Source organism: Cryptomeria japonica, chromosome 6 (assembly GCF_030272615.1).
Source record: "Cryptomeria japonica chromosome 6, Sugi_1.0, whole genome shotgun sequence".
Taxonomy (NCBI): Eukaryota; Viridiplantae; Streptophyta; class Pinopsida; order Cupressales; family Cupressaceae; genus Cryptomeria; species Cryptomeria japonica.
Window position 1 is genome coordinate 219485806 of NC_081410.1, and position 144179 is coordinate 219629984.

The 144179-nt window shown below is 37.4% G+C and overlaps 2 protein-coding genes across 3 annotated transcripts; both read left to right on the plus strand.

Moving 5' to 3' along the window:
• The first annotated feature begins 39389 nt into the window (after positions 1-39389).
• LOC131071431 (uncharacterized) lies at positions 39390-86402 on the plus strand. Of its 2 annotated transcripts, XM_058007256.2 has the most exons (3): positions 39390-39667; positions 72680-72814; positions 85593-86402. In XM_058007256.2, the coding sequence occupies exon 3, from the start codon at positions 85636-85638 to the stop codon at positions 85978-85980; it is 345 nt and encodes a 114-aa protein (XP_057863239.1). In that variant the 5' UTR covers positions 39390-39667; positions 72680-72814; positions 85593-85635; the 3' UTR covers positions 85981-86402. The 2 variants fall into 2 exon arrangements, with proteins under 2 accessions (XP_057863239.1, XP_057863237.1); XM_058007254.2 differs by lacking the exon at positions 72680-72814 and having other exon boundaries at positions 39395-39667.
• Positions 53669-55741, plus strand: LOC131071404 (uncharacterized). The gene is made up of 3 exons (XM_058007220.1): positions 53669-54346; positions 54440-55192; positions 55292-55741. Exons 1-3 carry the CDS (start codon positions 53669-53671, stop codon positions 55739-55741), a joined length of 1881 nt encoding a protein of 626 aa, XP_057863203.1.
• Positions 86403-144179: the final 57777 nt, after the last annotated feature.

Sequence of the window (144179 nt, forward strand, 5' to 3'; positions counted from 1 at the left end):
AATTGACGAAGCCAAAGATTGAGGATTTGTCTCCAATTCAATCTTGCATCAAAGAAAGTAATGATCAAGTGTGGTGCATGTACTTTGATGGCTCGTTCAGTAAAGAGGGAAGTGGGGATGGGATTCTATTCATTTCACCAAGTGGAGAAACATTTAAGTATTCTTTCAAGTTAATATTTGAATGTACCAACAATATTGCTGAGTATGAGGCTCTAATTATGGGACTGAACCTAGCAGTTAAGCATGGAATTAAAATCCTTAGTGTATTTGGGGACTTAGAACTGATAGTGTCCCAAGTTAAGGAAAGATATGCCTCTAAACATATCAGAGTGAAGCAATATAGGAATGCAGTGTGGGACACCATTGAATTGTTTGATGCCTTTTAGATAAATTGGGTTGATAGGTCAAAAAACATAATGGTTGACTTTCTGCCAAATATTGCACTAAAGGAAAATGATATGACATTGAATGGGATATCAAAAGTGGAGATAAAAGTCAGACCTTCTATCCTAGATAATCTGTACAACTGGCAGATTTTTCAAGATGATGTTGACTTGCTAAAATTCTTGCATTGTGTGGATCATTATCAGGCACAGGCTATTAACTCTAATGACTTTGTGGAAAAGACTGATGGGAAAGAAACCTTGTTTGGACAGGAGATCATACAGCTAAAATCAAACAAACTACCAAGAGGTTTGGTTGCATTAGAAATAACTTTCAATGCACATGACGGAATAGAAACTAAAGTGACTGCAGCTAGAGAAAGTGGTGTTGAACAAGTTAACTTGGGAAACGAGGAGTCACCAAGGCATGTGTTTGTTGGAAAGAAATTAACCCCTAAAATGAAGCAACAACTGATAATATTACTCAAAAAGTATAGGCATATTTTTGCATGGTCATATGATGACCTCAAAGCCTATAAAGAAGATCTTTTCCAGTATGAAATACCCCTTAAACCTGATGCCAAGCCATTTAGACAAAAACATAGACCTATAAATCCAACCTTGCTACCTAAGATGAAAGAAGAAATAATAAAAATGAAAGATGCAAGGATAATCAAACCTTGTAGGTATTCCACTTGGGTTTCAAACCTAGTGCCTGTCAGAAAAAAGAATGGAGATATAAGACTCTGTGTAGACTTTAGGAACTTGAATATATCATCTTTGAAAGATAACTACCCATTACCAAATATGGATATCATGTTGCAAAAGGTAACCGAATGTGAACTATTATCTATGATGGATGGATTCTTAGGTTACAACCAAGTAAAAGTCAGGGAGGTTGAGCAATACAAGACAACCCTTACAACACCATGGGGTACGTATGTGTATGCAAGGATGCCATTCGACCTAACTAATGTTGGAGAAACTTTCCAAAGAGCAACGGATGTAGCATTTTCAGAGCTAATAGATGTGATAATGGTGATATATTAGGATGATCTAACCGCTTATTCAAAAAGAGTTGAAGACCACTGCAATCACCTTGAAAAGATCTTCAAAGGGGCTTTAGAATATGAGATCTCTCTTAACCCAAAGAAATGTCATTTTGGAGTTGAGGAAGGAAAGCTCCTAGGACACATAGTATCCAAGGAGGGAGTAAAAATTGGTCCTGAAAGAGTGGCTGCAATCAATGAAGTCCCCATTCCAAGAACCATTAAATCCATTCAGTCATTTTTGGGACAAATCAACTTTGTCAGGAGATTTATCCTAAACTTTGCAGACATTGTAAAGCGTGTAGTGCAGATGTTGAAGAAGGGAGCCAAGATAGATTGGGATGCAAAAGCATTGGATTCCTTTGTAGTAATCAAAAGGGCAATATCTGAGGCACCAGTACTAATATCACCAGATTTTAGCAAACCATTTATGATCTTCTCTTTTGCCTCTTGTCACACGGTAGCAACAATATTACTATAGAAGAACCAAGATGGTTGTGAGCTACCCATTGCGTACTTCAACAAATCATTGAGCCCATCTGAGATCAAATATGATATAAATGAGAAATGGGTCTATGCTCTGGTAAGAGCGGTAAAACAATTCAGACCATACCTGGTAGGGGCAGAGTTCACAACTTATGTTCCTAATGCAGCAGTGAAAGATATTTTCAGACAAACAGAAGTAACTGGAAAAAGGTGCAAATGGATCAATCAAGTCCAGAAGTTTAACATTGAGCTCAAGATTTCACAAGTCATTAAGGGTCAGGGATTGGCTAAACTCATGGTAGGAGAAGATTCTGAAGGATTTCAAGTAAATGAAGTGGGGCTCGAGGAAGCCAGTTTTAGTATCGAGCACACAGTATGGTACACAGATGTTGTGTATTATCTTAAACATATGAAGTGTCCAGACAATATGACTGATAATCAAAAGAGGACCTTGAAGTTGAAATCATTAAAGTATGTGATCATTAATGGTGACTTGTATTGGAAAAATAGAGATGGAATATTACTACTGTGTTTGGATGAATGCCAGGCAAACAAAATCTTGCAAGAAATGCATGGTGGAGTGTGTGGTGGTCATTTTTTTGCCAGAACTACAGCCCACAAGATATTAAGGGCAGGGTATTATTGGCCACATGTGTTTAATGATTCCTATCAATATGTTAGAAAGTGTGAAGCCTACCAAAGATTCTCAGGAAAAATGAAATACCAAGGAGCACTCCCATTAAGACCAACGCAAGTTGAAGAACCATTTCAACAATGAGGATTGGATTTCATAGGGGAAATATGTGATAAATCTAGTGGAGGACACATATGGATCTTGGTAGCCACTGACTATCTACCTAAATGGGTGAAAGCAATTCCTACCATTCAGGCTACTAGTAAAGTAGTAATCAAATTCTTGATGGAAAATATCATTGTCAAATTTGGTGTCCCTGCAAGAATCATCACAGAAAATGGTATGTGTTTTAGATCTGAAGAATTCAACACCTTTTGTGAAGAATATGGCATCAAGATATCTCATTCATCTCCCTATCATCCCCAAGGTAATGGACAGGTTGAGTCTAGTAATAAAAATATTCTTGAGATTATTAAGAGGATGTTAGGACATAATAAGAAAGCATGGGATTCTAAATTGAATCTGGCAATCTAGGTAGATAGGATAATAGTGAAGAAGTCTACAGGAAGATCTCCATTTGAGTTAGTTTATGGAAAGAAATCTAGACTTCCTCTAGATAACCTCTTACCTGTTCACAAATTCATAGTACAGGAAGAGATTGATATCATTGATCCTATGCAAGAAAGACTTGTGCAATTAATAGAGTTGGATGAAATCAAGACAGAGGCCCAGAAACAAAATGTTAAATTACATAATCAAATGAAGGGATTGTATGACAAGAGAATAACAAATAGGAAATTTGAGATAAGTGATTGGGTCTTGATGTGGGATGCAAGAAATCAGGAGAAAAGCAAGCATGGGAAGTTTGAGGCTCTCTGGCTAGGACCATATATAATCCTAGAGAAGGCAAGAGAAGACTCATATTCCATACAAAGTGCTACAGGAGACAATCAGGAACTGCTAGTACATGGATAGTACTTGAAGAGATTTTTCTCTTAAAATATTATTCCATTTACAGTAGATTAGGATTCATTTTCCATTGTATATACCACCAACCACTATTAGTAGGTCCCTATTCACCAGAGAGTCCAAGCCCTTGAAGGTATCTGTGACATACCTTCATCCCCAGTCAGAGCCACTGTTGAGCATCAGATTTAAAAAATGTAAAAAATCCATGGTTTTATTAGGAGTTAAGATGATGTTGAAAAAAGTAATAAAAGGCTAAATATGCCCTTGATAATTTCGATAGAAACCCTAGAAATTCCACCGATACCAAAAAACCCCTAAGACATCGCCTAAACTAAAGTTGTCGGTACTAGGTGTCCATCCTTCGCTAAAAAGCCCAGTTTGACCGAAATGACTCTATCGAAGAAGCTTACCATTATACTATCGACAAAGTGACTTATCGAACAAACCTTGGCTGCAATGGACCTCCAAAAGGATTCACCAAAAACATTAGTTCCATCGACATAAAGTACATTGAGGAAATCAAAAGTGGTCCCATCGATAAAATAAAGAAGTTTCGATGAAACTATAGTATCGATGAAACTATAGTATCGATGAGACATGTGAACAACTCGTCGAGCGAAGAAGTTTTGCCGAAAGAGTAATATCGAAGGAACCAACAGATATTTTATTGACGAAGCTATTTTGAGGAATAGAGCGTATCGAAGAGGCACAAAATATGTTGACCGAAGATAGATTTATCATCGAAGAATAAAGGATCGATGAAACACAAGAGATTTCCATCGATGACTTGTTATTGACCAACATAATGAGTCGAAGGATAGTATTTTTCTTTTACCGAAAGAGGAAATTTCATCGACGCTAGTACAAAGGCCGGATAATGAAGGACTGTTTCGATGGAATTCTAAAATTGATAAAATGATGGAGGGACTTAGCGATAAAAGCATTTTCATCGAAAAGGAAGATTTCAATGAATTTATAAAACATTATACCGACATAAACACTTATAGCAAGGTTTCGATGAAGTAAAGATATCGATGAGACCAAAAGACATGTCGGCGATGATGTCAATTTCACTGAAGTAAAGAATGATGTTGATGGAGTATGGAGTATGGTGTTTCAAGGAAACATAAGGTAAAGCCATCGAGACATATGATTTCATCGAAGTACAACACAGGTGTAATGTTAAATAAGCATCGGTGGAAAATTCAAAACAATATGACGTGCTACTAGACGAATGATCACTTTCTGCCGTGAGGATCAATACAAATCTTAATGAATTCACTTCATCATAAATTCAAATAAATGCCTCTGTGGCCATTAGATGCTATAAGAGTGACGATTATATTAATTATCTGGGCATGCTTAATCTCTTTATCTTTCACTTTGTTAAGCAATTGTAATCAGGTTGTAATGATGAAGGGACGTGACTTCTCACAGAATAGGTGTTGCTCATTTATTTATATGAGAAAATTTTGTAAAAGAAGGGGGGATTAGTAGATAGGATACCAGATAAATACTATAGCCTCTAGCATACTATTGTACCATTTTGAAGCTTTAATAGAATCAATCATTTTCTTCTACATTTGTGTTGTGGATTATCTCATTTTTTGTAGGCAATTGTTTGTGATATTATCTAAGGGAGATAAGGTTATTCGTATTCTTATAGTAAAGTTTATGTTTCTATGTTATAAATTTGGATTAAAAAGATCTGCTTGTGGATTGTAATTGTTCCTTGTAGTTATTCCTTGAATGGTCCCTTAAGGTTAGGGTTAAATTCATTCAGGTAGTTTATAATATAAACATTTAACAGATCTCATAAGAAACATCAACTGACAGATTTACCAAAAGGGGTAGGTTTAAAAACTATCTCACAAATCATACATTAAGTCCTAGAGAAATATAAGACTATGTAGCCCAAATAACAAAGAAGGCACTGGTCATCCATAAACCATAACTATCATTATATGAACACACCTTTACATTAAAGCAATAGGGATTAGTTGAGTAAGAAGTATAGAGTTAGTTAGTAATAGTGTACATATATAGGAATTTCAAGCACAAAGATCGAATAGCTTCCATAAAAATAATCTTAAACTCATCTAAAAGACATCTATTCCAAGAACCTTTTGCCATTCTGAGATAGGGGTCAGTTAGATGAAAATAATAAATCTGCTATAAAAAGCATTAGTTATCAAAAGCCACTAGTGAATAGGTATAGCCGCCTAGGTCTTGCAGAGCCTAAAGTGAGAGAATTAGTAACCAAATAGGTTCACTGTATAAGTTGGCCAAGTCAAATTGGAGGGTTTGATCATAGGAGTTGGCATTTCCTTAGAACCTATCCAATCTATTGATTTGAGATCCAACACCATGTTCAGAAAGCACTTCTAAAGAATCTGCAACTTAGGTAACAAAAGCAACTAAAGCTCCTGCAGATTTTGAGTCCACTTGCAGATCTCTAAATCAATCCTGGAAATTTGTTGCCTGTGAGTTTGTATAGTCTGCCCATACACTGTGAAGGAATTATATGGTACTTTGAAGGTCTCCATATACTACTTTAATTCCAATTGGACTTGACCTTTCTTCTTCACAGCATCATCACAAAATAGATTAGGCTGGCAGAATTTGCTCAAAAGTTTATGTCCTTCAGCCATTGCCAGACTGATATCATCTCTCTGATGGATCAGCTTGGTTCTGTCTTCGTCAATTTGTTTCACCAATGCAACTTTTAGTGCCTTTTCATACTTTTTCTCTGCAGTAGCCTGGGCAACATTTTCTAATGATTGCACTTGATCATCCACTATTGTGCATAGAAGCTTCAATTGGGCCATTAAGGAATCGGTACCAGAAAGATCAGTATTGGGTACTAAGTTTGAAAGAGTATCAACAACAAATTGAATAACATCTTTTTCTTTCTTCTTTCTTAGTTCGTCCAATCTTTCTTTAGCAAGTTGAATACTTCTAAGTAGCTCATTTTCGTCTACAGATTTGGTAAGACAGGCAAGAGTCAATTCACTGTGACCAATGGGATCAACCTGTTTAGCTTGAACTTGATGTCCAATTGCCTTGGGAATATTGGAAGTCTATCCTCCTTTCTTTGCTTTGATCTCCTCTTGTCTCTTCTTCTCCTGCTCTTCTTTTTCCTCTTTTTCTGCTTTCTCCTTCTCTGCTTTCTCCTTCTCAGCTTTCTCCTTCTCAGCTTTCTCCTTCTCTACTTTCTCCTTCTCCTCTTTCTCCTTCTCCGCTTTCTCCTTCTCCGCTTTGTCCTTCTCTGCTTTCTCTTTCTTTTCTTTCTCCTTCTCTTCTTTCTCCTTCTCAGCTTCCTCCAGTTTAGTACCTTCAGCATCTAATGCATCCACATCGATAGGATCATTTTGCTCAGCTTCTCTTTCTCCCTAATCATTGAAGGCTTCATCTAGTTTTGATTTTGATAGGTCAATCACTTGCTCAACCTGTAGATTTGCTTCATATACCTTTTGCATCTTGACAGCTTCTTGAGCCTGCAGATAAGTGTCCTTTTCTACTTCAAAGATTTTAACTCCAAGTAACTGAAGTCTTCTCTTTCTCATGAAAAAGATGCCTTTGTACCGATCAAGAATCTCAAATAATTTAGAATTGGAAGCATCTGGGAAATATTGAGCAAAAATTTGCTACCTAATTTCTTGCTCCTTTTCAATGACAATGCACCATTTATTGTCCAAAGAATCATACAAAGAATTAGAAACTATAAGTTTAATATCGGTTGGAGACCGATCATTATCACATAAATACATAATGAGTTTTTTCTCTACCTCTTACTTTTCAGTATCGTTAAGATCATCAAGAATTTTCCTTCTAATATTCTTTATAGTCCTTTGATAATGTGTCATAGGCTTGTAAGAAGCAATGTGTATATTTACCGGTGCAGAGGTTACAGGTACATTACTGGTTAGCTTGGTCTTCTTACCTGATTGCCTCATCTTCTTCATTTCATCTTCCAATTTAGTGTCTTTTGAATCCTATGCTTCATTCTTGGTTTTCCTCTTCCTCTCAAATACCTTTGGCAGAATAGCCTCCGGTTTCTTCTTGGCTGGTGACCTCTTGGTCACTTTTGGATTGGCAGCAGATGTAACTAGTGTCGATTTCGATGGAAAAACTTTCCTCTTCTTCTGCTTTGGTACTTTAGTAGGATTAACTCTCTCAGAGTAGGTACCGGTCCTCTTCTTCTTTGGATCAAGCGGTGAAGCAAGTAGAGTAGAGGCATACCCAATGAGTATATCATTCACCACTTCATAGCCCATAGGCTCAACTTCCTCTTTTCTTGGCTCAACTGCTTTCATTATGCAATGATCCACTTTGATTGTGAAACAAATATCATCTTCATACTTCTTAACCAGGTCATCTGATAGCCTTGTTCTCTGGTTCATCTTCAATCTGAACTCATCAAAATACCTGTTCAGAGTCTCCGAATAAGTAGATCCCACTGCTTGCAGATTCTCCTTGATTTGTCTTGTAACCGGTAGGTCACTTGACCATTGAACATCACCAACTCCCAAAAAATACCCTTGAAAGTAGAAAAACAACCTAACAAGTAGTTGACCAAACTTGAACCTTAGTGCCTTGTCCTCTTTGATGGATTTCAAATTATCCATGAGTTATTTTTGCATGCAGGTACACAAGTCGTACTCTGCATCTTCCTTGATCATGCGATAAGCAGCATGCACCGCAGCTGTAGGAACAAAATTCATCCTGTTGGCATAGAATACTCTATACCCAATCAACATGCACGTATAATTCACCAAGTCATCTCTTATGGTGTTGATAGTCATTGCCCGCTTGTCGCTCACAAAACTAGTGAGCTTTTCCACTTTGGCTTTTGTGATCTAACAAAGAACAGAGACTTCTCCAATATTGCAGAAACTGGTCACGGCATGGATTACCTCCGGTGTGATATCATGGGTTCGCTCAAGATACATCTTGTCACCATGAACCCTACTAAGAATAATTCTTATATGATCTTCTATGAATTCCTCGAGAAAATATGTTGCATTGTGGAAATTCTTCTTCTCGATCACATTGTACTCTGGTTTAATCTTCTTATCTTCTCCACAGAACAAACTCAACTGGGAGTGAATCACTAGAGACCCTAGGTCTTCTAGTCTGCAATCAATGTAACCAGAAACATCCCCTTCGACAATGACTCCGGCGGGAATTTGAGATAGGACATTGTAATTCAACTTCTTCCTAAGAGATTTGGATGACTCCTCAGGTGCAGAAGAACTAGAAGCGACTTTGGATGGAGAAGCCATGTCTAAATAATTCCAAATGATAAGAGTGATTCAATGAAAAATACCTTTTCACTCCGAACTAGGGCTCGTCGATGTTGAGCACAACACACTTCTCCAAAAGCTTGCTTTACCACTCTTTCCTGCACTCTGGATAGCTTGAAATGACTGTTGGGTCTTGCACAAGATTTCTTTCTAGATTTCTTCAAATGCAAGATTGATCACTTTTGTTGTGCTGCTCAAGTTAGAAAAATGTTTCTTTGAAAATAGGTAAGTAAAAATGACTACAAGAGTCACCTTTATACATGCTCCTACCTACCATAATAAATGCATCACGGATAGGGTACAAACCCTAATTTTACCTTTTACCACTTCATTTCTTCTGTCGGTCGACGGGTAACCAATACTGATAAAAGCACTTTACCGATATACTCTGGGGGTCCAAAATATTGTTACCGATATGTTCCCCCTTAATCTTTTCGAAGCTCAATTTGCCAATTCAAGGGTCTCCACACTGGGTGTGGAAACCGGTACATCTTGTGGCTTCTCTTCAGATTTCTTTTTCCAAATTTTATTCATATCTGCCCGAGCGGTTTCAACATTGACCTTTCCTTTACCTTCTAGATCGATCGTTCTATCTTCTGATGAATTTTGTCTTAGTCTGCATGATCTGGCAAGATGTCTCAGTTTGTGACAATGATAACATACCATACCAAGTGCTCTCCATGGTCCGATATTCACATTTCCATTCTTTCTCCTACATGTTGCAGCAGTGTGACCACTACCACTACAGATCACACAGGTTGCACTCCAACCGTTTGTCGCTCCATAACCATTTGACCAGTGGTCATAGGTGTTAGGGTTTCAAGCAAATCCGAAGCAAATATGAACTAACAATTATATGCAGATTTAAATACAAAAAGATAAAGAAATAAAACAGGACACAGATAACACAAAGATTTAACATGGTTCACCCAGAATGGGTTACGTCCACCATACACAACCGTCCAATCTTTCTTATTATCCAGCAAAAATAGTACATCAACCTTACAATGCCTTAAGCATCCTAGTCGCTTATAACATGTGTTTTTAGGGCAACAAACAAAGTCGGCCTTTTTAGGGTTTTATTACAATGTCGGTTTTCATCAACGAAAAACAGCAAAAAAAAATTTCTCGGGGGCTGCTGCCCTTGAACCCCTACCTGGGGCCCAGCCCGGCCCTGAACCTCGGCGAGGATACATGCTGAGTGTACAGTACTTTGCTGATCAGTTGCCACATTTCAACAATAGGTTCTATACCAGTTTGAGTTCCAGTTCATAAGAGGTTCTAGGACAATTCCTTTTTATCTCGGTGCATAGCCTCCAGGGTTGTTCATAATCGATCTGCACTCAAAAGATCTATGCCCAAACTTGTTGCATGCACAACAATGACCATTAAATCTATCAGTTCTAGCCTTGTGGTCATACACATTGTTTTGCATGTAAGGGAAATTATTATAAGTCTTGCTCCTACATACATTAACAGTATGTCCTTCCTTATGATAGTTAAAGCATACATGTTTGAACTTTGACTTACCTTTGCTTTTGTTGTTGTTCTCAAGTACCGGTTGCTCTTTTTGTGCATTAATCTTGGTTCCAGAGGGTTCACCTTCCTCATATATAGAGAAACCAAGTCCAGTGGTATCCCTTGATGACTTCATTGATTCCAGTTGTTGGTCCAATTTTGTAGCGCTCCAGTTGAACTTTACAAGTATCTCCTTCGTCTCAACAAGTTCTTTGGAAAGAGTTTCATTGGTCTTCATTAGGGTTTCATTCTGAGAAATGATTGCATTGAGTTCTGCTTGCATTTCTTCTTTCTCTTCCTTACCCTCTTGCAAATAAGCGGTGATGGTACCAATTTCTTGATTCAAATTAAAGATCTCGTGCTCCTTGTCCTTCGCTAGATCCTCAACTTTTCTTTGGTTTTCCAGTTCCTGACTCATCCTAATGGTTAGTGCTTCCAGCTCCCTCCTCAGGTTAGTTTTGGACTCATTCAGTTTCTCCACTTCTTAGACTAGGGCATCCATGTCTGCTTCATTAGAAGAGTTGTTTTTAGTAATTTCCAGCATTTGTTCAGTAAGTTCTCTTCTTTTGGCTAAAGAGCCTTTATACTTGACCTTAAGTTCATCATAGGCTCTCTCAGATTTGGCCAGACGGTGAGTGAGTTCCCTCATGCTGTATTCCCCCATATCTCCTTTCAAGTGGTTAGACTTAAAGAAAGGTTGGCTCTGATACCAATTGATGAATACTAAGAGGGGGGGGTGTGAATTAATATACCCAAAAACCTTACCAAACACTTAAGAAATTATACTGCAAACCGGTATAGCCCTTTAAACAACAAACTGGTTAATACACAAACAAGCCAAATAGAAAATAAAGCATTCACCCACAATAGCACAAACACCATAACATAAGATATTTTGATGTGGAAACCCAAATGGGAAAAACCACGGTGAGTAAAACTCACAAGTCTACTATCTACAAAATACCAACTAGACCGGTTAAGGTCAGACCGGTTAAGGCCTTATAATGTTCTTCACCAGAACAGATCCTATTAGGAATCCTGATCTCTGTTAGGAGATAAGTCCTGTTAAAGACTACCCTGTTAAAGGATTTCAGATCCACAATTGTGAACCACCTTGTTAGAGGATTTAGAACAGGCTTAACTGAGCCTACCCGATTAAGGGTTTCTGACTTGTCGAAGAGATTAGTAATCAACAAGTAAGTGATCTATAAAGTAGCACAAAATACTTAGTTAGATCCTTGATTTCTCTCTATTAATGCATTGCAACATTACTTCAGTCTTCTGTCCTTCGCACATTCAATCTCTATCGCAAGATACTTTTTGCAAAGACCTAATCTTCTTACACAACACACTCAAAACCCTAGACATGATGTCCTCATATAGGAATCTGATTTCATGTCGGTCCAATGAGATTAGGTTACAATTTATTAGGTACAATGCATCTAGACACAATTGTAACACGACACAAAATCATTGTCGGTGGATGATAACTCATCACACTTTACAAGTTTGTTGGTTAACAAAATAAAGTATATTGATTACTGGTTTACAAACAAAGATTGGTAAACTGGAACAGAGTGTTCTGATCTTAAAAAGTTTGGCTGCTGCTTGGGGTCCTTGTACCGCTTGAGATCCTCGGTCATGCTTTGACCGGTAAGCTCCTTCTGCAAACACCGATAGTCTTCTACAAACAAAGACTATGCATACATTGGCATATAATACCAGTTTGAGCAATACTAACTCATACAACAAATAAGTGTGTATCCATCAATGACAATCACAACTAAGTACAAACATCATCAAAAATGCCAACACTATATACATTTGCCCATCTTGTTTCTTGTCTATGGATGAGTATTGATTATCACCCCCTTTGTCCTCAAACAAAGCTATTCCTTATGAATTAGTACCAAAGAATAGCTCAACTAGGTTTTTCTCTCCATGGACCAAGTCATCCAAAACATCAAACTAGTTAAAAGTCCCCTCATTCTTCATGTCCTTCGTAGCTCTTTTTTGACCTCTCCCCTTATTTTGGGGCTTAACAAGAATAAATCCCTCTTTATCTACAATCCCTTCAAACAAGGGAGTCTTCCCTTTATCCTCCTTAGGTTTACAGTTGGAGGGAGCATTATTTGACCCATATGTCAAATTAAAGCAAGGTAATTTCCTTTGTAAATGCCCATACTCATGAAAAGTTCAACATCTAAATGGAAGTGTCTCATAGTCTAGTTGTTTAATCAAAGAAAATGATCTAAGACATATTTCCATAAAATCTGGCAATGGGTTTGTAATGTCAAAAATCCTACCTCTTGCGATTAATGTGACAAATGGCGTCTCTGTCTATGACATAGGAGATCAGGCTTCACCACCTTGTCCTTTTGTCCACTTGGATTTATCCTTGTCATCTCTAACAAATGTATTACCAATGCCGCCAACCTATCACCTTCGGGGACATAGGCACGATGTAGAGACGTCTGCATGATGCGCTAGCGTCTCGCGAATATGACAGTCCATAGATGCCCGTTTGAGCGTTACACCTACATCAAGAAGGAATAGTAACACCTCTATATGCGTCCACCAACGTCTGGTTTCCTTCCAAGGCCTTTATCTATCAATTTCAAAGGCATTTGGAGAGATTTTCTCTTAGCAAGTTGATGATCTTTTGCAGGTTGAAGCTCTTGGAGGTTATCTTTGGACAATATTCTACAAGCATTACTATTGTTGTAGCATCTCAAGCACTTTACGCCAACATTTCCAACAATCGTTTATGGAAGGGGAGTTTCCATGATCTCTCTCTTTCATTTTCCAATATTTTTTACCAATCTCTTCTTGCATATTTTCAATTATCTTTATCACTTTATTATTCTCGTGGCTTCTTGGGTTGTCCGTGGAGGTGGAAACACCAAAACGGGGGTCTGACTTAGGCAGGCTCCAAAACTCAACCCCCAACATTTTCCTTTCTTGCATGTGTGTGGGTACACCACCGTGAAGAGGAGATTAACTTGCAAGAAGCTTCATTGCATGTAACATTCTCTCATTCCTTTTTTATCTCTTGGTTTAGTCTTGTGTTTTGTGCTATTGCTTTATTTTAATACCTTTTTATCAGTTAATACATTCTGTCAGTGTGTCTAGAGCTTTCTGCTCAGATTCTATGCTTCGTTCTTACCGGACGATAGCGTGTCGCGCTGGTATCCCAACTCCACGCATTCTTCCCAAGGAGAGAGACTTAGCAGAGCTATCCAAAAAGTCCTCTTGGCTTTTTGGCACTTTAGCATAACTCTGTTATCCCTTGGCTCATCCTAGCACCAGTTCAAGGAGGCATCAGAGAGATAGTTTGTTCTTAAGGATCCATCATCCTAGAGGTAACAAATTTCTTGCGCTACATTTTGGTGAACCTAACATGAACTAGGATTGTCTTTGCATCATTTATTTTATGTTTCATCTAGTTACATTAATCTTTTAAAATTTTCAAAAGTTCAAAAATCTTTTTTAAAAAAAAAAGGTTAAAAAAAAAAACCGAAAACAAACAAAGCATTCACATTTATCTGCATTTCTCCTTTCAACACTTACATTTTTAATTTAGAACAGCACTCTTATCTTTCCAAACCTTTTTCATGTGTCCCTGTGCTATGGTCCTGAATGTTATATAGCTTGTCTATGAGCTTTACGACTCAGACTGCAACAAGAGATGTGGTTAGGAGGTCTTCTAGAAGGATTTTTCCCCATGATCATTACAACCCTCCTCTACCAGACACAATGGACAAGGAGCCTCTTCCTTATTCGAATGAGTTTCTTATTTCTCATGCTCTTAGGATCCCTTTCATGGGTGGTTTTTCAGCTGCTAGTTCCCAAAGCAATTCCCTAATGAATTATCTATCACCTTCTCCTCCCGTTGTTGACCATGACCCTATTTTCACTATCGTCTTTGACCGGATCCAGTATTTAAAAGAAAACCTAAGAGACTTTGAAGAGTTTCTTACTCGAGAGAATGTTCTCCCCCAAGCGAGGAATGCAGTTAATACCCTGAGGGATATGCTCATCTCAGACAAGAGAGGTCTAGAGATGTTGAGAGCATTATCCATGATTATGAAGAGTCATGTGCCCCTAGCAGATGCTTCTCCTCATGATGCTTAGTTTGATGTTTGTGGCTCTCAATTGAGTGTCAACATACTTGGTTTGATAGAGCATATGGTAGAACATGGGCCCACTATTAATGGTATCAATGCCTCTACTACTCTGTTGGGTTATACGGACATGTCCAGTGGCTCAACCTTCACTTTTGCTACGACTCATATGTCTATGGTTAGCACTAGCACTACATCTGACAATGGTATTAGTCCTTCTGAAGGTGGCAGTGGATCCAGCCCACCTCCACCTCCTCCACCTTCTAATCCTGTCCTGAATACAATCTTGCAGAACATGGGGTAGTTGCAATTACAACTGACGAACTTAGCCTCTTCCTCTGGCCAATCATCTATGCTTGCGTATTACAGGAAGGGCCCCCTGGATATTACCATTTTGAACACTATCCTTCCTACTATTATTGAATACATGAAGTTTGATAGGTTCAATGGTGATGGAGACCCAAACGTGCATATAGATGCCTTAATGACTATGTGTAGTGACTACCATAGTCTGGACTTTGTTTTGCTCAAGCTATTCTCACCTTCCCTCAAAGGGACAACGTTAGAATGGTATAGTTCTCTACCTGACCATTCTCTTCGTACCTTCAATCAATTTATGGATTTGTTTCTCAAGTAATTTCAGGAAAACATTGGTAGCAGGGTCACTATTGCTGACCTTGTTCATTGTAAACAAAAACCTAATGAGAAGATCATAAATTTCATTTCGAGGTATCAAGATATCTCCATTAAGATCCCCTTTGCCTTGCCAGATAGTGATCTATAGAGAATGTTTATTGACAATATGCAGCTTGCATTGAGGGAAAAACTCCCCCTTAATTGATATCAGAACTTTTCAAACATGTGCTCTACTCTTACGGATTATCAGCACACTATGTCACAGTTCAAAGATACCACTTCAAACCCTCATGGTGGGTCCTTTTCAGGTACATCAACGAAAGGGTCTAGAAACAATAAGGCAGTGGCTAGTGTCATGGATGTTCCTCCAACAACTACTGGACAAATCTCGCAACACAATAGAGTCTTTACCAAGTTGAATGACTCTTACTTGAGCATAATGCAACAGTTGTCAAAAGACAACCTCGTCACCCTTCAAGAAATTAAATTGTTGTCTGATAGTCGACCCTACCCTGTTGGTATGATGGATCAAAGTTCTGCCATTATCACCGTGTGCCTGGCCATGACACTAAGCAATGATATTGTCTCTGCCATGTTATCCAAGACCACATCGACACTGGTGCAATTAAGGTGGATTCGTGAATGCACAAATCAAATAAGTTAGTTGATAAAACCAACAACGACTTGCAAATTTACATTGATCCATTCCCTCCGCATTCAATAAATTTTATCTCCACATCTGAACCTTCTTCGGATGATGGTTCGTATGCAAACACGGTCATGATCACTCCCATTAGCTCATCCCCGACCCAGAAGGGGAAGGTATCTGATTTGTCATTGTCATTTACCCCTATGGATGCCTCATATTGTGGAAAGCCTACTCCCCCTTATATCCCTACCAATTTGAAAAACCAAACTATCATAGGAGTGATGGTTGACCCATCGAGCAAAGTTGACATTATCACAAAGGAGGCTCTCTTTGTGAAAAGTTGGCATAGGCCGACGTATGATGACTTTCACGCAACCTTGAGGATGCATGATGGGTTTTCTATCCGCTCTTTGGGTAGTATCACCTTGACGATCCTTGTAGGGCATAAGGCGGTGTCCTCTTTGTTTGTCATCATCCCTGAGTTGAACCTCTTCTAAGTTATGCTTGACATTCCTTGGTTGATTGTCATGAAGGCAATCCCTTCAGTTGTCGACAAATATCTTAAGTTTCCCCAGGAGGGCACGATGCATGTCATCCAGGATACTAGATATCGACCCCTGATTGCCCATGGGGATTTTTCATTGGACCACTTTTGGCCTGCTTCGGTGGGGCCCATGCTTTTTCTCAATGATCTAATGTATCGTTCTTACTATCAATATAAGACGGGGGAGTTAGCCCCTACATCTGTGCAACCTAGTGTTTCGTTGCCACCTCCTGCATCAACCTCTCCTCCATCAATTCTAGTCTTGGAGCGGGTAGTGCCTCATGTCTTCTCATCATCGAGGGCCAATGCTAAGTCTTCTCCCTCAAATAGACCTTTGTGTCTGCCTCCAACCGCACAACCTCTAGCAGTGTCTGTTGTTTCTATGACTGCGCCTAGTGCAACTAAGGGAAGGGCACCCATGCTGTCAAAGTTTGTGGTCCGCCCTCCCTTCGAGCTCCCGATCATTGTTAATATTACTCGACCCTCTCATTACAAGAAAGGGAAGCATTTTTCTCGTGTTTCTTTGTCTCTGCTTTCACCTTCCTCACAGCCCATGTCAACACCCTCTATTCCTCTGGCTGCTCCTTGAGCGAAACGAGGTCAGGTGCCCATTGATGTGCATGTGGTGCTTCTCAAGATTTACCTCTTGTTTCATCGGCTAGGGCTCCCCAATCGTTGACACATTTCCAAAGGCCTCTCCTATGGATCATGATGCTCCTGAATCCTCTTTCGCTTTGATTGGTGGTCCTCACCTCCATCAGAACCAGTGTGTGCGCGAGTGTAAACATTTTTGATGGGCCCGAGCTTGAGAGTGTGACATTGCCTTGCAGTCTGCTAGTGTGGCCCTGACATCTAGCGCTATTGCTTCAGAGCCTATCCCTTTGGTTGCTCCCATTTCTGCATCTGTTTTAGTCTCGCTCCCTCTCGCTTCAAGTGTTTGTGACCAACCTCCCCCTAAGAGAGTGCAGGTCTTCATCACTCCTTCGCTAGAGCCTCCTCTTATCACTTCTTTGTTGGACATGCCCCCTTGTCCCGACCACTTAATATGTTGCACATGTAGGTGGTGTCCAGTGCAGCTCTGTAAACCCCATCGCTCTAGCATCCGAGTTTTCTTGGGATCCTTCAGCCTGCTACGATTTATAGGAGGCTTGACACTCCTATCCCATGTAAGTGCAAGTTTGAACAAGGCCTTGACCCGAAGTTCTGACGATGCAAGTCTTCACAGGTATGTTCCTTACCCCTTCCTCTACCTATCTCAGTGCTTGTTGTTTTGCCAGTTTCTATGTGTGTGATTGAGAAGGCCCCACCTTCTCTTGAATTTGTTACTGCCCCTCTTCTAGAGGTCGACAATCTTGTTCTTGTTTCATCCTCTCCAAGTGATTCCCCTACTTCCTCCACGAAAGCCTACATGTTCGACTCCTTGGAGGACATCCCAACCTTGTCTACGATCTTCACGCGATCGTTGACCCCTGCCTCCTTTGAGCATGTAGATGAAAACATCATTGATGCTTCATCTCTTTCTCTCATTGCTAGTGAGGCGCCCAGTGCGATAGTCCCTCTCTGAGCTTGCCCCCTTATCCCTATGACCTAGATTGGGAGGACGAGGCTCTCCTCGAGGATGATGATCTCCTGTAGTATGATCCCCTCCTAAGGGCTGATCGTTAGCATTTTTTTATCTTTATTCTACATCTGTTTGCATGCATGCGTGCCTGTATTCCCCAGTGCTTTCTTTATCTATTTGTTCCCTTTCACATGACCCAAGTTACTCTGTAGGTACTTGGATACAGAGGGTTAACTATCTTTATTTGTTGTGCTCCCCTAAAGGACCCAAGTTACTCTGTAGGTGCTCGGATACAAGGGATTTTATGTCATACACATTCCTCTATTTGTCTATCTCCTTCTTTTATTTGTCATATCTTGTTTTTCAACATTTGGGAATGATGCAAAGCATTGGGAGCATTCTTTACCTTCTTCCATGTTCACCCAAATTTTTATTTCATCTTTGTCTTCATGTGCTCTTCTTTAGATCCAAGAAATTTAGCGCTATGACAATATACCCATCTTGCAGTGATACTATATATCCTTTTGACACTGCTATGGGTTATGATGCTAGACTATCAAATCCCCCTGTCCTCTTGCATTGCATCTTTTGATGTTGAGGATATCTATGTGCCACTTGCTCTTGGTGGAATTCCATGGAAACATCTCGCTATGTTGACGTTCCACAACCGCTCTTCTCCTTAGAATAACATGCCTTCCATGCATATCATTCTAAGGTGGGGGCATCATAGCTATATTTTATCTTTTAGCTCTTACATTTGTTTCCTTTGCTAGTTGCTTTTTTTTCATGTTCACCTAGGTGGGGGCCAAACCACTCGATCTTTCTCTTTTCCAAGATTGCCTAGGTGGGGGACAAATCACTTGATCTTTTTCTTTGCTAAGATCGCCTTGTGGGGGAAAATGCCACCGGATCTGTCCCAAAGATTGCCTACATGGGGGCCAAACCATTATTGATCTATCTTTCTTGTTTGCCTTGGTAGGGGCCAATCTACTACTTACCAAATTTATTTGCCCTATCGCATGGCTATCTAGCATGTCGCTACCCATGCTGGCAATTTTATCTCCTATATGCCCTATCACATGGTCATCTAGCATATCGCTACCCATGCTGGCAGTCATCTCACCTTATCGTATGGTTATCCATACCAACATATCATGCCCTATCATATGGCCATATAGCATAACGTATCTTGCTACCCATATGGGTGTATCTTATACCAATGATGACCACTTATCTCATATATTTTCATAACCAGGGGCTTTCCTCCAAGGCGAGGTTCATTTCTGATACGTTATCTTATCCTTTCCTTTACCTTACCATCCATCAGGATAGTCTACAACTAGCATGTTTGTGATGTACCAAGTACCAATATCTATTCAAAATTTAGCATCATCTCGCTGGGGGAAACCTCATCTGATCAACGAAAATCTACCTCCCTATCAAGACTTTTCTTTCTCTATATCTTCCTCTACTTTAGCTTTGCATCCCTTGGAAAAGACGTGCTTGCTAAAGTGGGGGCAAAATGTAATGTCAAAAATCTTACCCCTTAGCGATTAATGTGACAAATGGCATCTTCCTCCATGACATAGAAGATTGGGCTTCCCCACCTTGTACTTTTATCCACTCGGAGTTATCCTTGTCAGCTCTAGCCAAAGTATTACCAACGCCGCCAACTTGTCACCTTCGAGGACACAAGCGTGATGCAGAGATGTCCATGCGGTGCACTAGCGTCCCACAAATCTGACAGTCTGCAGGTAGCCATTTGAGCATTATGCCTACACCTGAAAGGAATCGTAATGCCTCTATATGTGCCCATCGATGTCCGGTTTCCTTCCAGGGCCTTTATCTATCAATTTCAAAGGCATTTGGATAGATTTTCTCTTGGAAAGTTGATGATCTTTTATAGGTTGAAACTCCTAGAGGTTATCTTTGGACAACATTCTACAAGAATTACCATTGTTGTAGAATTTCAAGCACTTTATTCTAGCATTTCCAACAATCATTTATGGAAGGCGAGTTTCCTTGATCTCTCTCTTTCATTTTCCAATATCTTATTGTATATTTTTAATTATCTTTATCACTTTATTATTCTTGTGGCTTCTTGGGTTGTCTGTGGAGGTGGAAACACCAAAACAGGGGTATGATTTAGGCAAGCTCCAAAACACAACCCCCAACATTTTCCTTTCTTGCATGTGTGTAGGTACACTATGAAGAGGAGATCAACTTGCGAGAGGTTTCATATCATGGACCACTTGTAACATTCTCTCATTCCTTTTTTATCTCTTGGTTTAGTCTCGTGTTCTGTGCTATCGCTTTATTTTAATACCTTTTTATTAGTTAATACATTTTGTCAGTGCGTCTAGAGCTTTCTGCTCGGATTTTGTGCTTCATCTGTACTAGACAACAACTCGTCACACTGGTGTCCTAGCTCCACGTGTTTGTCCCAAGGACAGAGGCTCAATAGAGTCATCCAGAGAGTCCTCTCGACTTTTTGATACTTTAGCATAACACTATTATCCCCTGGCTCATCCTAGCACCAGTTCGAGGAGGTATCAGAGAGATAGTTTTTTCTCAAGTATCCATCATCCTAGAGGTAGAAAATTTCCTCTGCTATAGGGTTATTTAAATCAATTTCAACATAGATTCAAGCAAAGGAAATTAACTTCCTATTCTAAGTTTGTGTAGCAAAACTAACAGGCTTGCCAAGTAGAAGGGCAATTAAGTGGAGAATGTCACTTCAGAATTCAAGCAAAAAACCTTCGAAGATGAACCCAAACAGGGACCCTCGAGGGAAGCTCCTTAGCAGAGTTGAACCCCACATATTACGGTGTGATAAAGAGACCAACTTGATTATAAAAATAGGGTCCAACTTCAAAGGACTTATTTCTATCAGCCATGTAGGAGAAAATAACTAGAAAGTAATTGTTGGCTATAATTATGATCTCCATTTCTCCTTAAATATTCTAAATCTATTGAACCCACAATTCCAAAACTAGCACTCAAAGTCAAAACCCCGTGAACTTGAAAATTAGAACATGATTACTCAAGTAAGAAACATCCTCAGAAACCGTCTTCAGTTGAATTACCAAAATGGGACAATCCTGGCTTCTCTCCAAATAGTCATTCACTTTTTTGGTCTCAGGTCCAACATTCATTAAGGATGATGTTGCACCTCTATTCTTCTTGAATAAATTCTCCATGGCCTTCACGTGCATTGACAAAGAGGGATCAATAATGGCCATAGTAGTAGAAGTCCCTGGATTTGGAGAAGCATCTCTACCCTCCATCACAACCACAACCCTTGGGGCACAAAAATAGAACAAAGAATGGGGGAAACCCCCACTAAATAGAAGAGAAGCCCAAACAAGGAAATCTAATCACGACAAACAACATGAGAAAGGGAATGCACTTACAAACCCGCAAGGAATAGACTCGCCAAAACCACAGGAAACAAAAGAAAGTCTAAAAAAAGATACCCACCGACTACTTTAACACTTAAACATCTTCCCACCCAAGCACACAATAGAAAAATAAACCCCAAAAGCACCTTGGAACACACACAAAAGAAGTAGAACAAATGTGGCTAGGGTAAAACCTACCACATGCTACAGGAAAACTTTATTGTTTACTTAAACATAGTCATAATTATTGAATTAATTAAAAAACAAATTATTTAATTAAAAAGGATAAACTGATGAATAATATTAATTAAATAACTTAAAAATTATTTAATTGATTTGTTAGGTGTTAGCTGATAATGTGGTGTTGTGTGTGTATTAGATAATATGATGACTTGAAATATCCCTAACAAATATTTTCTAGATTTGACCAAAATATCCTTGACAATATTTCTTAAATTTCATGCACATTTACATATAATTAGCGAGTACAAAACTCATACATAGCCAACAAAAAAAAGCCTTTATGTTTAGTTATTATTTCTTTAGTATTATCAAAGATCAACACAAAACAAGGGAATCTAATCACCACAAACAACACAAGAAAGGGAATGCACTTGCAAACACGCAAGGAAAAGACTCACCAAAACCATAGGAAACAAAAGAATGACTAAAAGAGACACCCACTGACTACTTTAACACTTGAACACCTTCCCACCTAGGCACATAGTAGAAAAAAAAAACCCCAAAAGCACCTTGGAACACACACAAAAGAAGTATAACAAATGTGGCTAGGGTAAACCCTACCACATGCTACAAGAAAACTTTATCATCTTCTTAAACATCATCATAATTAATGAATTAATTAAAAAAACAAATAATTTAATTAAAAAGGATGAAAAAGAATTAACTGATGAATGATATTAATTAAATAACTTAAAAATTATTTAATTGATTTGTTAGGTGTTAGTTGATAATGTAGTGTTGTGTGTGTATTAGGTGATAGGATGACTTGAAATATCCTTAACAAATATTTTCCAGATTTGACTGAAATTTCCTTGACAATATTTCTTAAATTTCATGCACATTTAGATATAATTAGTGAGTACAAAACTCATACATAGCCAGTAAACAAAAGCTTTTATGCTTAGTTATTATTTTGTTAGTATTATCAGAGATTGACACAACAAAAGAGAAGCCCATATAAGAGAATTTAATCACCACAAACAACATGAGAAAGGGCATGCACTTGCAAACCCGTAAGGAACAAACTCACTAAAACTATAGGAAACAAAAGAAAGACTAGAAAAAGACACCCACTGACTACTTTAGCACTTAAACACCTTCTCACCCATGTGCATAGTAGAAAAAAAAACCTCAAAAGCACCTTGGAACACACAAAAGAAGTAGAACAAATGTGGCTAGGGTAAACCCTACCGCATGCTACAGGAAAACTTTATCATCTTCTTAAACATCATCATAATTAATGAATTAAATAAAAAATAAATTATTTAATTAAAAAAGATAAACTGATGAATGCTATTAATTAAATAAATTAAAACTTCTTTAATTGATTTGTTAGGTGTTAGTTGATAATGTGGTATTGTATGTGTATTAGGTGATAGAATGACTTGAAATATCCTTAACAAATATTTTCTAGATTTGACTGAAATATCCTTGACAATATTTCTTAAATTTCATGCACATTTAAGTATAATTAGCGAGTATAAAACTCATACATAGCTAGTAAACAAAAGCCTTCATGCTTAATTATTATTTCTTTAGTATTATCAGAGATCAATACATAACAAGCAGTAAAACATCATAAACAATCCTGATTATTGACATATCATATAGGTATGATAAATTTTTAATGTCAACATGAATATCCTTATTATAAAATGACAAAGCATATAAGTACCAATTATTGTTGGGAAAATGGTGTTATACACCTTGCATAATAATGTTTCATTGTTGTATTATTTTATTATTGTGTGAGGTGGACATGGAATTATATTATAATATCATATTGTATTGTTGCACCTAGGAGCACCTAGAAGGACGTGCAACATGTAGAGATTCCCTTGGAATATTCTTGTAACCACTTGATGAGTTGTATTGACACATTGGTATTATTATATTGCATTTATTTAATATTGGTAATGGAATTGTGATGAAGTACCCAATATTAAATGTGGGTCAAAGGTAGGTAGGAAAAATATTTTATTTTATTGTCACATGGTTTTGGACACATGGTTTTGATGTAATACCACTGGGTAGTTTTGTGGGAGTTTGTGTTTATAAAAGCAACCACAAGGGTAGTTGTTTGGGTTAGCCAGATTAGCATTTGTGAATGAGGAAGCATGGCATGGGATGTGTGGATTCATACTTGGTCACAAGGAGTGCTTGGTTATGATTGGGTTTTTGAAGGCTTTCCATAGTTGTAATTTAATGGACACATTACTGATAATACATGGTGGATGATTCTTTTGAAGGCTGTGTTTTTCCCTCATGAGGGTTTTCCCAGGATATATCTTGTGTCACATTTTCATGGGTATGTTGTCTATTTTTTACATTTGGCTTATATGTGTTGATTTGATTAAAATCTATAATGGGTTATGTGGAAATTGTAATAAAGATGGTTGCAAGTTTGTTTACAATTATAATGGTGCCCAATATTAGACTAACAAGAACCCATGAAGCTTGAATTAGTATTTCAATGCCAACGAAAAGAGGCAACATGCCTAGTTTGCCTTTATTGATCTGACCAGGTGGGGATATTTTTTTTATATTCAATTGTATTTCTTTTCACTCTCAATACTCCCTAATGCACTCTCCTCTTGCTTTGATGTGTCGAATGACACACAACAAAGGAATTCAAATCACTTCTTGTAGGTGCACACAACAAAAGAAGATTTTTTGTTGATTATAGATGTATCCTGCAATGACCAATATATCCTAACGCACCTTGCCACTTTTTCTCTTTCCCAAGAGACCCTTCAATCCTACAAATGATGAAATGCATTGGTAATAAGGATGAATTACAAATAGGGGCGACATCCTACTATTGGTTGTCTTCTAGGGGTTTCATCCTATAAAATGTAGAATGCATCAAATGCATCAACAAAACATAAACTTTGATGCCTTCATCTCCAATAGAGACTCATATAAATAAATGTTCCTTCAAACTTCAGCCCTAGGAGAAAAACCACCACACCACATGCTAGACGAGGTCGTCCTATAGAATCATTATTAAAATTATTTAATAATTAACATTTATTCATAATTTATAATTTATTATTTATTTAATAAAATATCGATAAAATTAAACGGGGTGTTATCTAACATCGCCAACATGATAGGTTGGCCAACCATCCTAAATTGGGTTCATGACAATCTTCCCATCCTCAAGCAATTTTAGACTAGGATGTTCAAGTACCTCAACCCCTCCCGCATTGCATCTTCAAGGGAAACACCGTTCCATTTCACTAAATACTCTAGAATGACTTTATTTTTCAACTTCCTTTCTCTCACATCCAACATTATTTTAAGTTCTAGGATCACATTTCCTTCATCATGGTGGTAGCTCTTGTGAAGTAGCATTCTGTTGTCCAAGGTCTTTCTCAAGAAAAAAGTTTGAATATATTATGAATTTTGTTGTTAGCTATAAATTCCACCTCATGAGCTACCTCGCCAATTTTCCTCAACACCTTGTAAGGCCTTATCAGCTTGAATCCCTTTGATGGAAGATTGCCTCTAGGGATGTAACCTCAAAACACCATGTCATCAACCTCAAAAAACCTCTTTGTTTGGTGCTCATCAACATAGACCTTTTGTTGATTTGGCATGTTGTAAATTTTCCTTGAGAGTTCTCAAGATATCCATACTTTGTTGTTCCACATTCATGCACTTAGTGAAGAGGAAAAAAATTTAAGCCTAATGGTTAGTGCATAAATAAAATTAAAACACAAACAAAGCATTCAAATGCACAAATCAACCATTATACCTTAGTTTTTCACTTCTTCCTCCCATTGAGCTTGATGAAGTAGAGGCACCCTTGTTGCCCCACTTAATTTTCTCCTTGGATGAGGGATTTTTGATTGCTCTCCACTACACAACAAGATTGGATTGGATTTGATGATGAATATGGATTAGCTTGGATGAGTCAAGATTTTGCCATTATGAGGGTGCCATGGATGATTTTGGATCTCAAATGGACAACAAGACAATGCATGAAAGGTGAATGATTTGTGAGGAGGAGACTCCAATTTATATTGGAGGAGGTCGAAATGGAGGGCCAAGATTGATTCGAAATTAAGGGCTAGGATTGAAAGAAAGTGGGAGAGGATTGAGAGGACAAAGTGGGAGAACCAAGAGATTTGCCATAAAGGCATTTATTGTCTCCAAACTTCTCAAGTATATGGGGAAGAGCTCCCAAGTATAATGGGAAGAGAAAAAAGAATTAAAAGTTCCCTGAGGGAGGACAAAGGAATTATAAATTCCTAAATAAGAGATTGTGTGGGGAGAATAAATGGGAAAATGAATTAAAAATTCCTTGGGAAGAGGAGGCATGGGGACACTCAAGAAATTTGAAATTATTTGGAAGAGCCAAAGTTGGTGCATTTAATGTTTGGAAGGTGAGAAGGACAAGCCATTTACGACAAAGAGTTGATTCATCCCTAATCAAGGTGATTAGGGATGTGCAAATGATTAGGAAGAGTTATTAGGTGGGTTAATGAGGGTTAGAGTGGAAGTGGGAAAGTTAGGAGGATGTGACATGAGGAGAGAGAATGAGTGGGGGAATATAAAATTGGGGGATAATGATAAGCATGATTAAGGAATAATTAATTAGGATAGATGAAGATTAGAAGAATTGATTTGTAGGAATTACATAGCTGGGTTAATCAATTAAAATTAATTAACTGAGTGAGATTAGAAGAAATAATGATGAAGGTGACTTTAGAAGAATGGGGAAACAATTAATTTATTGACAAATTAATTATTAGGCTATAGTGATAAAATTAATTAATTTTGATTTAATTAATTTTGAGAAGAATGTGATAGACATAATTAAATAAAGTAATTATGTAGAAAGACTTAATTTAATTAATATTATACATCTACACTTGGAACTCAACCTTTGGTAAGAATCAAATCACAAATAAAATAACATCATAAGCATAAAGTGTCTTAAAGGGGCCCATACCAATTGATGTGTGATGCGTTGTAGAAATATTCCCCGAAATGAAACCACTTGATCAATGTTATTTTCTACCCTGTAACATAATTCCTTAGGTATCCCTCATGCATTTGTTCATGATATCCTTTTTTCCCATCAGTTTGTGGATGATAACTAGTGCTTGGTGTCAATGTGGTGCCTGACAATCGAAAGCTTTCTAGCCAAAACAAGCTTAGAAATATATTGTCCCTATCACTTACAATGTTCCTTGGCAAACCACAAAGTTTGAAAATATCTCTAAAAAATAGATTTGCCACTTGTGGGGCTTTAAATTCTAAATAAATTGCATGAAAGTAGGCATATTTAGTGAGTCTATCAATAACCACATATATGTAATTCTTAACTTGCACCTTTGGCAACCCTATAATTAAGTCCATGGATATGGTCTCCCATTTTTTACTTGGAATTGGTAGGGGTTGCAAAAGACCAACTAGAAAAAAACATTATCCGTTTTGTTTTGTTGGCATTCCATCCATTCTCTAACATGTTGCAACATATCATTCTTAAGTCTTTTCCATAGAAAATGATATCTCACTTGCTTGTATATCTTATAGAAGCCCAAGTGACTAGCAAGTTGTGTATCATGACTATTGCAAATGTGAAGTTGATTGATGTTTCAGTATGGTTGTCATTGATGTCAACGTACTGATTTTGTATTTCAGTGTTTGGTTTTGTTCCATATTCTTTGACTTAATACATATATATTCATGATTTATTAACATGTTGTTGGATATTTCTTTGAGATGCCACTCTCATGTTTTGGTGGTCTGTAAGTTGTATTTTGGAAGTCTATGAAGTGATGATGATGATTGTTGGGCAGAGATTGTAGAGCTTCGCATTGCTTTGCACTTTCGGCTATCCTGTTGCATTTTGGACTTGTGATATTTATGCATGTATCTTTGTTATTATTATTTGACACATGTTTATGTTCTCCAAAAATGTGCTTTTGGCTATGTTCTTTCATGGTTCGATTGACCCCAGATACTCTATCTTTTGGTTCGATGATTGCGACGTTTGGATAACGTGTTGTTGCATTGTGGTGTGGTCCACTTCTCATTCCTTTCCACCATGGAAATGCTTAGTGAAGACCTATTTTGAATTGTGTTTTATTATCTTCTTGGCTGACTTGGAAAATTATAATTTCAAAAATCAGTATATAAAGAATGATTGTAATGAAATACACAGAAGGATTGATAGAAGGAAGTTGATCGTAAGAGGAAGAACTATCTTTGTTGATGCGAGGTGGTTGATTAGTGTGGTTGTATGTTAATGTTGTTTGGTACTGGTGGCAGTGAGCCTAAGGTTTCTTTCGACATTGTAGTTGTGTGGAAGTTGTGCCCTTGTAGTGGATTCTTTCTTTCTTCCTCTGGGCAGTGATCTCTCCTTCTTTTTCTAGTGGTTTGAGCTAGGCAGTGAGCCCACCTATAGTGAGCATTTTGGTAGTGAGCCATCTTTGTAAAAATCACCTTAACTAGTGTCGCCCTAATAGATGTTTCCATTTTGAGAACTAACATTCTCTGCGGTTTTTCCCTCCTTGGGTTTTCCACATCAAATCCAGTGTTTCATGTGTGTGTTCTTTCATGTTTATATTTGTTTATGGTTATTTGAGTTTTAATTTGTATCATATCTGTTTATGTGGGAAAAGGATATAATTTTAATATACAATTGATTCACCCCCACTCTTAGTTGTTTGAAATATTCAACAATTGGTATCAGAGATTTGGTTCCTAGAAAGTGAGACTAACCACTTGAGGAGATCTGATGGCACATAAATTGACTATTCCTACCTTTGAAAGATCCAACTATAGTTTCTAGAGAGTAAAGATATGAGGATATTTGATTTCACTGTTACAAAAATTGAAAAGTTGTGGAGAGCAAGTATTCGCTACCGGCAAGTGGACCTACTACACAAGATGAGATTGAAGCCTATGAAGAAAATGAGTGAGAAAGGTATGTTATCTTTAGTGCTTTACCTAAAATTGAATTGGTGAAGGTTGTTGCTTTAGATATTGCTTATGAAGTATGGGAAAGATTGAAAAGTATCTATGAAGGAAATGAAAGAGTCTTGAGCTATCTAAGATGCATACTGTTAAAAGCACATATGGAAATTTGAGAATGGAAGAAGGTGAAGGTGTAGCAAGCTATTTTTCAGAAGGTTGATAGTGCTATAAATGAGATTAGATATATTGGTAGTATTTTGGATGAGAAGGATGTGATACAGAAGATCACAAGGACTTCACCAAAAAGTTATTGTGACAAGATTTCAACTATTGAGGAAACCTATGATCCATCAAAATTCACTAGAGAACAATGGTTTGGTACCTTGAATACATTTGAGATGAGGAAGTTTGGCAGAGACAAAAAAAATAAAAAAACAACCTTTAAAGCATCAAAATCTACAGATGGAGATTTAGATGATGAGGGGAGCCTGGATGAAATCGAAGCAAACTTTGTGAGAAAGCTTAAGAGAGGAACTGGCAAATATAAGGTATGTTAACCCTTAAATATTTAAAACGTGCAAAGATCGGTCATTATGCATATGGATGCCTAGAAAGAGGATCAAAACACAAGTATAAGGAAAACAAAGGAAAATTCAATAAGAAAGCCTCCTATGTTAGAGATGATGCTGGTATTTGAGATGATGAGTTAGATTATGAGGATGGTGATTATTTATTGTTAGTAGAAGAAGATGGACCTAAATCTAGTAATTTTAAGATTGTTGAGGTTGTTGCGTCAACGTTACATGTTAGGAGAGACATAAATGAATGGTTGGTCAATAGTGGTTGTTCAAATCATATGGCTGGTGACAAAAGTAAGTTTGAGAAAATTGAAAAATATGATGGTGGTTTTGTTAGATTTGGAGATGATCAGACTACTCAAATTGTTGGAATTAGTTCAATTACCTTTGATAGAAAGCATAACACTGACAATATTTACTATGTGAAAGGATTACATCATAATCTCTTGAGCGTTGGACAAATGTGCAAAAATGGTTACAATGTTTTCTTTCGAGATGGTGGATGTGAGATCCTAAAGAAATCCAAAACAGTGATTGATGCAAGGAAAAAGATAGGTGGAAACATCTATGGATTGGAAGCTGCTACAGGACATTGCTTGTTATCTCGGATCAATGAAAAATGACTATGGCACCGGAGGATGTGTCATATCAATTTTGACAATTTGGTAAAGATTAGTATGATAAAAGCTATGAGAGATTTACTCGTACTAACTAAACTGGATAACAATATTTGCAAAGAGTGTCAAGTGGGAAAGAAAACAAAAGGAACATTCAGAGGAAAAGAACAATCTTCAATCAGATTGTTGGATCCAATACTCACAATCTTATGTGGTCCAATCATAATAAGGAGTTCGCAAGGTGAGAGGTAAATTTCATGCTCTTTATTGATGATCATTCTAGAATGACTTGGGTTGCATTTCTAAGAGAGAAGTCAAAAGCATTAGAAAAATTCAAGATATTTAAAGCCAGAGTTGAGAATGAAGTTGATAGAAGGATTAAGAGTCTAAGATCTGATAGAGGAGGAAAATTTATTTCTAATGAATTTGATACTTTATGTGAGAAACATGGAATTAGAAGATTAGCTCCTAGGACACCTCAACATAATGGTGCAGTTGAAAGAATGAATAAGACTATTCAAGAGGTGGCAAGAACTATGATCAAAGAAGAAAATCTACCAGAAGTATACTGGAGAGAAGCTATACACACTGCTATGTATACCCTTAATAGAGTTCTATTCAGGAAGAAGTTTGGGAAGATATCATATGACTTATGGCATGGAAGGATCCCATTTGTGAAGTATTTCAAAGTTTTTGGAAGTAGATGCTATATTCGGAGAGATGAAATAAATATTGGAAAGTTTGATAGCAGAGTAGATGAAGGTATATTTCTTAGTTATTCTACAAAGAGCAAGGCTTACAAATGTTATTACAAAAGGTTGAATAAAATCATTGAAAGTGTAAATGTGAAGGTTGATGAGTGCAATTCAAAAGAAACATGTATTCAAGCAAGGTATGAATTTGATGATGAAGAAGAAAAGAAAAAAAATGAAGAAAAGCAAAAAAAAACTCAAGTTGCTCTAGAAATTGTATCAAGAACCTAAAGGTATGTGCAAAAAAATCATTTTGAGAATCAAATTATAGGAGACAAAAACAGAGGAGTCATTACAAGATTGCTTCGAAATAAACTGGGTGAAGATGGTCAGGTTGTAAGAAACAAAGCAAGATTGGTATGCAAAGGTTACACATAGGTTGAAGGCATTGACTTTGAAGAAACATACACTCTTGTTGCTAGAATGGAGTCTATTAGGATGTTTTTGGCTTTTACAACATATAAGGATTTCAAAGTCTATCAAATGGACGTGAAGTCAACATTTTTGAATGGAGAGTTAAAAGAAAAAGACTACATTAAACAAACATAAGGATTCAAGTTATCAAATGATTCAGATGTTGTTTGCATATTGAAGAAGGTGTTGTAAGGATTGAAGCAAGCTCCTATATCTTGGTATGGAAGGTTAGATAAGTATCTACTAAATCAAGGTTTTCAAAAAGGGCCCGTTGACAACAATCTTTACTTCAAAATTGAATCAAGTAAGATCTTAATTGTTGTTGTATATTTGGATGATATAATTTTGGAGGCAACGATGATATGTGCAAAAGGTTTGCTAGTAAAATGCAAAAGGAATTTGAAATGTTCATGATTGGTGAGCTAAAATTATTTCTCGGATTACAAGTGAATCAAAATAGTAAATGCATTTTCATTTCTCAGTCAAAGTATGTTAGAGAGTTGTTGGAGAAGTTTTGATTGGAAAATTCCAGATTGGTATGTACTCCTATGACTACCAAATGCAAGTTGACTACTGATGATAAATCTTCTAAGACTGATGCAAGCAAGTACAACTCAATGATTGGAGGATTGTTATATATGATTGCTACAAGATCAAATATCATATATGTTGTCTATCTTGCAACCAGATTTCAACAAGAACCAAAAGAGTCACTTGTTGCAGTAAAGAGGATATTCAGATACTTGAAAGGAACGAAATATTTTGGATTGTGGTATCCTAGAGGATCAAACTTTGCTCTAGAAGCTTATACTAATGTAGATTGGGCAAAAAGTGTTGATGGTAGGAAGAGTACAAGTGGTGGAGCATTTTTCCTTGGCTCTCAATTAGTTGCATGGTTAAGTAAGACGCAATATTTTGCATCTTTATCAACCACATAAGATGAGTACATTGTAGCTGCTTCATGCTGAACTCGAGTGCTTTGGATGAAATAGACATTCAAGGATATTGGGGTATTTTTTGATGAACCAATCTCAATCATGTGTGATAATACAAGTACAATCAATATTTCTAAGAGCTCGGTATTGAATTCTAGAACAAAGCATATTTCTATTCGGTATCATTTCTTGAGAGAAGAAGTATTGGACAATGAAGTAAAACTTGAATATGTTCATACCAAAGAGCAGGTTGCATATATCTTTATGAAGGCATTGTGCAAAGATACTTTTGAGTATCTTCAGCAAATGTTGGGGGTCATACCCCTTCCTAGTTTCAACTAAGTGAATTTGGTAGTGAATTAGTCTAGGATATTTTATACATATTTTAGTCTGAGCTAATGTTTGGGGCTTCCTCTTGGGGGGAGTAGTGTGATTTCTGAGTTGAATTGTTGTTCACCTTTGTCTTTGATGTCAAAGGGGGAGAGTTTTTGGAGAGTTCTTCTACATGAGCTATTGGAGAAATTATTTGTTGTTATGTTACCATCAATGGCAAAGGGGGAGATTGTTGAAAATGTGAAGTTGATTGATGTTTCAACATGGTTGTCATTGATGTCAACGTATTAATTATGTATTTCAGTGTTTGGTTTTATTTCAAATTATTTGACTTATTTTAGATATATTCATGACGTGTTGGCATGTTGTTGGATATTGCTTTGAGATCTGATACTCTCATGTTTTGGTGTTCTAGAAGTTGTGTTCTGGAATTCTATGTAGTGATGATGATAATTGTCTAGCAAAGTTTGTAGAGCTCTGCATTTTCAACTATCTTGTTGCATTTTTAAACTTACAATATTCATGTATCTATCTTTCTTATTTTGATTCAACACATGTTGATGTGCTCCAAAAATGTGCTTTTGGCTATGTTCTTTCCTAGCCCGGTTGACCCCAGATACTCTATCTTTTGGTCTAGTAATTGCGGTGTTTAATAACATGTTGTTGCACTGTGGTGTGGTCCACTTCTCATTCATTTCCACTGTGGTAATGCTTAGTGAAGACCTATTTTGAATTGTGTTTTATTATCTCCTTGGCCGACTTGGATAATTCTATTTCAGAGATCAGTGTGTAAAGAATGATTGTAATGAAATATACATAGAAGGATTGATATAAGGAAGTTGGTTATAAAAGGAAGATCTATCTTTGTTGATATGAAGTGGTTGATCAGTGTGGTTGTATGCTGATGTTGTTTGGTACTGGTGAGAGTGAGCCTAAGGTTTCTTTCAGTGCTACAACTATGTGGCAATTATGCCCTTGCGGTGGATTCTTTCTTTCTTCCTCTAGGCAGTGAGACCTCCTTTTTTTGGAGGTTTTAGCTGGGCAGTGAGCCCACCTTCAGTAAGCATTCTATCAGTGAGCCATCTTTGTAAATCACCTTAACCAATATCAACCTCAAAGGCGTTTTCATATTAAGACCTAACATTCTTCACGGTTTTGCCCTCCTTGGGTTTTCCATGTCATATCTAGTGTTTCATGTGTGTGATCTTTCGTGTTCGAATTTGTTTATGGTTATCTAAGTTTTAATTTGTATCAAATCTGTTTATGTGGGAAAAGGAATATAATTTTAATATACAACTGATTCACTTCCCCTCTCAGTTGTCCAAAATATTCAACAATGACATTCCCTCAAAATCCTCTCCTTCGTCTTGGATTCAGGTACGAGATACACTAGTTCTTTTTAAATAGTGATCTCATCAACCACCTTAAATTTGTCATCTTGCTATCTTCCTTCCAAAATATCACTAACAATTGGATTCTTAACATACTCAATAATTATTAAAGTCTTCCAATCAGCAAATATATCTAGTATAGAACAAAAAACAAGGCTTCTTAATGAGTCGATTAACCACCACATTATTATTCCCTTTTACTTACTCCATGTCAAAAGTATAGGCTTCAAGTTTTCTTACCCATTTCTATCGCCTATCTTTCAAATCTCTTTGATTAAAGAATAATTTTAGACTATTATGATATATTTTAACAACAAACTTCCCACAAACCAAGTATTGTCAAAATTTGGTTAGAGCATGTATGATAGCTAACGTCTCATTGTGATAGATAAATAAATTTTGTTCAACCTCCTTGAGCTTCTCACTCTCATATACTATGAGATGTTTGTTTTGCATCAAGATAGCCCCAATTCCTTCTCTTGAAACATCACATTCTAAAACAAAAGGAAGTGGTAAATTTTGAATTTCCAAAAACAAGAAAGGAACTCATTACCTCCTTGAGATTGTCAAAAGTTTGTTGGGCTACTAGATTCCAAGAAGATGCTCCTTTCTTTGTCAAATTGGTCAAAGGGGCTGCAAGTTGTGAAAACTCTTTACAAATTTCCTATAATAGCTACAAATCTCCACAAAAACTCTCAAATGTGTCAAATTCCTTGGTCGAGGCCAATCTCGGATTGCCTTAATTGTCTGCCCATCCACACTAACATCATGGGCACTAATCTTTTAACCCCAAACATAAATTTTTTGTCTTGATCCAAACTCGCACTTGGAGACCTTAGCATAAAAACAATGATGCTCAAGTATGCTAAGAACCTCATCTAAATGCTTCAAATGATCCTCCCATGTCTTACTATGAATCAAAATGTCATCAAAGAAAACCAACACAATTTTTTTCAATTGAAGTGAATATCTAATTCATGCATGATTGGAAGGTGGTGGGTACACTAGTTCAACAAAATGGCACAATAAAGAACTCATAATACCCATGATGAAATTTAAAATCTATTTTGTTCACATCCTCATCTCTTGCCCCGATCTGGTGGTACCCCAAACACAAATTAGTCTTGGAGAAATATACCACTACATGAAGCTCGTCAATCAATTGATCAATCTTAGAAATGGGATATAAGTTTTCAATTGTATTTTTTTGAGGCTTAATAATTTATGCACATCCTCATAGACCCATCCTTATTTTTAACCAAAACTATGGATGAAGAAAATAAGTTGGAACTAGGCCTTACATACCCCATATCCAATAAATCTTGATTTTCTTCTCAATCTCTTCCTAGTATATCTTGGGATGACGGTATGGAGTTATGATGACTAGTTTTGCTCCTTCCTGAAGCTCAATAATATATTGAAATCCTCTATATGGTTGTAGTCTAAGAGAAATATCTTTGAAGAGTTTGCTATGCTTGTCCAAAATGAACTAAATTTCCACATTGTAGGATCTTCCATCCTTTGAAGGACGTGTGTCTATAATTAAACATTTAGCCGCTCATGCTACTTGGTCTCTATGAAAAACTCAATCCATCCTCTTAGCTAAGATCATCATGGGCCCACCATTAAAAATACCATGTAGGACTACCCTCTTCCCATTAGACTGAAATGCTAACTTCACAGTTTGATAACTTTGATCATACTTGTCAATCAAACACAACCATTGCACTCCTAAAATTAACTATGTATCTCCCATGTTGATAATGTAATGGATTTTTTTTCTCTTGAAAAAGACTTTCAAGTGTTACCTTGAAGGTGCTGCCATTTTCTTGAGTAAAAATAATTTTGCCCTTTAAATGTGGTTGCTGAGAGCATTGAGTTTTTGCCCCATGTTGCTTCTTTTTTGCCTACAAAAGCTTTAAATAATACGGTCTATGATCTAATTTTAGATTCCATAAATATTTTCCTATCACAATTTCCTCAATTTCCTTGCATAAGTTGTACAAGAAAATTGCATAATCAACCATGCTTGTCCCATTGTAAGTGTTGCAAGGGAAACTACTTGGCTTTGCCTATCTAATGAAACCGTTGCAATGATTAAATAAAAAAAGTTACATAGAGTAAGCAATTCCTCCCCAAAACTAGTTGTAGTGTTTGGTGTCTTTTAAGACTCTTTCCCACTAATGCTCTCTCTCTTATGTGAGCCAAATAAGATTACAATCTTCTTTACGATCGAGCATGCTAACTTGTTTACTTGCAGTTCTAACATTGAATTCCCCCATAAGGAGGAAATCACCATGTTGAGAAAACACATCGATATCCTTTTTAAGGTTGCAAAGGGGTTTTTGTGGTCTAGATCACACCTTCTATAAGTTTTTGAGACTTATGGGGCAAAATAACATGCTGCAATCCTAATAAGACTACTATTTTTTTAGATTTTGAACCATAGAAACTACTTATTAAAGTCTTATTTTTCAAGCTGAATGAAATGACCTTCTTTTTCTTTCACTAACACCATTATACCCCCATGACCTTAACCATTTCCCACTACCTTATTCTGCACTGCCATCTTCAAATACCCTTCAAAAATGGGAGTCTCACATCCTTCATGTTCATGTGTCTCTACAAGTCAAACAATGTTTCTTCCTTCTACAATAGGTCCTAAAGGATAACCTCTACAATTCCAACAAACTAAACTTAAGGAAGCCTAAATAGAATTTTATTGCTATTTGTCTTGGCATGCAAGACTCAAAGTTGAGTCTTCATCCTTATGTGACCATATGGATCCTATTGCATTTCTTCCAACTAAACAATTTGCTACCACTTTTTTGTTGTTTTGTCTTAGAATGGGGACCAAAATAAGCAATAACGACTTTGCCCTTGAACAACCATGCCATTTTACCATCATCTTTAGGTGATCTAACCTTTGTCACTTCAACCCTTCTCTCCTCTTTCTGCCTAATAGTTAAATCTTCATCTAAGAAAAAATGAGAACCCCTCAAGAGTTGCTTCTTTTTTAACAAATTTTGCTTGTCACGAACACTTGACATGATAACTTTGATGGGCCTATTTTTATGATCACATAACTTACCAAACCTCCATGCTTAGCGAATTTGACCCTACCAAAGCAACATGTCCCTTAAGAAGTCTCTTGCAAGATTAAGAACGTGTCCATAATCTCTCACTCCTTTGATAATTGTATTTGCTACTCTATCTTGCCTTTTCTTGAGCTCTCAACCTTGTGTTTTATCGAATTGAGTATTTGCTTCCTCCTCCATGCTTGTAGAATTCTTGTTGATGTTGGTCCAAGTCTTGGTAAGTTTCGAGAAACTTATTTTATCTTCATTTTTTGTCTCTCCAAGCAAGCTTGCTTGGTGTAGTAATTTCTCCTCAACATGAGATGCTTTAACATTTAACACATCTTTATTTGTTGTTGCTAAATCTTTCAAAATTTGCCTTTCCTCCTTCATACTTTACCACCTAAACTTCCTAGCTGTAAGTGCTTCTTGCAATAATGACACTTGCTATTTTAAAGCTTTATTATTGTCTACTAGGGATTTATTTGCTACTGCCAAAACATGCATTTGAAGCTCTCTTTCTTGCTCTTTAACCTCCAAAACCTCCAACCTCCTTTTAGAATTCATCAATTCTTGCACATATATGTCAGAGGACCAGGAGAGAGGTCTATAATTAGGACTACAAATGGCAAAATATTCAAAGTTTCTATTGCATTTGGATATGTTGTTGCCTCCCACATGCTAAGGGGACTTCATAAAGTTACCCTTCTAACCAAGACCTTGATTATTCACTCTCTGATAGTGCTTTTTTCTTTCATGTAGACACTTTAAATGTGCAAGTCTATGTTTTAAGATACCCCTAAATTGCCTGGCATTAACCCAAATCTATTTTTTTATTTTGACTAATGATGCACTTTTTTTCTTGTCCTAAATGGTTTGTTTCAATGTGCTCAGGGTCTCAAGTCCATTTTTTATGAGTGATGTTGATTGTTTTTCCATTGCTAGTAGAAGAGACAGATAACAACAAAAGGAGACAACTCTGATAAATGGAGACAAGGAAGGCTAACCTGTTAGTTTGTAGCTCAAGGCCCACCGGTTAATTTGAAAATGTGGGATCCCCTTCCTTCTCGACCCCATGCACTCACGCAACCCTCTGCCTCAAACTCTAAACAAGCTCACACAACCACGAACATAGAAGAGCCTACAAGTGCCACTCACCACTGTCGAAGTGGACACAAACAAGGAAAAGCACTCGAATATCATCTCAAAACCCTTTAAAGCACTACATGATAATCTCTTGTACACACCACCTAGAAAGCCCTCAATTGCCTCAAACACACCACTTTGAAGATTTAAAAACACCCAGAATGTGCCCTCAAACCACTAAAAGCTCACATGCTAAGTCCTACATAATATATTTGTGCCAATCCTATGTCTCAAAATTTTGTTCTTGTATATTTTGGTTTAAAATTTACATATTTTAGTTGCTAGAAGAACCAACATGTGGAACTTTTTGGCAAGGAAATTTAACACCCCATCACTTATTGATTATACAAAATTTTTTTGACATGTAAGGGTTTAATTTTTTTTTGGTGCCATTTCCAAGAACAAAGGGCCTATTTAAAAAAAAAAATTCTAATTATTAGGATCTTCTTGGCTATAGTAGGAATTGTTTGACAAAAAAGTGTTGTAATAGACTCAAGCCTTGAAGGCAATGTTAGTAGTTTTGATCAATTGATGATTGTGCAATGCAACCTTTTATAGATAATGTTCATTTCATGTTAATGACATTTACCTTGTTTAATTCTTTGCATCATGTCATATTTCATTTCAATTGTTTTGTTCTAGTCATAGACTTTATTTACTAAGTTATAATTAGTATATTAGTTATTCACAAACGATTATGTAGCATGTACCCTTTGCTGTGAATAAAATTATGATTGTTTAGATACAAGTAAATTTTGTACTTTAAAAGATCTCTCTTTTTGACACATTGTCTTAAATAGGCTTGAAATTTGTGTTTCTTTCTCTTTTCTTTTTCATGATTGGGAGAGTATATTACACAATCATACGAAGAGTTGGCTCCAAAAATCTTGGAGGTTATTTCATAGGTGCAAGTCCCATGCCTATGAAATTTCCCATGATGGTATAAAATACCTCAAGTGTGAATTTGAGTATCAATACAACATTTTCGAGTTAAAATGAAAGCAAAGATAGATGATTCAAAAGTAGATGATTACAAATAAATTTAAACTCAAAAATCTAATCCCTTATGATATTCTTTTGGTTAAAATATGTACCTTTCATATTGAAGCCATTGTTATAGTGTGTCCTTAAGTTGTCTTAAGTAAGTTTGCCAAATGGAGGTACATAGGTAGCCTAAGGGTGTCATAAAAATGTCTTAAATGACAAAAATAATCTTGGATATAACAAAACTTCACGCGGATAAGCAAATGGAGTAGCCACCAAAATGCATGTTGAAATAATAACAAAGAATTAGAGGCCTTTGTTTTGGATAAGTCACACAAAGTCAATTTGGAGAAAGAACATCCCTTACAATCATCAACAAAAGACAATATAGAGGCAAATACTCATTGGAGAGAAAAATACTCATAGCCCAATTAAGGACCAGCTCACATCATCTTCAATGTGAAACAAATAGATAGAAGAGGTCTAATAAAGAATGTGAGGAAACAATTTTTATCTCTTGTACAATTGAAACATTGAATAAGAAAAGAACTTCATTTTAGAATGTGAAACTTATAATGACATTTAGATCAAATATACATTGGATGCTTCCTACAAAATTTTGTTTAATGAAGAGGTTGAGAATTATCAAACTTAATTATAAAAGCAAAACAAATAAAAGGACTAAAATTATTTGCCAAAATTGTATAGTAGTTAACCCGTAGACCATTCAATATGGGCCACCAGAATTAAGTATTATCTCACACCGAACAATTTCCAACAGTCAAACATTCCTGAAGTGGCTGCAAAAATATTGTCTAGCCCTACAACACCGATATTTGTATATCTACTCTTCGTCTATTGTGAATTATATTGAAGCAGCAGCTGTAGGGAGTTTGGTTTTGGTTCGTCTGATTGTTTAATTTGCTTGGGTAGGGTTTCGTAACATATTTGTTGCAAATTGTGCCCTATTTTCTCATCAGCAACGTTGAAAGAACAATCTTGAGGTAAGTCCTCTGCCATGGTTTCGATGAGTTTTTCGGTTTTGATGTGTTTTATTTCGGTTTTGACTTTAGTTTGGTTCTTCCTTCTTTCCGTTAATAAATTTTGCGTTGAATTGCATTTGGTTCAACGATTTCCTAATTTGCAAATCTTTTGATACCTTATGTTTGCTATATGGGCCCTATGGCCTATAATGGTTTTAGTTTGAACTTGAGTTTGATGTTTTCGGTCTACCGTGGCTGTAGCTTTTAGAACCAGGTACTTATTACCTCATTTCAAAAGAAGATCTTAATTTTTGTGCACGCATCATAGGATGGAGTCAAAAGTTTAAGGGAGATAAAATAATAACTTATGTAACTCATAGCAATTTTTTAAGCATATCAATAGTGGAGAAAAAGAAACCTGCACGTGTTGCAGGTGGTGCTGAGGTTCTTGAATTGTATTATGGAAAATTTTCTCAATTAGTATTCTAAAATATCATATATTGTCATCCCAAAAAATGGCCTCCTCGCACTGCTAGCCCAAAACACATCTTGCCGTTTCCTGTTGTCCTTATCTGTCCCTGGTCCAGAATAGGCATGGAACATAGGATCACATACCTTTGTGCTGGACCCTGCCATGAAATAAAACATCATTTCTGCAGCCAAAATGTATGCTTGAAAAATGAATGAGAAAGCACATTTATTATTGATAAGTCTAACTTGTTTGGAACTCAGTTGTTATAAGTATCTCGCAAGTAAGTTTGCTGTAGCCAATACTAAAAGAGACGTTCATCGTTATGGCTCACTGCTTAGTTGGAGGATTTTTGAGTGGTATGCTTAGTTGTAATTATTATAAGATTTGATTATGAGTTCTGCTTCAAGCTGTAAACTTATTTAGCTTATCTTTATAGCTCTTTCTTGGGTTCATGCAATTATATTGTATAAAATTTTCTGTTAGTATTATAAAATTTTAAAATACTTTCGTCCCCCAAAAATGGCTTCTCAGCACTGCTATCCTAAAACATGTCCTGCTGTTTCCTGCTGTCCTTGTCTGTCCCTGTCCCAGAATAGTCTCGAAACATATCATCACGTACTTTTGTGCTGATACAATGAAATAAAACATCATTTCTGTAGTCAAAATATATGCTTGAAAGATGAATCAGAAAGCACTTTTATGATAAAAAATGCTTCCAACTTGTTTCATATCATTCTAGGGATCGCAGTGAAAGTGTCTTGTGAGTAAGTTTGCTGTCACCTTTTTCACTATAGGAAGCATTCATCTTCATGGCTCACTGCCTAGTTGGAGGAACTTCGGGTACTACACTTGGAAAAATATGTATGCCATTAGATTTGGTTACGAATTCTGCTTCAAGCTATAAACTTATACAGCTCATCTATGTAGTTCTTGCTTTTATATCTATGATTTGTAATCTACTTCATGAATTCTAGAATTTAAGCCCTTAAAATTATCGTGTGAGAAAATAGCAAGATCAAATTTGGAGCCTAATACAACAATTAGATACAATATGATACCAGCAAAAAGAGTAGTCCGTGTAGAAGAAAGACAGTCAAAATCTGATCCACAACAATACAGTATTAAATTTACTTTGATTAAATCAAAGAATTAAGAATCTGATTTTGGATGAGGACAAAAATACTCTCAACGAGACAGCTGCTGATTAAGATTATATAATTTTCCCATGATTTAAGACATGCCAGTTCTAGTCCATGTGTTCAATAATCAATGTAAGAAAAATCAAGAAGATGAATGGAAAATATTGATATTTAAGGCTCTTCCTATTTGTACAAGATTCACATGAACCAACCATAAATGCTGGGTAGTAAAATCATTGTACTGCATAGAAAAATCTTTACTATAACCTAACAAGAATTCCAGTTTTGGCAAGTTCTTCCCAACCTTGAAAAAATATCGGTGTTTAACTTTCTTCTCAGTTCCTCTTGTGAATGTCTTCAATAAACCTTGTATCAGTGACATTGTAAAAATGAATCAAAATACAACTATCAATGTCCATTGAAATTATAATCAGTATTACTGAAGGAACAAAATGAATTTAAATTGCAACGTTAACACACATCTACTATTCAAACCTGTTTCTTATTTGCAATTGACTTGACCTGCCTAAAAACTGTGGCATGTGCCACATCATGATAGATTAGCAACCACATAAGGGCACAGCCGTTTGTACAGCTTGAAATGCAGTTTCGGTTTCTCAGTTCACTCCATCGAATTTACTCCATATTCAAGTTGCAAAGGGAACAGATATGGATCCTTAAAATGACTTCTTAGTTGTTCAAAAAAAGCTTCAGAAGTCATTATTTGGCTCAAAAGCTCTGTAAAAGGTTCTAACAGTTTCTTTAAAGTATTACATCTTTCCTGGAGCCTTTCCAAGAAGATATCTTTCAGCAAGGATCCTCGACTCCATGAAAAAATTTAATGGTAAGATACAAGGTCTTATAATGTTTTTTTTTTGATTGGTAAATAGGTTTATATCGATATTGAAAAAGATTTACATCCAGAGTTCTTCAGCTATTTGCAGAGATATTCTAATCTATCTTAAGCTACCTATTGATCATAATTACAATCATTCACAATTTATCCTTTACATTCATCGTTACTGTAACCAAAACAGAGCAAAAAGACAGCACCCCTCCTAACTTGCCTCCATTATCGCCTTTCCTTTTCTCTCGATCACCTCAACCTGTGCAGCTTCCCTAATCACGGTCTCTGGTTCATCCCTCCGTCCAGATGATTCACCCCGCAGCAGACATCTTACTCGTTATGTTTTCCTCGATCCCACTGGGCGAACCCTCTTATGTTTTGGGGGAGATTCAACCGCCCTTACAGCCAGAAGATCACTGCATGGTCCCCATTTGGCAAGTTCCTCTTGGATTTTCTGTGCTTCCCGGGATCTGATAAAAGTCTTCACCCCATTCACACCTATCTGCGCAGAGGCCCTGCAAATTTCCTTATTATAGTTTGCACTCCAGAGTAGAAATGGCCTCAGGGGTGGGACAAATTCACTCGCATGGATCCAGTCTCCACCCGGACAGATGAACCCCTCCCCATCTTGTGCCATTCCTAAGATTCTTACCAGATCCTGCAACCATTCCTTTCTTACACAGCTTTTCGTTATCCAGTTTATGGTGCTCCTTGGCGCCAGTTCGGGACACCAAGCAAGGAACATGGAAGCAATATCTGCGTTTGTGTGGTATTGGAATTGAGCCTTGAGATACTCATCCCCCAAAACTATTTTGACCTGAGTAAGGAAATTTCGGTCATCAAAAATTAAAATGTTTGACAATATTTCATCAGTAATATGGCCCCAGAATGCCACCAGTTGCTTGGAAGATTCTAGAGAGAAGTCGGCCTCCATGCCTTTCACCTCTGGGAAAACACTCGCAGCACTGACAAAATCTCACTCAAAAATGCCTTAAATGCAAACACACCACTCCGAGCAAGCTATCAAACATCTTATTAATGGAGCATTACTTCCACCTAAACAGCAATTCACCCTGGCCTCGCCAACTTGGAAGATTTTTGGAGTTTCAGTCTCTAAAACCGTAGTTAATGGCCCGATATAATTAGCAATTTGAAATATTAGCCCTTTCAACCACAAATTGCACATGTAATGTGTAACCTCCGTCCTCCACCGCCATTTACACCATTGGCGCAGTTTGCATTCAATGTGCTGCAGTAGTACGTCCTTTACATTCCTTGCAACAAATCCGCACGAGCTCCATTACAAATCTCCTATGTTCTTGAGCCTTGAAGCAATTCACCTTTGAGGTGATTTGCATACCATCAGCCTCATTGATAAACTTACATCATCCCTTGGAATGATTATGATTATCTGCTGGGGTATTCATCTCAATCACCTTGTTGACCTTACCTCAGTTCTGGATCAATTGCGCTATCAAAAAACCATTTGATTTCTCCTGGTGGGATATCAACTGCATCTTTTGCTTGAACATCCGCCTCTTGATTACCCTCTCTACGTATATGAGACCTTGAATTTTTGAAATTCACTAAGCTGTCTATTGATGATCTGAATAATTTTGTCTATTTTCCAATGTATAGCCTTCCCTTTCAATATAGCCTGGACTATAATTTTTGAGTCACCTTCCAAATGCAGGTTCGCCACTCCCAACCTTTTCGCCATTAGGATTGCCAAAAGTGCTGCATTAGCTTCGGCATCATTGTTGGTGCTCACCCCTAAGCCTTGACTGCATCTAGCCAGAACAACACCTTCATGGTTTCTTGCCACACATCCGGCTCTAGATTGTGCAGGATTTCCTCGCGCTGCCTTGTCAAAATTTACCTTAATCCAACTCTTTCCGGGGGTGCCCACATCGGCTAATTTGCTGTATCTTTGAAAGGATTAACCCTTTTAGGCCCATTAACATGTCCAGGTCTTGGAATTTTTAACCTTGATAACTGAATTATTATAAGGGCAAGATATAAACGCATCAGTAGAAGTACTATGCCAAGTTAAATTGCAATATATCATCTCACTATATCAGAAGAAATAAACAATTCAAAACAAAATGCCTACCCATGGCAATGTGTATGTCTGTGTGTGCATACTTCAGCCCTAAATATGAATAAGAAAAGAGGGTAAAGCTTATAGAGTAACACTGTAACAAGAGGATCAAAATAAACCCATCTCATGTGGTGCAGTACAATACAGAGTTTATCTGTCCATTCTCAAGAGAAAATGAGTGTTTCAAGTATACAACACTGAGAAACCTCTTGAAGTTCACAAGAATAGGACAGGCAGTGATTTCCTTATCTAGATGAACAAAGATGGATAAAGATGTCAACCTAGTGGATTTTAGGCTTTTAGTCATTTCATAATGGATTCTTCATTTAAGCCATTCAAAGGTGCATCTGGAGATGCAACCATAGCATAATTGAAAACAATGAAAAGTAAAGGTTGTATTCATATACTGAATCATCATGATGAATGAAGCTAAATGGAGAGATCTGAGTAACTAGTATTCATCCTCTAAGCCACATTATAACAGAGCATGTACTAAGCCTTAGTTTCTAAAGTGTGTCTGATGCAAACATAGAAGTATGGGACTGTAGACTTTCAAAACTCAATTAGAGGACAATTTCTCAGAGAGTTAAGCACTGGCATTAGAATTTTCCAGTCCATTATGGTGGATTATTCATGCTTTTTGGAGAAAACACTGTATTAGTTTTTTACATCATTTCAAATCTACTCTTTGGCCCATCATCAGCATGGATTAAGGCAAAAAATGTAGAAACTTTGAATAATTCAATTTTCTCAGGAATTTCACAGTTTTTGCTGGAAATCTTGAATAGTCCAATTTCTCAGGGACTTCGGCACAGAAAAGTAGCAGAGTAGAAGCAAGCCAACCTAAGAAATGGAGAGAAAAAGTCAATGCATTTCACTTAGACTCCATCATCATCATGACTTGAGGCAAAAATTGTAGCAACTTTGAATAATTCAATTTTCTCAGGGATTTCACAGTTTTTGCCAGAAAGCTTGAATAGTCCAATTTCTCAGGGATTTTGGCACAGAAAAGCAGCACGGTGGAAGCAAGCCAACTTAAGAAATGGAGAAAAAAAGTCAATGTATTTCACTTAGACTTGAGACACGAACATTTTGCCCCAAAATTAAAGGAATACTCATTTGTATGTGGCACAAGCAGAGCCTTACAGTACTTCTCATTTACAATTCTAGACATTATCAGTGATTATGGTCATCGTTCAAGCAGAATATAGACCATACTAGTCTCTCCAAAGCCCGACCACCTCTCACCATGATGGAGTACATTTGCACTAATTCAGGGGTATGTAATGCCCATAGCTTGGATAAGTTAGAATAGAAAATTAGTTAGTGGTTCAGAAGTTTTGGAACATGTCTCCCTCAAAACGAGAGCACTCACATTAGATAGTTTTAAATAGAAGTGAAAAGTATTTTGGGTTTATTTCAAGGATGAAGGTGGTCTCTCAAGATAGACAGTTTTTTAATATATGGTAATTTGCTGCTAAATCTATCACAAATATTTGAACAAAACCGTTGACATTTTCCAGAATGTCAATGAGTTGATTGATGAATGATAAACATCTTAAGGGATTACTTATCCCAATTCAAATTTCTTGTGTTTCCCAGGTTTCTCGCTTGATTTGAGGCAGAGAGGAACTCCATCATATCATTAATTCACATTCTTTCCCTCAACATTAAAAGGGATTTCCACAAACTCAAATTCCAGGGATATGTAGCATGCAGCAGAGTATACCATTCTGAGTACAATGAGAAATAACTCTTATCTTCCTTGAGACCTTGCACACTTTCAATGTTAGTGTTGAATGAACAATTCATCAAACAGATACTCCATCTACCACGCGGTAGGAAATAAAATTATGCTTATGCAGGTAATTCAACCCCTTTCCACAATTCACTATCTATTATATCAATCTCTCTATATCCCATCCAGAAACCCGCATTGTCTGAAAAGTAAAATTACTCCATATTGTTCAATTACCCTGACAAGACCATCTCTCAACAAATGTTACTCAAACCCTAACTCTTATGAAAATGTTATAGAACCTCTAACATTCATAAATATCACAGAGCCCCTAACTAAATGTCATTAGTTAAGAATAATCACCCTGCAGGAACACACATGGCCTATTGTACAAGCCAATACTTAATGACCTAACAGTATGTATCAGTTTGGAAGAGTCATCTCATCCAGACAACCTACTGCTATCACCTAAAAGAATGTGGCCTATTATAAGTGCCCCTTACCACCAGAACATGATCTATGGTACATGCTCATTAGAAATGTAATGGATAGAATCTATCCTACACGTCGCTCAGACACCAAAACTGAATCTATGTCCCTTTTAGGAGCTGTCACATATTCATACTTTTTCACAAATTTTGTATTTTTTATGAATTTCCATATGATTTTACGTATATTAACCTTATACACTTATATATTCTCATGTACCTGTTGATGTGTTTTTTATGCACATAACAATACAGAATAAATTACCAAAGTAATTTACCCTCTCTTGAACAAAATCACCTCAGATGCTAAGAATGAGATCAACTAAAATGATTCCAAGGTTTCTACATGTCAGGTCTTGACGAGAACATTGTGCACAGTGGAGACATATATAATTTCCATGGCTGGTATTGTGCACTAGCTTTGAAGAAATCAGCTTATGAGAACGCCCAATCGAGTTGTATGGAGATGGAAGGATTAATTCAGGACATTCAGATGAAGATCCTTGCCTCGATTGAAGAATTATTGGGTGTTGATGTTAGTAATGCTAGTGGTTTACACTTAGCCGAATTAAGAGACAAGATAAAATTTATGTATTTTTGCCAGTTGGACTCTTTGCAGAAGAGTTAGATAGATGACTTGGTCTCTTTGTTGATTCATGTTCATAATTCGCAGAAGCTCATGCCTGAATGGGAGAACACTTTGAATGCTTGCTCAGATTCATTGGATATGATTGATTTACAGCAGGATACCTTGCCTAGCATTTCCATGGAGGAGTTAGATTCAGTTTTGGCTAGATTCTTGGAGTATGCTAAGAGAGAGAGAGATGCAGGGAGAAATCTTCTAGAAGATTCCCTATATGATGACTAGGTATCTTTCTATTGGGCCATATGTTGGTGGCACCATTTTTGATGTAACCCTAATTAGGGCAATTCTAGGGTTTGTTGGCATGATCTCGGCCGTTGATCTTAGATCAATCTGAGCCATCCATTTTGTAAGAGACTCTATATATGCCCCTTTGTCTCTCATTTGCAAGGGAGAGTTTTTGTAGAATTGTTGGTATATGCTACAACTATTTGAATCCTAATCATTGTTCAATTGTTGGTGATTTTGCTCTTCAAATGTTGTATTTGCATTCATGGTTCTCAATTCCTCCAAGTTAGATTAGAATTTATTTTCATGTATGTTAGATTGAATGGAAGATTTGTTGAGTATATTTGTGTGGAATCCTTAATCCATACCACTAGCCTCTTTCCGCTGGTAAGTGCGCCTTGTGTGGTCAACTGGAGTTTGAGTAAGCATAACTTCAACTATTATGCGTTCGTTGACAAGCATCAACTTGGATGGTGTCTTCGTTTGATGGTAATAGTTTGAAAATCCTTAAGTATACCTTAGATGATTGCACTAAGCTTGTGTCAATACCTGATTGTGAGACCTTGCCTGGTTTGATTCCACTAAATCCATTCATCATTCCCTACATTCTTAGGATTAGAATAGATTTCCTGAACCCTATTCTTTTTCCCCCTTTTTTAATAAGAAGTAAATTCAGAGCCCCTATTGATAAATCTTAAGTTGTCAGCACACCTATTCCGCATCATTCATGATAATCCAAACATTTGCGTAAGTCCCCAAAGTGAAACACAGCAATTCACATCAACCACTGAACTTACCCACTCGTCAAGACCTGACATGTAGAAACCTTGGAATCATTTTAGTTGATCTCATTCTTAGCATCTGAGGTGATTTTGTTCAAGAGAGGGTAAATTACTTTGGTAATTTATTCTGTATTGTTATGTGCATAAAAAACACATCAACAAAGAATTGGTGCTAGAAGGAGGGCATGATCGCGATCAATGTTTAACAGCCAGACTTCAAATTCTATCAATTCTTGTTTGCGGGAGTAATCTTAAAGACTTTTTTCACCCTCCTCCCACGCTCAACAAAGAATTGGCGCTAGGAGGAGGGCGAGCATTGTCATGCTGTGAGCAGTTAGACTACAGATTCTATCAATTCATACTTACGAGGAGTTCCTTGCATTCATTCGAAGATTATGTTCCGGAATGGTGTTGCCTGAAGAAGAACTTATTCAAGGTGAACAAAGAGATATCATTTCACAATTCAACACTCTTGCTTGGAGAAACCAAAGTAGTCACGCTGAATTCAGACAAGTGAGAAAAGTGATAGACAAAGAAGAGCAGTTGGGAAGCTTGCCTCTGATTATCATTGTTCCTGGAGCAGTTGATCATGAGAACCAGTCTACCAATCAGCTTGGAAGAAATTGAACCTGTTGAAGATTTCAAGTTAGTATGAAATACCATGGTGCTGCCTGATCTTGATAGAACAAACGAGCTTGAATTGGACGAACTTGAGTTCAAGCAATCGAACCTGGGAGACGAAAGAAAGATTATATCCAGTTTGAACAACTTTGCGTGGGAAGTGAAAACAAGTGCACCACAATACATTGGAGTTTCTCTTATCTTGGAAGAAGAGATTGCTGAACAAATTCAGGAGCAGATTGAAAGAGATTTACTTGCTCAAAGATTACAAGAAGTTCGGATTGATCCTAGATAGATCACCCTGGATCGCATCAATTCCTTTTCACCTAAGAGACTTCAAAGAATTCTAAGATCTACTCCTGGAGATTGAAGACATTGTGAGTTGAGGACTCCTCGCAGATCTAGACTTGGAAGGCGGGAGGCTTCACCAAATTCAAATATAGTAGATAAAGATAGAGTATTCAATCCAAGGGACGTGCTGAGAGAAGACGATACTTTTCCAGATCCTCCAGATCCAAATCAAGAGGAAGCTCAGCAATTTCAACAAGAAGACCAAGAGATGGCCCAGAATCAAGGACCACCTCCGAACGGTGCTACCTGGTTGGTTACCAACCCGTCACCGCTCGTGTTCGATGACATTCATGAGATGCTGAAGAATCCGGAGAATTTTTGTTCGAAGTACAATGCTAGCGACTCAAGCCGGAGGGCGGAAGATCACATCAAGATGTTTGAAGACCATTTGAGAAATAGACCAATTGAGTATGGAGATGTTGCTTGCAGACTCTTTTCCAATTCCTTGGGAGAAGAGGCTTATCATTGGTTCATCCACTTACCTGCAGGATCCATCGCCTCATGGTAAGAATAAAAGATACATTCATTGGAAAGTTTGGAGTCCAAATTTCCCCATCGGAGTTGCATAGACAGTTTGTTGAGTGCAAAAGACAAGAGAATGAACCTATCAATTCATTCAACAACCGATTCCAGAAAGCTTACACAAGGTTGCAGACTCCCTATCTCATTCCAGATGCTCGAGAGATATATTATCATGCTTTAGATCCACTTACAACTATGTTTGTGCGAACTCATCCCTCTCCAGCAAATTTGAACGAAGCATATGCGAAGGCAATAGAAGTTAGTAAAATATTACGTCAGAATCTTAGTGGACCTTTGCTCAATTTGGGGTCGCCCGCGGCCGCCAATCAAATTCAGAATTTAAGCCAAGCTTTGGTGCATCATACGCCAATAATGAATCAAGTTCCACAACCGATGTATCCAGTTGCTCAACCATCAAATCAGTTGGTACTCCATCCTGGAGCACCCATTTCTCAAACTCCGCAAACGCATCCAGTGTACCTGCAAAATGCTGTGACATCCACAAGGACACAGGAGGAGAAAGAAGAAATGAAAGAGTTAATAGATCAAGTAAAGAAACTATCTACAGAGGTCACTCACCTGAGGAACCAGAACAATCAACTCTACAGTATGCATAGAAATTATCAAGGTGGTAATCAAAACAACAATCAAGGTTACCAAAGTAACAATCAGAACTATCTAAACAACAATCAGAATAACCAAGGATATCGTGGCAATAATCAGAATTATCAGAAGAGAATGTGGAATACTGTGCCCAACAATGGAAATGTGTTGTCGCCTCTTGACAATCCGCTTGCTTCGGATAGTCGATCGACTGACAGAGTCTTCCTCGCGGAGGCTGCCTTATCAAATTGGTGCAGATTACACAACACTAGTCAACATTCAGAGTTGCATTGTCCCGAATTCAAGGTTGCTGCTGACATTTTCCAGCAGGAAGTGCGAAATAGTGAAGCTCCAGAAAGCATTCCAACAACGGGATATGAAATTGTCCCAACTACAAGATATGACCAAGCACTAATCATTGAGGATTTCAAGTTTCCTCCAATTCATGAAGAAAGTTTAATGTGCGAGCAAGGTGGAAGATTCCCTCTAGAATCGTCGAATGGACCTATGGTTCCGCCTACTTCTCAGTTCCCACCTGCTTCAGCCAATGGACCTATTGAAGATCCAGACTACTATTTCCCACCATTGAATAACAGTGTTTTAGTTGAAGGGATTAAAGAAGTGTTTCATCAGTCGTCAGGAAACACCGGACCAAGAGTTTATCAGAGGAATCAAAGGAATCAAGAGCCTTTAACTACTTCTGTTCCTCCGAACAATTTCGCTACGCCACCAAATCCAAGTGCTAGCAATACACCAAGCTATCCACAAGATTCACCTGAGTATAGACAAAAGAACATCCCCCCTCAAGGAGAGGAATTGAAGCGGCTGAGTCTGTGTGTGTTAGAAGAATTCAAGAAAATCAAGGTAAGCCTACCATTGTTTGAACTAATGAAGGTGCCTGATATCAGAGATACATTAATGAATGGATTAAGTGAGAATACTGTCGGGAGAGTAACAGCTCAAACCAGTTCCAACATTCAGAGAGGTTCAAGTGTTCCTCAAGCAAGCATAAATGTGGTTCAAGATGGACCAAATATTCAACAATCATCAGAAGAGGCATGTAGTGTTCAAGATTCATCTAATATGCCCAAGAAAGAAGAATTAGTAAAGACGGCAAATGTGCCAAAGAAAGAAGATATGCTAGAAGGCAAAGCTTTTCTCACAAGAGATAATGTAAAGAGAGTTAAGGATTCACCAATTGTGACTGAAAATCCTACCAAGGGTGAAATCCCTCCTAAGAGTGAGATTGCTTCTGTCGAGAGCACGGTCAAAAAAGAAGAAGTTTCCAACGAAAGTATGAAAAAAGAAGAAAGCTTGCAAGTCCATAGGGATAAGCCGACAGTGAATTATCAAGACGAGCCAGCCCCATTCTTACTTTCAGTAAGGATTTTCGGCAAGCTTTTACATAATTGTCTGGTTGATTCCGGAGCTTCAAGTAATGTAATGCCAAAGGCTATATGCGAGAAATTGGGTCTTATTCCCATACAAACTAGTAAAAGAGTTACCCAATTAGATAAGACAGAGGTACCTGTGATTGGAGAGTTAAACAATATTCATATGCAGTTGGCTGCGGATCCAAGAGTCCAACACTTCATAGATATATCAGTTGTAGACATTCCAGACGGATATGGCATGCTCCTGAGTCGAGATTGGTCATGAAGATTGAATGGTTACTTTTTGACCGATTTCTCTCACATGTGGCTGCCATGGAGAGGTGTACCAAACCAGACCAAGATAGATAGTACCCCAAGATTAAGATTGATGATAACAGAATATGGGGAAAACAATGAAATTCTTTTCCTAGAAACGGATCTAGGAAACTACAGACCAAAAGTTGCAGAGGTTTTGATGCTTCAAAACCCAGTTGAAAAGATAGAAGAAAATCATGAGATTGAGAATTCCATAGAAGTGGTAATAGAAAGTGATCATGATACAGATGAGGAAATTGATATGTTTGAAAGTTTCAGAGGATTTGTATTCAAGAATATCCAGCAGGGAGTTGAGTTAGGCAATTGTGCTCGCATTCAAAAATTTGTTGTTGCCTAATTGGTGCCGAATTCATGATACTGCTCATTCTAAATTCTCTTGCGCAATGTGCAAGGTAGCTTTGAATCAGATACACAAAAGAATTCTTGAAATTCTGACACTTGAAGAGATTAGAGAGGCCTCTCCTAGGCCAAATGAAGAAATTATAGATAAAATCAAATAAGAAATACATGACGAAGATCGAGTTTGGACATTGAGATTTGATGGTTCAAAGTCAAAGAAAGGATCAGGAGCCGGATTTGAATTAATAAATCCCTCTGGGGAAACTTATTTGGCCTCCCATAGATTGCAGTTTCCATGTATGAACAATGTTGCTGAGTATGAATCCTTAGTTCATGGATTGCTGTTAGCCATTCAGAAGAAAGTGAAGATTTTACATGTGTTTGGAGATTTAGAGATTGTAGTAAGACAAGTGCGGAAGCAATATGTCTGCCACGACAAAAGATTGACAAAGTACCGCAACAGGATATGGGATCTCATCGAGAGCTTTGATGCTTTCAATATCAAGTCAATATACAGATCACAGAATCAAGTGGCAAATGCACTTGCACAGGCTGCTAGTTCCTTGGCACCCATCGCCATGGAAGGATTAAAGAAGTTTACAGTGGAACTCGCATTAGTTCCATCCGTACCAGATAATGTCACCAATTTCCAAGTTTTTGAAGATGATAAACATATATTGGATTTTTTGACAAATACAGATGTTTTCCTGAGTCAGGTTATTGATGAAGAGGAAGTCGAAGAAGCAGAATATGATTCAGATGGTATCCTAGAGTTGAAGACAAACTTCATTCCTAAGGGAATGATAGAGTTAGAAAGGATGTTTGATAGAGATAAAATGAAGATAGAAAGATTGCATGACTCAAGTGGAAGTGCCTGTGAAACGGTGAATTTGGGAAATGACAACGAAGTTAAGAATGTATTCATAGGGAAAACATGCACACCCAGCGAAAGGGAAGGCATATTAAAGAACATGAGAGATTTTCCCGATGTGATTGTATGGGGATATGATGATTTGAAGACATATGACACATCAATCATTACACATACTATTCCCTTGAAGCCAGACAGTAAGCCATTCAGGCAGAGACAGAGGCCAGTGAACCCTTTGCTGGAGCCTCTTATATATCAAGAAGTGAAGAAATTGCTATCAGCAAGGATTATCTTTCCTGTGTGACACTCAACGTGGGTCGCCAATTTGGTCCCAGTTAGAAAGAAGAGTGGAGAGATAAGGCTTTGTGTTGATTTCAGAAATTTGAATAGAGCGTCAGAAAAGGACAACTACCCACTTCCATCATTGGATGAGGTTTTACAGATTGTGAATGGATCGCAGATGTCCTTTTTGGACGGATATTCAGGATACAATCAGGGGATGGTAGAATATGAAGATAGATTAAAGACAACCTTCACCACAAAGTGGGGTACGTTTGCATACAGAAGGATGCCATTTGGCTTAATCAATGCTGGAGCCACATTCCAGAGAGCTATGGACATTGCATTTCAAGATTTGATTGGAAAATGCATCATTATTTACATGGATGACATTACAATTTTCTCAAGGAAAAGAGAAGACCACATTGAAGATTTGAGAAAAGTATTTCAAAGATGCAGAAAATACGGGATATCCCTTAATCCCAAGAAATGCATATTCGGGGTTACAGAAGGTAAATTATTAGGACACATTATCTCGGAGAAAGGAATCTCCATTGATCCAGAAAGAGTTGAGGCTATATCTAAGATAAACCTCCCGAGCAGTAAGAAAGAACTGAGGTCATTCTTTGGTAAGATTAATTTTGTGAGGGAATTTATCTCCGGATTTGCTGAGATAATACGACCACTGAATGAAATGTTGAAGAAAGATGCTAAGATAGATTGGACGACAGAAGCGAAGAAAGCATTTGAAGAAATCAAGTCCACCATCGTTGAGGCTCCTGTTTTGGTTAGTCCTGATTATGCAAGGCCTTTTTATGTGTATTCATTCTCTTCAGAACATACTTGTGCTGCAGTCCTTACACAGAAGAACGAAGATAAAGATGAACATCCCATAGCATTTATGAGTGCACCGTTGAAAGATGCGGAGCTGAGATATCCGAACGTAGAGAAACAAGCTTATGCTTTGGTGAAAGCAATAAAGAAATTCAGACATTACATCTTGAGGGCAAAAGTTCATGCCATTGTCCCAGATGCAGCAGTTAAGACGCTCCTTATGCAGAATGAATTAGGAGAAAGAAGAGGAAAGTGGATCGCCACTATCCAGGAGTACGACATAGAGATACAACCAATGAGACTTGTTCGAGGTCAAGCCTTAGCGCAGACTCTAGCAGTTGATGGACCCAGATTAGTCCAACAAGTCTATGCAATTGAAGATGTCACTCTAGATGAATGGTATAAAGATATTGTTTGCTATTTATTAAACCATAGATGCCCCGCGCATATGGCCCCAGCTCAGAAGAGAGCATTAAGATTGAAGTGTCAGCATTTTATGTTACAAGGCTCGGTTTTATATCGAAGAAACCATGAAGGAATATATTTGAGATGTGTTGGAAAGAATGAAGCTAAACAGATTGTGGAACAATTTCACAATAGATTTGGGACAGGTCATGGTGCAAGCTTGGCTACTGCGCACCAAATTCTGAGAGCAGGCTATTACTGGTCTACCTTGTTCCGAGATACTCATGAACATGTGAAGACGTGTCACACATGCCAGGTTGCTGCCGTTCGAGAGAAGAATCCAGCCATGCTGTTGCAACCCGTGATCGAGTCCAGACCTTTCGCTATGTGGGGTATCGACTTCATTGGTATGATCAATCCACCTTCCTCTGCGCAACACAGGTACATTTTAACCGCGACTGATTACTGTACTTGGTGGTCAGAAGCTCAAGCTTTGAAGTTATGTACAATTGATGCCGTGATTAAATTTTTAGAGGAGAACATCATTACCAGGTTTGGTTGTCCACATGCTATTGTTTGTGATAATGGTTCTTCCTTTACATCATTAAAATTTTCAAATTGGGCTTTTGAATATGGTATAACCCTTAAGTTTTCATCGAATTATTATCCTTAGGGTAATGGGTTAGCCGAATCTACGAACAAGAATTTGTTGAGTGTGATTAAGAAATTGTTAGAGAAAAATCTGAAGGATTGGCACACACAATTGAGATTCACCCTTTGGGCAGATAGAACGAGAGTTAAGAATTCATTGGGGACATCCCCATATTTTCTGGTATATGGCCAAGAGCCTGTCTTCCCTGTACAACTGAGGATTCCTACATTGAGATTCATACAAGATTATATGGAGGGCGAAGACGGAGTGCAAATGAGACTGACACAGTTGATGAATTTAGAAGAAAAAAGAGATAAAGCATTAGAGAATTTCGCCAAACATCAGAGCGTAGTTAAGAGATGGTTTGACAGACAAGCACGGGTAAAAGCCTTTAGGATTTCTGACCTGGTGCTATACTGGGGTAAAGCCCATGAAAGAAGGGGAGATCACGACAAATTTGACAAACTATGAAAAGGCCCCTATCAGATTGCTGAGATACTGGGAGAAAATGCATTCAAGCTGAGAACCTTAACTGGTGAGGATGTTCCGTTGCCCGTCAATGGACAATTCCTCAAGCATTACTTCCAACCTTAGGTTTCTTTCGAAGCCTACCCCTTGTATCATAGTTAGAATAGGTCTGCTTTGGTTTGCCTTAGTTTAGAGTTTGCTTCCGGTTCTGCTGTAGGGTTTTGGTTCGGCTTTGCTTAGGTGCTGGTTTCGAGGGATATCCGCTTGTGATGTGGGAGTTGTTGTCAAGACACACTCTGCGTTTCACTTGGTTTTGTTTAGTCCATGTCTTGAGCGATACCCCATGAAGTTCTTTGAATTAGAGATTGTTTTTGTATGGTGTATCATAGGTTGAATCCGTATTTGACTGGATTGGAAAACTTTTATTGTATTTTGACGTTGACATCATTTGATTATTATATTTCACATATTAATTTTATCCGAGTTATTATAAATTCTCAGGTGAAGCTGCGACTAGTGAAAAATCTATATATCCTGCTTTAGTGCCATTATAATTCTCGAACACAAGTAAGTTTATTACTTACGGGCCAAATGAATTGACGAAATTTGAAAGTACGCAAAAAGCAAAATATCAAAAGAAAAGAAAGAAATGCAAAAGAAATGCAAAAGAAATGAAATATCTAAATTGGCTAGTGGGAATATGCGAGTAACTCCACCGGGGCTATAGATGCCTGGCTGGCAATGGAGCAATATTCGTGAGGTTATAATCGGCCGCCTGCGAAGTATGGACATCTTACGTAGCTAGTCTCATTGGATCCTTTGACTTTACAATATTCTCGTGAAGGTAATGAACGCAATTGCACACACCTAGATAATCAATGACTAAGTAACTTGATACAATTCTTGGATTCCATCTTTTCAAATGAGTTTTCTGACCTTTTGCTATGTTATGCAAGGATTAATTGAAGATTCCAAGTGTCGGATTGGGCTTTGTTCTTGAAATGTTCTGGAACATTTCCTCAATGGAGTCGCTAGATGTTGTGACCTTTTCACACATTGCCCCATTGCTAACGGGGACCCCCTCTTTGCTAGCTTCCTGCGTCGTTAGGTTAGGGTTTTGGCTGCTTAGTGGGCAATTTTGCGTTTTCCGTGCCCGAGTCTCAGAGTTTTGATCATGCCTAGTATCGTCTAGGGTTTTTGAAGTGTTAGGATCAAGTTGCAAAAGATGATATTTTTAATGATCCTAAGTTTTGCTAAGTGTTTGAGCATTTGAATGTTAACGTGTTTTTAAACACGCGCATCAATGATTTTAAAGTGCTAAGATATTCACAGACCTTATGGAGTTGTTTCTCGCTCCTAAGGTGATATTTAAATTGGTTTCGCACTTTATTCCAACATTTTCCTGGCGTTTCGCTCATATTTTTGGAAAATTAGTCTAAGTCCAGTTGAATTTAAAGTCGCTGAGTGATTTTGAGTGGTTAAAATGTTAAAATCCTAAGGGAAATCCATATTCCAAGGGTTAAAGGGTCAAAATCCATGCTAGAGGTGATTTTCCCCTCACATTCCAGACTACCCAACCCATTCCCCCACTCAAAATCCATACTACACATGGGTTTCCCCTGGAATCCATACTGGCCACTAATTTCCCCCACTGTTTATCCACACCTGGAGCGATTTTCCCCTGGAGATGCTAAAATTTGGCTAAGTGTCAGGATTTATCCAGACACCCATCGAATTTCCCCTGGGAGTGCGGACTGGAGTGCAAGGATAATTCCATGCCTGGGTCGTTTTTCCATCAGGATTTTTGTGACAACTAAGTTAGGATTTTTGTCCAGATAGGGATCGATTTTCCACTGGGAACATTATGAAGAGTTTTTGAGTTCGGATTTTTGTCCAGACTAAGGTCGAATTTCCACCAGGGAGGTATTTTTTCAAGTTAAGTGATTTTTGAGTGTGGATTTTTGTCCAGACACCCATCGAATTTCCCCTGGGGGTCATTTTGCAAAATGAGTGCATTTTTGTCCAAACTCATGTCGATTTTCCCCTGGAGGGTGATTTATGTGCATTTTGATGATTTTGAGCATGGATTTTTATCCAAGCATGGGTCGAATTTCCCCCATGGGGCAAATTTTGACACTTAAGTGATTTTTGAAGGGATTTTTTTAATCCCAACCTATAGCGATTTTCCCCTGGAGGTTTTATTTTGGATTTAATTTGAAATATTTTAAATAAAAAGCCCCATTTTGATTGCTTTTAAATAATTATTAAATGATTATTTAAAATTTAAAAGCAAATTTAATAACTTGCAATAATTATTAAATGTTTGAATCTTCTAGAAGTAAGTTAGGGTTTCACCAAACAAGTATTTATACAAGTGTTTTTTATCCCACATTGCTTGTGTGGTGAAAGTTGGAGGTGAAAGCAAGTATATGAGAGGAACTTCAGCATTATTTTATTATTATTTTTGCCAGGCGTTTCCATGAGAGCGATTTTTTTTCAAGTTGGGAGAATTTTTTTTAGCAAGGCGTTTTTGTGAAGTGTGGGATTGAGGATTCATTTTCCTCGTTTTTTTTCAGCTTGCTGATTTATTCCTCTTGGCTGCCATTAAAGACCAGTTTCAGATTTTTGATTTTGCTAAGTTTGGCGATTTTTTCCAAATTTAGCATTTTTTGGTGAAAGTTGGCGAATTTGTGTTTGGAGACCTAGGGCGATTTTTCCTCCACCATTGTTGCTTGCTGTTCAGACCTTCATTTCTGCAGATTGCTGCCATTGACAACAATTTTCAGAATTTTGAAAATTTCGATTTTTGGCCAAGGCAGACAAATTTTTGTGTTTGGGGTTTTCAATCCCAACTTGGGGCGATTTTTCCAGATTATTGCCATCCTCCATTATTGCAGATCTGAGCTATCCATTGGCATCAATTTTCAGATTTCCATTTTAGCGCTAGACTTGGGAAAATTTCGATTTTGCTTGGAGGCCACATTTTGGTGGATTTTTCATGCATGTTTGTTGGCTGTCATCATTTCCAGCCTGTTGATTCGCTTCAGATCTGAGGTTTGCTTCAGATTTTGACCTCCATTAATGGCTGCCATTAATTTTCAGACTTATAAGTTTTTATTGCCCAGCCAATTCTAACTTAAATATTTAGCATTTGGAGACATTTTGTGGAGTTTTCTGTGCATTTTTTAGACCATTTTATCGTTGTTGCAGGTTTGAAACTCCATTGTTAGGCGGTTGTCCTCAGAAATTTTCATTTCCAGCCACCTAACCAATTTTGGGGAATTTGCTTGGGGCTGTTTCCTAAGCCATTTTTCATCATTTTCAGGGATTTAAACCCCTTTGCAAGGTGTTGGTAAGTTTGAAGTGTTCGATTTTCAGACCTGTCCTCAGAAAACTAATTTTTACCAGCCATACTTACATTCCGGAAAATGATTGTTTTCATCAATAAAACTGATTTTTATTGATTTTATGCACATTTTGAAGATTACAACATATTTTGAAAGTCTGAATTTTCAGGTTGTCTTCAGAATTTTGACCTCCATTGTTGACTGCGGAAGGTGTCTTCAGACATTCATCGTGTGAAAACACAACCTTTCACACCTTTTCTAAGTCATCATCAATTCGGTATACTCCTTTGCATTCTTTGCTTGCATATTTTCTAAGCGTAAGGAGGTATAAATGAATTTTTATGGAAGGCTTCCATGCCTTAGTGTTGTCACACATTGAACGTAATTGCTAAAATTTACCAAGTGTATGGATTATTTTCCTGACTCCATGCTCTAAACTAGCTAAATCTCTGGTAAGTCACGAATTTTATTACAAGTATTTATTTTTATCCTAGGACTAACTTCCAGTTTTGTACAGGTGCGATGTCGAAGTCAGGATACAAGGAAAGGAAAGAGCTGCTGAAGACTGGATTTTATCCAGAGTTCAAGATTTCATCCAGACGGAGGGAGATCACTAATACCAACATGCATTTCTTGGACTTCGACCAGATGCAGCGTTAGATGTTTGGATCCAGAGATCAGGTTCCTTCTCCAACATATGCGAATATTATGAAGAGTGGCATTTTCCATGCCGTTGGGTTTCCACAATCCATACAGTGCAGTGAGTTGATCCTGGAGTGTGCAAGATGTTACTATCCGCTCACAAGAATGATCAAGAGTCCGAAGGGTGTTGTCATCGCCTACCTTGCTGAGGATGCCATTGCTGAGGTATTCGGAATTCCACGCAGTACAGACATGAAGGATGTGACCAAGGAAGATTATGCAGACAGATACACGAAGAAGATGGGTGTATGCAAGAGTTTAATTAATAAAGAATGGATGATTGAACCTTGGAATCATCATTCCAAGGCTCCCAAGACACTTATGTGCGTAGATTTTAAGGAGGAATATAGTGATTTGATATTCCTACTCAACAGAGTGATGGGAATGCCGCAGGGAGCAATATTTCATGGATGGATGTTCTACTTCATCCAGGATTGTCTTAAAGGAACACTAGTGAATTGGTCTAAGATCATAAGCGACAATCTGGATTTTCAGTTGAGGAATGTCGAGCGGTCCAAGTCATTTGCCATGACTTCTTACCTGGTGTACCTGCTTGCACAGTTTGTTTCATACAGAGGATTAATATGCAAAGGTGAAGTCGGGAATGGGCAAGGACAGTTTAAGAGTTATGAATGCTACCCCTAGTTGAGTATGCACAAAATTGAAGACTACAAGAGAGTGAATGATGCATTCACTATGTACATCACACGGATGCTGCAAGGCGGAATCCACAGAAGATTGTCCAAGGAGGCAACAGAGTTAATAGAAAAATATAGATCGTGGTATATACAGTTTCCCACTTTCACATACCTCAGGATTCATGGGTTTCAACCTGAACCCTACAGATTTCTTAAGTATCCTATTGACAGAATGATATTGTTGGAAGTGGTAAGACAGCTTCTAGAGTTCGATGTTATCCACAGAGAGAAGCACAGGACAGGAATGACATTCCCTATTTCAGTTGGGAAGACGTCAGAGGTCTGCCAATCCGCCATAGCTGCCAGCACTGCAGGTGAGGAGATTGCATTCTACAGATTTGCTACCTACAAGAAAAGAGAGAGATTCGATCCAGATAAGAAGGTCGGAAGGATCAGAGGAGAGAAGTTCACTCATAAGGTTGACATAGAGGATTATTGGGCTAACTTAATGGACGAACAAGCAGTGAAGAGAAGAATGTGGTCCAGAATGTCAATGGATTTCATGAGGAAGTGTGGACTTTTTCTCATCCCTGATCAGGTATTAGACAATAGAGATCATACACACCCACATTATGAGAATGAAATGAAGAAGACAATCCTATTGCCAAATTGGTCAGAGTCAGAAGAGATTGACCTGAATGTATTGATGAGAGGTCTTGAATTTCTCCCGCACATGGGTGGATATGTAGATGAACAGATTAGTTGACATGGGTGTTCCCTTCACTTATGAAAGGATGAAGACGGAAGAGTCTACTTCCGAGGGTGATCAGAGGACTGTCAATAATGTCAGGATTCATGCAGACAAAGAGAGTCAAGCTCCCAAGAGAAGGAAGAACATGCCTGGAGAAGTCAAGGCTAGAGGGAAGAAGATTGAGGATGTGAAGAAGAAACAAAAGACTATCATTCCTCCACTTATCATTCCTTCACCCCCTCCCAGTGCCTCATCAATCGAAGTGATTGAAGTAACAGAACAGAATAAGGAGACTCAGCAGTGTTCCAACACAGTGATACTACCTGAGAATACTCAGGAATTTCATGCCACAACAACATCTGCACCTCCTGATGAGAATGATGACCAGCCGGGATCCCCTACTGTCCTTTTGGAAGTTAGTTTGGGAAATGATGTATATGATTGGACCAGGAATAATCTTGATGATAATGATGAAGTTATCTCGGCACTGAAGGACCTTGATCAAGAAATATGTCTTGATGATGGTATGGAGATGACCGCTATTCCTGAATGGTTGAGGAAGAGTATGGAAAAAAGTAAACAAATGATAGAAGTACATCCTATTGAGGATATTGATGACTACCTAGCTAGGAGTGCTAAGAAGGAGGAGCCCAAGAGAGCGGAGATTTTGTCGCACGTAGCTAGAGATGAGACGGGAATGCGGATTGCGTAGATTGCTGTTCCTAGAGTCGGCGTGACAGTGGACACTGCTACTCCCATGGATTTCCAGATCACTTCAGTTGCCCTTGGTCGTCCATCCGCAGGGCAGGAATTTCAGGAGATTGGTGACAACCTCCAAGCAATCAATGCAAAGTCAGACACAGCGATTGCAGAGAATGAAAGGTACAAAGAAGAAAATATTAGACTCAGAAAGTATATTGCAGGGACAAGGCGTGGAGATCCCACCCTTATTTCCCCTATTGCAGTTGACCATGGAATACATTCACACTGCGAGGTAGCGAGAGGTACACACTCAAGAGGTGGAAAAGTGGATTGAAAGCACAAGAAAGCAGGCAGATGATTTCCGTACTCAGTTTGTCCAAGCATATGATAAGACAACAACGCTTGTAATCAGGATCCAGTATTTGGAGGGAGTTTGGGAAGAATTCCGGCCTATCCAAGAGAAGACTATTCCACGCCTCCTGGCATTGAAGAAGGTTCCTAATTCCATTTTGGTCAGTGAGAACATTGTGCACAGTGGAGACATATAATTTCCATGGCTGGTATTGTGCACTAGCTTTGAAGAAATCAGCTTATGAGAATGCCCAATCGAGTTGTATGGAGATGGAAGGATTAATTTAGGACATTCAGATGAAGATCCTTGCCTCAATTGAGGAATTATTGGGTGTTGATTTTAGTATTGCTAGTGGTTTACACTTAGCCGAATTAAGAGACAAGATAAAATTTATGTATTTTTTCCAATTGGACTCTTTGCAGAAGAGTCAGATAGATGACTTGGTCTCTTTGTTGATTCATGTTCATAATTCGCAGAAGCTCATGCCTGAATGGGAGAACACTTTGAATGCTTGCTCGGATTCATTGGATGTGATTGATTTATAGCAGGATACCTTGCCTAGCATTTCCATGGAGGAGTTAGATTCAGTTTTGGCTGGGTTCTTGGAGTATGCTAAGAGAGAGAGATGCAGGGAGGAATCTTCTAGAAAATTCCCTATATGATGACTAGGTATCTTTCTATTGGGCCATATGTTGGTGGCACCATTTTTGATGTAACCCTAATTAGGGCAATTCTAGGGTTTTGTTGGCATGATCTCGGCCGTTGATCTTAGATCAATTTGAGCCATCCATTTTGTAAGAGACTCTATATATGCCCCGTTGTGTCTCATTTGTAAGGGAGAGTTTTTGTAGAATTGTTGGTATATGCTACAACTATTTGAATCCTAATCATTGTTCAATTGTTGGTGATTTTGCTCTTCAAATGTTGTATTTGCATTCATGGTTCTCAATTCCTCCAAGTTAGATTAGAATTTATTTTCATGTATGTTAGATTGAATGGAAGATTTGTTGAGTATATTTGTGTGGAATCCTTAATCCATACCACTAGCCTCTTTCCGCTAGTAAGTGCGCCTTGTGTGGTCAACTGGAGTTTGAGTAAGCATAACTTCAACTATTATGCGTTCGTTGACAAGCATCAACTTGGATGGTGTCTTCGTTTGATGGTAATAGTTTGAAAATCATTAAGTATACCTTAGATGATTGCACTAAGCTTGTGTCAATACCTGATTGTGAGACCTTGCCTGGTTTGATTCCACTAAATCCATTCATCATTCCCTACATTCTTAGGATTAGAATAGATTTCCTGAACCCTATTCTTTTTCCCCCTTTTTTAATAAGAAGTAAATTCAGAGCCCCTATTGATAAATCTTAAGTTGTCAGCACACCTATTCCGCATCATTCATGATAATCCAAACATTTGCGTAAGTCCCCAAAGTGAAACACAGCAATTCACATCAACCACTGAACTTACCCACTCGTCAAGATCTGACATGTAGAAACCTTGGAATCATTTTAGTTGATCTCATTCTTAGCATCTGAGGTGATTTTGTTCAAGAGAGGGTAAATTACTTTGGTAATTTATTCTGTATTGTTATGTGCATAAAAAACACATCAACAGTACCCCATCTCGGTTTACAGGGATAAATTTTGTGAATTGCCAGATTTTTTTTTTGAAAAAATTAAAAAACAGCATAAACCCATTTCATTTACCAAATTACCTTAAACAGGTCCAATTTTGTTTACCATAATTCCACACATACCCATTTCACCAACAATAATTTCTTATGGATCCTTTTCATAGAAAGGACAATTATCATAATATAATATAAGTACAAATGTAAGGAAACCCAAAATTTCTGAGACAATTATTTCAGTATAAATAACTTAGTCAATATATTTCCATACACCCACTGAAAAAACCACCCTTTGCACTCCAATTACAAAAACGTCTAAAGTTACTACTGGATTTCTTTGGATAAAAAGATACTCAGTGAACATAACCACTTACCAGCAGCTCTGAGTGAGGCCAATCTCTGCCTGCCCTTTGCCTATGTATAATATTCACACAACTACGGAAAAAGAATATACACAATTGATATACATGGAGAGTTCACTTTTCTAGAAGATCAGGGCACCTAACACATGGTTCCTAATGCGAGGTTACATGCCTTCAATTGAATTTAGGTCTGTGCCTTTGTCTGTTTCCCTATCAGAAAACTCCACCAAGCAAGCAATCCTCTTAAATAAATATGAAGTGTAATGTAGGCTTTAAAGAAACAAAGCCCACATTACATAAAAAGTAAAGTCAGAATAGGTACACATTGAATACAGAATAGTTACAGACATGGGTAATGTGATGTTTGATAGTGCACATTTTAATGGTTGTATTGATGTTCCAGAAAAGCTCTTGAATCCAGATTAGACAGTGCTTGTGCCACCATAGCCTTCCACAGCATTGCCTGTTAACACAAGTTGAACATTGACACACATTACATAAATCATACTACTTTTCTTGACAAATCTGTAGAATAACTGTTATCTTCTTGTATTAACCTAGCTGCTAAATTTCTTAAGAGAATGTTTGTATACTAGAGAATGAAAAATAACTCAAGGTTTTTCCAAGAATAGTTCAATGCATTTTAGAACATCATTAATGAGTTTTTCTTTAATATTCAGCTTTCTATCCATCAATCATTCCTTCCAATCAGATGCCAGAACTGAATGCACCAAATATAATACATTGATAGAGAAGTGACCGAACTGTTGACGGGAACCACATGTGGTATTATGTTGGTTAGCACAGGCCTTTTCATGTGCCAATTTAATTGCGCTTACATGCACTGAATCACATATTGGATATGTAGATGTAGAGGAATGCAAATAAGATGATAGTCACTCTGCAGAGTGTTAAGCAAGCAATTGAGTTTCCATACACATGAAGCTTCTTTCATATGTAAATGGATATTTATCAGTTTCAATGGAAGTGCTTCCTCATTTGAAACAATGAGTACTTTCGAAACAACTTCAACTTCATTACTTTTCCTTCCTATTTTTTTTCCATTTATTTTATCTTCCACACCAATTACATATTTATCTAAACTCTTGTTGATATCGTCCTTACTTGAAATGAAGTCAACCTTGTGAATACCTCTACTTATTGCATCTAATCGATTGGGCATCTGCACACAGCTTCCCTCTGACCCAGAATGTCTTATGACATTACATGTAGCAAGACAGACCTTCATTTTCTGAAGTGACTTGCATGCATTTTAGTAATGGTGCACCTTCTGAGTTGTCCTTAGCTTCAGTCCAGTTTACTTTGGTGCTTTTAACAGAGAGAGCTATTGTCCCATCATATTCAACAAATGGCAAGTCATTTAAATTTGTATTCAGTATTACTTTCATAACTGTGTCAGTGTCATACAATTTTTCGTGAGAAAACAGATCCTTATTTTGATCAGAGCATGTTATTATGCATTTCGTTTTTCAGTTCATAATTTAAGCACAGCTGTTGATAATTATGTTTCATGACTGTAGCCTGCTCTATTGATTCAATCTGCCAAAAGAAAAGCTTTTCTAGAATTATTGAGTAAATTTTATCCTCCATTAAAAAGGGTGCGGCTAGATATAGGTAAACTTAATTCTCTTTTTCACAACTATATGACACAACTGTATATCTGATTCACTCATAAGATTTCAATGAAAATTATCCTGCATACAAATCTGTTATTTTTGTAAATGTCAAACCTTCTAGAATGGATCGATTTGGGGATACCATACCCATAAATCAACCACTTTATTAAAGAATGAAACAAAGAATTTTTTTTTTTTTTTAAAAACTATGTCCATACACCACCACCTGGTTCAAACAGCTATTCCTTTCATTGCCATAATACTACCAATAATGGCTGTGAATATGATATCCATCATGGCTATAAGCTGAAATAAAAAAAATCTACAATGTTTCCACGAACCTGGTGATAATGTTTCCATCTGTATCGTACATGAGATTTTTCAGTTCGGTCATATACAGCTGCAATTTGTGTGTTGTTAAAGTGGCTTTGTATAGATCATTAGCAACCTTTACCACAGTTCTATGTGCCATCAGTAAATACAGGGATTTTATTCTCAATGATACTGCATTACCAAAGTGCAGTGAGACCATGTTTGTTAGTTGTCTAAGCATTAAAAACCTTAAATTTTTTTTTTAAAAGTGATTCAGAGAGAGAAAGGCATGGTTACCAACTTATTAAAATGCCAATTGAGAAATAAGCCCTGAACAATGGAAATTATTGCTTTTCAGATTTCCTACAGTCATTTGGTCGTTGCAGTTTTTCAGCCTTTTGTTGTATATGCACATTGACTAGGACAACTCTGAATTATTATTTAATTGTATGCTGATTCAAATCTTCAGTTCATCTCTAATGTTATATATAAATTATTATATAATGAATATCGTGAATGCCTTGCCATACAAATAATTGAAAATTTCAGTTTACAAAAAATTCCTTAGTTTTTGAAATTGCTGTGCCACCCCCACCCCCACAAAAGGCCTCTTGTACCCTGCCGTGACCAAAACGCATACCTGTCTGTCTCTTGTCATCCCTGTCCCGAAAACACCATGTAAATTAGAGAATTTTCAGTTTAGGATTAAGGGCTAGCGAATTCTAACTTTTCAAGTTTAACTTTGAATACATTAACTTTTGAGAAAATTTTAAACACTAATAAGGGTTTTTATTACTAATAATGTCCTAGTAAGTGTTAGGTATAAAATGTTGGGCTGCACATAAAATAGTAGTCCATGTTCATTGACAATAGAACTTGCCTACTATTTTAGGTCCTTAGGACTGTCATGTTACCTTTTTTCAAAAATAGCACTTACTAAAAATGGTAAGTTCCTACCGTCCTGAAATATAACTTGGAGGTAGCGGGACACATTTGGAAATATTATTTATTTAATATTTATATTGCCCTGTTTCAATTTACATACTTTGGGCAAATAAATATTAAATTGATCAATGTTAATTAATCTTGGGAGCATCTTTTGGCATTATTATATTAATTTAATAGTGGCACAATTGACCGTTAATGACGGGAAGCATTAATGACCATGATAAGTTATGACTGCTGTCAGAACCTATTCTTGGCAACCATTTTTGGGAATATTTCAGAGCAAGGTGTTGGGTTTTTAGTGCCTAATTTGGGCCCAATAATATTAAAAGAGAGAAGCAATTCATTTTGCAAGTATTGCTAATTTGATATTTTCACCCATAGAGCCAAATGCTTTTGATTTCTTTGGTGGACAGAAACCCATGAGTTTCAGGTGGTCAGAGGATGAAAACCATTTTTTCACAGAAGGCAATTCCATCTAGGAATTCTATTGAAGCTGAAGGTTGTAGGAGAGCTTGGCAATTCCCGTTAGTTTGTGTGTAGGTTGTTCCAGTTTCAGTTGGCTTTCCAGAGTGATTTTGGTGGTGCTATTGTGATTCAAGTGTGTTGCTGTGTGTTTGCTGTTGTAGAGGTTTGATTTTTTGCTGTAGGAGTGATTTTGATGAGCTCTAGGTGTTGAATGATTCATTTTTTAAATCCGGAGTAATTTCAGTGTTTGCAGTGTTGTTTAATTTGTAGCTTTCGGGTGGTTTGTTTCAGAATAATTTCCATAATTTGTTGTAGCTGTTGTTGTTGTTCATTTGCTGTTGTAGCAGCCTATTTTATGTACTCAAACTGCAAATAAATCGTAAGTGGAGTTTCTGGTGTTTGGATGTGAAAATAATTGCAATCAGGTGCCAGCAATTGTTTTAATAAAATTGTAATCTTCTTGTAGGCATGTGATAATTTATTTCCAACTGAAGGGTTTTTAATTTAAATGCATTTTATCTCCAGTTGCTTTGTTTGCTGTGCATGAAGGTTAAAAATCAGATTTAAATTCTTTGGGATATTACAGACTAACTGTATTTTTTCTACATAAATTCTCTAAGATAAAAGAAAAATATTTGTATTTTAGAATCTCAGTTGTTTTTTATAACTGGATTGTTTTAACATTTTTTCCAATATCATATGTTACTGATACACCCCCGTTGCAGCCCAGTTCAGGGTTTGTTATTTACCTGGTTAGGGTCCCTCGTGGGTCTGTCTGGGGGCCTGCAAAACAAACCTGGATTCATTTGGGTTTGCTTTGCAGTGGACCCAAGAAGAAGCTCAAAACAAGTCCTTTCAATATTATCATGTTTCATGGAAAGAATGAATAAAACACTCCTGCACCTCACTACTGTGAACACCCTGCACCTTGCTGCTGCAAATATGTTTTTTTGTGAGTGCTTGGGGACAACAAACAGCATCATTACAGTTAGGTAGCAGAGAAGAATGTGGCAGGAATGCTGTTTCTTTGTTAACAATGCCATTACTTCTTTGTCCCAAGATGGATGATGAGTATGTGTAAAATAATGATAGTGTTTTGAGATGTTACCTGCTGCATTTCTTTGTAAAAAGCAATAGTTACTGTCTTAATCGTAAAAAAATAAAATCCTTACTTTTTAGCACGATTAAGTGTTTGCCTCATTTGTAGCATGGGTACTTATAAATTGAAGAATATACCTATATATTTTTAACAGTTTAAAGATTTGGCTGAGATATATCTTTTTAATAAAATAAAAAATGTTTATTAGATCAAAGATGCGTTAAGTGCAATTATTACACGGAGACTAAAGAGCATACAGACAACCCAGAACTAAAAGACCTAGAGAGTAATGTGAGAAGAGGGGAGATTACCTGTTATCCTAAGTTACCAGTTCGGGTTTGGGCTCAGGTTTGGGTTTGAGGGTTCAGTTTAGGGGTTTGGTCAAATTTTTTTGGGATTGGATTCATTTTGGGTTCGTCCATACAAAAACATATAAAAATTATACATATAAGATTTTTCTTTAATAAATAACAAAAAATATATGTAATGTCTATTTGTATAAATATAAATAAAAAACATATTAGTATGGTTATATATATTGAAAATATAAAACATAAAATAAATAATAAATTATTTAATATTTATTATTAATATATTAATAATAAATATTAATAAACCCCATTAAATTCCTGTATGCCCCTTTGATCGCATAAACTCTGTTAAATTTTCAAAGTCACCTGAATCTGTCCTCAAAATAACTCCATACAGGTCCAATATTTTACAATGCAGTAGACACCTGACCTGAGGACTCTATGGTGACACCAAGAAGATTTGGAATATCTTTCTGAGATCTGGTGTACCCAAAGGAGTCTTCTTGTTCAGTCCAGTAATCCTTAACCAATGATCCCTACCTGCCCCTTGGAGTAGTAGCCTACATTTGAAAGTCCGAAGTATCAATATGGGGGTGGTTTGTTATCCGTCTTTCTATCCACAAATCAGGTTTTTGATCATTTTGAATGTTCTGGAACTTATATTTCTCAATGAGACAAAACATTTTTCATTCCTTCTCATTGTGCTAAACCCTTAGGGTGGATTCATGAGAGAAATGGAGAGAGAATTACTATCTGACGTACTTCTCATTTAGGATAGTGCACCAATTGGCCTCGTTGCTTAAGAGGAAGTTCCATACAACTGTAGTCACCAAAGCTTGGTTGTAGAGGTCAATACTTTTGAGGCTTAAACACCAATTGTGCAAACTGGAACAAACTTTATTCTAGGAGATTAGAGGATACTTGAATTGATCCCTTGTACCTTTCTAAAGAAATGATCTAACAATTTTACTCATTTTGGAGACGAAGTTCTTGAGAATTGTCATCAAAGTGAAGCAGTATATAGGAGTTGCTTGGAGCACAACCTCGAGTAACACCACTCTACTGGCTGATGACAACCACTTTCCTTTCTAGCCTTCCAACTTTATTGAGATTTTTTCTGTAAGTGGAATCCAAAGATGGGATTTATTACTACCCAAGGAAAGAGGGACTCTCAAGCAGGAGTCTAGGAACCTTCCTTTTCCAAAAGATAAAACATTTGCTTAAGAAATGATTTTTGTTCCCATTGAGATTCACAGAGAAGATTTAGGACTTTTCATTTGAGGTTTTTCCCAAAAGTCTTTCATAACTGCCCTGAAGATCTTTGATGGTACTGACTCCTTGAATAGATGGAGATGCAAATAAAATAGTGTTGCTCTCAAATTATTGATGGATGAGGGCCTTGCTAAAGCTAGAGGTATTCAAATCCTTAAGAGGTCCAATTTATTGCCCCTATCTTTTTGGAAATAACTAAAATAGTATTACAGCTGGAATATATAGTGTAGAAAAATTGCAGTGTCTTTTGGAGCTGGTTTTGGTAGGTATATTATTATTGATTTGGCTGTGCAGAGGAATTGAACTGCCAAGTTCAAGTGAAACTGCTATAAGCCTCGAGATCAAACAGGAGTGGAATTTGATTTTCAAACAGTAATTGTAGCCACTAGACATCAATAGTTTAGGTTGGACTAAACTATATTGTCTTCTAGCTTTTCTTTTTTCAAAATGGGATATTCAGGTTATTGATAATTTGATACAATTAACAACACTATCTGATTAGTGTTTGGTGCAATAATGGTTTGGGCTTGCTAGGGTTTGATTTGATTGTTGAGTCTATAGCTGCCTGTTTGATTACATGGAAAATTTTTAGGGTAATTTTTCTGTTAAAATATTAATCAATTGCATGGACATTAGCCCATGCATGAATAATTCATTTTTTTTATGCTCATCTAACAAATATTAGTTTGAAAGGAAATAGAAAGACATAACAATGATGTTCCTGTTCTCATTCTTTGCATGTACCCAAGTTTCTCAAAAATTGAGATATTCTCTATTTTGCTTTGATAGAGTAGTTGAATTCATTTAATCCATTGAGTTTTACACTATTGGACACGAAGCACGTGAATCCTAGATTTTCTTGGATCGAACAGTGAGGTAATTTGTAATTTTGTAATATCATACAAAATATATGTGCAAATGATTTCTACTCTTGTAGTGGAAAATTTCAGTTTAGAAGACATGATATCATGTGCATGGGAGTTTCATCTTTTTTTGGGCTAGGAATGGATTTAACATGTACTTGGTGTTTATGGCAAATTTTGAAGCACGAGCACCAAATTGCAGACAATATACATGTTCATAAGATGTAATTGTAATGTTCCCTACGAAGAGGCTTCCTGTTTCCCAGGAATTAACATATATCATTACACATCATTATGCCATAAATTAGATTATCAATACTCAGGAACAATTGATAATCATAATACATGTGATAATTACCATATTTTAGCTCCCAATCTTTACTCCTTTCCTAATTATTAACCCTAACAGAGGATGGGAAATTATTTGTTAGGGTGCTAGGAAACTGCCTCCACAAATAGGCCCAAGGGTTTCAGGAACACCCGTCCATACCGCCATTTGGAATCCCTAAGGGTTTCAGGAACACCCGTCCATAGCACCTCTTAGTGCTCACCTATTTTGGGATGGAAATACTCCGCCTTTCCCTCAACATAACCAACCTATCCTCATGAGGGGCAATATAGGAACAATTAAGTAATTATACATCATGAACGATTGATATTACTATTAAATTCTGCATAAGAATATTATCAAGCTTCATTAATTAAGCACATTCCCATGCATACCACCAAGAACAAGGATGTTACTGCCTGTAACTTAATAACAGTTCTGATCTAATCTGATTGATGGTGATGTCATTGGATGCTTTTGATTCATTTCCTTTATATCTCTCCATTTGAGGGAGAGATCACACATCTTCATCATGTATGCCCTTTGGCAAGAGACACACCCTTTCACCATTAGCACCTTTTGAAAGAGTGCAACTCTTCATTCTTTCTGCCCTTTGAAAGGGACACAACCTTTCACAATCAGATCTGCACTTCTTATTTAAATCATATCTGCGCTTCTGATTCCAAATCTATTCCCCCTTCAAATGAGTTCTCTTCTCCCTTTTATACCTCATATTTGGGGGAGTCACAACTTTTGACCATTCATTAACTTTAATCAAATTTTAAATAATATTTAATTATATTATTTTATATTTTAATTTAATTTTAATTTTTATTCTTTTGTATTTTAATTTTATTATGAAATTATATTTCAAAGTGGGGACATTACAGTAATACAATATGTGATAGAGGGAATTGATGGCTTGATAATCAAAAGTTTAACCAATTTAGATGGGCAGTCTCATAAGCTGTTTGAGAGTGCTCGGTAAGGTCAAAGATGATACATGATGTGCTTGAAGATGCAACCTCTTTTTTTACATACAACTAATCCTTAACAACTAGATAGTCAACATCATAACAGGATGTTTTTTATAACTTGCCCACTAGGTACATGCCATGCTTTATTTACTCTTCAAGACATGCATTGCTCCCAGAACATGGCCTTTGATGCAGTATTCCTCCATTTGGTCAAGTGCCTAAAAAAATTCATTCCTTTTCAGGTTCCTTCAATCATGGTTGTAGAGACTACTTTCTTGAACTGCCCTTGAATTCAAAGCATCTGTGTACAACCAAGTCGACAGAGATGCATCTTGGGATTTTAGTGCTCTTTAAATAGATGCTGTATGGATGAGCAGGTATTCCTCGAGCTTTATTTGTTGTCACCATCATTCACTATTCGCAAGGAGAGATTAACATTCTTCTAAATCAGACCCCTTTGGCGTGAGGGCCAAATGCTTTTGCAAATTTGTATAGCCTGTGAATGATATGTGTTTTTTGGTATTTATGTCATTAGAATATTGACTACCTGCCTTCATCTCTGGCTTCATGTGGATGTTTGTCTTCCTATATTTAAGCAAAGTTACCTTCTTGCTGCAATTCATGTTTTATGGACAAATCTGGTATTTGTTTATACCATCGGTAACATTCAACCTGCAAGTATTTCCATGCTCATAATGCTTCCTCCATAGGCAAGCACAACACCATTCTTCTCAAAACATTTATGCTAAGTGACCGATCTTGGCACTGGTTTGGGTTGCAAATTCTATTCACGGATTCAGGCAAAAAAATTCTAGGGTCTGGTTCATTTTGGGTTTGTCCATACAAAAACGTATACAAATGCACACCTCACCTTTATTTGATAAATTATAAAAGGCCTTTTTGTAATAAATAACTATAAACATATCCGTATTTTGATACTCTTAAATAAAGGTTAGTTAATAATTAACATTTAACGATTTCGTTTTTTGTTGAAAAAATACATAGACATTTCAAATAAGGTTTGCCTAAAGTGTTTAAATGTTACTGGAGCCTCACTCATTGGTGATAAAGCATGTCTTGTTCATTTAGCCAAGTGAAGGAATTGCATTGTGTTTTTAAAATTTGTGATGGCTTTTCTGGAAATGAAAATTGTTGTCTTCATCTTAATAGGTTTTGGTGAAATGCTGTCAAGAAAATTAGACTTCGCAACTGATTACTGATTTGATTCATGTAATCCTTCAGCACCATGAAAAATAGCTAGGCCTTATTCATATATTGGAGGCCTTGTTGCTTTGTCACACTATGGATGGAGAGTTAAATGCCTTTTGCAGGCCATTCGATCCATTCTTCTTGTGTGCCATTTAAACCTTTTAACCAGCAAATGCAAAATTCAGACAGGTTATAACCTAAGTTATTGGTCTGCAAGCTTTGGAGGTTGGGTCCCAGGCTGGTTCTAACCCAGTTTGCGGTCCAGGTCCAGTCTGCTGTGGGTCTAGACAGGTTTCCGACCACGTCTGTGGGTTCGGTCTGGACAGACTTGGGCAAATCCGACCCTGTCTTTGTTCTTGTCAAACACAGAAATGCCCAAGTTTGGTCTATATTTAATTTTTTCAAACTTGTTTTTATTCCAATTTACCTCGTTGATTCATCGCTAGAAAGGCATTCATTCAAAATAATCAGTAACAAGCTCAGTTTATAAAAATCTAGGGCAGCAAAGAATCATATACGATATAGTGCCTTGATTTCCCCATTGTTAATTCATCACTATGACACGGGCTGCCTTCATATCCAGATTGCTTTTGTCCCCTTTGCCCTTTAGATATTAAGCCTTGGCCCAATGGAGGTACATTTATTGAATGTTCCCAGGGTGGGAGGCCCCTTCTATCTTCCCCCATCACTAATTGATTGATTGATCAAATTGTAAGTTCCCAACCCAATCGATGTTTTTGCCTCTTCATTGGGTTGGATTGCAAATAGTTTTCCTGTCAAAATATCTCTATTTGATTAACACAAAAAATACAACACAGTGTTAATTTGCTGTGTTTTCAGAAGGCCCTTACATAGAGATATTCTCACTTTGTCTGCTATTTCCCCCATTCATGGAAGACCTGAGCAACATTTGGCGCTTGCTTGGAGGAGACTTTTTCCATGCTTAGACGAGTAGTAGACCATAGCATTTTTGGTCCACCTCGTTTAAGGGGGACATCCTCATTATCTTTTGTCCTTGTCAGATCGACACCAAGCCCTTCAAGCATTGGAGCGTCCAAAGAAGCAATTGAAGGATTTGTAAGCTTGGAATCCTCTCTCCCCATGGAATTACTTGTGATCTTTGGAGAAGCAGTGTAATTAGAGTCTTGAAGACAAGCCCAGAACCCAAATCTTGAAGATTGTTTGAAGGAGAAGTAGTGTTTGTATTTGAGTAGATTGGCAAAGGGGCCTTAGAAGAGTTCGGCACTCTCTGAGGAGAAATCAAGTAATGATGAGATTCAACACCAATCCACCACGTTGGAGTGTAGGGTGAAGCTTGGTTTCCAAAATCAGAGCTTTTTTAATTTTGGACATTGAGGCATGTAATGTTCTGCTGAGAAACACCTTCTACATCCAAAGGCAATCTTTTCATGGTCTACTTGCTACCTCCAATAACGCTTTACCCACTTTTAATGAAGTCTCAGCTGGGAGATCTATGGAAAGATCTATCTCTATATAAATATGAGCATGGTACTCACATAGTTGATTGTCTCCTTTGAAGCACATAAAAATTTGCCCAAACCATTGCCAATGGTTTGCAAACAATTCAACTCGCAAAATTGGATAGGGAGGTATGGTAATCGAACCTAAAGAAAGGCGGAAGTGAAGATCTTTGTGCTAAGATCAAAGGAAGGATACGAAGCCTTCATGCATAAAAATTCGCCCTAAAACACATTTGGGCCTAACAACTTTTCCTTGTCCTCATGGGATTTGAACTCAAGGATGAAGAAACCCCTGGCACAGGTAAGATACTGATCTCATCCTCTAGTTCATTTTTCTAGTGGGTAGTGATCCATGCATGAAAATCACACAACCTTAGCCAAATTTTACCTAATCTACAAATGAGAGTGTGGTCCCTATCATGGACTGGACCATCAAGACTAATCTCTGGAATGTGCCTAGAGTGATGTAGATATAGTAGAGAATGATCTTTGGCGCACCCAACAATGACAAATCCATCATCTTTGCGCCAATCATAGCCACCCTTCATCTTAGAATTCGAAGCCCTAGATGGTCCTAACAAAGCAAAAAATAAACCGTGGCCTTGTTGAATTTGCCAATTCCTATTCAGGCACGATAGATGGAGAGGGAGACAAATCTACCAGATAGGCCCCTAGCGGGAGAGGTGAGAGCAAGGGGAATGACTTAAGAGTAGGAGGATGGGGGGGCGGGGTTGCTAACCCTACCGCCATTTTCTAGAGCATACACAAAGCTTTTCTCATTGTTCTTCCTAGAATCTAGACGGTGTTAGCAGCAATCAAGAAGGAAGACTGAGAGGGGGAGGGGGGGGGTGGATCAATCTTCACCGGATCAACAAAATTAAACTCAAACAATAATTGATAAACTGCAGCAATAGATAGATAAGCAAATTAACATCACAACACACAACACCAAGGTTTTTGACGTGGAAAACCCGGCTAAGGGAAAAACCACGGTGGGAACCTACCCATAGTAAGATGATACTCTGCAGTAGTATGTGAGAATGTTACAATGGGGAATGCACATGCATTCAGGCGCATTGCCTAGAGCTCATTGCTCAAAAGATATATATGCTCGGAAGGCTACAACCCTCATGGAAGTCTCACTGACTTACAATATGATTCAGACTACAATATGGAAGAAATGATCTGCAATGATAGCATTTACAAATGCCTGATGACAGTTCCGGTTAAGCACAATTGTCTGCTCTGTAACATCGATCTCACCTCAACACTTCACTAAATGATAAATCTCTTGTTCGCACATTCACCTCTCTCTAATAGTGCAGACACAATACCGACACCTAAATTACATAAGTATCTCACCTATATATACAAATCATCAACCTTGATAACAAGGTCGGCTAAACCTACCTTGGGAACCTACCCACAATAAGATGATACTCTGCAATAGTATGTGAGAATGTTACAATGGGGAATGCAACATGCATTTAGGCGCACTGCCTAGAGTTCACTGCTCAAAAGATATATATGCCCGAAAGGCTACAACCCTCAGGGAAGTCTCACTGACTTACAATATGATTTGGACTACAATTTGGAAGAAATGAACTGCAATGATAGCATCTACAAATGCCTGATGACAGTTTCGGTTAAGCACAATTGTCTGCTCTGTAACACCGATCTCACCTCAGAATGATAAATCTCTTGTTCGCACATTCACCTCTCTCTGAAAGTGCAGACACAATACCGACACCAGAATTACATGAGTATCTCACATATATATACAAATCATCAACCTTGATAACAAGGTCGGCTAAACCCTCAACCCTCAATTTACAATTACAAAAATTACATCACACGATACAAAGATCGACCAGCGGACCAATATTATGATTTACATTACATAGCATGGACCTAATTCAAATTTCCAAACGATCACATCCACCAGACATCACGCCAAGATCAACCGCAACACGCTACACTAAAAAATACTACATAACACGAAAATCATCACCGGTTCATAGAAATCACCCAAAACTCGCACAACGAGCAATGTGGATTGCCAAAGCAAATAGGACACGACTAGGAAACACCAACAAGCATGTTAGAATCATCCGCAATAGTTGCACCAACCGTCACTTTTCAAATCTTTATCGATCAACATCTATAAGCTCAAGAACATAACCAATCAACAACTGTCACAAAGAAAGATAACTTGCGGAGCACCAAATTACATACCATTTGAAATGAAGATTCACAAGACCATCCAAGACAACATCTCAAAGACTCAGCATGAGATCTGATCACACCGGAATATACCGGAGGAAATACCAGACTCTGCAAAACAGTGATCAACAAAACCAAACTACAAAACCAGATCATAAAATCTTCCCAAACTCACCGGAATAAATCACAGGAATATGTTGACATCAATGACAACAACATATTCAAGCAACAACAATGATCAACCAAATCCAACAATCTCTCCAACAATCCAACAATCTCCCCCTTTGGCATTGATGACAACATATGAATGTGAAAAACAGTTAATGCAAAGAAAGAAGATATCATCAACAAACTCCCCCTAAGATCAAGATAGATAAAGTAGTTTTTCACATGATCTCTCTCCCCCTTTGAGAACAATGCCAAAGATCTCCAAAATAGAAAATCAAACTCTCCAAGAACATGAATCTATCTCCTCTTGGGACATATAACCAAATCAATAGATTACTCCAACAATCCAACAATGAGGAGCAACACCAACTCATCAATTCGGATAAAAGAATAAGGCTCTGAAATCCACCGGATCGATGCAACTCAACGCATCTAGTTTTCATCAGGAGGGGTGGATACCCCTAACTTGTCTCTCAAATAGACAAATGTATCTGCATGCAAAGGCTTAATGAAAATATCAGCAATTTGTTCCTTTGTAGATACATATTCCAGCTTCACCTTTTGTTCATTGACTTGCTCTGTGAAGTAATAATATTTAATTGATATATGCTTAGTCTTTGAATGTTGCACCAGATTCTTTGACATGTTTATAGCACTAGAATTATCACAGTAAATGACAGTAGGTTCATCACGAATAACTCTGATATCTTTCAACATTTGCTTCATCCAAACTATCTGAGTGCAATTGCTAGCAGCAACAATGTACTCAGCTTCAGCAGTAGATAGAGACACTGGATCTTGTTTCTTACTAGCCCATGAGACCAACTTCTTACCTAAAAAGAATGCTCCACTTGTAGTACTCTTCCGATCATCTACATCACCAGTCCAATCTGCATCAGTGTAGGCACACAACATGAAATCATCGTTCTTTGGATACCGTAGGTCATAATCGTCAGTTCCCTTTAGATATTTGAATATCTTCTTAACAGTAGTGACATGACTTTCCTTCGGATCAACTTGATATCTAATAGCCATACATACAACATGCATAATGTCAGACCTAGTTTGAGTAAGATATAACAATCCACCAACCATAGATCTATACAAGCTCTGATTAGCTTTAGGAGATTCATCATTTTTAGACAATTTACAACCAGTCACCATAGGAGTTCCAATCGGTTTGGAATCATTTAATCCGAATTTCTTCAATAGTTCCTTCACATACTTAGTTTGAGATATGAATATGCTTTTTTCTGTCTGTGCAATGTGCAAATCTAAAAAAAATTTCATCTCACCAATCATAGACATCTCAAATTCTTTTTTCATATCATTGGCAAACTTCATATTCATATCATTATCACCACCAAAAGTAATGTCATTAACAAAGACTTCAACAATCAGAATGTTGTCATTTTCAATTTTAAATTACAGATTACTATCAACTGCACCTTTAGAAAATCCCAATTTCAACAAATATTTGTCTAATCTTAGCATACCAGGCTCTAGGAGCTTGTTTCAATCCATAAAGTGCTTTCTTCAACTTGCATACCATGTCTCCATCATCCGTCAATGAAAATCCATCAGGCTTTTCAATGTAAACTTCCTCTAGATCACTATTCAAAAATGCAGATTTGACATCCATCTGATATACTTCGAAATCTTTATAAGCAGCATAAGCAAGCAACAGTCTAATGGCTTCAATTCTGGCAACCGGAGCAAAAGTTTCTTCATAATCAATTCCTTTTTGCTGTGAATATCCTTTGCAGACCAGTCTAGCTTTATTTCTGACTACTTCACCGACTTCATTCAATTTGTTTATGAATACCCATTTAGTACCAATAACATTTTTATCCTTAGGTCTAGGCACAAGTTCCCAAGTGTTGTTCTTTTCAATTTGATCTAACTCTTCATCCATAGCTCTCATCCAATTTTCAGCTTTACAGGCTTCAACATCTTTAGGTTCAACTTTAGAAATCAAACATACTTCTTCTGCAGCTAGCCTTCTTCTACTCATCACACCTTTATTCTTATCACCAATAATCTGATTCTCAGAATGATTCAATTTTACATACCTTGGAGTCTTCTGAATGTTCAAATCTTCAGGTTCCTGCACATCATCACGAGCAGCAACAACATCCGGATTAACAGTCTCTACCGGATCATTCTGCTTAAGCTCTTTAGGTTGAATAGGAGCTAAGACAACATGCTGACCATCATAATAAGCTCTGATCTCCTTCCCAGGGTTCTCATCCACTTTCACATTTGCACTTTCAACTATCTTTCTCAGTCTCTTATTATAGCATCAGTAGGCTTTGCTCTTTGTAGAATATCCCAAAAAGATACCTTCATCACTTCTAGCATCAAACTTTCCAATATCTTCATCTCTCTTGATATAACATTTGCTACCAAAAACTTTGAAATATCTCACAGTAGGAACATGACCAAACCAAAGCTCATAAGGGGTCTTACTGGTATCACCTTTGATATGAACTCTGTTAAATGTGTAAACTGTAGTGCTAATAGCTTCTCTCCAGTAGACCTTCAGAACATTTCCTTCAATCAACATGGTTCTTGCAGCATCCAAAACAGTACGGTTGTTCCTTTCGACAACTCCATTTTGCTGTGGGGTTCTAGGAGAAGATAGCTGTCTTCTGATTCCATGCATCTCACAGAATGAATTGAACTTATTGGAACAAAATTCTCCACCTCTATCGGATCTCATACACTTCAGCTTCAATCTCGACTCAGTTTCAACTTTAGCTTTGAATATCTTGAATTTCTCAAATGCTTCTGATTTCTCCTTAAAAAAGACAAGCCACATCATCTTGGAATAATCATCAATTAGCAGCATAAAGTATCTATCACCTTGCACACTTGTAACATTTGTAGGTTCACACAGGTCAGTATGCACAAGATCTAGCAGTCCATCAGATGTATATTGTTTACTCTTGAAAGGAATCCTTGTTTGCTTACCCAACTGACATTCCTTACATAACGGATTAACAGGTTTACCAATCTTAAGCAGATCTCTAACAGCTTGTGTAGTACTGATCTTGATCAATGAGTCAAAGTTTACATGACATATTCTCCTGTGCCACAACCAACTTTCATCTATCTTAGCAATCAAACAACTTTTCTCACAAGCATTCAAATGAAAAATGTTACCTTTAGTTTTAATCCCAGATGAAATCTCTATATCGGAGGCATTCAAGATCTTGCATTTACCATCCTTGAATTGTAGATCATAACCCTTATCAACCATCTGTCCAACACTCAAAAGATTATGCATCAAACCTTCAACATACAAGACATCATTAGTGTTATGCTTACCATCAAAAGAAATAGAACCTCTCCCACGGATTACACAGGTTTTGTCATCTCCAAATCTAACTATTCCACCATCATACCTTTCCAAGCTTACAAATTTGCTTTTATCACTGGTCATATGATGTGAACAACCGCTGTCAATCACCCATTCATCTTTCTCTTCTACCTTAGCAGCCAATGCTCTCTCCTCAACAAAACAGTTAGTGGAATCACCAGGTACATGTCTATCTTCTTTAATGGCAATAAACAAAATTTCATTTCCTTCTGGTTCATCATCTATAACACTTTCATTTGCAGCATAATAACAGTTCTTCTGGTTCCTAAACTTCCGGTTAGACTTATAAGGCTTATCATACTTTTCATGCTTCTCATATCTATCATTTCTATCATGCTTATCAAACTTATCAAACTTATCATGTCTGTCATACTTAGCCATTCTCTCTGGGCATCTAGAAGCAAAATGTCCTATCTTATTACAAGAAAAACATTTCAAAGGCAACTTTCCATCATACTTATTGACACCTTTAGGTAATCTTCGGGCAATCAATGCTTGAAGCTCATCAAACTCTCTTTCTTGCTCTGCGATCTCTCTTCTTTCTCTTTCATATCTGGATATTCTGCACTCATCAGGATCATATTTCTGCTTATCGGATACAGATGCTGATGCTTTAAATGTTGTCTTAGACTTTCCATGTGATTCTCCAAATTCGCTCAGCTCAAATGCAACAAGTTTACCAACCAACACATCTCTTGTTACTGTAGTCACCCTCCGGATCTCATCAATAGCGGCAACCTTATGTTTATAAGCAGGAGGCAAAGATCTTAGTACCTTAGCAACAATCTCATCTTCCTCAATCTTTCCGCCGGCACATCTGATACCAAGGACAAGTTCATTCACCTTAGCCATGTATGAATGTATGTTCTCATCATCTCCCATCTTCAATGTCTCATACTTTCCTTTCAAACTCTGCAACTTAGCAACTTTCACTTGATTATCACCTTCATACAGGATCTCAAGCTTCTCCCAGATCTCATGTGCGTTCTGAAGTTCCATTACATTAGTCATCTCAGAATCAGTCAGGGCACTAAGCAATGCTTCCTTCGCTCTAATGTTGTATTCAGCTTCCTTAGTTTCATCAAGAGTAGATGGTCCATTCTGAGGAACAACACAGACATTCTTAGTAATCTTCCAGTAATCCTCTCCAAGACATTTCAAAGTGCACTTCCATCAAACCTCGGACTATCCTTCTTGAAAAGAATACCTTGAGCTGCCATCCTGGATCTCCTCAAGCAATTAAGCTTCTACTGGAGGATCTAGTTCTGATACCAATTGTTAGCAACAATCAAGAAGGAAGACTGAGATGTGGGGGGGGGGTGAATCAATCTTCACCGGATCAACAAAATTAAACTCTAAAACAATAATTGATAAACTGCAAGAATAGACAGATAAGCAAATTAAGAGCACAACACACAACACCAAGATTTTTGATGCGGAAAACCTGGTCAAGGGAAAAACCATGGTGGGAACCTACCCATAGTAAGATGATACTTTGCAGTAGTATGTGAAACTGTTACAATGGGGAATGCACATGTATTCAAGCACACTGCTAGAGCTTACCGCACAAAAGATATATATGCCCGGAAGACTACAACCCTCAGGGAAGTCTCACTGACTTACAATATGATTTAGACTACAATCCGGAAGAAATGAACTGCAATGATAGCATTTACAAATGCCTGATGACAGTTCCGGTTAAGCACAATTGTCTGCTCTGCAACACCGATCTCATCTCAACACTTAACTAAATGATAAATCTCTTGTTCGCACATTCACCTCTCTCTGATAGTACAGACACAATACCGACACCTAAATTACATAAGTATCTCACCTATATATACAAATCATCAACCTTGATAACATGGTGGGCTAAACCCTCAACCCTCAATTTACAATTACAAAAATTTCATCACACGATACAAAGATCGACCATCTTACCAATATTATGATTTACATTACATAGCATGGACCTAATTCAAATTTTCAAACAATCACATCCGCCGGAAATCATGCTAAGATCAACCGCAACATGCTACACCACCAGAAATACCGCATAACACGAAAATCATCACCGGTTCATAGAAATCACCAAAAACTCGCACAACGATCAATGTGGATCGCCAAAGCAAATAGGACATGACTAGGAAACACCAACAAGCATGTTAGAATCATTCGGAACAGTTGCACCAACCGTCACTTTTCAAATCTTCATCAATCAACATCGAGAAGCTCAAGAACACAACCAATCAACAACTGTCACAAAGAAAGATAACTTGCGGAGCACCAAATCACGAACCATCTGAAATGAAGATTCACAAGACCATTCAAAACAATATCTCAAAGACTCAGCACAAGATCTGATTACATCGGAATATACTGAAGGAAATACCGGACTTTGCAAAACAGTGATCAGCAAAACCAAACTACAAAACCGGATCAGAAAATCTTCCCAAACTCACCGGAATAAATCATAGGAATATTTTGACATCAATGACAACAACATATCCTAGCAGCAGCAATGATCAACCAAATCCAACAATCTCCCCAACAATCCAACAAATGGGAGGTGGCAAGGGCAAAACCTGCGCCCACAGAGTTGTTGACCACAAGATCATCGCTGTAGTTGCCTAAACCGTTGTCACGAGGCAATGCAGAAGGAAGGTGAGATTGCGCAGTGCAAAACATTGCGAGCAGATGGTGTTCAAATTATGTCAATATTATACATTCTATTTTACTACGTTACCAAGTATGGGTCTAGGATCCAAGTGTGGAGCTGGGTTCGATCCGAGTCCTGGTTTGATCCCGGGCTAGCTCTAGGTTCAACCCGGATTTGGCAGACTTTGTGCTCACAATTTTTTATTTATTTAAAAAAATTAGTATAATCGATTTTCTCACCTTTGCCTTTGTTGATCATGCCTCCATCGATCTTGCTTGAAGTCTTGTAGAGAGAGTCAGTTTTTTGCAGCAATGGAAAGGGGAGAAGTGATGCACAAAAGTGTGTGGTATGCCTTCGTGACGAGTATTTGGATTTTGGTTTTTTAAATAAATTTAATATCTTAATATTTTATTTTTTAAACATTCAAGACTTGATTTTTATTCGATATATTAAAATTAGATTTTTAATTATAAAATATTATTATTTATATATAAATAATACATAAATTTAAAATTTTAAACATTTTTTTATTTTAATGTTTTTGAATTTAGTATAATATATTCAAGTTTAATATAATATTATTTTAATTTATGGATTTATAACTTATTTGAACACACACACACACATATATATATATGAATTGACATATCCGTATCCATACCCTTGCCCAAGGAAAAAAAATTGCCATTCCCATGAACCCTTACCCATACCCCTACCCATACTAGTACATAGTTATTTTACTATATTTTTTATTTTTTATTAAAGAAAAATCTTATATACATACTTTTTTATATGCTTTTGTATGAACAAACGCAAAACAAATCCAACCCCAATTTTTTTTTGACCGAACCTCCAAATCAAATATAATCCCCGAGCCTGAACCCGAACCATCAACTTAGGTTATAACTGACAAACAGATTTGTGATAAGGGATAAACAGATTTGTGATAAGGGGATTCCAGAAACAATTAAGGGGCCAACCTGCTTTGGTTTCGTAGGAGATTCTGAAAAAAACTCATCAAAATACATTATGGGTTCTCCCAGGTTCAATTAAGACAAAACCATAGGCCAAATTCCAAACTCTGGCTGCAGCACTGCCCGCATCAGATCTGGATCCGGATCTGAACTGGCAAGTTAACAGGGATGAACCTGGTAACTGAGCATTTATGTTCAAATTTAAATCAAGCATCTATTTTTCTCAAGGAGGATTGTTTCATTGTTTTCTCTAAACAAGGTTCAATTCCAATCCTGGACTGAATGTCTTATCGTATTTCCTTCTAAACTTTTTGTAGGAGCAAATCCAGCTTTGCTTGTACTACCTTCGTTTCATGGGCTATCATAATGATCAATAAGATCCTCTTCATACTCGACATAGGATTAAATCTTGTTTCTTTTGAAACTTTGTGTAGGGATTTTGTCTGTGTACTACAATGGAACACACGATAAACATTTTAAATCTGTTCCAACATTTTGTTCAAGGGTTCTATCTCTATGTCCAATAATGAAAATATTACCTAATTTGAAGCAGGTACTGTATTTTAAAAGAAGATCATTATGACATTTATATTTGAAATCTAGATTGTTGTGAAACTAGGGCTAGACACTGCAGTTCCTTTGTTGGACTCGGAGACTCAGTTGAGCTTAAATACAGAATAGGAAAAAGAGGCAACAGCATTGTCTTTGGTGGATATTTGTGTAGGGACCCAGGTTAAGATGTAATATATAAAATCTTTTGCTTAATGCCTTAACTTTTTGTTGAGAAAACAATTCCTCCTGAGAACCCATTGTCATATTTCTTGTTCTTATTTGTTTGCAAAGTGGATATTATAGACTACAATATGTAATAACAAAAATAATTGAATTTCATTAATTTAAACTCTTTTTTTGACACTTCTCTATAACAAATCTGATATGTAAAAGATATTAGCCATATTTCATTCTGAAATTCTATAAAATTCAATGTTTCAGTACCACAAGTAGATAGAGTTTCCTGTTCTATTAAGTTATAGGCTAACAGCAAGACTTTGCGTGCAGTGAAGGAAGAAAAATTTGAATAAGGGAATCTTTTGCAGAGAAGATGGTCATTCCTCCACCTCCTCCTCCAACTAGAATCATAAAATATTTAAAGCCATATGTTTTAAAGATGAATTTTTCCAACAAATTTGTCACAGCCCAAGTTTTTCATGAGCCAACAGCTACAGTTGCCTGCTCCGCCTCTTCACAAGAGAAGGGGCTCAGGTCTACGATGACATCCACTCGTGATGTTTCTGCTGCTAACAAGATTGGGAAAATTTTGGGTGAGCGTCTTCTATCTAAAGATATTCCTGCCGTTTCTATTTTCATGAAAAGAGAACAAAAATACCATGGCAAGTTGAAGGCCCTCATTGAAGGTGTAAGAGAGTGTGGTCTTAAATTTATCTGAGATTCATATATTTATATTTATTTGACTATCATCTGCTTTTTGATTGGTATACAAAGTTTGTGTTTAACATTCATATGCCTTCTGAGTTGAATTTCATTTTCTTTTTTGAATATTACAAGGCTGCAAAACTTTGTAAGCCAATTTCTACTTTATTTAAAGATTTTGGGCCCGTGAAGTGACCATGTTGTGTTGTAGGAAAATAATTGTAAATAGTTAAGCAAGTACGGTAGATTAAATTTAGGCTTGTATCATTATTATTCTCTCCTTCACTGTGATGCACTCCCCTTTTCTTTCATTTTTTATTCGAGTTTTCCCCCCTATACCTGCCATGTTTGGAAATGATTCTGCGTTTCACAAATGTCTGGTTATTTTGTTTTTAGCATTAATTTGGATGGAGGGAGATGAATCGGATCTGATAAAATGTATGAGTTATTTTGCTTTTGGCATGAATTGGAGTTGTTGTTTTTGGTTGGTTTGCAATAATCCATCTTCAATGTTACAACGACATCCATCTGTAAAATCTAAAGCTCCTTTTGTTTGACCTTTTTTAATTAAATTGAATTTAGTTTGGCACCTTTTGAAGGATCCACGTTCCACTTCAATTGCATGAATCTCTATCAATTACCGTACTTTTACTGTTTATATAGAACATAAATCTCCCAACACTTGGTCAAATCCTTTTGATTTGATGACTTTGGTTCTCTGCAATATCACGAAGACTCAATGGTTTATCCTCTTTGTAATAGTGGCCCTTCATCTATTTTCCGTCGAGATAAATCAAGAAGATTCCAGTGAAATAATCTTGGCTCCCGAACTTGGAGTATAGTCTTCTGAGACTTGTGCATCACAAGGTATTTGTTTCCTACGAAAAACTATTGATAAATGATATTCACCTCTAAGAGGTTTCTTTTCTCCTATTATGAATAAACCTTAATTTCATAAAATCCATATTCTTTGGCATTGAATTGAAGAAATGACATGTTCTCACATGAAATATTCTTTGATATTTTTGTAATAACCACCCTTGGTTACTAGCATTAAATTTTTTTCATTACACCTTCAATATCCTCTTGATCAACCAAGCAATTTCTTTTCAATTAGAAGAGTTAGTTTCATAACCTTATTCAACCATCACATGGATTATGGCTTTACACTACAAATGTATATACTTGCATTGAATAAGATAAACTCACATAACAAGACAAATCTGTAGATTCTAATCTAATTCTTTATGGTTCATTCAAGATGGCTCCACCCATGTATCCCATTTTGAGAAAGACTTCATACACACAATGGTTATGCTTCTAATTCAATCCAAACATGATAGTATGACAACCAATGCATTCTAGTAAAATGTTAGTTACGAACCAACAAAACTTATGAATCAGCACAATCTATATAACAACTAACTTATACGGACATCCCATACATACACACTGTAATGAACTCATGTATATAACAAGTATCCAATGAGAATATATAATGCATGCATCACCTAAATATAATATGACTAACTTGAACACCATCACATGTACACACGATTTCTGGTTGGCAATCAAGGAAGGGGTTCCAAACTTACTCTAAGTATCTTTCATTCTATTAGGTTTAATAACACAAACCTTTAATTATATCTTTGCTAGAAAGAAGAATGTTGGTGCATTCCATACTACATGAGTCTCGTATTTTTTTCGAATTTATTGTCAATTGTGATGATGAGACCAACATCTCATACTACTTGTGCCATCACTAGCAAGGGCATAAGTGTAACAACATAACATGAAAATCAGTAGTAATATTTTTGTAGCCCACTAAGCATTTGATTCATCTTATAATTGAATCAACACAATCACGATGTCTTATGGCTTTACCTTGCTGAAGACTAGTGCTTGTACCATCAATCACCTAGATTGATTTAACTATTGAAACCTTAAGAACCATGCCTTAGGTAGACACAACACGTGAGGTACAAACATTCCTTTTGATACACTAATCCTAATATTAAATTCTTGAGATAGATAGATCTTGATTTCCATCACTTGTATGCCATTTGCAAAAGCTTATTTAAACCCTATAAAAATAGGTAGCTTTTGGCATCTATCGTTTGTACACTAGTGAAAGTGAACTAACCATATGATACAATTGAATACTTCTTTCGACAAAGCACACATTTTGTTGGAGCTATGATAAGCTTATTTGACATTTTCATAGGTTTTACATTTTAGATGATCACATCAAGATGAATGGGACAAGCTTTGCCAAGAGGACAATTCTCTTCTACCTATGCCTTGATAGAGCCCCTTTCCTATTATTAGTTGTGATGCTAAGAAGTCTTTAAGGGTTTGCACCTTAGACTAGTTAATCCAATTACAATGCCATGTAGAGGTTCGTTACTTGTACACGGTCTAGTATGTCTTGGGGTTAAATTATCGATGCATTAGTAACACATGAGCTAGCTTCTAGTCGATCATGGGTACATAAACAAGTACATACCATGAAGTAATCTCAAATGTTGTTTACTTCATTCAATTGTTATTTACAAACTCAAAATGAAATTCATAGTATAGTGATATTAGACAATATTTTGATTTTGAGGGCATAACTTATTTGTATATTACCAATCATAAAGCTTAGCATAATTTTTTTTTTCACCAAACAAATATAAGAACAAAACAACACATCATATTTGATAATGCTTGTCATTAATTGCTTGTAGTTAGGACAGGTAGTGATTAGGAACTCCATTCTAAAACCAACACATTTATAGCACAAGTAGAACATAAAAATCAATAGTTGTTTACACCACCATATTATAATGATTTAGTTCATCATCATTAGATACAAAGTTCACAAGATTTCCTAATTCATTCATGGCCATGTCATGGCCAAATTTTTATCGTGCCCTTATATTTGGAAGAGTTGACCTCACAAGGCCTTGAGGCTAACTTATATCACCTATACTTATTAGTAAACCGAGACACAATACCACAATGTCCACACAAAACTAATAATTTTAGTTTAGACAATCCTAGAGGCATTCTCACACATTCACATCAAGACATAGTCTCTAAAAGTTCATCTAGGATTGAAGTAGATTTTGGAAAGCCAAACATCACAAACCTCAAAAAAGGTAATATTAATGATCATAGATTTTCTATTTTTGGCTTAGATTTATATAGTGAGAACATGTTAATTAGAAGGTAAGTTCATAACTATTTAATGAAAATTTAGTCTCAAGTTGAAGCATATAAAGAAGATAATCAAGTTTAGGGACAATATTAAACCTTTTAGCTATTACATAAACCCTCCCTTGCAAAAATAGGTCAAGGGGCATTGTTCACCCAACGATTGCCTATGTACCCACTTCCACATGGTATTGAAGTCACATGTAGTTCTTGCAAAAATATCTCCAAAAACATATGCCTAGAATTCATCCCCCAAATATCCTTTAAATTAATAAATATATGTATTACAAAATTCTAACCTATGTGAGGTTAATTACCTTAGCAAAATAATACTCATTTTTTCTTTCCTATACACTAAGTTTCTACACACATTAAGGTTCTCTTCCACATGAGAATTCGTCACCATGCATCAATTATGTAAAAGCCTTGACATGGCTTTAAGTGAGAGCCTTAACATGGCTTTAAGTGAGACCCCACTACAATATCGCTAAATGATATCAAGTATCATTAGGTAGGAATATTTATGCATTCATCCAAATCCATTAATGTCAAAGCATCAACCAATGACAATCAAGAATTAAAATAGTTTGACCAATTTTCTTAATGTCTATATTTTTTCAATTATTTTTCAAAATATATAAATTGTTTTATCTATTATTCTATTGGATAATAGTACTCTATAGTAGTCTATAGTCTTATTAGTATGATGTAAGCATTTGACTATTCATTGAATTTTTTTTTGGCATTTTCATAGAATAGTATTTTACAAAACTACCATTATTACATAATAGTAACTATTTTGTCATATTTCTTTTGATAATGCAATAATTGATAAAGCCATTTGATTTTTTTATCCTTAAATCCATTTGATTTTTAATTATTTTAAAAATATATAAAATTATAAATTATAAATATATTATAAAGTTAAATGTGTAGCTATAATTAATCTATTAATATAATGATGAGATAATAAATTCTTATATAATATTATATAAAAAATAAAATTATTAGATGATAATATAATAAGTAATATATAATGGAATATAAATTATACATGTTAATAAAATAATTATAATACATTAATGATATATAAATTAAATATACTAAAAAATAAAATACTAATTATTATGCATAACCATTAATTATAAATAATATAATAATTATTATAAGTAATAATAAACGTTATTAATAATTATCAAGATATATCTCTCTTTTATCTTTAATATATATGTCGAAACTCTGTCGAAGTAAAAAGCTAAGAATTGATAAAAATGGCTTTGCCGCGAAGAAATGTGGCTCTACTGCGAATAAATGCAGCAAAAACCCTGCGAAAAACATGTTCTCATGGGGCTGCCCAGTCAATGGTGGCTCATGTTAATGCGGTGGGTTCTGCAAATCGTTTTGATATCCTTTCTCATTTGCCTCCTTGCGCGAGCGGTGTGAATCGTATCCATGTTGCTTAGCGACATGATATGGATCATAATTTTGGGTTGAATGTGGCCAGGGCTCCAGAGTTCCCCCCTTCCAACAAGGCTATCCATAGTCCTGCGAATATTACATCTTCTGGCTCTGCATCTGCCGCTAGGGCCGTTGGACGAGCGTGGGGACAAGTGAGCCCTGTTCCCACCTCTAATTTATTTTTCGGAGGGTCTTCATTCCGGGTTGGTTGGCGGTCATCTCGAAGGCGCATCAAGAATTTTGTGCCCTCTGGCCCTAGGGGTTTGGCGGAGAATAAAAGCATGTGGATCCTTCCCATTACCACCACCACCCCTTGCTTTGGCACATGTGCAAATTGTGTGAAATTAGGCTCTAGCCCAAGGGTTTCTTCCTCTAAGCCTCCACAATGCCCACCTTCGCCTCCTTCCTTGCCCCCCTGACCTCATGGAATCAAGACCCACAACTCGAGCTCACTACCCCAAGGGATAACTAACACTGTGAATCTTCCCTCCACGCCACCAAGTTCAAAATCTGCCCCTAGCCAAGCTACAAATCATCATACGCTCATTATTAGCAATCATTGCACAAACGACACATGGGGCAAATGTAGAAACAAAGGCTTCTTTGGCAAATGGTGTGGTTATGAAGCTCTTATTGAAAGTATCATTCAATGGCTAAATAATTCCTTCGACGATGAGGTAAGTATCACTTCCCTGGAAAATGATTTTCTTTTTATTTTTTGCATCTCTGTGGAATTGAAAAATCGGTTGTTACATGGTGAGCCTAGGTTTTTTAAGGGCTACTGTTTTAAGTTTTTCGAATGGAAACCTAACTTTTCCCCCAAAGATTTTGAAAATGAAGTTATGCCCAAATGGATAATATTACCTAACCTTCCGATGGAATTAATCCATGATCACAACCTGGAGAAAATTGGTGATCTCTTGGGGGGTTTTGAGGGTATGGAAGAAAATTATTTGGATTCATCGGATGTAAAGATCTTGGTTAACTTGAAAATTAGTGAGCAAACATTAAAACCTATTAAGCTAATCACAAAGCATTCTATATATTTAATTAAGCCGGAAATCCTTAGAGGTAGAATAGAAGCAAAAGAAGTTATTTTTCCAAACAATGAAATTCAGGAAACTCCAATTGTGGATGGAGAAAGCGCTCCCCCCCAGTCTGGTAAAATTGCTGTCATTTTCAACCCCAGTGCTGGGGGATTCATCCTTGATGATAGCTCGGGAAAATGACATCCCTTGGTGATATTCTAGAGGCTAAATTTGATCCCCCCATCCAAGATATTGAGGAAGGTGAAATTGTTGATTATGCCTTGCCATCCCTCAACCTAGCCGAGAAGGCAGTACCAACCCAGGCCCCCCCCTCCATTATCACCCCTTCTCAACCTTCTCTCCATCTGTCATCCCCCTCTCCCGTTGAACCTGCCCAATACCCCATCCAGGCTATGTCCAATTCCCAATCCTGTCAACAGGAGGTAGCCTCTCCCAAGCCTTCCATTTTACTTTTGCCCCCCACCAATTCAGTGGATCACCCTTGTTCTCTAGGTTCTGACACCTTGTAGATTGATGCTTCCCCCAAGGACACTGTTATGGAGAGTCATAATCAATCTCTCTCTAATCTATACTTCCCCAATCCTCTAAATAACTCCACTGTAAGTTCCCCTAAGTTTGTTCTCCCTAGTTCTCGTGGGGAGAATGTTTCCTTAATGGAGTATGTGCCTTTTGGGACCTCAGAGGACTCTGCCCCCTCCAGCCCTACCTTAGAGGACTCTTATTTTGAAAGTAAGCAAATGTGCCAAGATAGGATTGAAATGGAAAACAAAATGATTCTTGAATATATTGGTAATGAGGTGGTTAATGACCTTATGGAACAATTCATAGATGAAATTGCAGATGAAGAGGAACTTGCCCTGCAAAAACGATATGGCTAAGCTTCTTGAATTTAAATACGTGGAGGTGGATGAGATCGAGGAGATGATGGTTGATTTAGATAGGGAAGATGTTTATCCCCAGGAGGAGACCTTAGGTATAGCTGAAGCTATGACTGGCCCAGGTTCCCCCGACTGTGCTAAAACCTAGAAGAAAAAGGGATGGAAATCCCTATCAAAATTAAGAGCTAAGGCTGGTGAAGTGGTAGGTCAATGTAAGCTAATTTCTATTTTTAATGTGGGGAAGGGGAAGGTCCTTCCCGAGGCGCCATGAAGCTAATAACTTGGAATGTTACTGGGATGAATGCCCCTAACAAGCAACTGATGATCAAAAGAATCATAACTAAGTTTAATCCAAAAATCATGTTAATTCAAGAAACTAAACTTAATAATGAGGAAATAGCTAAGTTCAATAAGAAATTGGGTATTAGGGAATTTGATGGACAACCAACCTGTGGGGCTTCTGGAGGTTTAGGGGTCATTTGGGACCCAAGAGCAATCTCCATCACAACTCTCATCAGAACAAATAATTGGATGTATGGACGTGTTCACAATATAAAAGACAATTTGAAGTTTCTCCTCTTCAATATTTATGGCTCAACTTATAATAATGAGAAAAGGAGAGTCTGGAAGGAAATTGAACTTTTTTTTCTTGAATGGTCAGACCAGACTTGTATCTTTGGTGGCGACTTCAATGCCATCCTGGACCCCAAAGAAAAGTGGGGAGGAATTAAATCAATTTCTCAGGCAACCTTAGACTTTAGAGACTGGGTCCAAAAATGCAATTTAATGGAAATCAAAACAGCAAATGATTCCTTCACTTGGAACAATCTGAGATGTGGATTCTGCAACATTGCAAAAAAATTAAACAATTTTTTTTCTCAAAGGGGGATCTTAGGGACCTCCCAAACAATTTCAATGTAGAAACCCTTCCCATTTCAGGATCAGACCATTATCCCCTTCAATTAACAATCTTGGAAGATTGTGAACCCACCAGATGTCCTTTCAAGTTCGAATTTATGTGGTTTAAGGATGACAATATTTTCAACTTAATTGAAAATTGGTGGTCAGAAACAAATGTTTCTAGTTCCAAACCATTTAGAGTAGTTAGCAAATTAAAGAAAATAAAAAAAATCTACTAATCTGGAATAGAATGAAATTTGGTAACATTTTTGAGAATAAAATCACATTAGAAAATGCCATGATAGTAATCAATAATGATATAATTAAATATGGTATGGATAATCTTCTCTGTCACAAAGAAAAGAAGCTTTTAACAGAATACGAGGAAGTGTTATCAAAGGAAGAAATTTATTGGAAACAAAAATCTAGAGAATTATGGCTAAAGGATAGGGATAAAAACACTAAATTTTTTCACAATAACACTAAGCAAAGAATGCTTATAAATAGAATTACTAAAATAAAAACGAAACCTGGCTCCTACTGTGATGAACCCAAAATCATTGTAGCTGAAGTGGTGAGTTATTTTAATGACATCTTCAAGAATTGGGAGTGATTCAACTCCACTTTGGGAAGTGAAGTTATAAGAAGCATCCCCAAATTGATCACAGAAGAGCAAAACGAAATCTTAAATGCTAAGTTTACAGAAACAAAAATAGAAGCAACTTTAATGCAAATGTGCCCTGACCCCAACCACCTTCTTTCAAAAATGTTGGCATTTCATGGGGGATGAAATTACGGATGCTTTAGAGGGTATTAGAAATTTTGGTAGCCTACTCAAAGAGATCAATAATACCTTTATAGCCTCAATCCCTAAAAAAGAGAAAGCAAATTGCTTTGATGACTTCTGCCCTATTTCTCTTTGCAACACCCTTTACAAATTACTAACAAAAACTTTGGCTAACAGATTACAAAAACTTCTTCCTTTACTTATTAGTGAAGAGTAGTCAGGGTTTGTACCAGGTAGATCCATATATGATGGAGTCATTATTGCCCATGAGGCCATCCACTCAACTCAACCGAATAAGAATCCTAGTATGTTAATCAAACTTGACGTTAGGAATGCTTATGACAAGGAGGACTAACATTTCCTCTGCAAGTGCCTGGCTGCCTTTGGTTTTGATAGAAAATGGATTGACCCTATCTTTGAATGTATCTCTACCCCAAGAATGTCTATTTTAGTTAATGGCTATTGGCATTGTGTTGTCATTGATGTCAACCGGTATGAGATGACTATCGATATAAGAGATGTATGTGCAACGTTGTCAAGGAGGAGTACAGGTTGAGAGATCTTTGATATCACCTTGTGCCGCAGAACATTGGTAAGGTAAGAAAGAGTGGCCACTGGAGTCATCGGTACACAAGTTAGTGCCTGATGTGTGTGGATGAGATGGTCAGGTGATCAATCCTGGTACAGTGCATCACCGGTAAGGAAATGATGTCAACTGGTAAATGATGTGTTGACATGGGGAAGTCAAATCAACCAAGTGAATGGTTGTCAGCCTGCAAAGGTCATGACCAATGTACAAGCAGGATGAGCAAGGTGCTTTGAGGTTGTTTATGATGAAGAGGCAGAATATTACCTAAATCACATCAACATCGGAAGAGAAGAATGAACAGATCACAGGTATGCTAAGAAGTTGCAGAACAATAGGACTCCCACTGGATAAAGATGCAGTCACTATGGGAAGAGATGACTGACACTGAAAATGCCATCACCGGATCACATGTGCCTGTTTGAAGATATGCTGCACAAACAGGGAAGTCACATTGATGCAGAGCATCATGCAAAACCAACCAAGAACCCCAAATCAACCATGAAGTTCAATCTTCAACACAATATCTTCAATATTAGAGGCATAAACATATTAAAATTCCTCATATTATCATATTACTTTTATCTAAATCCATTTCAAGTTCATCCAACACTCTTTATCAAGGTACTAAAACATCAAACTCATATACCATACTAATTTCAAGGTAATATATCACATCTCAATAATCATACTTCCATGCATGCTATAGGGGTTCATTAATATTGTCTCAAACATATCCAATCATTTATACCTTTGCAAACCATTAAACATCATTGTTCATTGAAAGAATCCAATTCACTATCATCAAGGTGATTGTCATTCACATGACAATTTTCTATCCCTGCACTCAGTCATTAATAACTTCCAAACCTGAAACGATTAGGCCAATCGCTCCAGCAGAGTTTTTGAAAACTTTATTAAGAACAACATATCCAAAATTCATAAAGATCCAACGGTGAAATAAAAAGTTATCATCTCTGCACCGAGACCAATTTTGATTGTCATAAATCTGGAAAATGTATGCTTGCTTCCTGCTAGGGCATCATATTTCACAACAGATACTTAACCAAACGAAAACAAGACAATACTCAAATGAAAGCCCTCTGAGTCTACTTTCATAATATGCAATCCATTAATTTTTTCAATGGTGAAATCACAAGATAATTACAAACCCTTTCTAGCAACTCCATTTAAGATAGCTTAAACCCGATTTTCACCAAAACCTTCATAACTTTCTCAAAACTGAATGAAATCGACCCAAAACAAAGGAGAAATAAAGGTTAATCACACATATTTCCAATGAATCCATTTAGAGTTCATAAATCTTTAATATGTGTCCATACCATACGCTGCAACATGACTATTTTCAGGAAATCTGGAAGTTGCAATCCATAAAACATCCATAACTTCTACATTTCTCAATGAAATCACTCCAAACCAAAACAAGAAGGAAAATAATTCAAGATACTATCTAACCATGATAATTATACATGGTTTCCAGGGTGTACAGGTCCGTACAAGGCCTGGAAACAACAAGGTAACAATGGAAACTATCAAAATGACAAGCTTATGAAAACACAAATTGTTCAAAATTGTTATCCTCCTCATTATTTTCTTGGTTCGACCAAATAGAACCTTTTATAGCCTCTTGGTCAGTTTGGACCTTATAACTGCAATTTTTGTGCCCTAGATCAGTAATCAGTTTTATGTCCTTTAATTATGCCCTAGTTTGTTAATCAAATTTGTAACATTTTAGTAAATCATAATTTAGTAAACTCAGAAATGAAGGAAGTAAACAAGAGACAAACACACATACCCTGGGAAAACCTCCAAGGAGGAAAAACCCAACATTAAAGACCCACAGGTCAGATTATATATTCTCCCTTAAAATAACAAGTACAATACTTAGCTTCCTTGTCAGATCTGATCCCTTTTGTATGACAGATCTGCACTTCTAAGTTCTTCAAGTCTGCACCAAAACAACCTATGTCCTCTTGGACAATTTCGCACAAGTCTGGACAAGTTCTCACCCTCCTTATAAATTCACACTTTTTCATGCAGAGCTAATTCGCTTGACTTGAATGAATTGACTTTGCAAGATATTTTTATTTATATATGTCTTTAGCCTTTGTTAATTCAAGTCGGCCTCCTTCCTTTTTGGCGCCAATATAGTTATTGTGGTGTGGGTATTTATGATGGCGTGAAGTATAGGGTTGGGCTTAGACTTGGGGTCACGTTACCCTTTAGGATAGGGCCCAGTCCTAAATGGGTTCAGATGTTGCCTTAAGGCAATCCGAACCCATATATAGACCTAGTTACAAACAACACTCCCTCTTAACTAGGGAAGAAGAGAATACATAGCCTGAACCTTAAGAGTTCCATCTAGCACACAAGCATAGAATGGATCTAGCACACAAACATAGAATTACATCTTCCACCTAGCACATAAGCATAGGATGGTTCTAGCACACAAGCATAGAAAGTGTAATACACAAGTGAGTCTTTACATAATTACAATTATCCATCTAGCACACAAGCATAGATTGGACACAATTCATTCTTGCACACAAGCAAAGAATGATCAAAGTGTTGCAGATAGAGTCACTGAGGTTGGAGCTCCCTCTCGATCAGGATTCCGTTTTCCACAACTCCAAGTTTGTCTCTGAAGTACTCGAACTTCACTCTAGATAAAGGTTTGGTAAGAATGTCCGCAACTTGTTCATCCGTGCTAATGTACTTAAGGTAAATGGAGCCTCTTTGCACCATATCCCGAATGAAGTGATAGTGCGTTTCCACATGTTTGGACCGGTCATGGAATACAAGATTTACTGACATCTTTATACAGCTTTGATTATCACAATGAATGGTGGTAGGACCACTAGTTTGACCAAATAATCCAACGAGGAGTTTGCGAAGCCACATTGCTTCTCTGGATGCAACAAATGCTGCAATGTATTGAGCTTTTGCAGTGCTCAATGCTACAGAAGATTGCTTTCTACATGCCCAAGAGATCACCGCAAAACCCAAGTTGAAGGAGATACCTGAAGTACTTTTCCTGTCCTTAACACTTCCTGCCCAATCTGAATTTGAATAGCCTTCTAGGAAGATTGAAGTGTTAAGTGAATACTTCAGCCCATAACCAATAGTGGCACACAGGTATCTTAGGATGTGCTTGGCAGCCACCAGGTGAACAAGTTTAGGCAAGCTCATGAACTGACTGAGGGCATTCACAACATAACATATATCTGGCCTTGTATTGACTAAATACATCAATGATCCAATCAACTCCTTGTACTCAGATGGATCTGCAAAATTAGAGTTAGCTGCTAAAACACTTAACTTCTTTAAGTTAGATTCCATAGGAGTATGCATGGGTTTACAATCCATCATTCTAAATCTTTTCAAAATTTCAAGAGTATATTTTCCTTGACTTAGAAAAATTTCATTGGATTTTTGCCATACTTCTAACTCTAGGAAGTATTGCATTAGACCTAAATCCTTCATTTCAAATTTTGAGGCTAATTCTTTCTTACATCTTATAATTAATTTATTTTCACCAGTGAGAAATAAATCATACACATACAAAACCAAAACAAGCATATCATCATTATAAACCTTTAGGTAAATGTTAGCATCAACATCATTCTTACGAAACCCTAAGCTTAGTAAGTACTTATCAATTCTTTCATACGAAGCCCGAGGAGCCTATTTGGGCCCATATAAAGCTTTCTTCAACCTGCAAACGTGAGAATCTCTTTTATGGATTACATAACCTTCTGGTTGCTCAATATAGACTTCCTCCTCAATAACACCATTAAGGAAGGCTGTCTTAATGTCCATTTGATGTAGTTCCCAACCTTTGGCTGCAACAATAGCTATTATAGATCTAATAGAAGTATATCTAGCAACAGGAGCAAAAGTTTCTTCATAATCTATTCCTTCCTTTTGAGAAAAACCACGAGCTACAAACCTAGCTTTGTATTTTTCAATACTACCATCAACATTATGCTTAGTTTTAAACAACCATTTAGAGGAAACAACAGACTTACCTTTGGGTCTGGGTACAATGTCCCAGACATCATTCTTGATGATAGACCCATACTCTTCATCCATGGCTAATTTGCAAGCATGATGGGACATGGCTTCTTCGACATTGTGAGGTTTAGACTCAATGATATTACACATCACAGAAATGTAGTTGGCGTGATTTTGGAATCTCTTGCTATCTCTAAAGGTTCCTCTGGGAGCAGTAAATCCTTCAGCATCTTGAATTGTGTTTCTAACCCAAAGTGGTCTCTTCTTGCAGACCACAATATCTTGAGGTATATCGGTAGAGTTCATGGGTTATGTTAGGTCATTCTGAACTTCCTGATCCGGAAGGTCAGTAGACTCCTCCTGTATCTCAAGGTTAGCATCAACTATTGAATCTTGATTTTCAATCACCATATCATTATTGTTAGATAATGAACCTTTAGATCTTTTGAAAGCAATATCTTCTTCAAAAGTGACATCTCTACTTACCTCAACATACCTTTGACCTGAAATGTAGATCGTGAAGGCTTTGGAAGATTCGCTGTATCCCACTAAGATGCCTTTCTTTCCAGAAGGATCCAACTTGGTTCATTGTTCTTTAGGCACATGAACATACACCAGGCTCTCGAATATCCTTAGGTGGTTGATGTCAGGTTTGATTCCTGTAAAGGCTTCTTCAGGAGTCACATCCTTTAGGGTACGATGAGGACATCTATTCTAAATATAAACTGTAGTTTTGGATGCTTCCGCCCATAGAAAAGGTTGCAGGTCTTGGTCATGGATCATGGCTCTTGCAGCTTCAACAATGGTCGTGTTCTTTCTTTCAGCAACTCCATTTTGCTGAGGATTGTAGGGAACATAGAACTCCCTCTTAATTCCCGCTTTAACACAAAAGTCATAGAAACTACCTGAGGTGTATTCACCTCCATTGTCAAACCTTAAACATTTAATTCGATTTCCTGTAGTATTTTCAACTAAGGCTTTGAATTCTTTAAATCTGTTTAGGACTTCTTCAGACTCTTTAGATTTAAGAAAGTTGATCCATGTTTTCCTAGAGAAATCATCTATGAAGATAACATAATACAGGAAACCACTAGGAGATGCTACAGACATAGGACCACATAAATCTGAATGAATAAGTTCTAACTTTTGTTTAGCCCTACTATCACTTTTATGAAAAGGATTCTTTACATTCTTACCCATTGCACAACCTTTACAAGCATCATCATGAGATAAACTAAGTTTAGGCATACCTTTAACCATTTTATCGAGAGTGGGAAGGGCTTGAAAGTGTAGATGTCCAAGTCTTCTATGCCATAGCTCGCATGATTCAGGGGCCTCGTGAATGACAACTTGAATTGGATTAGCTGCAAGCTTATATAAACTATCACATCTATTTCCAATAACACGAGCAGTCTTGAAATTAGATTTCTTAGACCAAGTGAGTACTTTCCCTTTAGAAAATGCTATTTACAAACCCTTATCTTCTAAGGTAGAAATGGAAATAAGATATCTTTTAATACCAGGTACAAAGAGAATATCACAGAGTTGTAAGGAAATACCAGAATCTAGTTTTAAAGAGGTGGTACTAGAACCTTTTACCCAGTATCGAGCATCATCACCGATTACCACATGAAGGTTGGTGTCCTTTTCAATCAGATTTGAGAGATTCTCATGAAAACCTGAGATTTGTCTGGAGGCACCACTGTCAAGTATCCACGTATTACTGTCCGTAGGAACATTGCTGGATAGAGCAGAGATGAGAAGATAATCCTCACTTTGTTCGACGACTTCATTTAAATTGACTTCGCTTTCCTTTGGATCATTTTGACAATCTCTAGCATAGTGGCCATACTTATCACATCTGAAGCAACGAATGTGAGAGGAATCTCTTGACTTCTTCCTTGGATCATAGGAGGAGGATCTAAAATATTTGCTTCTCTTTTCTTTCTTCCAATGTCCACCATTCCTAGATTTAGCTAAGAGAACATGATTATCTCTGTGAGAGTTCTTGAGTTTTCCTCTTACCTCAATTCGAGATTCCTCTTCGATGCAATCAGATTGAAGACGCTCAAAGTTGGGATGATCAGCTCTTCCACCAATGCTATGAATGAATGGTTCTCATTCATCAGGTAGACCATTTAATGCAATCATAACAAGATCTTTATCTGAGATTTGGCAATCAAGAGTACTTAGCTTGTCCTTTAGTTCATTGATCTTCATGAAATAGGCTATGATTGAGTCTTCTTCTTTCATTTTCATGTGAAGAAGCCGCTGTCTTAGAGCAAGAGCCCTGCTGAGGTTGTTGACTTCATACGTCCCTTCCAAGTGTTTGATCATTTCCCTGGTAGATGCAAACTTTGATATGGCAGTGACAAGATGATTCTTGACGGATTCAATTATGATCTTCCTAGCCTTGAGGGAGTCTTTCTTGAACTGTTTCAACTCTTCAGCATCTTCTGGAGGGGACAACCCTTCTTCTTCTACGAATTTCAGTAGATCATTGTCTTCAAGGATCAATAGAATACGGACTTTCCAAGCAGCAAAATCAAGGGCTCCATCAAGTCTATCTTCAGCCCTCAAACCTGACATTTTAATCTGAAAACAAACATAAGCTATATGCAACAAATGATTTACTAAAATTTGAAGTTAGTGACACCTTAGCTCTGATACCATGTAATTTTTGTGCCCTAGATCAGTAATCAGTTTTATGTCCTTTAATTATGCCCTAGTTTGTTAATCAAATTTGTAACATTTTATTAAATCATAATTTAGTAAACTCAGAAATAAAAGAAGTAAACAAGAGACAAACACACATACCCTGGGAAAACCTCCAAGGAGGAAAAACCCAACATTAAAGACCCACAGGTCAGATTATATATTCTCCCTTAAAATCACAAGTACAATACTTAGCTTCCTTGTCAGATTTGATCCCTTTTGTATGGCAGATCTGCACTTCTAAGTTCTTCAAGTCTGCACCAAAACAACCTATGTCCTCTTGGACAATTTCGCACAAGTCTGGACAAGTTCACACCCTCCTTGTAAATTCACACTTTTTCATGTAGAGCTAATTCACATGACTTGAATGAATTGTCTTTGCAAGATATCTTTATTTATATATGTCTTTAGCCTTTATTAATTCAAGTCGGCCTCCTTCCTTTTTGGTGCCAATATAGTTATTGTGGCGTGGGTATTTAGGAAGGTGTGAAGTATAGGGTTGGGCTTAGACTTGGGATCACGTTACCGTTTAGGATAGGGCCCAGTCCTAAATGGGTTCGAATGTTGCCTTAAGGCAATCCGAACCCATATATAGACCTAGTTACAAACAACAATAACTACCTCCAAGACCTTTCAACTTCCCATTTACAACTTTTAATGCAATTTTGCATTATCGCATTTTTGCCACTTTTCATCTTTTTGACAAATTTTTGTGACATTTTCACATAATGACCCCAAAACTTGACAAAAACCTTATAAACATATCAAATAACCCTTAAATGACCTTTTACAAGCATTTATGCCCTTTCATGGCATGTTTACATCATTTTTGCTCTTTGACCCCACTAGGTCCTAAATGGACAACTATGCAACTTTTACACAAATTGCTTAAGTAGCCTTACATTATGACTCCATTGGATAAAAATTAACTCAAATACATACATATATTATTTACAAGTCATAAATGACCCAAATATAATCAGATAGTGACCTTGGACAACCTGATTGTGCTTCTACAATGGGGTGCTCCTGCACCACACATGAGTACATTGTAGGATGCAGAAGACAAGGTGTCAATCCATCGGTAAGTGGAACTTATCTCCAGGTATGTATAGTGTGCATCATGGTTCCATGAGATAAGAGAGAAGAGGTAAAGACAAGTATTTAAAGGCTCACACTGGATCCACCAATGAAACAAAAGGAATGCCTCAAGAGCATGAGAAAAGGGTTATGCACTAGTTTGAGCTAATCAAGGAAAAGGCAAGGCTGAGCAAATGCAAACAAAGGAATGTGGCCTGACTGAAGATGGATTTTGGTGAAGGTTGATGACTGAGTGTCATCAAGAGTGTTTACCGGTGTGTAAGTCCACCGGTAATATGGACAAGGTGCAGATGCAAATTTATTCCCACCTTGTGGGAATGAGCATGCTTTGGACAGACATGTCTGGAGACCGGTTTTGGTATTCCATCGACAATTCAACAAGTGCAGACATGAGGAGTTAACCAGTAGAATGTGGAATACCGACAAGGTTTGTAAACCGGCAAGAAAGAGGAACCGATAGAGGGTTTGGTTGGTGATCCTATCTAGACTGACTTGAAGAGCCAAGCTGGCAGATGGTCGACACGGATGCCACATGGAGTCAAGGCGGTGAACCTGCATTCGGATGAAGAAGGAATGTACATTGACGGGGTAGTTGTAGAGTCCTTGCAGAGGTTTGCGGCTCAAGGTCTGGAGGACAACTACGAGCCAGCTAAGAGTGATTGAGAAGATCGAGGCAGATGAAAGAAACAACAAGATAGATCTTGGGTTTTGACCAATAGAACACTCGATAGGGTAAAAGCAGATCGCCAAAGATAGAAGGCGTGATCAAGAAGGCATGATAATGGCGGTGATGTACAGTTGGCCGCTAGGGAGATCGGATCGAGAAAGATCTGATTGGATTTGGTTTGCCTCAAGGATGATGAGGAAACCCTAACTACCTAGATTTTGAATTGGCTTTTGGCGGGAAAACCTGGCTATATATATGCAGGCCAAAGACATTGTTTGGGGTTGCTGAAGAGAACAAGAAAGTGCTGCTGTGAAGTTAGAGCAAATCAGTCAAGTACTCAACGAGTATTTGAGAAGAGACTGAGAGTGAGAGTGAAACATGTTGAAGTGTTCAACTGGTGGCAGAGTAGAACCGGTAGTGTCCATATCGACATAGTAGAAGAGAGTAAGGTGGAGATCCAACAGAGCAGAAGCGGAGAGGTGTACCGGTAGAGTTTACCGACAGTTAAGCATTAAAAGAGTGAGTCGGTGCAACAGAGAAGGTATCTCACTGGAAGAGCAAGGTATATGAGAAGGTTACAAGATCCACTTGTAATAAGATTGTTAATTTTGTAATTGATGTTTTCATTGTGATCACTGAGTTGTAGCTCGGTGCAGGGAATGTAGCTCCTTTGGGTTGCAGCCCATAAACAAGTCAGGGGTTGGCACTCCTTGGGTTGGTGCCCTAAATCAGGGATTGTAGCTCCTTGGGTTGATGCCCTAAATCAGGGGTTGTAGCTCCTTGGGTTGGTGCCCTAAAAATTGTAACAAAGTTTTATTGTGAGGTTGGATTGGAGCAGAAGTCTCCATCATCATTGCTCACCGAGGTTTTTCCCATCTTGGGTTTTCCTCGTACATACTGGTGTTATGTGATGCCCTCTATGTGTGTGTTTGCATTTGTGTTGATCTCTCCACTAACCAGTAAGTCTGTATTGTGTTATATCCATAACCGGTATTCACATCTAGCTTGTTAAAGGGAAAAAGTTGAGAACCACTGATTCACCCCCCTCCTAGTGGTACACTATGTCTAACAATTAGTATCAGAGCCTAGGTTCCTAGCTAGACAAGTTCTCTTCAGCTTGGGTAGATTCAGGCATAAGGACACAATGGTTTATTTAGTGTCAATCCCTACTCTTGTGTTTGATGGTTCAAACTACTCTATTTGGAGTTGTAGAATGGAAGTCTTCCTATCCTCTCTAGGATATGATGTATGGATGTCGGTTATTAATGGTCTCCCTAGTAATGTCAGTCCTCCCACCAGATTTGAAGAAGAAAGAAGATGCTTGTGCAATGAAACAACTATGAAGGCTATTCTCTATGGGTTAACATGTGATGTCTCCTCATAGGTGGACAGATGCAAAACAACAAAAAGCTTATGGGAGAGATTGAAGATGCTCTATGGAAATGAGCCTACTACTACATGATTAGCCTGTGAAGACAGTATGAGAAATGCATCCCATGAATCTACAGATAATGAAGGCAAATCTGCTAGCAGCTGCAACAATGATGATGAAGGATACCACCTCTTCATGGCTCAAGAATCAAAAGATGAAAGACACACTTTTGAAAATGATCATGCAAAACACTCCTACCGACAAGATGTGTTTGGGAGTGATAGTGAAAGTGAAGAAGAAGAGGAAGCAAAAGTTGATCTTGAAGGAGAGCTTGTAATGCACTTGAAGAACTCAATAGAGTAAGAAAGGAATACAAGCTATTCAAGAATGCTGCTATTGTGGAGCAGAACCGGCTAACAAAATGCCTTGAGGAATATGAGAAATGCATCTCAGAGTTGAAGTCTTAGGCAGAGAACACCAAGGAGTGTCGGTGTGAAGATTTAGCATCAAGGATAAAAGTAAAAAATGCAGAATATCAACAACTGCTTGGAGAAATGGAGATTCTCCGAAAAGACCTTGAGAAGTGTCAGGATGAACTCAAGGTAAGAACTCGGTTTGATGGCAACAATGATGCCTTGGACAAAATGTTGAAGAAGCAAAAGCATGCCAAGGACACTGAAGGTTTAGGTAGTGGTAGCAGTGAATGCTCCACCAGCAAGAATGTCCCCCACAATGACATTTTGTTTGTCTCCCCCAATGGAGAAAACAAAGGCCAAGCCTTCACAGTGAGAAATGCTCCCCGGAAGAAGGTTGATCTAAACACAATCGGTGAGGACCTGCAGACAAAAAGGGAAACCAATGTTGCAAGAAGGAGCAACAATGCAGATCCCAAAGGTAAAGGGAAGATGGGAGAAGACAACTTCACTAGAAGCAAGAAAATGAGGAATCTACAAAGGAGACCTATCAACAGAGAACAAAGAAATGCTACCACCCACAGGGCAAAGCAAGTGTGGGAAAAGAAGAGACAAGATGGAAGAGCTGCATGGAATGGACAACCAAGGATCCATTCTCAAAGAAGAAGAAATGGGGATGCTAAACCAATAAGATTTCCTCATGCATGGCAAAATAAACTTGTAAGGCATATGCCATCCTTTACTGGTTACTGCTTTGCATGTAATGGCTATGGTCATAGGGCAAAATATTGTAGAAAAAGATCTAGAAGGAATGATCTAGGATCTCATAGACAACATGCATATGAACAAAATGTATCCAGGAGTAGATACATGCATGTCCCCTCTCTTGGTTATGCAGATATTGTTTTCCATAACTGCAATGGTTTTGGCCACATAAAGTTTGAATGCAGGAAGAGGAACCTCCAGTCACATGGAGGCCAATATAACAACTATGCTTTGCAGAAAAGTGGATATAGAGCATTTGGAAGTTAGAGACCTGCATGGAACCAAAGGAGAAATGTCCTTGTAAGAGCAAGAGGTCCACCAGTTTCGGTTGCTAGTCACAACAACATGATCAGAAGGAGATGGTCAAACTGGTATGTCAAGAGATTTCCCAAACATGAAGCTGGGATGGAAGTTGTGTGCTACTATAGCACTACTTCTGGCTGTGATGGAGAATAAGGAAATGGAAGGACCCATCAACAGAAGAAGGAAAGACCTGCTCCCAAGCCTGAAAATGGGAAGAAGGATGAGACCAAGCAGGTATGGAGGAAGAAGACCATGGACCAGAACTGTGCATTCATCACACATGTGATATCTCCTAAGGCCTAAAGGAGATGCATGATCTTGAGGGGAGTAGCACATTGAATTTATTATTCACCCCCTCAGTGAAGAAGGCAACATGGAAGAACATGCTGTTGTCGGTGTAAAGGAAGAAGGTGATAAGTGTGCGTAGAGGCTTCCTTGACTACACACCCACAGATGACTGCTGGATCACTACTGCTGTGTCTATGCATGACAAGATAACAATTGGAATCAGATACATGGTGACACAAGATGTCAGGAGCCACAGGAAGGTGCTCCGGTAGTGATAATGGACCAGTACAAGAAACTGGTGTGCATATTGTTACCGGTATGACTGCTAACAGGTACTTGCAGGTTATGTAAGACAATGAAGTAGGAGATCATTGCATTAGCCCCGGTAGCATGAAGTGAAGTTATGTCTCAGGTGATATTGAAAAAGACCCGAATGACATTTGTTGGTCCGGTGGTTGGTCATGGAGGCATGCATGTTTTTGGGCTAACCGGTTTGATTCTTGGCATGATGATAACATTGTTTGGCATTGTGTAGATCCAGGATCATGTTATAAGTTGTGAAGTATACAATGGAGCTGAATGATCATCAGATGATCACATATTCACAACTCAACCGGTACGTGGTGAAGATTGGAGTCCCAGTATTGGACCTGACTGGTGATGAGAACCTAAGATGTGACTCAGGGGGAGTTCAAGTGCTCATGATGCAAAGATGATTTGCTTGAATTGATAAAGATACTGACTGCCCAAATTGCAGGTGATGAAAATTGCAGTAGGAATACTTAGGAGAATTTCATTGAAAGGGGCATCTACCTGTCTTCTGGTTGGTTGTATTGGTAGTACAATCACATTTGTTTCCTAAAGAAATTTAGGATCAAACAGGAGGTGATGGAGGTTGACCGACAGGTGAGTAGTGTTCACTGACACATCTCTTTGCAATTGAGTAGTTTAACAAATGGTATAAAATTTGCATGCTCAATTGGTGTTAGTTGATGGTTGAATCCTTCATCTCAAGTGTTGTGACTTGAGAAGATGCAAGAAAATGTAACAATTGGTATCAAAGGAGTAGAGACATCTGGTAAAGAAAAAGGGGAGAAAGAATTTTGTCATTGACCGGTAAATACAGGGAGGAATGATATCCTGACAGTGCCCTTTGTCGTTGGTGTCAAAGGGGGAGAAGAATGACTGTAGTATACAACATACTACATGTGTTGAGAATCCATGGATTAAAGAAAGGGGGAGAATGATTATGTAGTACACCGATACTACATGAGTTGACATCGATGCCAAAGGGGGACATTGTTGGCATTGTGTTGTCATTGATGTCAATCGGTATGGGATGACTACCGGTATAAGAGATGTATGTGCAACACTATCAAGGAGGAGTATAGGTTGAGATATCTTTGATATCACCTTGTGCTGCAGAATACCGGTAAGGTAAGAAAGAGTGGCCACTGGAGTCACCAGTACACAAGTTATTGCTTGATGTGTGTGGATGAGATGGTAAGGTGATCAATCCTGGTACAGTGCATCACCGGTAAGGAAAGGATGTCAATTGGTAAAGGATGTGTTGACATGGGGAAGTCAGATCAACCAAGTGAATGGTTGTCAGCCTACAAAGGTCATGACCAATGTAAAAATAGGATGAGCAAGGTGCTTGGAGGTTGTTTGTGATGAAGAGGCAAAATATTACCTAAATCACATCAATACCGGAAGAGAAGAATGAACAGATCACAATTATGTTGAGAAGTTGTAGAACATGACTCCCACTGGATGAAGATGCAGTCACTATGGGAAGAGATGACTGATAGTTAAAATGCCCCCACCGGATCACATGTGCCTATTTGAAGATATGTTGCACAAATAGGGAAGTCACATGAGTACATTGCAGGACGCAGAAGACAAGGTGTCAATCCACTAGTAAGTGGAACTTATCTCTAGGTATGCATAGTGTGCATCATGGTTCCATGAGATAAGAGAGAAGAGATAAAGGCAAGTACTTAAAGGCTCACACTGGATCCACCGGTGAAACAAAAGGAATGCGTCAAGAGCATGAGAAAAGGGTTATGCACTGGTTCGAGCTAATCAAAGAGAAGGCAAGGCTGAGCAAATGCAAACAAAGGAATGTGGCCTGACTGAAGATGGAGTCTGGTGAAGGATGATGACTGAGTGTCATTAGGAGTGTTCATCGCTGTGTAAGTCCATCGGTAATATGAACAAGGTGCAGATGCAAATGTATTCCCGCCTTGTGGGAATGAGCATGCTTTGGACAGACATGTCTGGAGACCGGTTTTGGTATTCCACCGACAGTTCAACAAGTGCAACCATGAGGAGTTAACTGGTAGAATGTGGAATACCGGTAAGGTTTGTAAACCGACAAGAAAGAGGAACCAATAGAGGGTTTGGTTGGTGATCCTATCTGGATCGACTTGAAGAGCCAAGTTGGCAGATGGTCGACACAGATGCCACATGGAGTCAAGGTGGCGAACCTGCATTCGGATGAAGAAGGAATGTACACCGAGGGGGTAGTTGCAGAGTTGGTCGACATTAATGGAAGATCCCACAAATCACGGGACGTGTTGTAGAGGTTTGCGGCTCGAGGTCTGGAGGACAACTATGAGCCAACTAAGACTGATTGAGAAGATCGAGGCGGATGAAGGAAACATCAAGACAAATCTTGGTGTTTGACCAAGAGAACAGTCGATAGGGTAAAAGCAGATCATCAAAGATAGAAGGCGTGATCAAGAAGGCATGGTAATGGCGGAGATGTACAATTGGCCGACAGGGAGATCAGATTGAGCAAGATCTGATTGGATTTGGTTTGCCTCGAGGATGATGAGGAAACCCTAACCGCCTAGATTTTGAATTGGCTTTTGGCGGGAAAACTTGGCTATATATATGCAGGCCAAAGACATCGTTTGGGGCTGCTAAAGAGAACAAGAAAGTGTTGCTGTGAAGTTAGAGAAAATCAATCAAGTACTCAACGAGTATCTGAGAAGAGACTGAGAGTGAGAGTGAACTAGGTTGAAGTGTTCAATTGGTGGCATAGTAGAACTGGTAGTGTCCATATCAACATAGTAGAAGAGAGTAAGGTGGAGATCCAACAGAGTAGAAGAGGAGAGGTGTACTAGTAGAGTTTACCGACAGTTAAGCAGTAGAAGAGTGAGCCGGTGCAGCAGAGAAGGTACCTCACCGGAAGAGCAAGGTATATGAGAAGGTTACAAGATCCACTTGTAACAAGATTTTTAATTTTGTAATTGATGTTTTCATTGTGATCACTGAGTTGTAGCTCAATGCAGGGGTTGTAGCCCATAAACAAGTTAGGGGTTGGTGCTCCTTGGGTTGGTGCCCTAAATCAGGGGTTGTAGCTCCTTGGGTTGGTGCCCTAAATTAGGGGTTGTAGATCCTTGGGTTGGTGCCCTAAACATTGTAACAAAGTTTTATTGTGAGGTTGGATTGGAGCAGTAGTCTCCAGTAGCATTTCTCACCGAGGTTTTTCCCATCTTGGGTTTTCCTCGTACATACTAGTGTTATGTGATGCCCTTTATGTGTGTTTGCATTTGTGTTGATCTCTCCACTAACCGGTAAGTCTGTATTGTGTTAGATCCCATAACCGATATTCACATGTAGCTTGTAATAGAGTTTTATTGTGAAGTTAGAGCAAATCAATCAAGTACTCAACGAGTATCTGAGAAGAGAGTGACAGTGAGAGTGAACCAGGTTGAAGTGTTCAACAGGTGGCAGAGTAGAACCGGTAGTGTCCATACCAGCATAGTAGAAGAGAGTAAGGTGGAGATCTAGTAGAGCAGAAGAGGAGAGGTGTACCGGTAGAGTTTACTAATAGTTAAGCAGCAGAAGAGTGAGCCGGTGCAGTAGAGAAGGTATCTCACTGAAAGAGCAAGGTATATGAGAAGGTTACAAGATCCACTTGTAACAAGATTGCTAATTTTGTAATTGATTTTTACATTGTGATTATGAGTTGTAGCTTGGTGTAGGGGCTGTAGCCCATAAACAAGTCAGGGGTTGGTGCTCCTTGGGTTGGTGCCCTAAATCAGGGGTTGTAGATCCTTGGGTTGGTTCCCTAAATCAGGGGTTGTAGATCCTTGTGTTGGTGCCCTAAACATTGTAACAAAGTTTTATTGTGAGGCTGGATTGGAGCAGTAGTCTCCAGTAGCATTGCTCACCGACGTTTTTCCCATCTTGTGTTTTCCTCGTACATACTGGTGTTATGTGATGCCCTTTATGTGTGGTTGCATTTGTGTTGATCTCTCCACTAACTAGTAAGTCTGTATTATGTTAGATCCCATAACCGATATTCACATCTAGCTTGTTAAAGGGAGAAAGTTGAGAACCACTGATTCACCCCCCTCTCAATGGTACATTGTGTCTAACAATGGCTCCTCGGAAGGTTTCTTCAATATTTCTAGGGGTTTGAGGCACGGGGATCCCATTTCCCCCTTCCTATTCATCCTAATGGTTGAATCTTTGGGCAAATACATTATGAAGGCAAGATTATCAGGCCTTCTAAGGCGTATCAAAGTCACGAATGGAGTAGATCCTATAACTCACCAACAGTTTGTGGATGATACCATGTTATTCGGGCTAGGGGAAGTAAATGAAGCAAAAACAATTGCCCTCTTATTAGATTCCTATACTAAGGCGTCAGGCCGGGAAATTAACAAAGCAAAATCAGATATCTTATTTTTCAACACTAATAGCAAACTAGAATAAGAAATTTGCAAAATCCTGAAATTTAAGAAAGGAGAGCTTCCATGTAAGTACCTAGGTCTCACACTACATAAAGGCATAAGATCCACCAAACTATGGGACCAAATGATTTCCAAATTAAAAATAGAATTGGCACATGGAAGGACAAGTGTCTCTCTTCTGCGGGAAGGGCTACTATGATCAAATCAATGCTTTCAACTATGCCCATTTACCAGTTATCTTGCATTGACCTTCCAGAGGCTAAACGAAAAGAAATAAACAAACATCTGAGGTCTTTCTTTTGGTACGACTCTAGTGAAACAAGAAAACTTGCTTTGTTAGCCTAGGATAAGATTTGCAAGTCTAAAGATAATGGGGGAGTGGGGGGGGGGGGGAGGGGCAGGCATTAAGGATATACAAATGCAGAGAAAAGCTCTAGGTGCCAAATTGGTTTGGCACATGTTTAAATATCCCCACCTTAAGTGGGCAAATACTATACAATAAATATCTAAATAGTGAAGTTCCCACTAGCATTTTTAGGACCTCCTTGCCTCCCATGTGTTCGAGAATTTGGAACTTCATGCTGAAATGAAAGAAAACAATCATTAGTAGGTTCACATGGAGCCTAGGTAATGTTAATAATGTGCTTTTTTGGTTGGAATCTTAGGGAGGACACCCGACTATTGATAAACTCCGCAGCTGTAGAAATGCTAAAACTATTTTAGAAGCTTGTTGGGGGAAAATGGTGTCTAACTATATTGAGCTTTGCAGTAAAAATGATTTCCTTGGATGGAAATGGAAATCCTTAAATAATTTAGGGATTCCTTAATGCGAACTTGAGGTTCTTAACATAACTCTGAAATCTAGAAGGGTCACCTTTCATCAAGGGGAGGATAAATTGGTGTGGGAAAGATGGATACAATTATTTAACCAGGCAACACCTATTCGCCAACACACACATACCGTTGTCTTTGTGTTGGGATAAGAATTGCTTTCCTAAAGCAAGTATGTTTTCTTGACTAGCTCTCCAAAATAGGATTTTAACGGCTAGCACCTTTCGTAAAATGGGATATGCTAGACGTAGTAGATGCCCCTTATGCTAATGTGAGGAAAGTACTGATCACCTACTACTAACTTGCAACTATTCTCATCAGTGTTGGAGATGGCTTAGTAATAAACTTAATTGGTGCTCGCCAATCTCAAATACTATCCTTAACATGTTTCAAGCATGGCCTAGGAAGAATAAAGACAACTTGTATGGGGTCTATGGACGGTCTCCCCATCTATAGTTATATGTGAATTATGGAAGGAACAAAACATAAGGATATTCAATGATAAAAGTATGGGGTGGAAACAACTAACCAATAAGATTGAGGCCTTGATTATCAAGGTTATCAACAACAAAATTACGAATATACAAATAAAATGTTCAGAGATGACTTGTTGGGATGAAAAGATGCGCAATAAATGGGTTGGGCTAAAAATTCCCCCTTATGTGGGAGAAGGCCCTGAGCTAAAAAAACTGAAGAGGATAGAATGCAAATGGCAACCTCCCAAGCCTAGTTGGCACAAACTAAACTTTGATGGTGCATCCAGAGGTAACCCTGGCAAGGCTGGCATTGGTTGCTGCCTCCACAATTCTGAGGGGGTGGAGATTGCATGTCTATCCTTCCCACTCAGATCCGCCACTAATAATGAGGTTGAACTTATGGCCCTGGTAGAAGGCATCAAACTATGTAGAGTAATGGGCATTAAGAAACTTAGCATTGAGGGGGACTAAACTATTATCATAAATGCTCTAAGAAAAGGTTCGATGCCTCACTTGAAGCTAAATGAGCTACTTTGAAGAGCTCTAAGTTTCATCCAATCCTTCACAAGAGTAACTTTCAACCACATTTTTAGGAAAGGCAACTCCCGAGCTGACGAACTTGCCAATTCTAGGGTAGGTGGCCATACTGTTATCAACATTTTAATGCCGATCACTTGATAGATTGTTATCTTGGACTTGTAATGGATAAAGATAGCACACTGCAAATTTATATTGAGAGCGTGTCCCCGGGATCTTCTCTTCTTCCCAAGTTAATAATGGACTTAGTGAGCTACTCTCCTTTCGGGATTTCCCCGCGGATCGTATCGGCTTGGATTAATTTCAGATTTGCCTTGTTTTTGGCAACCTTTGGTGGTGGGTAAAACTTTCCTTCTGTTTCTTGAATTGTCGTGGCTCTATAATGGCTGAGATATGCCTAGCAAGATTGCTTCTGGATTGGGCTAGCTTCACACCTTGACAATTCTATGATCCCGCATTTAATGATTATTCTTGGTTGGCTCAAATCTGTCCTTTTGATGGCAGCCCTGTGGTTGAGAACAAATTGTCTTTCCACGTTAATGCCTTGGCTCTGCCCTATGCGTAGCTTCATTATTTCTTATGCATACAGGCTGGCATTACTTATGTAGAGTCTTGTCATTAATTATTCCACTGGGTTTGATATTGCCTTTAAATCCAACATTCCAGCTCCATTTGCCTCACTATGGTGTATGAGAACTACATAATAATGGATACCTCAATAAGACTAAAGAGCTCTAAGAGACTAATGGCTTTTTGTGGCGAAATGTCGAAGGAGAGATTGCGCGGTATTATACAATACCCGCATGAAGTTGTAATTCATGCAGTGGAGAAGATTTTAGGTGAGGACTTCTTGAAAAGTGAAGATAGGACCAGGGCAAATCCAGATATCGCTGCAATGTTTCTTGCAGTGGCTATGTATACAGAACGTGACAGAGATATGGTTAATGCTTTCTGGATTACTTTGCTTCTTTAGATTGTTGTAAATATAGTAGTTTAACATATTCTTACTTCCTTGACTAGCATAGTCGTTAAGATACTTCTTAAAACTAGCATTCCATATATTTTTGCTTTAAAAAAAAACAAATTTTCGAGTAGATCCTTTTATTTACTCATTGCTAGAAGTTATAAGTATACTTCATATATCTGTTTAGACTAACCATCTACAGGAAAAAGGGGGGTGGAGTGGCTAAGCGCACTCCTAAGTAGGGAGTAATGATAGTTAAAATCTCTAGCATTTTCTTACTACTATTACTTCATTTTGTATTCTGGACATATGGTTAGATGATAACTATGTATGGATTATGTTTTCCACAGTATTATTGAGATTGTTGGGATAACAAGTCATGAGGTAGTATGGCGTAGAATTGTCTTGTTCTGATGATGTTGCAGGATCCCTGTAAGATGGGGACAATCTAATTGACATACCCAAGATATCAAGAATGAAGGTCTCCTGATTTTAAGCAATGAAATGTATTCTCTATAATAATATTGGAAGCTCAAATTGCTCCACTATGTATTAAAGGAAACACCTGCTGTATTAAACAAATAAATTTTTGTGACTGGACATGTATGATGAAGAGGATGAACTCACAATGCTGGTTCCCACGTTTTCGTACATCCTGATTTTTGCTGAAATTATACATTTTTTAGAAAATATAATGATTTAAGCTTTAAGAGGTCCCATTTGAAGTAATTTAATTGAAGAGAGTTAGATCAAAGACTCTTAGATCAAAATTTCTTGGATAGAACCTATCTACTTCTAAATCATACTTGCAATGGAGTTTCCTTTGCATCTATCAAATGCTGATAAAAAACCAATTCTACATTAGCTTTTGGGGGGTCAAATGAATTCATTTAGAAGTTGAAAAAAAAAGAAGTATTTAGCCCTAATTATAATCTTTCCAAATAGTATAATTTTTAATATATTTAATTTCATTAATATATTTTTATTTTATTTCTTATGAATGTAGGGTTTTCACCGAACATGAACTTGTTTGTTCAATGCTTATGGTAAAATAGTAAACGTCACCTAAAAAATTCAGAAAAATATTTACGCACTAGGTATTGAAGTTCTCTTTCCAACAAGAAAAATAAATTTGATTTTTGTTACATATACAACAAGTTATGTAATATCAAATGGACATATGTCAAAATTCTAGTTAACTCAACTTCAAATCTTAATAAAATATGAAATATTGAAGATAATGTTACAAAACGAATTGCAAATACTAGATATGGATGTTACAAAACCAAATTCGAAAGAATCACGTTCATATCTATTATAGAAAAAAAATTATGCTATACAGAGTGAGTATCACTCTTTAAAAATGTTGTTTTTTTGAGAAAAACTAGTTTTTGAGGGAGATAGAAAAATGGAAGCAAATTGATTCCAAAAATGATCAAAAAAATATTTTTAGAATCTACATACAAAATGACACAAATCACTAGTTCACATCATCTACAAATTCCTTACGGTTTAGAAGTAATAGGTTTTTGAATCTGAAGTTTTTTCTGAAAATAAATATTGCAGTGTCAAAGTTGGCAAAAAAGTGTAACTCACTATTGTGGGTTCACCCAAGAGCTAATGGCTCTCATAAAATTTGACTTGCTTAGTCCAGGTTAGAGAATTATGTGAATATTAGAACACTGTGCTATTTAGTACAAATTGATTTGCTAGACTTCTTAGTCCTGAGCAAGACCAGAGGTTTTCTTGACTTCCTTCTTTCCTACCGGTGCCTGCACTAAATGAAGTCTGTAAATTTATAATTTATTTGTCAATAAAATACGGGCTACGACCTTTTACCGATCAAAAAAACAAAACAAAAAAAAACAAAAAAAAACGTTATTAATAATTAATATTATAATAAATAATTATATATTTTTTATTATTATAATATATATTAATTATTGGATATATAATTATGCATGATGCTAGTTATCATAATTATTATTATGTTTATTAATTAAAAATAATAGTTTTTGATTAAGGCAAAAGCAGGTTTTGAAGGGACCCGAAACCCTTTACAAACAGATCTTGAAAGGATTTGGAACCCACAACTAGAAAGTTGCCCAAACTTAAACAAACAACCAAGGAGAAAAAGACAACAAAAAGAGCGACATACAACCAGCCACACCAAAACAATGCTGCAAAAAGAACAACATACAACCAGCAAAAAGCCAGCCCCCGAACAAGATCCATCAAGATTCACATTTCAAGTTAATCTTGTGGGAGTAGAGAGATATATCAAAAGAAGGCTTGGACTTAGCCTTTTTGCCCTTGACAGAAACTCCTCTAGTTGTGCTTCCTTATCCTCCCAAGCCAGTGCACCATTATCCTGTGAATGAAAGCCAATAGCCACAGTCTCAGAAATTTCATCTATGTACCTTCCTCCTGGCTTAATCTTATCCAAAAGGCCACCAGATTTAGTAGCCAAAGCATTGTCACCAGAAATGGCATCCCGAGGCCCATACGTTCTCACATTAGGGGTTTCAATAGGAGACTCATGTACAGTTTCAGCAACCCCATCCTTTGTGATATTAGGAGAAGGAGCCCCAAGATCTTGAGATTCCTTAGCAGCCAACTCAGAAAAACTCCTTGGTTGTTCATATTTTTTATTAACCGTATAATGCTGATTGGAAGCACCATTCCACCATGTGGCCGACATTATCTTTTTCTCAAAACCACATTGTGCTGCCGCATGACCAATTTTAAAACATCTTCTGCATCGGAAGGGAACCCCTTCATAGTCCAAAGATTTGGACCCAAGAACCCTTAGAAGATTTAAGTAAAATCTCAGCAGACAACCCTTTAGAAACATCCAAATCAAACAATATGCAGGCAAAGGTGGAATGAAAAATATCAAAGGATACATCGTCCATCATCAAAAAATCTCCTAGGGTGTTACCCACTTCCTCTAAAAGAGAATCATTCCATAAATGGAGGGGGAGATAGGGAGCCTAACACGGATCAAAATCTTGTTAAACATTTTAGTAGAAGGGTTGAAATCAAAGTGCCAAGGTTTAATCATTAACACAAATCTGTCCTCCCAGCTAAATAAATGATCACATAAGATTTGTTTCTATCCTAAGCATTATCAAACTTAGCAACAAAAAATCCCTTAACCATGGGGAAAATATGAATTTTACTAGAAATTAGAGACTCCCATTTGTCAAAGATCCAGGTGTGCAGCTGGCCCTCTAAACCAACAGATCACACCATTTAAGGAGAGAGTAAAAGCATTATAAGCAATTTCCTTTGCCGTATCATGTTTCAGATTTACAGAGATGGATTGAGCAATAGGAATAAACCCCTCATACATCTGTCTCTTAAACCGTGACCTCCGGGTCTCACCTTGTCCACTAGACACATCTGTGTTTGCAGCAAACCAGAAGGCCTCATACCCCGTGAAAGACCAACAAAAGGGTAGGAGGAAACATCAATGCCCACCGACTTGTGTCGAGATCCCCCGTAGGGATGGTAGAGGTCGAGGGCCTAGAAGCTCCCGCGCCAGATAACACCCCCAACACATGCAGAGAGGCGACATTCCTCACACGTGAAGCAGGGGAACCAATAGGCAGTGTAGGGCCATCACTAGAGGACGCCGAGAGGGAAGTAGGAGACGTTGTCGTAGAGGCGAGAGAAGAAACCGTTGGAGCCATTCAAAATCGTAGAGGCGGGCAATCAATTATGTGCAATATTTGAAGTTAATTAAAAGTAATAGTTATATAGCTATTATAATAATTTTATATTAATTAATTGTAATTTATTGATTAAAAATTATTGTGTATAGAGCTTTAATTTTAATTTGACACACTCTTCGCAAAACCTCTACAACATATATCTAGTTTTTTAACACATCATAGATAGTGACAAAAACCATATGCAACACATTTTTTGTTAAATATATTTTTAATTTATTTTTACTTAGTGTATTTTGAGAATCTAATCATATAAATTTTGTTATACATCATCTTATCGTGCAAGATATAACATAATAATTCCAAATTGTTATTATTATTTCACAAAAGAGGTGAACATTGATTAATCACAAAACAAAAATGGCCAACGACCTAACAGAGAAGAGCCAATTGCTCCAACATACAAGATAAATCAAAAGCAAATGGCCTATATCCACAACATTCTAACCCTACAATCACACCCATTTGGCTAGGCAATTTGCAACTCTATTCCACTCTTGAGGAATGTGAGAAATTTTAATAGAGTCAAAACACCTACTTAGGCTTAGAATTGACCTACTAACCACAACTAAAATTTAACATTATTAGTAGAATTTACCATAGTTCCAATTTTAATACAAAAACATATCGGCAGGAGCTTGACGCAAATGCGTCTCTTGTTGTATGTGACATCCTCCTAAATGGAACAAAAAAACCACCAAGAAGGCCACATAAAAATCTTTTGAACTTCAAAAGACATCAATAATTTCAAACTTGCTTTAAGCATGAGTAATGTTGGAAATACTTGAGGCACATGGGCATTTAGATCATCAAATGAAGGTGGACACTCCATAATATCAATAATGATATTCTTATCCTTCTATTTTCATTTACCTTATGATGTAATCCCTATATTCTTATAATAGCCCAATTCACATACTAGATAATATTCGTGATTGGTATTTACTCTTAACATGATCTTATTGGTTAGCAGTAAGTGATTTCACCTATAAACAATTGATTTACAAATCAACCATTAGATTTCGGTGGTCATAAGATGTAGAAACATCACAAACTCTCAACTTATATTTAAATATCCCACATAATGCAAACAAAAAACAACTAGAAACAACACAACATAGATCCAAGTACTTTAAACTTGATCAATAGTTATGATCATTTCTCAGTTCAAGCATCTTAGAAGTATAGAGATTATAAGGACGCCAAGACCCAAATCAATCAAAATACATCAAAAGATTTCACAAAGTCCAATAACTACAAGTCCCTTTTGATGTTGTCTTGCAACCATCTTGAAGACCATATTGTAGGCATCTTAATGTTAGCATTGTCATTATTCTAAGCACATCCTACTAAAATAATAACCATGGGCAAGATATTATATTGCCAACCTTACAAATCTTTCATTGTTCTACTACTAATCACATTGTTGGTTTGAACAAGATTTTTACCTCAAGATTCATTTAAGGTTGATAGTTGAATTTAAGAACTAAAGGTTAGGTAGTCCGAATGCAAGCATGTTCATTTTATCAACTTAATTTAGATAAAGTAGGCAATGATTATTGATTTCCATTTCACCTAAGCCTACATTGCCTATGACATGCCACAAGATGATATAGAGTATATACATATTAACATTATATTTAACCTTAATTATTGTGTTATAGATATGTAATTTCCATTTCACATAAGTATACGTTGCCTATGAAATGCCACTAAGATGATAAAGAGTACATACATATTATCATTATATTTAGTTATTATCAAAGACATTGCTTTAAATAACACGTCTATATACAATAATCATGCATCTCCTTTCATTGAACTATTGCCATATCTTGAGATGGAGAATACCCAATATAAGGTATATAGAGAATTAATCACAATCATAAGTCCTTTGAAAGAGAACTTGTGTATGAATTCCTTTATTCAATTTTATGCCTAAGTTTATGAAGACCATGGTGCAACATAGTGGCCTTACAACTACAATAGTTGATAGAAATCCATTCCAATCAACTTTGATGGGTGTCCTTACCTTCTTTCCAAGCTCCAATTCGAGTGTAGGCAAGAAGGATTCTTTTCTATTATAATTAAAAGTTTCTAAAGTTTTTATTACAAATCCTTTTTGAGTTTACCTTGCTACTAGGGCATTTCTTGAAGCTTCATTACTTTAGGCATTTTTTCAAGCAACTCATTTGCCTTGTCTAGATTTCCATAATTTTGCATAGAGGTTTTCCATATGTGTGTGGACAGAGAAAAAACTTGACCTAATACTTTCAACAATAAGGACTACCAACAAAATGAAAAGACAAGCACACATCACATGAATCGTCTAACAAATTGTCTCAAGGAAAAATGAAAGTAGGTTAAGGGTTCATGAACTATTTAATAGAAGCCTCAAACAAATGTAGATATGTGCACATAAGCATGGACCCACCTAGATTAATTATTTTTAGCAATAGGAGCGGATAATTAAGAATAAAACACTATTTCAAGAAAGTAAAGTGAAGAAATGTCTTCATTTGTAAGAACAATATTGATGATATTTTTATTACTGGCATTGAAATTTCTACCCCACTATCTCTCATTCCACATTCTCCCTATTGTCCCAATGAAACAACCATAATAAATACTTTTGTTTTCCTTCTCATTTGCTTCTCTTCTACTTATCCTTTCTCACTAAATTCTTACAAATGGATTAACTATTATTTATATGAAAACCTCTGTAGCATTGTAAATTATACTCCCTTAATTATAGAGTCCAATTTCACACTCTCTTAGCACTCATTTTAATATTTTCTATTTCTCTATGCATTATAGGACCTTTATTATACATTAAACTAATATTATGAGTCCTATTTCACTTTATTATATCAACACTTTATTATCAGGGCCCTTAATTTTAGGTGTGCTTTTTATCACTTCAATTCATTTTAAGTCCTACCCTATTTCAAATTTCAAAATAACATTCCCCCCACTTAAATATCATGGTTTTTCATGAAACTTGCATTTTTGGAAACAAGATCCTATAATTTCGTGATCCTAAAAATTCAAGTTTGTTTTGTTGCAACAAGGTTGTTCGCGGTAGCATTGTCTGATGCTTTTTGGCTAGAAATTTGGGAGGTTGAAAAGTTGGTCTTTCCCTATCCAAAACAATCCCCAATGCGAAAATTTGATAATTCTAAGTTAGCCTAAAGGTGATTTTACTTTGAGATCTCTTTATAAGGTATCATTCATAATTCATTTCATCTTCTATTATCACATTCTTATCATCATTCCTACTCGAGCAAACAAGATAACTAAAAAAGACTCCCTCTCCCCAACGACTCTCCCTCCTCGCGCTTTTTGAACGCGCCTGGATCTTGCCATCGATGTCGGTGCACCCTAGCTGTATCCTCACCCTCTGGTTCCTCTTGTGCTGTGACCGTTGGTTCTTACTACACATTCACTATTGCAGGGTCTTTTGGGTGCATTGATTTCTTTGTCGATGCTATTGCTGAATTGACTATTGTTGCTGCTCTTGGCATTGGTTTAGCCCGCCCGTGTGCTACTCCTTGGAGTTCTAGTGTTCTCTAGTGGCCTTGCCTTCGATGGTGGGTGGTTCTAGTCCCCCTCTGCGTGGGTGCCTTTGTTCCCACTGGTGCTACCCTTTCGGTGGAAGGTTTGTGCCCTCCCCCTTCTGTAGATGCCCTTCCGAGGAATGTTGCTGTTGCAGACTCTCAAGCTTTTGGCGATGCTTCTCAATCGACTACTATTGATTTTGTGGGTGCTAATGTCTCACCGAGCCCTTCTTTTACTAGCAAGTATATCTTATCTCATGTGGCGAGATCTGTTGCCCAACCCTCCAAGGAGGTTCATCCTCTTCCTTGTGCCAAATCCTCCCTTGTGGTGGTTTGGGGGCAGGATGTTGTGGATGACACTGGGTTCTACCAATGTGATTTAGTGTGCAGATTCTTTGGGCTCTAGCCTTCACTTCCGGACCTCCATCGTTGGGTAAGTAACTCCTGGAGGCCTTTGGTAGCTCATAATATTGAGCTTTTTCCTTGTGCTAAAGGCTTTTTCATTGCTTCTTTCACATCTTTGGCTGATCGGGATTTGGTTTTGAGCAAGTTGTGGGCTTGGGGAGTTCACTCCCTCTCTGTCAAGCTTTAGACAACTTCTTTCAATCCTCTCACTGAACTGCTTAATGTGCATCTAGTTTGGGTACGCCTTCCAAATCTCCCTCGTCATTTTTGGGAGCATTCTTACTATGAGGCCATTGGTAACTCTGTTGGCTGTTTCTTAAAGGTTGATGATGCCACATCATCAATGAGCCACACTAACTTTGCTTGCATCCTAGTCAATATTGACATCTCCTTGCCTCTCCCGAGAGATGTGGTTCTCATGGTCGGTGATTGACCTTGGACACAATTGTTGAATTTTGAGGGCATTGCCTTTCGCAATTGAAAATTCTTCTCTACGGGCCATCTTGCTTTAGATTGCTCTATTTTGTGCCACAAAAGTGCTGCTACTTGGTAGAAGGATGCTATTGATGATCACTTGACCGTCTATGCTGCTAATTCTGATTCAGATGGGTCCTCTTAAGAGGATGAGGTGCCTTATACTACTACTGATGTTGCTATCAATTCCACCACTATGGATTCTCATGTCCTGACTAATTCAACTCCTGTTGCTTTTGACTTGTAGCTTCGCTCTTCACCAACTGATTCTGCTCTTGATGATGTCTCTCCACTGCAACCTACTATTGTTTTGCAACAACCCCCTGATGTTATGTAGCACTTAGCTGTTAGTCTACAAATGCTCTTTAATGGCTCCACTTTTGGTAATCCAGCGGGATCCTTACTACTTGATGATGGGTCCAATGACAGTATCGCCTGGACTGTAGTTTGTTGCGGGCGGAAGGGGAAGTCCTCCCTGTCCCTCCATATGCCCCTCCTTGTGTTGGGTATGGGTCATAGATGGTTAGACAGGTTTTATTTAATATCCTTTGACTATGTAAAAGGGTCGGCGCCCTAGTTAATGCTACTTTTTAATAAAAAATACTTCAAGAGAAAATCCGAGTCTAAGGAGCAGTAGGCTACATCAAGGCATCTTCTACTATGTTTTTAATTTTGATATCTTCTTCGTGGTGAAGGTGTTTATCCTGGTCCTTTAAATTTACCATAAGACATCAACATAGGGCTATGTTTGCATCTTAAGGGGGATGACAACATATATGTGACCTTCTTGTTGCTTAAGTTCAATTCAATTTTTGTAGGATTTCCTTACATACTATGCTTTGTTTGGTTATCCTTATTCAAATTTTGTGGGATTTTCTTACATACCATGCTTTGTTTGCTTATCCTTGTTGTGGTGTCCTAGTAACACCTTCTTTGTAGTTGTTTGCCTTTTGACAAGAAAGCTTCACCCGACAAAATATTTTCTTTCAATTTAATACACTGATCAATTGCCTTGCAATAAGAAAACTTTGCTTGACACTCCTTTTTTAGGATTAGCTGACTAGCATAACACAACCTTCTATTTCGACTTTCCTTTCTCTTTCCATGAATCACGTAGCATAACATAACTTGCTAGATTGTGGAATCCATGCTTGTTTCTTTCTTCCCCATGAACTCATAACATAATACACTTTTCTAGCATTGGATCATGATTTCATGTACCCTCATTTGGTGTACATCTTTGTTCTTTCTATAGGTCTTCTTGTGCTCTTGCAATAACATGCCAAGAATGATATTGTGGTCGAGACATTTTGACGTCGAGGTCTATTCAACTAGTTGACTTGGAACTTTTGTTTTAGTACTAACATTGTTTACTTTGTGTATACTTGAAGGTTACTTGCGTGGATTGATAAGATCCTATTCTTGGGGGCTTGATCATCCCTCAATATTATCCTATCCCTAGCTTGTTTGGCTCTTAGATGCTCTATCTCTTCATTTCTCCTTTATTGTATGACTATAAGATCATACTACACTAAAATGAGATCTCAATGCAGCATTGTAAATTGTACCCCCTTAATTATAGAGTCCAATTTTAGACTCTCCTAGCACACATTTTATTATTTCCCATTGTTCTTTCGATTATACGACCTTTATAATATTAAATTAATATTTAATTTAATATTATGAGTCCTATTTCACTTCATTACATCAAAACTTTATTATTAGGTCCCTTAATTTTAGGTCTGCCCTTTATCTTTCACCACTTTAATTCATTTTAAGTCCTACCCTATTTCAAATTTCATAATAACATTCCGCCCGCTTAAATATCATGATTTTTTATGAAACTTTCTTTTTTGGAAGCAAGGTCCTATAATCTTGCGATCCTAAACACTCAGGCCTATTTTGTTGAGACGAGGTTGTTAGGGGTAGCATTGTCTAATGCTTTTTTGTATTGAATTTTGGGAGGTCGAAGACTTGGTCTTTCCCTATCCAAAACTATCCCCAATGCAAAAATATGATAATTCTAAGTCAACCTAAAGGTGATTTTACTTTGAGATCCCTATATAAGGCATCATTCATAATCTTTTTATAATTGTTTTTCAAATTCCAATTCAATGATCAAGGTATATATATAATGTTGTATTTCAATGTAAATGTTTATCACAATATAATTGTTCTGGTGATTAATTATATTCTATGTATTGCAGGTGGACATAGAGCATTAATAATTTTGACGTCTTCTCCATTTATCATTGATCGGTATATATATATATATAAACAGGGACGATCAAGTGACACCTTGATCGGACATGTCTATTAGACATGGCCGATCAAGATGCCACTTGATCGTGCCTTTTTCATTTGTAATACATAACTAATTTAATGCCGATATTAATCGGTGTCAATGCATAACAATGAAGTCCGATAACTAATCGGTGGCATTAACAATGAAGCCCGATCACTAATCGGTGGCATTAACAATGAAGCCCGATCACTAATCGGTGGCATTAACAATGAAGCCCGATCACTAATCGGTGGCATTAACAATGAAGCCCGATAACTAATCGGTGGCATTAACAATGAAGCCCGATAACAATCGAGATATCAAGGTCACTGTTTATTGTTAGATTGCAATGTTTATATATTAACACAGATCGTGAAATACGATCCTAGCATGATCGTAAATTTAACATTAGTTTGTATGATTATAATCGGTAAAAACGATAATGCACCATATATATAAGGAGAGCAATTATGATAGTAATATCAGATGATAGAATAGAGGTTTAATAAGTGAAGTTTATAATAGTCTATCGATGAGATAGATGATTGAATGAGAGACTTCATTTATCTCTCATTCAATCATTTATCTTACCGAAGCTATCATGTATCAACAATCCCTCTTAGCTCAGGAAGATGAATGACAAACAACATATCTAGCATCACATTTCTCATGCTGATCAATATTCCTTATGTAGTTTTATAATTTCACTCTCCAAAGGATCATATCACCTAAAACACATGACATGAAGTATCACCTAAACACGTGATACAAGAAGTCATATCACCTAGGCACATGACATGAAGTATCACCTAAACACGTGATACAAGAAGTTCACCACATTAACTTGTGATGACAAGATATCACCTAAGCACGTGATATCAGTATTGCAAAGCAAGCAATACTAAGGATAAATGCACGAGAATAATAAAATCCTCACTTTATCCAAATTGTGGTATGTTCACTGACATTTTCAAAAGTCTTTACCACAATATAATCATGGCACATCCATGACATACCAGGAATCACACATGATATCTGGTTTGATCATTATAAGGGGGTGGAGCCATAAAAGTCATAGCACGACAAAGAAGTTTACACATTAAACATCTTATTAATACATAAGTACAAATTAAAAAGCAAATTACCTTTCAATCATACCAAGACCTTTTCTAAAGTGCTTAACCTTCACTCTGGAAAGTGGTTTGGTAATAATATCTGCTATCTGGTCTCCTATACAAATGTATTCCAACTGGATCACATTCTTGTCTACCATATCTGGCACATAATGGTAAGGACTCTCAATATGCTTGGATCTGTCATGAAACACCGGATTCACTGAAAGTTTTATGCAACTCTGGTTGTCATAATGAATAATTGTAGGTTTCATTGGTTCACCGAATAATCCCACAAGCAACTTCCTAAGCCATACTGCCTCTCGAGCAGCCATGGAAGCTGAAATGTATTCGGCCTCAGTGGAACTCTGTGCTACTGATGACTGCTTTCTGCTGATCCAGGATATCATGACCGCACCTAAAACTGAAACAACATCATGAGGTGCTTTTCCTGTCAGTTACACTCCCAGCCCAATTTGAATCTGTGAGTCCATGTAAATGTAGATCAACTCTCTCATACTTGAGACCAAGCTTTAGAGTACCTTGTAGGTATCTCATGATATGTTTTACTACTACTAGGTGTATCTCCTTTGGATCACACATTAACTGACTCAAAGCTTTAACTGCATAATAGATATTTGGTCTCGTATTTACCAAATACATCAGGGACCCAATCATTTGCCTTTATAGAGTAGGATCTGTGGGTTGTGATTCTGTTGCTGCTTCCTTAAGTTTATGAAGGTTTGTTTCCATCAGAGAAGTCATGGTCTATAGTTCAACATTCCAAATCTCTTCAAAATGTCCAAGGTATACTTACCCTGGTTTAGTATAATGCCATCAAATTTCTTCCATGCTTCCAATCCTAGGAAGTAATGAAGGAGTCCCAATCCCTTCATGTCAAATTCTTTAGCAAGGTCTTTCTTGCACTGATCTATGAGGTGATATTCTCCTGTGATTAGCAAATCATCAACATATAGATTCAATATCAACATATCACCTTTGTCTTGCTTATAGTAAAGATTTGGATCTGCATCATTCTTTGAGAAGCCTAGCCCTGTGAGATAAGTGTAATTTCTTTCATACCAGATCCCGGGAGCCTGTTTAAGCCATAAAGAGCTTTCTTGAGTCTACACACATGAGACTCTGCATCATGATTCTCAAACACTTCAGGTTGCTCTAGATATACTACTTCTACAGTCTTTCCATTAAGGAATGCTGTCTTTACATCCATCTGATGTACTTTCCATCCCTTTGCTGCTGCAATGGCTAAGACTGCTCTTACTGAGGTGTATCTAGCTACAGGTGCAAAGGTTTCTTCATAATCAATTCCTTCCTTTTGTGAGAACCCTCTGGCTACAAATCTGGCCTTGTGTTTCTCAATGCTGCCATCTACAACATGTTTGATCTTGAAAAGCCATTTGGAGGAAACCACAGATTTTCTAGCTAGCCTAGAAACAATCTCCCAAACATCATTTTTCATAATGGACTGATATTCCTCAGACATGGCATTCTTCCATACTTGATGTTTAAGTGCATCTGATACATTGGTAGGTTCAACTTTTGAAAGATCATTCATGAGGGCAACATAACTAGTGAATTTATTAGGCCTTTTGCTTTCTTTGAAGGTTCTTGAAGGGGCAACATACTTTTGAGCTTCTTCTTCAGTTTTGGTGGCCCATAGTGGTCTTTTCTTGAGATTTTCTCTAGGTGGGTTTTGAATCTCACCTTCATTTTCCTCAAGATTCTCCCTCTGAAGCTCAGCGGCAAGATCTTTATCTATGCTAGGGGCAGGAACATGGACTTCAAGTTCCATGGAACTTTGGGCTCTTTTGAAGGCTAAGTCTCCTTCAACAATTACATCCCTACTAAGTTCAACATGCCTTTGACCAGGTATATAGATTCTGTAAGCCTTGGAGGTTTCACTATACCCAACAAGTATTCCCCTTTTTCGAGAAGGCTCTAGTTTTGACCTTTTCTCTTTAGGTACATGAATATAAACAGGGCACCCAAATATCCTAAGATGGCTGATATCTGGCTTTGTTTTAGTAAAAACTTCCTCAGGGGTTTTGTCTTCAATATGAGAGTGAGGACATCTATTTTGTATATACAATGCAGTGCTGGTGGTTTCTGCCCAAAGATTGGTATTTAGGTTTTGATCAAGGAGCATAGGTTTGGCAACTTCTACAATTGTCCTATTTTTCCTCTCAGCTACCCCATTTTGTTGAGGATTATAAGGTATAGTAAACTCCCTCTTAATCCCAACATTTTTACAAAAATCCTTAAACAGATTTGAGGTGTATTCCCCCCCATTTTCAGTTCTTAAGGTTTTAACTTTATTTCTTGATGAGTTTTCTGTTAGTGATTTAAATTATTTTAACCTATTAAGGATCTCTTTTGATTCTTTACATTTGAGAAAGTAGATCCAAGTCTTTCTAGAGTAGTCATCCACAAATATTACATAATACAAAAATCACCCTAAAGAGGATACAAACATAGGTCCACATACATCAGAGTGGACTAATTCTAAAACATTACTTGTTTTCCTAGTACTATTTTGAAAAGAACCCTTGGTATTTTTACCTAGGGCACATCCCTTGCATGCCCCTAAATGATACTGCTTTAACTTGGGTAAACCCGTGACAAGGTTTTCCATAGATGCTAAAGCTCTGAAATTTAGGTGCCCTAGTCTTCTATGCCAAACTTCATTAGCATTTGCAACTACATGGATTATGGTTAGGTTGGGCTATGTGCACAACTCATACAAGTAGCCTTGTCTTTGACCAATGGTTTTGGCTTTCTTAATGGACGAATTCTTTGGCCAAGCCAATACTTTGTTGTCCATGAAGGTCACCCTATACCCATTATCCTCTAGTGCTGAGATGGAGACTAGATTCGTCTTGATGCCTGGGACATATAGTACTCCTGTAAGCTATAATGATAAGCTTGACTTCAATTTGATGGTGCAGGTTCCAATTCCTCTGACTGGATGTGCAGAGTTATCTCCGATTGTCACTTCCTCATCAGTCTCCTTTATGATGGAGTCTAACACTTCTCTAAACCCTGTAATATGTCTGGATGAGCCACTGTCGATCAACCATGAGTTAGCTTTGTTTGATGCTTGGTTTGAAAGTGTTGAGTAGAGTACATATTTCTCAAAGTCATCTTCTCCGTTTGATTTTCCAGGTTTGGCAAATGTAGCTTGTTGTTTAGCCCTTTCAGGACATTTAGCAACATAGTGCCTGAATTTGTCACACTTGTAATTTCGAATATGGGAGAAATCCTTCTTGGAGGTATACTTGCCTTGCCGACCTTTCCTCTTCTTAAATTGCTTCTTCTTGCTTTTCTTATTGGAGTTCATATTTAGGACTTGGAGATCTTTATCTATATTCTTTTGTTTGATCCCTTTCTTATTTAACCTTGACTCTTCTTGAAGACAATATGCTCTTAGCCTCTCAAATTTTGGATATTTAGCCCTTGCACTGATACCTTGGACGAACGTTTTCCATATACTAGGCAACCCATCTAGGGCAATGAGTGTTAACTCTTTGTTTTGGATCTCATATCCAAGTGTTGCTAGTTCATCCCTTAGGGCTGATATCCACATGAAGTAGGCATTGATTGACTCCCCTTTGATCATACTTATTGGATTTATTTCTCTTTTAAGGTCAATGTTCTACTTGCATTGGGTATCTAAAATGCATTTTCAAGTGCTTTGAACATATGGTAGGCCGTCTCATGTTTCTTTATGATAGGCATAATATTATTCCTCACCCCATCAACTATGATTTTTATGGCCTTCTCATTGCCTTTGATCCATGTCGTTTTGTCAAGTTCGTTCTCAGGTTCTTTATGTTAGGTCCCGAAGACAACTGAGGGGAGGGGGGGGGGAGAGGGGGCGAGAGGGGGTGAATCAGTTGTCAAATAAATTTAAACCAAAAACAACTTAACCAACTTAATGCTTAATACTAGTAAACCAGTTAAGTAAGACGGTAGACAGTTTTAACAGTTAATTGCTATACCGGTAAAGATTAATGCATGAAACATAAACACAAAGTCATCCACAACACATAACACCAATATTTGTACGTGGAAACCCTGTAAGGGGAAAAACCACGGTGGGAAACCTTACCCACAATCAGATGATACTACTGCAGATAGTAAGTGTACATAAATGGGGTCTGCACATGCAGAAAGGCCAACAGCCTAGAGCTCACTGCTCAATCACAAAATGGGAGTCACACTGACTAGAGTTGGATGGTTAAATCCAATAAGAATGTACTGCACAAAATAACATCTTCATATGCTGGATTTAGTACCAGTGTAATGCTGATATGCTTTCACAAAAACCTAGCTTCACCTTCAAATGATGTCTTCGTGTATAGGTCTGCTTAATCTCGCATATACCTTCACACAATCCTTTTTCACATTCCACACTTGATCTTACAAATAAGATCTTACATTTATACCATAACCTAAGACCAATTTTAGTAGGTCAGCTCTACAAGATATTACAATAAATTTTTTTTACAAACAATATAATATCTGATGCAATAACCGATTGAACATGTCGGCTTAATGCATTTACAACAACAATTAATCATATCCATAGCATGCCATGCTGATCTGGAAAAGATAAACCTGCCGGTGTAACCCTAGACCTATTTGCCGGTAACAACAAATATGCAACTGTGAATATACCAATGAACAAAACTCTAGGACAAGATGTCCAGATGATGTCTTCGACATTACCAAGTGTTTTGCATGCCATTCCAAGTTCCGGTGATCATTATATCTTGCCAGTGTGCCATATTCCAGTAACTATGCAATAGTTACTTGTTTGCCGGTGAATGTTGCTGGATCTCCAAAGTGCTAGTGTTTTAGTAGGTGTTGACATCAATGACAAAACCATACCAAAATACCAACACTTTAGATTCAAATTTTACAAATGATTCAACTTATTCTCTCTTAGAATCATCTTAATTCTGAACATCCATGCTGAGAAATTGTCACCTCCTTAGAGCCTATCCTCAAATATGATAATGTTGGCCATTTGGAGAAATGCGATGTTAGATATATTCTTGACTTGAATTTTTCACAAATTTGAAAGCCACAGGTTCGATCTATTGATGCTCTGATACCATATAAATGTTTTTCAAATTCCAATTCAATGATGAAGGTATATATATAATGTTGTTGTATTTCAATGTAAATGTTTATCACAATATAATTGTTCTAGTGATTAATTATATTCTGTGTATTGCAAGTGGAGATAGGGCATTAATAATTTTGATGTCTTCTCCATTTATCATTGATCAGTTTATAAAAAAAAAATAGGGACGATCAAGTGACACCTTGATCGAACATGTCTATTAGACATGGCCGATCAAGATGCCACTTGATCGGACATGTCTATTAGACATGGCCGATCAAGATGCCACTTGATCGTGCCTTTTTCATTTGCAATACGTAACCAATCTAATGCCGATATTAATCGATGTCAATGCGTAAGAATGAAGTCTGATAACTAATTGGTGGCATTAACAATGAAGCCCGATAACTAATCAGTGGCATTAACAATGAAGCCCGATAACAATTGGGATATCAAGGTTACTGTTTATTGTTAGATTGGAATGTTTATATATTAACACAGATCATGAAATACGATCCTAGCATGATCGTAAATTTAACATCAGTTTGTATGATTATAATCGATAAAACCGATAATGCACCATATATATAAGGAGAGCAATTATGATAGTAATATCAGATGATAGAACAAAGGAATAATAAGTGAAGTCTATTATAGTCTATCGATGAGATAGATGATTGAATGAGAGACTTCATTTATCTCTCATTCAATCATTTATCTTACCGAAGCTATCATGTATCAACATAAGGCATCATTCATAATCTTTTATTATCAGATTCTTACCATCATTCCTACTCAAGAGCATTACTTCAAGAATAGATCCGAGTCTAAGGAGAATTAGGCTACATCAAGGCATTTTCAATTGTGGTCTTAATTATTGTTTCATGATGGATTTTATGTGATCTATCATTTTAGTGCATCCACACATGGAGGACATATCCTAAGAGCATTGCATCACCAATTGAAGGTATAATTAATTTAGTCAATCATTTTAATCAAGCATTTCCATTCAAGCAATTCTAGTTCAATTTCAATTTAATTATAGGGTCAATTCAAACCTAAGGTTTGACCTAGGCAAACCTCTAACAACACAATTTCTCTTCTTCAGTATGTGGGTTGGCAAATTTAGAAGTTGTAATTACTGAAATAGGTAGAGTAGACAAAAATGATTAGATCCAACTTTTGTAGGAGTGAATAGCAAAGGACAGGGTCACCCCACACACCTATGTCCTAGGTGCTAGTGTCTTGACTTTTGGCATAGATTTTGGGTAACATTTTGATCCCAAAAAAACCTCTATTCTTTGCATTTGACACCTTGAGGATAGGGTTGCTCGGAGCACCTATGTCATGTATGCTAGTGTCTGGGATTCAAATTCATGTCTCTTTCTGCACCCCTTTTTAGATATATACCTTATATATGGATATTAAATTTGAGGCTGCTTGTACATGATGATTTTCAACAATACACCTTTAGCCTCAAATATTGCATTCAAATTTACATCTTTCAATAGCTTTTTTTTCAACTCAATCAAAGAAGTGCAAATCAATTTGCCTTCAACCCTCTTTCTTATATAATTGAGATTGAATCTCTTGAGTTCAGTATCCTTTTAATGTAATAATTTTGAAATAGGTTTAGTTCCTAGTTTGCATGCATAAACTTGTGAACCCTCTTTCCATCCTTTACATTTTGGTGAACCCAACATGTCTTACAATTCCATATTCCTAATTAATGGTTTCATATATGATATTTGCATGACATTTTCAGATTTAGATGCATTCATTAATTACTTATGTGCTTACATTGCTTAGTTCATATGCATATATTGCTTAGTTTATATGTTTGCACTACCTAATCGCTTCATTAATTACATATGTTAGAGAACAAATTTTGTTTTCAATGCATTGTTTCTTTCATTACATTAGACATCATAGAAAAAAGAAATCAATAAATGACATTTTTTCAATCTTTTCATGTTGCAATTTTTTTTGAAGGCATTGCCTTGAACGCCATTCCATGCCATCAATTCTAGAATGAAGTGTCGACCTTAAACTAACTTGTCTTTGAATTGTGATATTTTTCTATACCTTCTTATGACCCTTCACCCCTCTCCTAAAGATCCTTTTATTCATAAGGACATTTTGAGGGAAGATCATGATTAGAATGGAAACTTTATTAATGCTCTCCCTTCTAAAAATGAAACATTGATAAATGATGCTTTTCCCTCTCCCAAAATTGGTCCTACCCATAAAGACATTTTGATGGAAGAAGAGACTGTTAACACTTCTTTCAATAGTCTCCCTCCTAGGGATGAGGTTTTAACAAATGATGTTGATCATTCTCCTAAAAAGTACCTCTCTCATAAGGATACTTTGGTGCAAGAGGATGGTCTTATTCTACAAGGGTTTAGTGTACTTGACAATCCCCTCTATAAAGATTCCCCTTCTTTTCAATCTAAAATCACTCCTATCCATGAAGAGGTTGATATGGTTGACAATCCTCTTTATGAAGCTTTCAATAATTCTAATGCCTTGCCTCCTAAAGATGAAATTTTAGTGGATAAAAAACCTAATCAAGATCATGTCAATAATATTCATGTTGCTGGTTATGAGAAGCCTAAAATTGTTGTTCACCTTTATCAAGAGGTCCTTAAACCTAAAAAAAAACCAATGTTTATTTTTAAAGATGGGGTGCTTGTTGTTAAAGTTGGAGCAAATCTTCAACCTAATTATCATGCAATATCTCATACATACAACACTCGAAACAATATGCAAGATTCTAATGTTCTTCTCCCTTCTCGACATTTTGTTCCTTGCCTCCCTCATCTTTCACAACATGTTGGTAAGGAGTATGTTCTTATTGAGAAGCTTCTGTCACCCTAGCTAATATTTCCCTTTGGGAAAATTCAAACCTAAGCCACATATTGTGAAATGCTACAAATAGCTTTAAAGAAGATAGACACCTAACATTCTTGAGACCTAATGATGTGACTTCTTTCCTTATCAAATGTGATCCTCTTATGATTGCTGTCCTTATTAATGGTAATGCTATAATATGAACTTTCGTTGACAATAGATCAAGTCTTAATGATTGTACAACATTTATTTATTGTGTAAGATCAAGGTGGATATTTCTCTTATTCAACCCGATTCTCTTTCTATTTGTGGCTTTGATAATGGTGTTAAGAAGACATTAGGTAAAATTACCTTGCATATTAAGGTAGGTCTCGTTATTTTACCTACAACTATCCATGTTGTGCCCAATACTCTCAAATATAACCTTCTTCTAGGTAGACCTTGTATTCATGCTATGCAAGTCTTTCCTTCTACTCTTTATCACAGTTTATATATGAAAATGAGATTTATACCTTAGAAGCTGATACAAAGTTACAAAACTGCTTGCAAATGGAAAAAAAATCTTAGTCTCCTTCTATTTATTCAATTCTTTCTCCAATACAAACAAATGAACCAACTCCTAATCTTGAAGAGGCACTCCTAGAGGATGATTGGGATCATTAGAATTTACACCCTCCTTTATTGGATAATACAAAATTCCCAATCTTGAGATTCAAGCCTCAAAGGATCCTAGTGTGTCATTTGTTCAAGCTTCTTCTAAATATAGTCCAACCTCTTATTTTAACACGTCTTGATGTTGATTGGGGCTCTTTAAATTTCAATCCAATTTAACCTAAGAGTGAACCCTTTCCTCCTAACATTTCAACACCTACTAAAACTACTACACTTGATTTAAAAAACATTATAGAGTTGGTTTCAAAATTATCAAACATGGATGCAATGGACATGGTTTAGGATTTGCGAAACACAAAATTGAGGCTCATAAAAAATCTACACAACACTTTTTTAAGGAAGGTTTAGGTTTCCAATCTCCTCGTTTGTCGACATCCCCCCATACATTGTCTAGTGCATCTATGTCTTCTTCTTCCAATTTTTATTATAGAAAGATTAAATTTTGTTGGACCTTCTTCAAAAAAAATTGATTACCTTTCTTTGGCCAAATGAAGGATAAAACACAAACAATATATTGCAAATTCTTCTTTTTGTAGGTACCATCAACTCAATGGCCATTCCACTAATGAATGTCAAGCTTTGCATACTAAAATTCAACAATTCATTGATTTTGATATCATTCAAGTGATAGGTGACAATGAGTGGCATCTTTTTCACCACCATTCTAAATAACATTTATGACTTAATATGTTGCTCCTCATTGTGTGACATTGAAAGCTTACGTTTTGGGGGCTCATTGTCTTTCATGGTGGTCCAATTTTAGGTGCAATCGTACTTAGTGAGCATAATAATAGATTATCTATTCTTGTCTCTATGCTTGGGGGGCAAGAATAACTTTTTTCACCATTCCTACTTTTCAAGGATTTCCTTTTCCTTTGTTGAGTTACATCTTTCATAACTTGATGTCTTTTTGTGCATAAAATTATCCTCCATGCATGTACATTTGTGTCCGTTGGTTTATACTTATTACTTGCTTGAAATGGTACTTCTTTTATGAATAATCTCTCCTTAGTGATTGCGTGTAATCCTTCACTAAGAATCCACTTTTCCTAGCAATGAGGAAGGTGTGTATTCTTAGTTTCCTTCCCTTTTCAAAGATGTCATCTTTATTAAAGATCTCATCTATTTTTCGAGGTAGAAAACTTTGGGTAAAATCTCTTCCTCCTTTAATCATGTATCCCTCAAAAGGATCCCTTTACACTTGTTACAAGATACTCTCTTACAACCATCTCTTCCCTGCTTCAAAATAGTTATGCCTTTTTAGATTGGAATGATGTACATTGTTTCTTAAAGGATATCTCCTTGGTGGTGAAGATGTTTATCCCTTTTAATCTACCTTAAAACATCAACATAGGGTTATGTTGACACCTTAAGGATGAGGAAGGGTCCGGGGGGGGGGGGGGGAGGGTGGCCATATGGAGCGGCTAAACGAAACCCAAGTTCCATTGGTAGTGGGGGAATGATAAGAGATAATAATTGAAGATTTGTTTCAACAATGGTTCTCCCTTTGGGTATTCAATCTAATGACTATGTCGAAGTATATGCTACCTATATTAATTCTAAAATAGCCCATGATCAAGGCTTCAAGAAGATTTGGCTTGAAGGAGATTCTCTTAACATTGTTAATAATCTCAAAATCATTCATATTCCTAGTTGGTCTATTGAGGGGCTAATAAGAGACTGCATTCATATCTTAGGTTCCTTTGATGAGTTTATTATCTCCCATATATACTAGGAGGGTAATGGGGTCATGGATATCTTTGCTAACCTAGGTATTTCTTTGGACTCTGCCCACTTTTGGGGTCCTAATGAACCAATCCCCCTTGACAATAAAACCATCATTAGCAAAGAGATTATCAAATGTTGAGGTGGCGGCTCCTCGTAGTTCCATGCTAATTTTTAGTCTTTTAGACTTGAATGTCACAAATTTTGGGTGCTTTGAGGGGTTTGTCTCTTTTGGTTCTTCTATTTTCAAACTTTCTTTGTTCTAGGTTTCCCTTGGCTATTTTTGTTTCTTAGATCTGGAAGATGGGGGTGACCGGAGTTGGCTAGAAGCATCCTCATGTGAAAAATGGATAAGCAATCCCCAAGTCTAGCATAAGCTTAAGGAGGGTGGTCTAGTCCCCTTCATAGAGAATTTACATCATTTTGATCCCTAAGAAACCAATATGTTTGTGAAGGGGTGGACAAACAAGGTGGTGAAAGTGTATAATTTGGAGCTGGAGATTTCAGATGACTTCATTTCCCTTGTCATAGAGAATTCAACTCAGGGTATGAGATTTACAAGGATTGCAAGGCTTCCAAAAATTCCCTATACAATTTCTTCAAAGAATGTAAGAAGGAGAAGCTTCTATAATTGTCCTTTGGAGGCTATGACAAAGACTCCATCAAGCCCTCTTTTGGGCTAAGATCGTAGAGCACATTATGAGCTACATTATCCTTGATGGCAGATTCATTGGCCTTTTTGGATATCATTTCATTCTTTTGATTCATTTATGTCATGGTTTTTTTGTGTTGTTCCCCTTTTATCTATCATCTTTGTTGGAAGTTAGTTTGATAGATCACAAGAAAAACCCTAGGTTTCTTGTGTTGCATGAAGGTATAATTCTACTCATGATGGATCATACTAAAGCCCTTTCTCTCCAAGCTAACCCTAATTAGCTTAAATCCATGAAGAAGTGTAGAGATTTCGAGAACTACTTAATTGATGAGAGCTTCGAGCTTGAGTTCTTTACCTTTGAAGAGAAAGAGGAGTTTATTGATGATGACATTGCTATGATTCTTATTCGCAAGAAGGCCAACAATAAGAGATCTAAGGCCAACATGTTGTGGACCAATGGTTCTTTTACCAGTGATGAAGGGGATGACAACATGTCTACTGTTGATAAGAGAAGAAGGACAAAATAAAGCAGGGGTCAGGGTGAAGCTTTAGAGTTTTCTAAGGACATCCCAAGAGAGTTGGATAGCAAGAATTTTTTTGAGTAGGTTCATGGTGGCCATGGACATGATGTGAATTTGGAGAACAATTCCAACTTAGATAACACCATGTAGGAGGATGATGCCAGTTTTGGTCTCAATGTTAACATATTTGATGTTATTGGTTTGGCTAAAGATGGTGCACTAGTCAATTCAGATTGCTTAAGTGGTTCTTTGTGGAGATTGGTTAGGTTAATTCCAAAATCAATACCTTAGAAAATGAGGTAGACACTATTGAAAAGTCCATTGATTGTTATATTTCTAAGGAGGATAGGCCCAAGATGCTACTCATTCTTGAAGATATTGACAAGGACATTAACATCATGAGAAAGGACTTTGAAGGGAGAACCATCCGTTTAGTAGAAGATACCATGAACAAAGTCCATAAAAAGCTGGATACGATGGTGGATGTTAGCAAGACCTTTGTCTTGAATAATGCTATTGGTTTGAAGCTCCTGAAGAGTAAAATGAAGGAGTTGAAGCTTGAGATTTTTGAAAAGAATTGGAAAGGTAAGAATGTGGATTTGGATCTTCTAGTAGGATTAATGTGGATGATGCTCCTATTTTTGATAAAGGTAAAGATTATGTGTCTCAGTTGCAAGGGCTTTTCACTTGTACTCGTAGTCAGGCCAAAATCAAGGACAATGTCAACAAGGTCATTAAGGATGTGGCCAATTTCCATGATAGTCATATTAAAAAATATTTAGAGGTTGCACACATTTCGAAGGATTTACAATAGGACCTCTATTTCTATGTTTCTATTTTGCTCCTTATAATGTTGTTGTTCCATAGCTGTTGGTTTAATAATGCCTTCTTTTGTTGCAACATTTTGATGTAAAGGGTTTTAGGTTCTTCTTTAAAACGTGTTTGACCTTTGATCAAAAACATTTCTAAAAAGTGACATTACTTTAGTAAATCATAACTTTATTTGTAGAAATGACAAAATTATAAATTTTCAAACATAGATTTATAACTCCAATGTTTAGTGCACATATTTTTTCATAATTTTTTGTTGCATAATTTAATTATAATTTTTTGGAGTGAGATTAACTATAACTTAGACATGATCCTCCCATAAGGAGTAGAGAGAAATGAAACAACCAAAGCCAGTCCCATAAGAACAACTCAAAAAAAGGAAATGAAAGATCAGAATGATCCTCCAAATGAGATAGCTGAAGTGGTTGATGAAACGTATGAAAGCAAGGCAGTGGGAGCAAGAGAGTACCAACCTGAGGAAGGAGAGATCCCTGATCCCCAAGTTGAAAGGACTGACTCGTCTCTAGCCATACCTAGTTATGGAATTCAAGAAGGCCAAAAATGTGCTATTTTGGGTATGAATCTTTCAGATTCGGATCAGAATTCAAGAACAGTAAACAATGTTTCATCTGACTCTAGAACTCCTAACTGGGGTAATGAAGAAGAAATTTCCAAAATCCTCATCAACCCGGAAGCGACTCCTATGACAGAAACAAAATGGAAGCAACCTAAATACAGGAACAAGAAAACAACAACTCCCTCGACATCTCTAATAAGGAAATCCAGCAGAATAGCTCAAGTTGATGTGGGATACATATCCTCTTCCCCAGGACAGCCCTCTAACCACAAAGTAAGAGACAAGGAGGCCAGCAAGAACATAGCAGATGGAACTCAAAAAACTCTCAAGGAGCTGGGAATTGGTAAGTAGCTATGAAGATAATCTCTTGGAACATAAGGGGACTAAACAATCCCCATAAACATGATATTATTAGGAATATGATAAGAGATAGTAATCCTGATATTTTTCTTATTCAAGAAACCAAAATGAGTAGAGAAAAAGTTGAATCTTTAAAGTTCTTCAAAAATGGTAATGTTATTGGGGGTAGTTCTGAGGGTGCTTCTGGAGGCATTGCTACCATCGGGAATCTTAACACTGTTAAAGGTCAGGTCATTGTTCAGGAAAGTAACTTTTCCTGTATCAAATTTGAGCATCTTAAAGATGGTTCTTCATGGGTTCTCACAAACATTTATGCTCCTAATACCTTAAAGGCTAGAAACTCTTTTTGGAAAAAGATCAAACAGGCCAGGGACAACTTCAAAAATCTCAGTTGGATGGTTATGGGAGACTTTAATACACCTTTGAAAGAGGAGGAAAAATTTGGAGGCAGTCCTCCTTAGCTGGAAAGTAGGATGGCCCTCATGGATTTTATTAATTCCCAAGCTCTTAATGACTTGGAGATACAGGGTTGCAATTTCACTTGGACTAATAGGCGAAATGGTAATGACCTTATCTAAGTGCGTCTTGACCGAACTCTCATTTCTGATGACTGGTATAGTCAGTACTTCTATTCGTTGTCTGCCCATATCTGGGTTGGATCCGATCATTTCCCAATCACCTTCAATGCTGACTTGATCAATAGAAGGAGAAACTATCCCTTTAGATTTGAAAAAATGTGGACTCTTCACCCCGATATTAAAAGAAATATTTAGAAATGGTGGAGTATCCAAGTTGAGGGCACGACTATGTTCAAAGTTGTTAAGAAGCTCAAAAGTGTGAAGGACAACATTCGACTCTTGAACAAGAACAATTTTGGGAATATATTTGAGGCTAAGAGTAAAATCCAGGAAAACCTTAAACAAATACAGGACCAGATCCAGAAGGATGGTTTCAGTACTGTGTCTATTGCTGATGAAAACGAGATCCTTAAGAAATACCATGACATTATTGCCAAAGAGGAATTGTTCTAGAAGCAGAGATCGAGATGCATTTGGCTCAAGGAAGGGGACAAGAATACAAGATTCTTCCATATGTCGACTATCAAGCACAAAGCAGTCAACAGAATGAACAAGCTAGTTGTGGAAAGTGGGGAGCTGGTCAAGGAAGATGAAATAAGGAACGAAACTAAGAGGTATTTTTCGGACCTCCTAAAGAGGGATCACAGTCTGGATGCTGAAGCTCAATCCTCTTTTCTTCAGAACATTCCTTGTCTCATTGATGCCCAAAATAATGCCTTCCTCTCTTCCATTCCCTCTATCTCAGAAATTAAAAATGCTGTTTTTTCCTTTGATGGCAACAAAGCACCTGGACCTGACGATTTCCCAATGTTCTTTTTCCAAGATTTTTGGGATATCATTGGGACTGATGTGGCCAATGGGGTTAAAGAATTCTTTGGGGCTAGAAAACTCTTGAAAGAAATCAATGGTACTTTTATTGCTCTTATCCCCAAGATTCAAGGTGCTGACTCTTTGGATAAATTCAGACCTATTAGCCTCTGCAACTCCTTTTACAAGATCATTTCTAAGGTCCTTACTTCTAGACTTTTGTCTATCCTTCCCGCCTTAATTAAATATCAGAAAAATGGGTTTGTTCCTGGAAGACAAATTCTTGATTCCATTATCACAGTTCATGAGAACATTCACTCTCTTGTTAGAGCTAAGAAGTAAGGCCTCATCCTTAAGCTTGACCTCTCCAAAGCCTATGACAAGGTTGACTAGTCTCTTCTTCAGAATGTTCTCACTTCTTTTGGGTTTGCCCCTAGAGTTGTGGATCTTTTCTCCCAACTTACTTCATCTGCGTCCTTTGCTATTCTTGTCAATGGTTCTCCTTCAGCTTTTTTCCAAGCCTCGAGAGGTCTTAGGCAAGGAGACCCTATCTCCCCCATCCTTTTCATTATTCTGGCAGAATGCTTTGGTCGGACCATGGATAATTTGGTGCAACAAGGGTTGTTTAAGGGCCTCCAACCTTCTTCTGTTGACTTTATTTGTTCACACCAACAATTTATTGATGATACAATTATTATGAGGGAATCAAGTATCTCAGAAGCTAAAGTACTGAAGAGCACTCTGAGCAAATTTGCCTTTGCTACGGGGCAACTTATTAACTGGGCCAAAAGTGATGTCTTTTTCATTAATACTCCTGAGAGAAGACAATAGAGGATCAACAGAATTCTGGAGTGTAAGATTGCTGACCTTCCTGCTACCTACCTTGGACTCCCCATGGGGATTGCCCCTCTTGATTCCTTTTGGAGTTCTCTAGTTGACAAATTTCACAAAAAACTTGCAGGTTGGAAAGGGGCCCTCTTAAGTCAAGTTGGTAAGCTCCTTCTCCTTAAAGCTTCTCTTCAGAGTATTCCTATTTATGCTCTTAGTCTATTTAGAATTCCAGTTAAGTATGCTGAAGCTATTGAGAAAATTCAAAGAAAATTCCTTTGGTTTGGGGTTGAGGAAAAACAAAGAATGTCCTTGGTGGCATGGGATCAGGTCTGTAGACCGAAAAGCAAAGGTGGTCTAGGTCTCAGGAGGATTCGTACTTTAAATGAAACTCTCTTGTCCAAACAAGCTTGGAGATGGTTTCATTTTGATTCTGAATGGTGCAAAATTTGGAGAAATAAGTATTCCCTTCTGTCTTCTTCTCTCTCTTCTTTTCTTAATTCGGATTTCAGCATTAATGGATCCCATATTTGGAACCATGTTTCTAAATGTAAAGATGTGATTGCTAAAGGAGTGATATGGAAACTTGGAAATGATAGAAAAGTTAGATTCTGGGAGGATCCCTGACTTTTTGATAAACCCCTTATGGACTCCCATGAATGGGCCTCCCATGCCCCTTCCTGTATTGGCTCTTTTGGCTCCTTAGTGGCAGATTACTGGGATGGGAACAATTAGCAGAACATTGATAGTATCCACCCTAGCCTTTCTAAGCTCAAGACCCATTTGTCTGCTATTTGGCTGAACAATGAAGAGGACTCCCTGATTTGGAAACATGATCCCAAAGGTATTTTAACTGTGTCTTCGATGTATTGTGTCCTTTCCCTGCCTCCTCCTATAAATCCTTTCTGGTCAAAAGCTTGGTTAAAAGGTCACTCCTAAAATCAATTTTTTCTTCTAGACTATCCTCCAAAATAAGATCCTCACTGTTGACAACCTAAAAGGCAGAGGGTTTGCCCTTCCAAATAGGTGTGTGTTGTGTTTTCAAGAGGAAGAGTCTATGGACCATATTGCCCTCCACTGTTCCTTCTCGGCCTCTATTTGGGAAAGCTTCCTCAAGAGCTTTAGTATAGCTTGGGTGTTTCCTAGTAACATTAGAGATTTTTTCTCCTCCTGGCAAATTCAATGGACTAACTCTTTTCTGAGATGTATGTGGTAGCTCTCTCTTCCTCACATTTTGTGGGGTCTTTGGACCCTAAATCAAGACACTATTTTTCAGAAAATTCAAAGGGCTATCTAGGAAAATATGGGAATCATGGAGGTCTCTTGTTACTCAAATAACTCCCCGGAGTCAAATATCTTAAGAGCGTGGAGTATGAAGATCACTGATGGTCCTAATCTCAGCTACAATAAAAGGCTTGAAGCTAAATGGCAAACCCCGCCCCAAGGCTGACTCAAAATCAATTTCGATGGTGCAGCCAAAGGAAACCCAGGTGCTTCAGGCTGTGGAGCTATTCTCAGAGATCACAGAGGCATTTGCAAAGGTATGATTGCTGTCCCTATTGGTACTCAAACCAATCATAAAGAAGAAGCTATGGCAGCCCTTCAAGGCATTATCCTAGCCCAAAAATGGAACTGCCCCTATCTTTGGATAGAAGGGGACTCTAATAATATAATAAAGTGCCTCAATGGGACTTCAAAGCCCTCATGGTCGATTCACAATATAATTATTTCTGCTATTGACATCATTAGAACCTTTAAAAAATGCCATATATCCCATATCTATCGGGAGGCCAACTGTTCTGCTGATTGGGCTGCAAATGTGGCGGTTAAGAATGAGACTATTACGACGTGGATGGGTGAGAGCGGACTCCCTGAAGACATCAGACAAATCATAATTGATGAAAGATATCGAAGTACCCCAAAGACTCTTGATTGACAGAGTAATAATGAAAAGTATTGATGTAAGCACTTCGAGTTACTTCTATAATGAGAAAATCACTCATTATAACATCAATGCCAACAAAACTTGTTTTATAATCAATCAGATCATTAAGGCCACACACGCTTTCTAGGTATTTGTTTTAGCTTCGAAAAGCTCTCTGTTTTACCAGTTTTGTAAGTTTCAAAATTTGGCTGTGAGAAGCGACACCATGGGCGGAAATAGGAGACGATATGAGCTAAGTAATTGCAAGGAGTGGAAATAGAAAGAAGAGGTGTGGGGAATTGTGCAGAAGGGTGGTCTTTCGAGCTTCATAGAGAGACTCCACGACCGTGATGGAATGGTAACTAGCCTCTTTTGCAAAAATTGGAAGAAGGGCATGCTAAAAACGGGTGACCAAATGGTGGAAATTGATGAAGATTTAATAGCTAAAGCTACGGGTCTCAACAGGGAGGGTTGCAACTTCTACAGAGACAGGAAGGTCAGCAGGGAAGCCATTGAAAGGTACCCGGTTACAGAGAGAAAAAAAGACTGGTAAAGTTGAGCAAAACCTATTACCTGCCTAGGGCTTTTGCAAAACCCTGGCGGGAAATTCTCTTTGTTTTAATGCGGTATATAACTCTAGATGGTAGGTTTACGAAAGTCTATTGGTATCATTTTGTTCTGTTAAACCATTTTAGGCATAATGATAAGGTGAATTTTCCTTACTTCTTGCTCTGCTCAATGAATGCCTCCCTAAAAGCCTACAAAGAGAATCCTCTGGGAGATACCGCAATGCACCAAGGTCTTATGGTCCTCATTTATGACCATTTAAAGGCCAGTCAAATTAACCGGATGCAACTCTCTGTGGACTCTGAGGAAGATATGTCTGATTCTGCTTTTTCGGAGGAGGAGGAATCAGATAATGATTCCTCGATTGATAATGAGGATAGCTCTGATGATTCAGAGTATGAGAATAGTAAGAAGAGGAAATCAAGACCCTCTTCTTCTAAGAGCAAAAAACTTCAAAGCAAACCCTTGAAGGGTATCTCTTCAGAAGAAGAGGACTCAGATTTTTCTGAGGAGAAGAAGAACCCTAAGGGGTTGCTGAAGAAGAAAAGTAAAAACCAAGCCCAGACCCAG

Coding starts and splice junctions, on each gene's coding strand:
- LOC131071404 (XM_058007220.1), top strand. CDS start 53,669: ATGCCATTTGGCTTAATCAATGCTGGAGCCACATTCCAGAGAGCTATG. Junction 54,347..54,439: donor AGAAACAAGCTTATGCTTTG/GTGAAAGCAATA, acceptor CTCCTTATGCAG/AATGAATTAGGAGAAAGAAG. Junction 55,193..55,291: donor TTGGTTGTCCACATGCTATT/GTTTGTGATAAT, acceptor TATTATCCTTAG/GGTAATGGGTTAGCCGAATC.
- LOC131071431 (XM_058007256.2), top strand. CDS start 85,636: ATGGTCATTCCTCCACCTCCTCCTCCAACTAGAATCATAAAATATTTA.